The 140,875-nt window shown below is 32.2% G+C and overlaps 17 protein-coding genes and 1 pseudogene across 19 annotated transcripts in view; 9 read left to right on the plus strand and 9 right to left on the minus strand.

The window, feature by feature from the left end:
* Positions 1–3,683: 3,683 nt before the first annotated feature.
* Positions 3,684–6,341, plus strand: LOC114190704 (isoprene synthase, chloroplastic-like). The gene is made up of 7 exons (XM_028079684.2): positions 3,684–3,977; positions 4,242–4,509; positions 4,592–4,964; positions 5,059–5,277; positions 5,380–5,518; positions 5,604–5,861; positions 5,941–6,341. The coding sequence occupies exons 1-7, from the start codon at positions 3,750–3,752 to the stop codon at positions 6,235–6,237; spliced, it is 1,782 nt and encodes a 593-aa protein (XP_027935485.1). The 5' UTR covers positions 3,684–3,749; the 3' UTR covers positions 6,238–6,341.
* A 679-nt stretch (positions 6,342–7,020) lies between these two features.
* LOC114192032 (U3 containing 90S pre-ribosomal complex subunit) lies at positions 7,021–8,939 on the plus strand. The gene is made up of 5 exons (XM_028081580.2): positions 7,021–7,671; positions 7,750–7,822; positions 8,189–8,238; positions 8,389–8,502; positions 8,606–8,939. The coding sequence occupies exons 1-5, from the start codon at positions 7,298–7,300 to the stop codon at positions 8,745–8,747; spliced, it is 753 nt and encodes a 250-aa protein (XP_027937381.1). The 5' UTR covers positions 7,021–7,297; the 3' UTR covers positions 8,748–8,939.
* A 300-nt stretch (positions 8,940–9,239) lies between these two features.
* Positions 9,240–14,371, minus strand: LOC114192031 (prolyl 4-hydroxylase 1). Its single transcript, XM_028081579.2, has 12 exons — positions 14,195–14,371; positions 13,815–13,862; positions 13,627–13,695; positions 13,145–13,197; positions 12,652–12,717; positions 12,423–12,497; positions 11,675–11,749; positions 11,179–11,249; positions 11,043–11,094; positions 10,836–10,925; positions 10,524–10,616; positions 9,240–9,544 (listed from the first exon to the last, which is right to left on the minus strand). The coding sequence occupies exons 1-12, from the start codon at positions 14,256–14,258 to the stop codon at positions 9,437–9,439; spliced, it is 864 nt and encodes a 287-aa protein (XP_027937380.1). The 5' UTR covers positions 14,259–14,371; the 3' UTR covers positions 9,240–9,436.
* Positions 14,372–17,573: 3,202 nt separating this feature from the next.
* LOC114192030 (signal peptide peptidase-like 5) lies at positions 17,574–25,917 on the plus strand. 2 transcript variants are annotated; one of them, XR_014996604.1, is made up of 14 exons: positions 17,574–17,945; positions 18,030–18,188; positions 18,340–18,451; positions 19,527–19,643; positions 21,652–21,809; positions 22,216–22,389; positions 22,653–22,687; positions 22,794–22,950; positions 23,435–23,488; positions 23,601–23,693; positions 25,063–25,201; positions 25,358–25,428; positions 25,511–25,594; positions 25,668–25,722. XR_014996604.1 is itself a non-coding variant. In XM_028081578.2 (14 exons), the coding sequence occupies exons 1-14, from the start codon at positions 17,847–17,849 to the stop codon at positions 25,781–25,783; spliced, it is 1,572 nt and encodes a 523-aa protein (XP_027937379.1). In that variant the 5' UTR covers positions 17,583–17,846; the 3' UTR covers positions 25,784–25,917. The 2 variants fall into 2 exon arrangements, 1 of the variants encoding a protein (XP_027937379.1); XM_028081578.2 differs by having other exon boundaries at positions 17,583–17,945; positions 25,063–25,205; positions 25,668–25,917.
* Positions 25,918–28,298: 2,381 nt separating this feature from the next.
* Positions 28,299–28,764, minus strand: LOC146884926 (putative lipid-transfer protein DIR1). Its single transcript, XM_085675851.1, has one exon. It carries the CDS (start codon positions 28,686–28,688, stop codon positions 28,374–28,376), a length of 315 nt encoding a protein of 104 aa, XP_085531977.1. The 5' UTR covers positions 28,689–28,764; the 3' UTR covers positions 28,299–28,373.
* A 7,401-nt stretch (positions 28,765–36,165) lies between these two features.
* LOC114190306 (importin beta-like SAD2) lies at positions 36,166–45,916 on the plus strand. Its single transcript, XM_028079138.2, has 20 exons — positions 36,166–36,555; positions 36,618–36,770; positions 36,841–37,003; positions 37,152–37,336; positions 37,435–37,608; positions 38,465–38,610; positions 38,696–38,819; positions 38,887–39,067; positions 39,874–40,033; positions 40,128–40,169; positions 40,257–40,375; positions 40,458–40,656; positions 41,149–41,280; positions 41,668–41,771; positions 41,898–42,077; positions 43,601–43,740; positions 43,849–43,988; positions 44,121–44,281; positions 44,982–45,111; positions 45,200–45,916. Exons 1-20 carry the CDS (start codon positions 36,254–36,256, stop codon positions 45,358–45,360), a joined length of 3,096 nt encoding a protein of 1,031 aa, XP_027934939.2. The 5' UTR covers positions 36,166–36,253; the 3' UTR covers positions 45,361–45,916.
* Positions 45,917–48,213: 2,297 nt separating this feature from the next.
* Positions 48,214–66,019, plus strand: KU70 (ATP-dependent DNA helicase 2 subunit Ku70-like protein). The gene is made up of 19 exons (XM_028081426.2): positions 48,214–48,396; positions 48,487–48,564; positions 48,649–48,768; positions 49,023–49,137; positions 49,855–49,960; positions 50,045–50,162; positions 50,266–50,352; positions 50,472–50,530; positions 55,414–55,547; positions 55,859–55,902; positions 56,782–56,858; positions 58,840–58,987; positions 61,745–61,806; positions 62,314–62,374; positions 63,651–63,743; positions 63,843–63,963; positions 64,952–65,054; positions 65,222–65,399; positions 65,578–66,019. The coding sequence occupies exons 1-19, from the start codon at positions 48,328–48,330 to the stop codon at positions 65,689–65,691; spliced, it is 1,887 nt and encodes a 628-aa protein (XP_027937227.2). The 5' UTR covers positions 48,214–48,327; the 3' UTR covers positions 65,692–66,019.
* A 1,235-nt stretch (positions 66,020–67,254) lies between these two features.
* On the minus strand, positions 67,255–69,438 carry LOC114190839 (putative protein phosphatase 2C 33). Its single transcript, XM_028079886.2, has 5 exons — positions 68,633–69,438; positions 68,423–68,540; positions 68,116–68,339; positions 67,669–68,027; positions 67,255–67,561 (listed from the first exon to the last, which is right to left on the minus strand). The coding sequence occupies exons 1-4, from the start codon at positions 69,188–69,190 to the stop codon at positions 67,803–67,805; spliced, it is 1,125 nt and encodes a 374-aa protein (XP_027935687.2). The 5' UTR covers positions 69,191–69,438; the 3' UTR covers positions 67,255–67,561; positions 67,669–67,802.
* A 1,756-nt stretch (positions 69,439–71,194) lies between these two features.
* Positions 71,195–81,102, minus strand: PWD (chloroplastidic phosphoglucan, water dikinase (ATGWD3)). The gene is made up of 19 exons (XM_028078447.2): positions 80,720–81,102; positions 80,039–80,648; positions 79,847–79,933; positions 79,635–79,766; positions 78,828–78,953; positions 78,557–78,735; positions 77,753–77,837; positions 76,166–76,330; positions 76,007–76,059; positions 75,367–75,575; positions 75,154–75,272; positions 74,640–74,710; positions 74,332–74,449; positions 73,609–73,695; positions 73,443–73,529; positions 73,279–73,355; positions 72,980–73,130; positions 72,684–72,801; positions 71,195–72,446 (listed from the first exon to the last, which is right to left on the minus strand). The coding sequence occupies exons 1-19, from the start codon at positions 80,908–80,910 to the stop codon at positions 71,542–71,544; spliced, it is 3,570 nt and encodes a 1,189-aa protein (XP_027934248.2). The 5' UTR covers positions 80,911–81,102; the 3' UTR covers positions 71,195–71,541.
* Positions 81,103–82,923: 1,821 nt separating this feature from the next.
* Positions 82,924–84,955, minus strand: LOC114190107 (UPF0235 protein At5g63440). Its single transcript, XM_028078875.2, has 5 exons — positions 84,742–84,955; positions 84,299–84,664; positions 83,792–83,880; positions 83,446–83,514; positions 82,924–83,271 (listed from the first exon to the last, which is right to left on the minus strand). The coding sequence occupies exons 1-5, from the start codon at positions 84,854–84,856 to the stop codon at positions 83,212–83,214; spliced, it is 699 nt and encodes a 232-aa protein (XP_027934676.1). The 5' UTR covers positions 84,857–84,955; the 3' UTR covers positions 82,924–83,211.
* Positions 84,956–88,674: 3,719 nt separating this feature from the next.
* On the minus strand, positions 88,675–90,664 carry LOC114190639 (protein LAZY 1-like). Its single transcript, XM_028079600.2, has 5 exons — positions 90,479–90,664; positions 90,327–90,393; positions 89,490–90,247; positions 89,113–89,383; positions 88,675–89,032 (listed from the first exon to the last, which is right to left on the minus strand). The coding sequence occupies exons 1-5, from the start codon at positions 90,482–90,484 to the stop codon at positions 89,013–89,015; spliced, it is 1,122 nt and encodes a 373-aa protein (XP_027935401.2). The 5' UTR covers positions 90,485–90,664; the 3' UTR covers positions 88,675–89,012.
* Positions 90,665–98,397: 7,733 nt separating this feature from the next.
* Positions 98,398–101,080, minus strand: PNSL5 (cyclophilin 20-2). The gene is made up of 5 exons (XM_028081996.2): positions 100,934–101,080; positions 100,418–100,828; positions 100,273–100,327; positions 99,960–100,045; positions 98,398–98,682 (listed from the first exon to the last, which is right to left on the minus strand). Exons 1-5 carry the CDS (start codon positions 100,973–100,975, stop codon positions 98,530–98,532), a joined length of 747 nt encoding a protein of 248 aa, XP_027937797.1. The 5' UTR covers positions 100,976–101,080; the 3' UTR covers positions 98,398–98,529.
* Positions 101,081–102,182: 1,102 nt separating this feature from the next.
* On the minus strand, positions 102,183–108,330 carry LOC114192107 (uncharacterized). The gene is made up of 9 exons (XM_028081697.2): positions 108,042–108,330; positions 107,627–107,958; positions 105,908–106,057; positions 105,498–105,641; positions 104,783–104,939; positions 104,086–104,258; positions 103,891–103,946; positions 103,630–103,732; positions 102,183–103,011 (listed from the first exon to the last, which is right to left on the minus strand). The coding sequence occupies exons 1-9, from the start codon at positions 108,250–108,252 to the stop codon at positions 102,922–102,924; spliced, it is 1,416 nt and encodes a 471-aa protein (XP_027937498.2). The 5' UTR covers positions 108,253–108,330; the 3' UTR covers positions 102,183–102,921.
* Positions 108,331–108,509: 179 nt separating this feature from the next.
* Positions 108,510–110,880, minus strand: LOC114190916 (exocyst complex component EXO70C1). The gene has a single exon (XM_028079992.2). The coding sequence runs from the start codon at positions 110,534–110,536 to the stop codon at positions 108,752–108,754; it is 1,785 nt and encodes a 594-aa protein (XP_027935793.1). The 5' UTR covers positions 110,537–110,880; the 3' UTR covers positions 108,510–108,751.
* Positions 110,881–111,275: 395 nt separating this feature from the next.
* On the plus strand, positions 111,276–116,479 carry LOC114190917 (serine/threonine-protein kinase PBS1-like). The gene is made up of 5 exons (XM_028079995.2): positions 111,276–111,706; positions 111,945–112,168; positions 112,254–112,443; positions 115,254–115,645; positions 115,767–116,479. The coding sequence occupies exons 1-5, from the start codon at positions 111,553–111,555 to the stop codon at positions 116,223–116,225; spliced, it is 1,419 nt and encodes a 472-aa protein (XP_027935796.1). The 5' UTR covers positions 111,276–111,552; the 3' UTR covers positions 116,226–116,479.
* Positions 116,480–118,318: 1,839 nt separating this feature from the next.
* DCI1 (delta(3,5),delta(2,4)-dienoyl-CoA isomerase 1) lies at positions 118,319–119,549 on the plus strand. The gene is made up of 2 exons (XM_028078673.2): positions 118,319–119,117; positions 119,213–119,549. The coding sequence occupies exons 1-2, from the start codon at positions 118,490–118,492 to the stop codon at positions 119,401–119,403; spliced, it is 819 nt and encodes a 272-aa protein (XP_027934474.1). The 5' UTR covers positions 118,319–118,489; the 3' UTR covers positions 119,404–119,549.
* A 4,749-nt stretch (positions 119,550–124,298) lies between these two features.
* Positions 124,299–128,628, plus strand: LOC114190885 (uncharacterized protein At2g33490-like; annotated as a pseudogene). The gene is made up of 9 exons (XR_014996732.1): positions 124,299–124,807; positions 124,880–124,952; positions 125,041–125,115; positions 125,223–125,284; positions 125,373–125,441; positions 125,799–125,827; positions 125,903–126,110; positions 126,211–126,459; positions 127,663–128,628. The product of XR_014996732.1 is annotated as an uncharacterized protein At2g33490-like (transcript).
* A 7,831-nt stretch (positions 128,629–136,459) lies between these two features.
* The window catches only part of LOC114189541 (myosin), a 10,928-nt gene continuing 6,512 nt past the window's right edge, over positions 136,460–140,875 (plus strand). Inside the window, exons 1-13 of the mRNA XM_028078128.2 lie at positions 136,460–136,875; positions 136,961–137,121; positions 137,323–137,398; positions 137,527–137,568; positions 137,635–137,697; positions 138,098–138,147; positions 138,234–138,261; positions 138,436–138,510; positions 138,583–138,693; positions 138,778–138,838; positions 139,312–139,428; positions 139,571–139,692; positions 139,779–139,848. Coding sequence (XP_027933929.1) covers positions 136,567–136,875; positions 136,961–137,121; positions 137,323–137,398; positions 137,527–137,568; positions 137,635–137,697; positions 138,098–138,147; positions 138,234–138,261; positions 138,436–138,510; positions 138,583–138,693; positions 138,778–138,838; positions 139,312–139,428; positions 139,571–139,692; positions 139,779–139,848 — 1,285 coding nt within the window. The 5' untranslated portion in view covers positions 136,460–136,566. The remainder of the gene's footprint in view (positions 136,876–136,960; positions 137,122–137,322; positions 137,399–137,526; positions 137,569–137,634; positions 137,698–138,097; positions 138,148–138,233; positions 138,262–138,435; positions 138,511–138,582; positions 138,694–138,777; positions 138,839–139,311; positions 139,429–139,570; positions 139,693–139,778; positions 139,849–140,875) is intronic.

Genomic DNA, 140,875 nt, shown 5'->3' on the forward strand with positions numbered 1-140,875 from the left:
TTAAAAGTGGGTCAAAAAAAGTAGATTAAAGTATCATTGTCCAAATAAATAAACCTCGTACGTTCATTCAATGGCGGAGTTAGGTGATGACGGGGGAGCCACGGCTCCCTTTTTTTTTTTGAATTTTTTTTATATATATTTATATATTTTTTAAAATTATATTATATATTATTTATATTAAAATTATATTCTGAAAAATTATAATAAAAGATAAAATAATAAATTTTAATAGAGACATTAATTTATAAAAGAGATTAGAGTTTTCTTTTCTGACTATAAAATCTTATCACTATGTAAATTATCATGAAAGTGTGTGAAAATAGATAAATACAAAGAGATATATTGGGAAACAGAGATTGACAACACATATATTGAGATTGATGTATACATTTTTGCATTATCTATCAGAAATCAAATGTTAGTATCTTATTATGATTTATGTATGTTAGGTTAGTTTATGATTCTTTTTAGAATGTTTCTTCCAAATTAAGTTTATCCCAAATTAATATAAACCCTAATTATGATTTTAGGGATTCTTTTATGAAATTGGTATGAAACCTACTTATAATTTTTTCTAAACTATTATAACCCTTAATTATGAAATTTAGGGATTTTGTGTTTTTCATTACCTATGGTAAGTTTTTTTTTTTTTTAAGTTTTGAATTTATACCGTGTTACTTATTTAATTAAAGTAGTATGAGTTTTGTTATGTTTTGCAATGTGATAATTATGATTTGTGAATATAAATTTCATTTTTGTCTAAATAGGTGAGAGGTGATAAATTTATCTTAGAAAGATTATGATAAAAAGTAAAAAAATTGATTCTTTATTTTTTCAAAGAGGAAGGTTTGTGATAAATATTAAAAAGAAATGCATTTACGTTAACTAAACTTGAAAATTTTAATAAGAACCAAGAATTTAAGACAATATAAAACAAATATCTAAAATTCTCAGAATTACATATAATGAATTTGAAAATTCATTAATACGTGATATGCTACTTACAATATAATAAAAAAAAAAACAAAAAGAAAAAAATGAATAATTTTTCTTCTAAAGAAAAATCATATATAACAAATTAACTTGGCCTCCTGTATCCGCCACTGCGTTCATTCTTCTTGTCCCACATTTTCATTTCTCTGTGTATTTTCCTCGAAACAAAACGTATCTTTTAAATGTTGTGTTTTCAGTTAAGTCAACCATCACACACAAAAAGTAGACAAAATAAAAATCACTCGGATTTTTTATTTCTTTTTTACTTTATTTGATGGATGCTCACTTAAACATCGTATTCTTAGATAAAAAGGAAATTCTAGCCTCATAAATACTAGATAATAAAAAATGAGAAAAAAATGTTGTTGGTTAACTGATGTGATAAAATATAAAATTAATTAATTAAATAATATAATAAACTTCTAAAATATTTCTAGTTAAAATTTAATAAGAGTTAATATAAATAAAAAATTAAAAGATGATTAATTATGGAGTAACTATTTTGTAAAAATAAAAAAGTTGTATTTGAAAAATTTATTTAAAATTGAAATTTATTTTATTTAAATAAATAATTGCAAATAATGCATGATTTTGTTCACATAATAACTTTTGAAGAAAAAAAAGAAATTAAATCACAATTTAATTAATTGAATTTAAAAAATCGCATAAAATTAATTATTAAATTTTGGATGATTTATCAATTTTTTTAATGTGATTTGGAATTTCTTTTTAACAGAAAATGTTTTTATATATGATGTGTTGTTATGATGCTACATCTTACGTATTTGCTATGTTGTTAACTTAAGTCTCACTATTTTGTCCTTACTAAAAGTTTGCTAGATAATGATAAACTATCATTCAAGATTGTGTGAAACTAATTTATATAACAAAACAACATATAAATATTTTTTAAGAACATTGACTATCATCGACAAATATTGACCTTTTCATATAATATCGTAAGTGTGTCTTACGATTTTCTTTTCATTATACTGACACATATGAAAGAAAAAAATTGGAAGTAAGAGATACGCAACTCAGAAGATATATGAATATTTATATATATTAATTAAATAATTTATTTATAAAAAGTAAAAATCATAATAAAAAATATATGATATTATTAAGTATTTTCAATTACATTAATATTAAATAAAAATATAAAATAATAATTATATAAATTTGAATAATTAAAAAAAGAATAAAAATATGAAATCTATGTCTTAAAAATAAGTTTACCAAAAATAATAATAATATAAGTCTTTTATGTTATTTAATAAATTAAAAAATTATTTTGATAATTTAAAAGAAGACAATGATAAATAAACATCAATAAGACCTGAGTTCAACCACAATTACACGAGACTACTTTCAAATCAAAACAAACAGGTCTTTATCTTTATATAGAACTCTACTTTCTCATTTATCACTAAACTAATATAAGACGATTCTCACTCAAATTCTTAACGCACGATATTCTTATACTTAACGTAAACAATAGGTATACTGATATCTACCTTATATCCACCTAATACAGACATTTTCTATCAAAATTGAAACATTCAAACAATACTTTAAGTTATCATTCTTAGTCGTAAGATTTACTTAAAGTTCATTTGTCATTCTTAGCTGTAAGATGAGAAATTTTAATCAGCAACATATTATAGTCAATGAATTAAAGTAATGGGAAAGATGAGTAACTAAAAATCTAAAATCGGTACAAATCAAAAGACAAAAACTGATTTAATTTGAATATAATATTAATTCAAAGTGAGCCAAAATTGTATATAAATGTTATGTTCAAAATAATATTATTATTTTTATATAAAAAATAACCAAATTAATCATACTGTAATAATCCGTACATAATTTCATATGCTAATACATACTGCATTGATACTTGTTATTTTTATAATTGTTTGTTTAAGAAAAAATATTGTTTGACAACATTTGACAACTTGTATAAAGATAAAATAGTGTTAACAAAAGTTAACTTTTATGTTTTTAGAAAAAAGAAAAAGTAAATAGTTATGAAGGACAATATCAAATGATAGTAAAAAATAAAAAGTTGATGTCAAAATATCAATGTCCTTTGTTTAAATAGTACATCTAACTCTCTGAGTCATGTTGCAGGAAAAGTATACATCAATAATATTTAAGGAAATTAAGTTAAATTATTTTTTTGTCCCTCTATTTGTCATGAAATTTCAGTTTGGTTCTCAAGTTTTTTGTTGTCTCAATTTGGTTTTCATTTTCTTAAAAATGACATAATTTGGTTTTCACCGTTAGATGGGGTTGAAGTTAATGCAATGTGTCAATTTCTGATTTTTTTTTTAATTTTTTAATTATTTTTTGAATTTTTTTTTTATTTTTTACACGTGTTACTTCATAGTTGTGTTACGTGTCAAAGTGTGACACGTGGCACAACTGTGTAGTGACACGTGTAAAAAAAATCAAAAAAATTCAAAAAAATCAGAAATTAACATGTGGCGTTGACTTTGACACTGTTTGTTCAAAGTTAACGATGACTAAATTGAGTCATTTTTAAAAAAAATAAGAATCAAATTGAGACAATAAAAATCCAAACTAAAATTTCATGAAAAATAAAAGAACCAAAATAGTAATTTAACCTTTGCGGTACGGTGTCTAATTGGATCCTCCTTCCATTATAAAATGAGACCACACACAACAGAACCTCACATGGTATTGTTGGTGTTAGACATATAGATCCTGTTAACAACATTTGTACTGTTATCATGGGAACTCAGATTCTATGGCTGTCTAATCCCACACAAACACTCACCACTAGGGTTACAACAAACAAAAAGTTGAGACAACCACCATTTCTTGCATATCCCAAACCTAGGACACTTATCTCTGCAAACACCTCTCAGACACCACACCATAATACCAGACGTTCAGCTAATTACCAGCCAAACCTCTGGAATTTTCAACTTCTTCACTCTCTGGGAAATGACCTCAAGGTTTTTTCTTTCTCATTTTCAATTAATAATAAATTTTATTTCTCAAGTATATCAGTTATGCAAACTTAATCTTACAAATTGATTTTTTTACTTCTGTTAGAGTTAAAGTTCAACTCATATTCATGCATTAGAGTTTATCTTAAGGAAATTGATTCTCTGTTAAGTTTATTATTTCACTCCTATTACATCACTCAGATAAATTTAAGTAAGCTTTATTCATTCGTTTTAGAATATGATGTTGTTCTTATTGTAATTCAAACACAGGAGAAAAAACTGAATGAAAGAGCAACAGAGTTGGAGGAGGAGGTACGACACATGATCAACAGGGTAGACACAGAGCCACTGAGCTTACTAGAATTGATCGACAATGTCCAGCGTCTAGGATTGACCTACAAGTTTGAGGAGGACATAGTCAAAGCCCTTGATGACAAGATTGCTCTGTTGAATGAAAATGAAAAACACAAAAGTGGACTCCATGCCACAGCTCTCAGGTTTCGTTTACTTAGACAACACGGTTTTCATGTATCCCAAGGTATTCTCATGCTACCACTAGTTGTTCCAAACACACATTAAACTATGTTTTGTCATTTTCTCATTGAGTTAACATGATGCAGACGTGTTTGAGAGATTCAAGGACAAGGGGGGTTTCAATATCGAACATAAAGATGACGTGCAAGGATTGTTGAGTCTATATGAAGCGTCCTATCTAGGCTTTGAGGGAGAAAATCTATTGGACGAGGCAAGGTTGTTTTCAACCACACAACTCAAGCAAATCCTAGAAGAAGGAGTAAACACCAAAGTGGCAGAACAAGTTAAGCATGCACTTGAACTTCCTTATCACCGAAGATTGCACAGACTCGAAGCACGATGGTATCTTGACAGATATGAAGCAAAGGAACCCCACCACCGGTTGCTACAGGAGCTTGCAAAGCTAGATTTCAATATGGTGCAATCACAGCACCAGAAAGAACTGCAAGAACTATCAAGGTTATTTATAAGTTTTAACTGTTTTTTCTCTAAAAATAAATTATGTAACATTCTTAGCTTTAGTTACCAATGAATGGTATAATGTATGGTATAGGTGGTGGAGGGAGATGGGGTTGACAAAGAAGCTAGATTTTGTTCGAGACAGATTAATGGAGGTATATTTCTGGGCGTTGGGAATGGCACCTCATCCTCATCAAAGTGAATGCCGTAAAGCTGTCACAAAAATGTTTGGTCTAGTCACCATTATTGATGATGTGTACGATGTGTACGGTACTTTGGATGAACTGCAACTCTTCACTGATGCTGTTGAAAGGTTTTTTTCTTATGCATGTTAATTGATCTGGCTACAATACAACTATGTATATAATATGGTGTAGTCACACACACCTGTGTTTGTTTACATATATGTTTACAGATGGGACGTGAATGCCATAAATACTCTTCCAGATTACATGAAGTTGTGCTATTTAGCACTCTACAACACTGTCAACGACACCACTTACAGCATCCTTAAAGAAACGGGACATGACAACGTTTTCTATCTGGCAAAATCTGTATGTAATAATTGATGAATTAATTGGTAAATTTATGTGCTTAAATATGTGAACAGAAGTAATGAAATTGGTGAATTGATGACAGTGGGGTGAGTTATGCAAAGCGTTCCTCCAAGAAGCAAAATGGTCAAACAACAAAATCATTCCAGGTTTCAGTAAGTATCTGGAAAACGCATCGGTTTCTTCCTCGGGTGTGACTTTGCTTGTTCCTTCCTACTTCTTGGTGTGCCAACAGCAAGAAGACTTTTCAGACAAAGCTCTGCACCACTTGACTAATTTTGGTGGACTTGTGCGCTCCTCCTGCACCATTTTCAGACTTTGCAATGATCTGGCAACCTCTGCGGTATGTAACATAGATTTACGACAACCTTAAATTGACAATTGTTAATGGAAAACGTGTGTTTTAACTGTTTTAACTGCAGGCTGAGTTGGAGAGGGGTGAAACGACAAACTCAATAACGTCGTACATGCATGAGAATGAGAGTAATGAGGAAGAAGCGCGTGAGGAACTGAGAAATTTGATCGATGAGGAGTGGAAAAAGATGAACGAAGAAAGAGTTTTGGATGGTAGAATCCCAAAAGGTTTCATGGAAATATGTGTTAACATGGCAAGAGTTTCCCATTGCACATACCAATATGGAGACGGACTTGGAAGGCCAGACCATATGGTGGAGAACATCATTAAGTTGCTACTTATAGACCCTCTTCCTGTTAATTAGCTACACATTTTATTTGGTAAAATTATATCCACTTCAAAGTTGTTTTAATAATATATGTATATATGTTAAACTAAAAAAATAAAAGGATTTAATTAAAATATTAATATTTTGAGTTGTGATGAGTTGCTTCTAATTGAGAAGGTTGCAAGTATTTATTTTCAAAAGGGGAAAAATAGTTTCACTTGTTGTTTTTGTTGATAACCTTTTACTACAAATAATAATAATAATAATAATGATAATATAAACATTAAATTAATATATTTAATTAAAATATAAATAAAATATTGAATAGAAGATTAATAAATTCGATTGTGAAGAGGGAATATGAATTTGAGTGGTCCTCAAAGACTATGAGTGCTCTTTGAGGAAGTCTTTGATCTCTTTACATTTTACACATTTATCTACTCACTTTATAACTCATTTATTATTTTTATATGCAATACTAAAATAAATAACTTAATTCAATATAATATTATTCTTCGTACTTGTTACATGGATGTAGGAAAATAATATTATTTTTTCCCTTTCAAAAAGTATGCATGTACCGAAAAGTCTTAAAAGACAAATAAAAATAAACAATTATAAAAAAATCTCACTTTTAACCAGTAATAAAAAAAATATTTTTAATTTTTTATTTGATCGATTTAAAATAATTTTATATTTTAAAAAAATATTAATGAATAGGTGTAAAGTTATGGAGTTTTGTATATCATCCAATAAAAATATAGATATAACTAGGTATAAATTGTTTTAACAATATTGCCATGCACTGAAATTCATTATATAATTAAGAAGCATGATTCATTACGTTACCATTAAAATTTCACCAGCTTAACAGTTCAATTTTATTTTTTTTTTGCAAGATTTCTGAACAAATAGACCTTTAAATATATTTATTAATCATTGACGAATATTCATTATCTGGCTTACCCACCCTACACGAGGCCCATAATGAAAATGAGGGGGTGGGGAAAGATAAAAAGGAGCGTGTGAAAAGGAAAGGTTAATAGAATTGTGATATTAAGGGCATAGAGAGAAGGAAGAGGAGAGCGAGGTTTGAATGGCGTCGGAGAAGAGAAAGAGAAATACGAACAGTGATGTGAGGAAGAAGAGAAAGAGGAAGGAGGAGGCGGAGACGGGGAAAGCCGAAGAGAAGTCAGAGGAACGATCGTTGGAGGCTCTGCGTCTCCTTCAGTCGGCGACGGGTCTTCAGCTTTCATCGCTGGAGTTGGAGTCCCTCAGACAAGACTGCGTTCTGGAGGTACCCAATCACTCAGATATTCAAATATTGGGGAAAACTGTTAAGGCAGTGTTTGGGTCCTCATGGAGGGAGCATCTCTGCGAAGGGAGTGTCGTAGAGGGAAAAGTTAATGCCGGAAGCCCCGCGGTTCTCATCATATCTTCATCTGCCCTAAGATGCATACACCTTCTCAGGTTGTTTTCTCCCTCCCTCTCTCATCATCTCCATTCCTAATTCCTTTTACATGCCAAAACCCTAATTTTCTCCTGCAGGGGCTTTCGCTCTTTCACTAAACAATGCCACGCTGCAAAGCTATTCGCTAAGCACTTGAAGCTTCAGGAACAGGTACCTTCTTAATTCTGCTCTTTCATTTGTTTTCTACTTCCCTCCACTTCAACTTGTAAATTCTTCTTAATACCTATGTATCAGTTTTGAAACCAGACAACAATTCATAGGCATGCGGCTGAGGGATCAAACTGCTCCCATTTTTATTTTAAATCTTAAAATTTAACGCCCTTCTCCTTGGACTCTGAAAAAAAAATTGAATCTGCTAATCTATATCTAAATTGAATGTTTTGTTCTTCACCAGTGCATGATTTCTTTTCCATTCCAACTTCTTGATTTTTCCCATCCTTTTCTTGATGTTATAAATTGTTATTCTTCTAAGTCGTGGAAACATTACCAACTGATTTTGCTTTGTGATCAATGCAGATTTCTTTGCTAAAGAACCGTGTTAACATTGCTAGCGGCACTCCAAGCAGGTTGGTTCTCCCACGTCCTGCTACTAAAGAAAACCCTACTTTTTTTATTGATCAATCATCCGATTAGATATACCTTTGATAACTAGTGGTTTAAAATATTGACATTGTCAAATTTGTAGTCACGTAATTACTGTCTTATATCAATTTCAGGATAAAAAAGCTAATTGATGCTGAGGCGTTAGACCTTTCAAGGTTGCAAGTACTCGTGCTAGATTTGCAGCCTGATGTAAAGGGGTATTCGTTGTTGACCCTTCCACAAGTCAGGTTTGGTCATGGTTTCTATCTGTTCTACTTATATTTCTTTAAAGTAACGCTGTCGTCTCTCTTGTAAGATTTTGCATTAATTTAGACGCTGATTGTTACACAGGGATGAATTCCTGGAGGTGTTCAAGAACTATTTTTATGAAGCGATGATCCAGGGTGGTCTGCGTATTTGTCTCTATGGTTACCAGGCGGGTGTTGGTTTAAAGGACAAACATAAACAAGGGCATACAATTCCTGATACATAACATCTCATGTTTATTATTTTTTTACAATTCCATTTATCTTCAAATGACGGACGTATTTCACCATGGGAGAGTGACAATTTTGTTGTAAGTGGGGTAGATACATATGAAAAACACATTTCTAAGTAACTAGGAAGGTGCTTTATTTGTGTAGATTATAGTGATTAATCGAATACCCCTTTTTTTTTGGTATAATGGCATTATGGGTCCTAGTGTTAGTGTAATTTTAAGAAAAAATACCATTCTCGTGCAAATATTTATCAGTAATTTTTCTCTGAAACTGCCTGAATGACCAATTTGAATTTTATTATGTTAATGGGTAAGTTTTGCTTGGGAAATAATATACTGTTCAAATCTAGTGGTTTGGGTGCTTTTATCCTTTGGTTGTGATATTGGCTAATGGTGTGGGAGGCACGTCCTACGCAGTCTAACAGCCTAATAACTATATGGTAAGGGGACAGGGGATTTATATTATGAAGGTGGATAAGAAGAATATAAGTGCCAAAAGTTTTAGTTCATTTACGAATATTTCAATGAGAAATCTTTAGGTTAGTTTCTTCAACCTGACAATGTGAAACAGAAACACAACATCTAATACGAGATTACGCCGCAGTTTATTAATTTAAGATAAACACTATTGAATATTTCTAATATCAATAACTAATCTTAATCATTATTTTTTTTATAAGAAATCAAGAGTGAGCGGCCTGCCTCATCCATTTCGTAGCTGACCATTTCTCCCCAGAGATTACCTCACATCCTCCATGCACACTTTTTGGATCTGATTGTCCATCCAATCCCTGCCAACATCAAATACGCAAATTTTCACCGTAAATCTTCGTTTGAAAAAATGCACAATACTAACAGTTACAGTCTCCATTCAATAATTTGCCATTTTCTATCACAAAAATACTACGTGATGCCCAATTGATAAACCAATTAAATCCTAATGATGAGTACAAATTCAAAAAATGTATAAAAGAAAACCTAGAGGCATCTCTATCCTTGATTCTTAAACTGCTTCCTATCTAGCACCGGCTCTTGACGATATGTAATGGTAAAAGGCTCTTATTAAGCACCGGCGCTTGTGTATTTATGGGGACAAATGCTACAACACTAAGTTTATGTAATTAAAAAATGTTAACATTAAGAAAATCTAAGCAAGAACTCATTCAACAAAGTTTTTGTGATATGTTTGGTAAGGAGGGGAAGTAATAAAAATGACGACAGTGAATTTAATTTTGTTTGTTTGATTGGAAAGAAAAAAAAAAGGAGAATTAAAAATGAGTATTCACTACTAATTTTCCACTCCATTTCCGTTCTCTCCATCTCAACACTCGTCGCTTTCTATTTCTCTTCAGCAACACACCTTTTTATCTTTTACTTTATTTTTCACCTATGGGATAGGCATATGACCACTGGCACCACATAGGACGCATCATTCAAAACCAATCAATGGGTAAAAAGGGGTAAACATGAATCTACTCTTAACTCTGATTCTTGAATTTATCACTTAAAACATTTTGGTTACTCTTTGAGCCTTATTCTTATACTAATTTGTTTGGTAATTTTCTTTTGCAGTAATTGGTTATTTGATAACATGAGCTCTTTAGCAATGACATGCACTTGCAGATGATCAAAGATACATATTCTATCACTTTGGCCTAAATGTACAATCTTAAAGACACAGAAAAGTACCAATTAAGGAAATAGTTGTTCCTATTTCATATTTAACATGGATAGCGTAGCGTCCATAATAAGCAAATTAACTGCACTAACCATACTCCAGAAAAGCACTGCATTTCCTTTAGTTGGCTTGACAGATAGCCCTTGGAGAAGTTTCCCACCACAGTTACATTCACCTGAGCCAGCCTGAATCATATTGTATATTATAAACAACACCATCAGTACAGTCAAAATGTCCAAAAAGAGTGACAGATAGAATAGGCAACACCTAACACAGAATAGATAGTTAATACTAGCATGTTACAAATTGAGTATATTTCTCACGGTAAAGATAAAATCAAAAAAGAGTACACAACAACTACCAAAATAAGTTAAATAACAATTTTCAGAAAACAAGAAGCTTACCAATGGGAAATATGTTTCTCCTCCTTCAACATTGTCACTCAAATACATAAGCATTGTGGCTATTCGCTGCCCACCACGCTTCAAGTTGAACTGTCTCAAAAAAGAAAGGCAGAACAGATTGCAAATGGGGTTTCATATAAGCCACTTCAAGGAAATTCACATATGGACTATAATTTGAAAATTAAAAAAAGAGCAAATACAACTTACAGTGTCAGAAAAATAGTCATGATGAGGTTTGTAATATTGATTCTTCTCGTACCTGTGCTGCTGCAGATGTTAGCCTTAATACTAGCAAAACCCACACATGTTGAGATAGAGTGAAAAAAATAAGTCATATTCTCACCTCAGGACTTGCACAAGCTCACCGTTCTCAACTGGTATTTGAGAATAGACAGAGATTCTTTTTTCAATTGCCTAGATGAGCAAGGTGACCATAGTTTATCAGACTGTACAGTTAAAATTACTCAATAAAGTATGATTTTGATTGTGTGAAATATACGTGTGTGTACTTTACTAACTAAAAAAGTTCATATGTTTAAAACTGAATCTTTGGTTCACTGGAATCCAAATACGCTCTTAACTGATTTACTGAAACCCAAACCATGCCCACTCTTGATTTAAACAGTGGTAACGCTTTCAATCTTTTTAATTATTTAGGAATAAAAACAACTCTTCATGACTGTGATGTGACCAAAACCAGGGTTGGTACAGTATTTCAACTTTCAAAAACTAAAGAGGTCACTAATAAACACCAAACATGTTCACACAGTCCATGTATTTTACACTGCTTTGATGACTGAAGTAAAAGACTTGAGGAGAGAGTAAAATTGTTAACTTACTTGTACCATAGGATATTTTCTCTCTTGAGCATTCAAAAACATACCAGAGCTGGTCCTGACGTCACTCTTGATTCCCTATGGACAGAAATATCACATTTAATGAAGAAATACATGTTAATGACTCTATAGACTTAAACCACTCTGTACGACTTTGGTTTCTACAAGATTCATAATCTCCAATTGTGGTGTACTTTTGTCGAGAGGATCAAATAACTTGCCAAATAGAGGGGTAGTCCACAAACAAGATCAGGCAATAATTTCTAAAGAACTATTAAAATGGATTCAGCTCTCTACATTTGAAGCATAAAATTCTTCTTTTTAAGTTTGAAAACTTCTCACTTATCTTCTTTTCTAGCCCAAGGTTGCATATTTTCTGTGAGAAAGGTTCTCCCACCCACAGATTAAACCATTTAATAGTTTAAAAAAATATAATTTATTCATCAAGGAGAAGAAATGAAAACCAGAGTCATAAAGTGAACTGGCTAAGGTAGTTGTAAAAGAATTCAACAATATAGAAGGTTCAAATGCAACAAAATAACAAGCTCCTGAATACGCATGTGCACATTGTCTTCCTAAAAGGCATTTAGTATTTTATTTCAAATTCATCATACATACAAAATTTTTCCCTTGGAGAATATGACAATACTTCACTTAGGCATAATGAAACTTAAACCATGTCTCATCACCTAGCATGTATTGATGATTATGATCAATCAAATTGAAATTCAAACAGAAACTGTCAATGTACCTTTCCAGTGTTTGTATCAACCACAGTTGAAATTTGCAAGCGAGGGAGAGCTATAGCCCTGAGATAATCACATTCCTGTAAATATAAAATTTTAATTCATACATATGGTTATCATCAGCACAGTTTTTATTAAGCAGGAGAATGTTTTAAAAGAATTGTTAATTGCCCATGTATTTGACCTAAAGAAACATTTTAATAATGAAAACAGCATTTAGTAGAGACAGCATACCTCTAAACTCAAGAAGTTATGAAGTAAAATAATTCGAGGAGACCAGCTAATCACTTCAGGTTTGACCTACAATTGAGGAATAATAATACAAATTTAAGCATGCAAATCTATTCAATTCTCAAAAAAATGAGAATAGCAAAATAATTCCACTGAAAAAATAAAATAAATTGGCTATTCAGACAACACAAACTGACATCAAGGCTTTAAAAGTAAATTATAAGACAGAATGACATAGATATTGGTCACCCAGAGTGCAATCAATCAAGTATTCTTTACCCAAGCATTTAATTGAACCGAGAAGAGAACTTTAATCTTGTTGTATCTTTCGAATTGGCATTACAATTTTATACATTTACACCAAATTTATAAGCAATAATATATTACACAATTATTTTACTTGCTGGTCTGTATGTGATTCTATCATAGAGGATGAGACTGAGAGAACATGTAAATATAAAAGTTTAGCACAAGAAAGGGAGGACAACAGACATACATATCCAAGGCGTAAGATTTCTGCTTCCTTGTCATTATTCCAAAAAGGAATACCTGAAAATCAAAAGAAATGGTGAAAAAGAAATTCCAAAGAAAAAAATTGCAAGTTATTAACAACTTAAAAAATATGTAAAACTAAAATACACTGATGGAATAACTGATAACAAATATATTTTTGTGTTACAAAAAGATTGAAAAAAAAATACAAATATTATATCTAAAAGACTCAGGCATGAAACGTTTGAGACTCAGTCAAGAATTAAAATAAACAGATTGATATAGCATTGCACACGGTGGAAACACAATTAAATATATATTGCATGTGATAAATAAATGTTAGCAGTAGAACTAACTTAGCGAGGTCCTAGCACTCTAAAAAGATTAAATAAATAGGCACCAAATGCAATCAAAGAAATAATCTTTGAGAAATTCTACATAAAGAAACGACTGTGATACAGCAAGAAAAACAAAAATAATACGGACCTCTTGGCAATTGAAGGTAACCGTCACCTTCGACTCCACGTAATCTTCTAAATGGCAAAGAATCAGAGCCTGCATGAATCAGTTAGGCTAAGAGAATATAAGAATAATAATCAAGAAAAGCATATAAAAAATAAGTCCCCTATTTGTTCCATTTCAAGTCGTTAAAGAAGAAAGGTAGGATAGAATACCGTACGAGTCTTCCAATTTTCGGATGATAGCCAACTGAGAGAGAGCACCTGTAATGTAATTGGAGAACAGAACAGCGAGTGTGAATTAAAAAGTAATAGGATATGATTATTGAGATATGTGATGATTTAGGGCAGTGCGGGAAGATAGAAAAAGAAAGAGACAGAAAGCATGTATTTGGAAGCTTCTGGAGTCTCTGAGGGTATCTTGGTTTTGCTGTTGGAGAGAATTGTGAAATGTGGATCAAGTGAGAGCGTGTATTGAAGAAGAAGAAGAAATCGGAGAGGAAATACATCATGATCCGCAGTGGGTGTTGGGGGTTTGTGAAGAGATTGCAAGAAACGGAAAGGAAGAGAAGAGAAGAAAAGAGAAGAGAAGATACCTATAATCATTCCGACGGTGACGAAAGTGAGAAGACCAAAGACGATCCTCATGGAGGGAACCATGGTGTTGAAAATGAAATGTCTTTCGGTCTCAACACAACAAAAATGACAAACCGCTTTTAACGCCCATTGCTTTTATGCTCCCATGCCTCTGTCAATCCGCCACTTGTGGATACATGCTTACCTCCAAATCAAAATTTAGTCTTATCATAGTTATTCAAATAAATAAAAAATAGTATAAGATTTTAACCATCTTTGTTACTAAAATTTTATTATAAGATAAGTAATTTTTAAATTTTACTATAGTTAATTGATTTAAATATATGTAATATTTAAAAGGATTAAATAATAAAATGAGACAGGTATACTAAACTATTTTAGAAAGAGGATTTTTTCTTGATGTCTACGTTTTGTTTCCTATTCTATCATTTAAGTAATATTTTTCTAAAATTAGCTTTATTAGTTTTATCTTCATTTAAGTAGTGTTTTTCTAAAATTAGTTTTATCTTTTAAGTGACTTTTGCTTAATTTAATTGTTTCTTTTTCAAATTTAACCACTTTTTAAAACTAAAATAGTAAGAAAATTATCTACAAAATAAAAATAAAATAGTATATAATAAATTTGTAAAATTTAATTATATTTTATTATAAAAAATGAAAATAAATGTAGTATGTTTTCACTAGTATTTGTAGAGCTGTTAAAACGGGTAATCCGGTCCAACCCGGTTCAACCCACCACGGGTTGATGATTTAGTAAGCCAACCCAACCTGACTCACTTTTTAGCGAGCCAAAAAAATTTGAATCCGATCCGGCTCACCACGGGTTGGCAGATTAAACGGATTGACTCACGGGTTTAATCAATAAAAAAATACATTTTTTTAATTTTTTTTTCGGTCAAAACTAAATTGTAATTCTAATTAAAATCTAAATAAACTTTAATACAATCCAAATACAAATCAAAATAAAAAAAATACAAATTATTTATGTGTTGGATAAAAAAAACAACATAACATGACCCAAATGTAAAGTTCAACTTAATAATAAAAATAAAAAATACTTGTGTGATCCTTTTATCTGCGGGTTGGTGAGCCAACCTGGCTTACCACGGGTTCAACCCGGATGAGTCGGGTCAAAAATCAACTTGTATTGAAATTTGTAAAGAAATTTCAGTCCAACTCGACCCGAACCTGTGGTGAGCCAAGTTGGCTCGCGAGTTCCAATCCATTTTGACAACTCTAACTATTTGTAAAAGTAAATTTGGTAATGAACTGTGCACACAAAGAAATGATAGAGTGTGATAACAACTTTATCATGCTTATCGGATTATTTACTTGTATAAAAAAGTTAGGATTTACAAATTTTCTTTTGGGAATAAAAGTTATTAGCTTTTGTACCAGTTTTTTAACTTTCATTTTAGTCTATAATGATTTTCATTCTAATGTAATTATTTGTTATTTATTTGCAATAGAAATATATTTCACGACTTTTATGATTTTTGTTTTATGTTGCATTATTAATGATTTATGTTTTTTTTATTATATCCAAACATAGGAAGATGTTTTGATTTTAAGATTGAATAACTTGGAAATTTGAGTCTAAACATAATTTTTTATATTTTTTTGTCTTTCTAAACATTTATCCTCAGTGAAAATTTTGAGTAAAAAAGTTAAGAGATTAGTATTTTTACATTAGAGTTTAGAGTCTGTTTATATGAAATTAGGATTTGTTAGTTTGTGGTGTAAATGTTAGAGTAATGTTAAATATATATTAGGTATAATTAGTCACAACGTACCCAGTTTCGTCCCAATGTGTCTAAATGGTATCCGCTTTTAACTTTGCATCTATTTAATACCCAAATTAGTTAATTTGCATCAATGTGGTCCCTTTTCGTTAACTCCGTTAAATAAGATAACATATGACTGTGTTGACCAGTTAAGTGAGAAAAAATGTTATGACGTGGCACAGGAGTAATGTGTGATGTGGAACAGTGCAGTGTAAGAGGAAATTGAAAAGAAAAAAAAGACACGAATTGGGAACAGAATTGGAACGATAGAATAAGGGTTTCTGGAGTTAGGGTTTATGAAACTTGGGCCATTTCATGCGTTGTGGACAAAATTGAAAGAGTAATTGAATCAAATTGGCAGCTATTTGGGATTGTAGGTGCACAAACCATTTGTTTTTGTCGTTGATTGCATTATTTGTTATTGGGATGGTGGGGTTTAGGGTTAGTAGTTGAATGTTGTGCGTGGTTTAGTTTAATGGTGTTTTGGGTATTCTGAAGGAGATGAGTTATGCCAATGTGAAGGAGATGTTTAGGGTTTAGGGTTTAGGGTCCATATACAAAACCAGGAGAATAAACGCTGTGGTTATGTGACCCACACGAACAAGACGACCACGAATGACTAAAACTATGCGACATTTCCCACTTCACTCGCCACCTTACCCCTGCGACAAATCAGCTTCCCGGTGAAAAAAATGAAGAAGATGAAGATGTGAATGGGAAATTAGGGTTTTTTGAATGGGAACAATCAATTCAAATAGGGCATGACACGTTATCCACAAATTGCCAATGTACAGTTATTTTCATTGACCCGTATCCGTTGTGCAATGCCACATCATTGATATGTTAACGGCGTTTATAAAAACTTAATGGGATGGACCACATTGATGCAAATTAACTAATTTGGATAGTAAATAAATGCAAAGTTAAAAGCGGATATCATTTAGACACATTAGGACGAAACTTGGTAAGACGAAACTTGGTACATTGCGACTAATTATACCATATATATTATTAAAGTATGAGTTAAGTTAATGAAATCCAAGGTAGTGATTTTTTTCCTTCATTAAATAATAGGAACTAAATTTAGTAATTTTAAATGTTCTAAATTTAAAAATAATCACAGTTTTTTGAATTTGCATGAACAAATATTTTTAGATTTCATGTATGAATTAATAAGAATACACATTGACTAAACATATACCACTTTTTAGGGATGATAATTGGATTTCCAATTACCAAATAGATAACAAAATTAACGATTACACAACAATTATAAAGAACGTAATGATTTGTGTAAGCTAAAGATAGAAATTGATAGATATTTCTCTTTGTTAATAGTTAATGAATTTGACTTCACAGTTTTATTTCTATATTTTTTTTCTTTTTATGTTAAAAATCTCATTTAAATCCGAAATAAATTATAGATTAGGATAATTACCAGTGCGAGTGAAGTGAAGGGACAAGGTGAAGAAAGTGGGTAACTAATATTAGAGTGAAATTATTGGACGTGGAATTGAGGGTTGTGGCAAAAAAAGATTGTGCTGAATTTGAAAGTATGGAATTGACGGTGCAGAGAAAAAAAAGTTTGGGAAATGAGAAAAGAAGAAGATATGTGGAAAAAAGGTGGAAACGGTTGGTTAAGAGAGAGGAGGGAAGAGTATTTTAAAATGCACAATCCAACAATGAAAGAATTTTTTGTTGGCGCCACGAAATTTCCGTGGATGCGAGCAAGCGAGGGAGAGGAGAGGAAGCAAATGTCATTCTCATCGTCATTGCAGACACAAAACCTCTAAACAATAAAAACAAAAAAAAAAACGTAACAGATTCAATCCTTCCCATCTCTCCTCACCTCAGTTCGTAATAAAAAATGCTCTCCTCGTCTTTGCCGGCGGCAATCCTCCTTCTCTTCTTCGCCGTCGCCGCGGCCGCCGCCGATGAAGACTCTTGCAATCGCGTAGCACAATTGGTATTATATCTGTTTCTTCGATTCTCTGCCTCTTATTGGATGTGTTTGTGTCATGGTTAATAACATTATCGAACGTGATTGCAGGTTAAGACACAGAGCTGGGTTGATGGGAAGGAAGATGAAGAGTACAATGGTATGAGTGCAAAATTTGGCTCTATTTTGCCTGTCGAAGCGGTCGAAACTACCAAACTTCCCGCTGTTCTTGCCGATCCTGCGGACTGCTGTTCCGCTTCAACCGTAAAGGTTTCTTTCTCAATCTCTTTTTTCATATCATGCATCAACTGTTTTCCCCAACTTTATTCATTTTCTTACTCCACGCGTGTTTATATTTCAAAATCTTTCCATAACATGTCAGCTTCCTCAGTAGTGTGCTTCTGCATTCTCCATTTTGCAGTTATCTGGATCGGCAGCTCTCTGCGTACGAGGCACTTGTGACTTCTCAGCTAAAGCTGTAGTTGCACAGACCGGAGGTGCTGCTGCCGTGTTCATGATAAACGACGCGGATGGTATATTTAAGCACTTCAAACACATGGTTTCCATTTTACGTTTAATCTGAATATTAAAGAAGGTATATTAGACGTATAGGAGGTGTCATTTGTCAGCTTGGTTGCTCGCATGATTCTTCTTTAGACTGAAATGAAATCTCTTCGTGCATGCTATAGAGCGTACTCAGAATCTAAGCATGGGGTTTATAAACAGTAGCAAGGTTAAATCTGGGTTGTTAAGCATAGTTTGAATTCCGATTGCCAACTATTGTCACTTTCTTGTGATCTGGATAAAGATTTTAAGTTTATACAGATGTATAGGAACAAATATTAATGCGTTTTTTCCAGTAAAGCTATTATGAAAGGATAAGGTGTTGCTTTGTTTCTTGTGCTTGAAAATAGGGAAATAGCTCAATTTTATAAAATATTGAAACATAATAGACTGTCACTAAACAACAAAGCGAAATATCATCGGACTACTTTTGCCAATTTAGATACATTAAATGGTAGTGCTTTGTACGAGTGGAATTATGTTACATGCTGAAATGGACTCTTCTCAGATATATAAAAAACATTAATGAGCGTTGACATGACACCTTTAGATTTTAGATTGATCATATTTTCCACTGACAATAGCCCAAAATTAAATCATGTAGTTTATCATAACAGTCTGCATTGTTTTTCCTGATATTACTTGTCTCTAATTTTTATTAAAGATTGGTTTACATAATAAACTGTACAAAAGTGGATGATCACTGATCATGTTTTCTTTCTAATGCTATTTCAAAACCACGGAGATGAGAAAGGGAACAGGGCAATACGTTAGCGGTAAAAAGAAGTCCAATCTCATTGCACATCTGAAGCCTGTATCGGAGTTCGCAATGAAACTATGATAACAAGCATTGTTGCATTATTTTGTTTTTATTAAATCCGTTACATATAGTAAAAAAAGGAAAAAAGGATCCCCTAATTGTGTTAGCATTACAATTACAATTCACTAACTGAAACTTATCTTTACTGCATTTTTTTCTTTCTATGTTGATAAAGTTTTATATGATCATCTTTGTCTGAGATTTAGCTGTTTATTTTATGTCAGAACTCTTTGAGATGGACTGCTCCGATGACAAAAGCATAAAGATTTCAATTCCAGTTGTGCAGATAACAAAGTCAGTAGGAGACGCTCTCAACAAACTTTTAACATCTAAAAAGAAAGGTCTGTCCTTCGATTTCTTAAACTTCTATTTGTAGTTTGTTTATACCACTACTGCTTTTTGTGAAAGAATTTTGTATTTACGTCTCTATTTCATTTTGTCGTACTTGTCTAAGATGCATGTAATGATAATATAATAGGGAACCAGAGATAAACTAGTAAGTTAAAACCTAACATTGAGCACAGTAACCAGATAAGTTATTTTCTAGCACATAAAATCCTAATAATAAGTAAACAACTAAGTTGAAAGGAAAAGAATTGCATTTACTTGCGTGTCTTACGTTCTCTAATCTCTCTTTTATAGGGTAAGCTATTGTGCCTTGAAAGGGAAAAAAGAAAATTAAGGAAAAAAAAAGTGCGGATTCACTGTGATATTTATCTATGATATTTATAACTCTCTTCCTTAAAAGCTAGTAAATGAATATCATCAGTTTACCTGCAAATTCTTGAAATCTAGCAATAGGAATTCCATTAGTGAAGACCTTCGCCACTTGGATACAAGAAATATATTAAAAATAAATTTTTGTTTGGACCAAAGTTGTGATCGGAAGTGAAGTAAACCGAATTTGATTTCAAGAGAAATGTCATCCTACTATTTCCTTGTTTAGGATTCTGTGATTTTTAAATCTTGAGCAAGGAAATCAAAAGGAAAAAATTTAACCCAAACCCCACGGTCCTGCTTAAACTATTCTGATTTTAATAACCATGAAATTGAAAAAAAATAATGAAATTAAAATATCATGATATTCTTAAGATAAAATAATATGTTTATCCTTATAAATCTTCCATAATATCCTATAGATAAACCATCTATATCCTATGATATTTAGGATATTTTCCTTGATAAATGAATATCAATTAATTCCAACTTCTTAAACCAGAGTCGAGACATCTATCTCTTGGAGCTTAGAGTCAAATGTGTTGTAACAATAGTGCCTCCATCCAACATCTCTTTGATGAAGTGTTTGGTATCACTTATTTCTAAGTATTTTGTTCTGTGAGGAGTGGGTTATGGGTAATGCTGATAACGGAATTGTTGTCACTAAACAATTTCATAATACCCTAATATTTAACTTTGAGGTAATCGAGAATAATCTTCATTCCTAATCCTTTGAAATTCAAGAATTTATTTATGCACAATTTTAGTGAGATAGTACATAAATGGTAATTATACACTCGAATAATTTGTATGGTAATTTATGATCTCGAAGTTCAACTTATAATATTGTAATTAAGGATATAATGTAAAATTATTTATTCACAAACTGTTCGTTAATAAAGATATAATTATAGTCTCATAATTGAAATTTTATTTGTTAACTTGATAAAAAAAGTGTTTTATAAACATTTGCTGAAAATAGTTTAATCAAATTCATTTATAATATTTTCTTTTTCTTAAAATAGAAATTAAAAAGTCAAACTAAACATGTCTTAAACCTAAACATATGAAAATGAAAATAGGAAATGTTTTCCGAAACCAAACGGCCCCTTACTCGTCTTGGTACTGGAACATGATTCAAAGAACTCAAGGTGTCAAGAAGGGTGCCTGGACGGTCAATATCCTCCTGACTGAAAGTTTTATTATTTTGTTCCAGACAAAGAACGCCCTTCTGCTATGTTTTCCTTGTCAAAAGTTGTATGATTCACCCACTTCTGAATAGAACCCTTGGTTTCCCCATTTGATCAAGAACTTTCTCCCTTCCATGAAGCTGGTAGCAAGTGTCGTGTTGCAATCAATTGCACTTGAATACTGTTTCATACCAAGTCACGGACTTTTTTTTATGTTGCCTAACATGCACTTCTGTGATGAATTAATTAATTAAACATTCAGTAAATGGTAAAATACCCAACTTTTAGCACTGCAAGGCGTTTCTTCTATGCATATGCTCATTTATTATAAGATAAAAGAAAAGTATTATTGCATTATCAATATCAAGTGCATTTCTTCTGCTACATGCCAAGTTTGTTTCGCACAATATACTGATGGTTGATTCTGAGTTGTTCATTTCAGTGGAGGTTTTGCCATATACTCCAAAACGCCCAGTTGTAGCCTACTCGGTTGGATTTTTGTGGTTTATGTCTGTTGCAACAGTTATATGTGCTTCACTATGGGCAGATATAACTGCTCCTGATCAAATCGATGAACGCTATAACGAGTTGTCTCCCAAGGTTTTTCCATGCAACCCTTTATCTATCTTAATCTTTATGATATGTGCTCAAATGCAACCATCTGAACTTTTCTCGTTGTTTGACGTAACTGAAGTAATTTAAGTTACTTAATGATGCGAAGGTGTGCTTCCGGTGAGTAACAATTATTCAACAATGTTCAATTCAAATGGGACATTTGTAACCAGTAACTAAAGAGTGACGTTGGCTTCCGTGCTAACTTCTAACCTACGTTTCCTTTTATCTTTGACTGCCTTCTGTATTGCTAGCCAGTGATCTTCCAGTCAGTTAACTATTAAACGAAGCCATAGAGAATGGTTTCTTCCATTCATTTTGTTTACTTGTTACAATTTTAATACATCTTTATGCTATATTAGTCTGTAACATAAGCTTCTTGTTTTTTTTATAGAGCGCCATATCGGAAGCAGGGAAAGACGATGCTGAGGAAATAGTTAACATAGATACAAAGGGTGCTGTCGTGTTTGTCATTACGGCATCTACTTTTCTTGTGCTACTGTTCTTCTTCATGTCGTCTTGGTTTATCTGGGTGCTGATTGTACTTTTCTGCATTGGTGGTGTTGAGGTAAGGTTGCTCATTTTCATGAATTTTACTCCTAACCTTCTAGCTATAGTTGTATTTTATCTTTAAGTCTGTCTAATAAAATTCACTTATTCTTTTAAAAATACATGAGACTGTGCTTTCACTTCTCCATTAACTGGTATTTTGATCTTTTAGAAAGTTGAAACCCAATACCTATAAACTGCTGACAAGGATTTGATCTGTTTTTTTTTCTTATTTGTTTGAAATTCCTCTTTTCGTTAATGGAAGTTTGCTTCCATTTTCAGGGGATGCACAACTGTATTGTAACCCTCGCTTTAAGGTACGATAGATATCTTCTTTCTTCTAATGAAAAGGGAAATCAATGTTCTTTCTGCATGCTATATATATCTTCATTTTCTTAAGTTTTTTCTCAAATATATGGGCAGGAAACGTCCAGCTTGTGCTCAGAATAATGTGAATTTACCTTTATTTGGAGAGGTTTCTATTTTCTCGCTGACAGTGCTGATATTCTGCGTGACGTTTGCCGTTTTATGGGTTGTATTTCGGCGCGAATCATTTGCATGGTTTGGCCAAGATTTTCTTGTGAGTTCCAGTATCTAGTACGTGTGCATAAGTCTTTCTATCATCATTCTGTTTCTAAATTTAAACTTTAAGACAGTGAGGCAAACATTGAAATTTAAGGTATCGCGATGCTTGATAAGAATGCCAATCTCTTTTCTTGAAAGTTGACACTGAATACTGTCTCTAATCGGAGGAGCTGAGAGAACCCGAGAGGAAACCAGGAAATTGATTTTTGTAACAATGGCATAAGTTGCTGTGCTTTCCAGCTTTGTGTCTGCCTAGTGTTGATATGTTCATTTTTATAAAAAAAAAAATCTGCTCACATTTAATTACAGTAACTTCTCTACATATATACATGTATGAATGCTCACATCAGAGCAAAACTGGTATCTCTTTTTATTCCGTAGTGAGCTTTCTCAGACATTGCACCAAAGAGTTGTTTGTTGTCTCAATTGTGGGTTTTGCTCTATGCAACTTACTTGGCATATGGCTTTATTCTTAACAGGGCATCTGTTTGATGATAACAGTATTACAGATGGCTCGGTTGCCTAATATTAAGGTACCTTAATGAGTTCCTTGTATTTATATTATAACTGTTGTTTCCTTTCTCGTTTTATTCCAATATATCTGTTGTCATCTCTCATTATTTACTTATGAATTTGATATGGTAGGTTGCAACGGTCCTACTTTGTTGTGCATTTGTATACGACATTTTTTGGGTATTCATATCTCCAGTGATATTCCAAAAGAGTGTCATGATTACGGTAAGTCTCTGTTCATACTGGTGTAGTTCTTTAACTTGGATTGATGCATTGCAATACACCTAACCCAAACCATATTCCTTTCCGGTCATTATTTTTTTGAAGTCACAGACATACAATTTCATTCAACAACCGTCTTTCATCTGGCTGTAAATATCTAGACTGAGATTATCTTTTCAGTTTTTGGTTTTAAAAACTATTTTATACTATTCACCATTTCACAATATTTAGGACATTTAAATTGATCTTTTTCAAATCTTTTACAAATATTTTATTTCGAGAAGGCTATTCGAATTTATTTTAATTTTCTTCTTAAATAAAGTATTTCAATTGTTACCAAATATTTAAAGGAGAATGATATTTTGACACTCAATAATTTTTTACACTCACTTTTCTTTGCTATTTTATTCTTCATTTCATTTTTTTTTTCTTTACATATACAAAGGTATATTCTTTTTGTGACCATATTACCCCTAAAAATGGTTTGTCAAGTGGTTGATGGAGTGTCAAAAATCTTTTTTTTTTCCTATTTAAATATCAAACAATAGTTTATAATTAGAAAACATTAATACTGATTAGTTGGTTTGTTGTTTATTTTTAGTCAAAGTTTATCAAGATTTTTTGTAACCGATATTGATGAGGCTTTTTCACAATTGATGTTAGTCAAAATTGTTTTTAGATAATTTCAACTAGAACTATTTATGATCATTGAGGTTATTTATACGATACTGTTTATTGAAGTTATTTTGTCAATTTTGTTATCATAGTTAATTTAACCACAAGCTTTTCCACACAACATTTTAAAAAAAACATAACAAATTATTGACCAAGAATAATGTTGATGATAAAAATAAATAAAAAATCATCTTCGACATAGACAAAAATAGTACTACATCAAACTTCAATAAAAACAAAATTATTGGACATCTCTCAAGATAGTTTCTCAACATTGACCAAGTCCTATCAATATTAATAGAAACATGTCTACTTGACATAAATGGAAAAGTAGTTATAACAATGTTTTTGTCTTATTTAACTACATCCTAATCAAAATTAAGAAGAAAACTAAAAAAAAGAAAAGACATGAATTTGAGAAACTAAAGAATTTCAAACTCTTTTTTTAGTTAAAATTTAAAATTCTCTAATTCTAAATAATCCAATCATTAAAAAAAAGTATAATTTTAATTTATTTTGAAATTCTTTATAAAATCATTACATTTTATATAGAATTTTTAGTTTCTAAATACAGACTATTTTTATTGAGTGCAATGAAATAGGCCCTTAGATTCTACGTTTTTCTTTTACTTTTTCATTCTTACCTCACGTCTTTGCACTGAAAAGGTGTCCTATAGTTATGAGTTTTATTTTGTAGGTTGCTAAGGGTGACAAGGCTGGTGGTGAAGCAATTCCTATGCTTTTGAGATTTCCTCGTTTAAATGATCCTTGGGGTGGTTATGATATGATTGGATTTGGAGATATTCTGTTTCCTGGTTTGCTTGTTTGCTTTTCTCGTAGGTATTGAATTTCTTATTCAGTTAAAAACTTTAATAAGTGAAGATTTATAAACTTATTTCCAATACCGGCCTTGGTTTTTGTTTTTACTTTTTAATGTACATTATAAAAGATGCCTTGTTTTGAACATATGTTATGGGTTTGGATTGTCTCAGATTCGACAAAGCTCTTAAAAAGGGGGTGGTAAGCGGATATTTTCTTTGGTTGGTAATTGGCTATGCCTTTGGTAAGTTAGTTTGCGTTGAAAGTTTGTTGATTTTGGTGGTATGACATGAGTTAGGATTTTGGGAGTATGTTTCCTTTTTCAGGGCTGTTCTTCACATATCTGGGGCTGTATTTGATGAACGGTCATGGACAACCTGCACTCCTGTACCTTGTTCCGTGCACACTAGGTAAGTAATTTAGTGGTTGTGATGTGATGATTTAGTTAGGTTTTTTGGTGCCAATTTGTTTATATATGGACAGGAGTGGCTGTGGTACTGGGATGCAAAAGAGGTGAGCTAAGTATCCTTTGGAATTACGAAGCAGACCCTTCTTCCTGCAACTCCAATCCCGACGCCAAACAGCCTCCCCAAGTTTAGATCCAAAGCCAATGAAATAATGTACGCACAATTCATTCCTTCCTGAATCTCTTCCATAACTATAACTATCTATTGTATTCTTTCATTCTTCCTTCTTTCTTCTCCAGCTAATGCATTCTAAATTTTTCTTCTTACTGTTTTTTTTCTTTTCGCCTTTATTCACTATACCCACTTAACGTAAATTCAATTAAATTATTACTTGTTCAATAATTTCATTACTAAACAAAATTATATCATATCAATTCTTTTGTATTTTATAAACATTTACAATATTTATTTTCATGTTTTTCTTTTAAAATTTGTTACAATTACTTTATTCGAGATTCAGGTTAAATTGAATTAAAATAAATGAATTCCATCCAACTACATACATTAATTTGATTGTTTACTTTTACATAAGAATATTTTATTTTTATTAAATAAAAATGTTTAAGTAGTAATTTGGTATTGTATTTAAGTTACAACAGTAAAATTTAGAAGAAAAATACTCATTTTATTATTTATGAATAACATTTACATATATAATTTATACAATTACTTTATAAGACATATGTCGTTTACCTGTGTAATTTCAGTCATTATTTAGTACTACAATGAGTTAAAGTATATATTAAAAATAGTACAAAATATATTTCTAAAAATTGTGAGATGGGATAAAAAGAAAAATAAACAAATAAAGAGTAAGGAAAATTATTTTATATATTTAGTCATTACCTGGCCTTTTTTTTTTATTACCTTCCATTTAATATATTATATTAGAAAGTAAAGATGGAATCGATAGAACATAAAAAATGTTGGAAAAATAGTTATGAAAATATTATGCATCCTTATTTTTATAATATATATATATATATATATATATATATAGAGTGCCTAATAAAATTAAGAGATTTCAATTTTTGTTGTCTCATATAAATCTATTTTTTCAATTGAGCTCTTGTTATTAACTTTTTCTATTGCGGTATGATGTGTTTATTAAGTGAATAGATAATGATATTTTAATTCACTTTTTTACTTATTTGTAATTCATTACTTTAATCACCATTATATTATCACACATATCACTACAAAAAATCAGAATAGATAATCTAAAGGTGATTTAAATAGTGGATTAAAAGTGGATCAAGAGACGTGGGTTAAAAAATTATTATCTTAAGTGAATAATGTGATTATTATCTTATCAAGTAACCTTGCTAACCACATGTCATTATTTTACAATTTTATATTTCCATAATTTTAATATTTTAATTTAAAGTTATATAATTATAAAATCATGATTTTGTGAAATATAAAATTATGAAATATGTTTTATTTTTATTCAAATAATAAAAAATAAAAAATTATAATATTAATTAATTATAAAACTAGTTACAAAATTATAAAAATTAAAAAATATGAAATTATTAAGTTATTAAATTGTAAATTTTTTAATTTTAATTTTTGTGTAATTTTATAATTTTATCATAATTTTGTAGTTATATATTTAATATTTTTATAACTTACATTTATTTATTTTTTAAATTTATAATTTCAATTATCATGTATAATTTTTCTAAATAATATTTATGAAAAAATAACGATTTTTAAAATAGTGATTCTTAGACATTTATAATTTTATTATTTTAACTCAAAATTATATAATTATAAAAATAAGATTTTATTATTTAAGTAAGAATTGAATATAATTTTTTATATTTCACAAAATCAGGATTTTATAATTACAAAATTTTAAATTAAAATATTAAAATTATAAATATATAAAATTATAAAATTATAACACGTGACGATAAAAGGTAACTAATAACTACATCATTCACTTAAAAGTTATATAATCCGGATAAAAGAAATTAACAGCAATAACTCAATTAAAATAAATAAATTTATTGAGTACAAACTACAAAATTTATTGATTTCTAAATTTATCATAAACTTAAAATATAATTAAATTTATAAAAAATAAATCAGTCTTAAAATTAATCTAAACTGACAATTTGAAATTAAATAATCTAAAATGGTCTTGTTGAATTTTAAAACGTTTCTTATTGAAATTTAATATAAATCCTTACTTTTAGATACACTTTAGTGTTATAAATAAATAATTTACAATCTCATTAATGTTGATGAATTAATAAATTGGTCCTATTATTGTTAATTAATCTAAACTGGCAATTTGAAATTAAATAATCTAAACTGGTATTATTCCATTTTTAAAACGTTTCATATTGAAATTTAATATACATCCTTGTTTTTTTTAACTTATAAATAAACAATTTATGATTTCATTTAATATTGATGAATTAAGTTATAGCTTATGATTTGGATAAAATAATTATCTGTACTTAAGAGTATGGATATTAAAATTGAGGATTTCATTTTAAGTTAATTCACGTTATATATCTGTTACAGAAACAACAAAGGTAGTCCGAAATAATGCAATAATCTTCCATTATCTAGTTAGCAATTAAACTTGGACCTTTCTTACACTAATGGTTAAATGTTCCAACGACATGGAAGATGAAAGAAAGAAAAAAGTATTTTATTTATGATTTAATAATTAAAGAGAAGGTAATGGGAACAGTGAGAGATGAAGCTAACAGGGGATAGTTTTGCCAAATTTGCACTTTGCGGGAAGCTCAAGGGCGAGTTTGGGATCGATTCCCAGCGCAGGCAACAGAGGGGAACTCTTGAAACCGCAGAGACACTTCAGGTCTACTATGTTGATCACCGAGCAGCAATCTTTCGAAGGTTCCGACGGAGATGGAGGCGTCACCGCCGGCAGGCACTTCATCAGATCCGACGACGGCACGCCACACAAATCCATGGCGTCAGTGGCAGCCCCCGTGAGCAGCACCTCCATCGCTACCATCATCGCCACCGCCACTACTATTGCATTCATCTTCATCATCTTCTTCTTCTACTACTTCTGGTGCTTCTTGTGTCTCTCCCATTCTTTCTCCCTTCTATTTATAGCCTTTCCATCCACATGCTCTCTACTCTTCAATCCCTCCACATGAAAAGCATTCTCATCTTTAACTCACAGACTAACCTTTTTCTATCTAACCATTAATTGGAATGAAAGCACAAGTCCCAAGTCAACTAAAAAACAAAATCTAAAATTCACAGAATTTTAAGTTCAAAATTTATTTATTTCTTATATGATTTTTTTCATAATATTTTATTTCGAAATAAATTAGTCATTATGATACATGACAAAAAAAAATTAAAATAAATTAAAAAAATCAGATGTTGACACATGACACGGCGTTAACAACATTAATAATTTTTTAAAAAAATAATCTAATTAAAATAATTTTTCAAAAGGACAATAATATTTTAACTCATTTTTTGATTCATTTTTAACTCACCATCTCAATCACTTTTAGATCATTACATTACATCACTACAAAAATCAAAATAAATTATTTAAGAGTGATGATAGTGATAGATTAAAAATAGGTCAAAAAAGGTAAGTTAAAATATCATTATCATTTTCAAAAGTTTGGACGAAATTGAAACATTTTAAAAAACAAATACCAATCTGAAACTTCCAAACAATAGTGGTTACTATTCGACAAATTAAGCCATTTTTTAAAAATGGAGAAAACTTATCAATAACAAAAAATTAGAGGACCAAAATAACATTAATGAACAAAAACAAGGGCCGACATAATATTATAATTATATACATTTCAAATTAGAATACCAGACAAAATTTGATGAAAACCAAAACATTTATTAAATTTTCATACATCAGTGAAACAAATTTGATAAAATTTTTATTTTTTTAAGTTACAAAAAGAAAATAAATATTCAAATTTAAAAACATTTTAAATGTCTATTTACCCTCATTTTTAAAATTCTAATAAATTTATATACTAATAAAATTATAATACATCATTTAAATAAAACCATACAAAGAACAAAAATTAAAAATTTAGCATAGATTTTTTATCTTTTTAATTTCAATATATGTTGGATTGTGTTAAAGAAAATGCATAACAACGACATTAAATTGTTATATTGTAGTAATTACATTTATGATAATGAGTTTAAAAATAAAAAACAATTATATAAAAATATTAAAACAATAATCAATCTGATGAAAATAAGTAACAAATAAAAGTATTAAAAATAAGTAAAAATAATTAAATGTGTGTTAAAAACAATTTGACACACTATCAAATAAAATCACATAAAGAAACAGATATATAATTAAGGGTAAGATAAAATAAGAATACCTTATATATGTAAGCAAATTTTTCATATATGAAACTAGTCAAATTATTCAAAGATAATGAAAATTGTTAAGAAAAAACAAAAAAAAAAGTTATTGAAATTAAACAAAAGTTAATGATAACATAATAGAAGGGATAATTTTTTCATATTAGTTTGTAAACGAAGGATTTATTTATTGAACACTTGGATCTAGAGTTAAACATTATCGTGAAAAAACAAAAATACTAGAAAGATCCTCAAAATATGAATTGATTTAATGGTAAATAAAAAAATTAAAAAATTAATGATTATTTTTACTTATTTTTTATAAAACTCTTTATCTTTTTTCTTTTTTTTATTCATGAGCAATTAATTTTTATATTCACTCACTTTATTTTTAATAATATAAATTTATTTTATATATTAACTTAATATAGTATCATTCATATTTAAAAAATGTGCATACACAAATGCAATAGTGTTTGTGTGTACACTAATAAATAATAGACACAATCAATAATCAGTTAACGATATTTTAATACAGTAGAAAATGTATTTTTTATTTCTTCTTGTAAATATTTTATAATTATTTATTGATTAACCTTTAAATGTATTAGAGATTTCCTTCCTTCATACTTATTACATTTACATTGTCACGTGCTTGCTGAAAAAGAAAATAAACTTTGTCATGTGCTTCTTCATCTCTTTGATTTGATTATCTACTTGTTGTCTATTAAATGAAATTTCCAAAATGATTTATAAATTTTAGATCTTTACCCTTAATATTTTGTCATTGTAGAAGAGATTTGTAGGTATTTTAGACAAAAGTTAACATCTACATTGGGATAGATTAATATCTCTCGTAGTAGTAGTAGACTTTATTATTTTTATCATAACATGAAATTATGTGTACGACCAATCATATAAAAATGTATCCTTAAAAAATTATTAAGATAAATCAAGACTGTAAAAAGTTCAATTTGGACATTTTGAAATAAAACAAAAAGTAATGAAAGGTTAAAAAATACTCAGGGAATTAAAAAATAAATAAATAAAAGATATTAAAAGGAAGCATATGTTGTTCTGAAAAAAAAAAAATGATAAAATTGACTTGACCAAAACACCAAGGATAAGTCTCATGAATATCTTTGATATCGTCTTTTAGTTGTACGTTATTTTTGTTATTTTTTTGTTATGATCTTTTGTTTATTCTATTTTTTCTTTAAATTTAAGAATATTCATTCTTATAAAATTATTTTATCTTTTATAAATGAACAAAATTAATCTAACTAAACTTAATTATAGTTATTTGTATTATATTAAAGTAAGAAAAAAAATAAACTATTTTTAATAAAAATTAAATATCAAAGTAAACAAAATTAATAAGAAATAAATAGTATTGTTTTATCATTTATTTTTAAAAAACTGAATTTTTATCAGTTAATTGGTCACTAATTAAATTATGTATTTTATTTTCTTTTTTTTTCTTCGATGGTTTTTTATTCTAAACACTGCGCACACTCCTTTTTTTAATTCAATCACCACCATTGAGACAGTGATCGCGAGTTTCTCACCCCGTCACTACTAAATAAGGCCATGCTGCCTTGCTCTCGTCGTCCCACCTTACCACTTTCACTGTAATTTTAACACCTCACACCCACCCAACTAATATGTCTTTTTTCGAACCTTAATTCTAATTAACATTTTATCTTTCTCTTATATGTCTTTTGCATTCTTGCATTCTTCTCATTCTTTCGTACTCAATGTTTCACTACTCCCATTTCACCTTTTTTGTTTCATCGTCTTATAATATTTTCTTAAATATTTAGGCTTTTACTAATTTTGAAACTTTTTGTTTTCCACTTTGACAAAATAGTTATTTTTGTGAAAGGTGAATACAAACCAATTTAAAATTGTTCTTTGAATATTTTTTTATTAAAACTATACAATTTGTTTATGTTATTGTTTATACAATTCATATATTTAATTTGGGAAAAAACATTATGTTTCAATTGTTTAAGAGGGACCTCACAATTGTGGTGCTGGTGCTGAAAAAATTTTAGGGTGTTACATTTCTTACGCACATTACAACGCGACTATGCTTTTGCTCTATATCAATTAATTATGAGAGTGTAAAATATTCCTTTAAATTTTCTCATTTTATTTTGAAGGTGTTTTAAAATTTAGTAAAAATAAAGTGTATTTCAATTCAATTCAATTCGGTTCAGTTCGGTTTGGTTAGGTTCAGTTCGGTTCGGTTCAGTTTGATTCGGTCCGATTCGGTTCGATCCAGTTTGGTTCATTACGGTTTGGTTCAGTTTGGTTTGATCTGGTCCATTGAGGTTTGGTTTGGTTAAGTTCGGTTCGATTCGGTTTAGTGTGGTTCGATTTAGTTTAGTGTAGTTTGATTCGGTCCGGTCTGATTCGGTTCAGTGCGGTTCGGCTCTGTTTGGTCCGGTTCGGTTCAGTTCAATTCGATTCAGTTTAGTTTGATAAAGAATATATAATGAATTTTTTAAATAGTTGTTAAATGTAAAATTAGAAAAATAAAATATGTACATAAGAGAAGTTTTTAAAGCAACTGTTGAAGACAAAAAAGATTTTTAGACTAACGGTTAAAAGTAAATTATTTATAAAATAATTTGTTTTTAAAATAGTAATGAAAGGTAAAATTGGAATAACGAAACAGGGACACAAAAGAAGGTATCCTCTTTATATATTGTTATAAATGAAAAAATTAATCTACCCAAACTTAACTATGATTATTTGTATTATATTAAAGTAACCAAATAAACCTAAACTATTTATAATAAAAATTAAATATTAAAGTAAAAAAAATTAATAAAAATTAAACAATATTGTTTTATCGTTTATTTTTTAAAAAACTGAACTTCTATCTATTAAGTGCTCACTAATTGAATTGAATTATGTATTTTATTTTCTCATTTTTATTCAATGACCTCTTATCCTAAACACCGCACACACTCCATTTTGTAATTCAATCACCACCACCACCATTGTGACAATAATCGTGAGCTTTTCATCCTCGTCACTACTATATAAGGTAATGTCGCCTTGCTTTCGTAATCCCACATTACCACATTCACTGCAATTCTAATACCTCACACCCCAACCAACTGGTATGTTTTTTTTTTAACTTTAACCTTAACTAACATTTTATCTTTCCTTTATATGTCTTTTGCATTTTTCTCATTTTTTATACTCAATGGTTCACTACTCCCATTTCACATTTTTTTTTTCATCATCTTATAATATTTTTCTCAAATATTTAAGCTTTTACCAATTTCGGAACTCTATGTTCTCCACTTTGATAAAATAGTTATTTGTGTGAGAGGTGAATACAAATCAATTTAAGCTTGTCCTTTGAATGTTTTTTTATTGAAAGTATACATTTTGTTTATGTTATTGTTTATACACTTGCTATATTTAATTTGGGAAAAAACATTATGTTTCAATTGTTTGAGAGGGATCTCACGATTGTGGTGTTGGTGCTGAAGAAAATTTTGGGGATGACATTTTTTACGCACATTAGAAAGCGAATCTCCTTTGCTCTATATTAATTAATTATGAAAGTGTAAAATTTTCCTTTAAATTTTATTATCTTTTTTGAAGGTGTTTTAAAATTTAGCAAAACTAATTAGTATTTTAGTTTAATTCAATTCAATTTGGTTCAATTAGGTTCAGTTAGGTTCGATGCGGTTCAGTTCGGTTTAGTTTGGTTCAGTTTAGTTCAATGCGGTTATGTTCAGTTCAGTCTGGTCTGGTTCGGTTCAATGCGGTTCGGTTTGGTTCAGTGTGGTTCGTTTCGGTTTAGTGTGATTTAGTTTGGTCTGGTTCAGTTCGATTCGGTTTAGTTCAGTGTGGTTCAGTTCGGTTTGGTCCGGTTCAGTTCAGTTCGATTCGGTTCGGTTCAGTTTAGTTTAATATAAAATTTATAATGAATTTTTAAATTAGTTGTTAAATTTAAAATTAGAAAAATAAAATATGTACAAAAGAGAAGTTGTTAAAACAACGGTTGAAGACAAAATAAGTTTTTAAAGATAAACTATTTATAAAATAATTAGTTTTTAAAATAATTACGAAGGGTAAAATTGGAATAATAAAATATAGACACAAAAGAGGGTATTCTCTTTTTATATTGTTATAGATGAAAACAATTAATTTAACTAAGTTTAGCTATGATTATTTGTATTATATTAAAGTAAAAAAAAAAAAAACTAAACTATTTATAATAAAAATTAAACAATATTTTTTTATCGTTTATTTTTTAAAAAACTAGACTTTTATGGGTTATTTGCTCACTAATTAAATTATGTATTTTATTTTCTCATTTTTATTTAATGACCTCTTATCCTAAACATTGCGTACACTCCATTATTTAATTCAATTACCACCATTGAGACAATGATCGTGAGCTTCTCATCCCCGTCAACACTATATAAGGTCATGTTGCCTTGCTCTCGTCATCCTACCTTATCATTTGTACTGCAATTCTAACATCTCGCACTCCATCCAATTGGTATGTCTTTTTTTAACCTAAACCCTAACTAACATTTTATCTTTCTCTTATATGTTTTTTTGCATTTTTTTATATTCAATGCTTCACTACTCCCATTTCACCTTTTTTTTTTTATCGTCTTATAATATTTTTCTCAAATATTTAGGCTTTTACCAATTTCAGAATTCTATGTTATCCACTTTGACAAAATAGTTGTTTGTGTGAAAGATGAATACAAACAAATTTATGCTTGTCCTTTGAATGTTTTTTTTATTGAAAGTATACAGTTTGTTCATGTTATTGTTTATACACTTGCTATATTTAATTTGGAGAAAAATATTATGTTTCAATTATTTAAGAGGAACCTCACGATTGTGGTGTTGGTGCTGAAAAAACTTTTGGGTGTGACATTTTTTACGCACATTACAACGCGACTCTCCTTTTGTTTTATATTAATTAATTATGAAAGTGTAAAAATTTCCTTTAAATTTCTTATCTTTTTTTGAAGGTGTTTTAAAATTCAGCAAAACTAAAGAGTATTTCAGTTTAGTTCAGTTCAATTTGGTTCGGTTCAGTTTGGTTATGTTCAGTTCAGTTCGGTCCTGTTTGATTCATTGTGGTTCAGTTCGGTTCAGTGTGTTTAGGTTCGGTTTGGTGTCTGGTTCGGTTCAGTTCAATGTTGTTTGATTCGGTTCAATGCGGTTCGGTTCGGTTTGGTTTGGTTCGATTTGATTTGGTCCGGTTCGGTTTAATTCAATGTGATATGGTTTGGTTCTGTTTATATAAAGAATATATAATAAATTTTTAAAATAGTTGTTAAATATAAAATTAAAAAAATAAAATATGTATATAAGAGAAGTTTTTAAAACAACTCTTGAAGATAAATAAGATTTTTAAGCTAACCATGAAATGTAAACTATTTATAAAATAATTAGTTTTTAAAATAATAATTAAGGATAAAATTAAAATAACGAAATATAGATAAAAAAGAGAGTATTTAATATATTATTATAAATATAATGATACAAGTCATATAATAAATTATAACTTTAAATTAAAATTTGTAACCTTTTAGTGACACAATTATCTAAACTCATATATACTTAAAAAACTATTTAAGTTATAGTAACAATTTTTAGATAAACTTTTTACTTTCACTTTTCTCGTATTAGCATTACTTATCATGAGATTTGAGAGAATATTCATTTTAAAAGCAATATGTTTCTAAACTTTTGGAAGTCCTGTTAGACAACTCTTTATATTTAACATGTATTATGCATTTAATTGATGAAATAAAGTTGTCAAAATAAAAATGTCAAAATAATTTCTGTAATATTTTAACTTCTGGATACCAAAATTTAGAAGAAGTGAAATGTTAAAGAATATGATTCTTTAAGATGTATGATCTTGAGATAAAAACCACCTTAATCGAATAAAATGTTATACTTACATTGATTTAGGAGCAATCTTATCCAACCGATATCCTTAAACGGGGTTGGTTGGTGCGTTGATTGTGGGATGAAAACAGAGAGAGTAAAATTACAGCGATATCCTAACAGATTATTTGGAAAATCGTGAAAAATAAAAAAGATGGGAAGTGAATGTGAAAAAGTGTAATTTGAAACCTTAGTAAACCCTAACACATAAATTGGTTTCATTTGCGCGTTGGTAAACCCTAGTGTGAGTGTGTAGCGACTAGCGAGGGAGAGACTCAGAGCAGAAGCGAAGGGAAGAAGATGGATCTTGGTAGCATACTTCAGGCTGCTCTGAGTCCGAATCCCGATGAACGGAAGGGCGCTGAGCAGAGGTTGGAGGAGATGCAGTACGCCCCACAGCATCCGGTGAGCCTCTTCCAAATCATCGTCGACACCAACCGCGACATGGCCGTTCGACAAGTTGCCGCCATCAATTTCAAGAACTTCATCGCCAAGAATTGGTCTCCCGATCACCACACCGAAATCTCCATCGCACCCGCCGATAAGCTCCTCCTCCGGAATCACATCCTCCTCTTTCTCCCTCAGCTTCCTCCTCTCCTCAGGTACACTCTTCTCACCATTCTTTATCACCTTCTCCTCTTTGCATCATTCTATTCTGCCACAGGGTGCAGCTCGGTGAGTGCCTCAAAACAGTTATCCATTCTGATTATCCGGAGCACTTTCCTCATCTTCTCGACTGGATCAAGCAGAACTTACAGGACCAACAGCAACTCCACGCCGCTTTGTTTGTGCTGCGGATTCTTTCAAGAAAATACGAGTGAGTCACTCTATCTCTGTGTTTCACTTCTTCTTTCTCTTACTATCACTAATAACAAAACCCTCTGCAGGTTCAAGTCAGATGAAGAGCGGGCGCCGGTTTACGGCGTTGTCCAGCAGACCTTTCCTCTGCTCCTCACTATATTTAACGCCTTAGTCCAAATTGCCAATCCCTCAATCGAAGTTGCAGACTTGATCAAGCTTATCTGTAAAATTTTCTGGTCCTCCATCTATGTACGTTTTTTCTCTCTCCCTCTCTCTTCAATCGACGGGAGATGATATTGCCACTTTCAGTTGCCTTCCTTGTTTTTATGCCTTTTCTCCTCCCAACTGTTCATAATTGATGAATGCAATTCTGTGTGCGTTGTTTTAACTTATTCAGCTGGAGGTGCCAAAGCTTTTGTTTGATCAAAATGTATTCAATGCGTGGATGGTGCTGTTTTTAAACGTCTTAGAGAGCCCTGTTCCCATGGAAGGTCAGCCTGCCGATCCCGAGCTTCGCAAGTCATGGGGTTGGTGGAAGGTAAAAAAATGGACAGTTCACATTCTAAATAGGCTCTATACTCGGTATGTTTGTTGTGAATTAATTTGGTTGACAATTATGTGCTATACTGTCCAGTGATTAATTTTCTATTTATACTGGTGTTTAAATTACCTTGTTCTAGATTTGGTGACTTGAAGCTGCAAAACCTGGAAAACAAAGCCTTTGCCCAAATGTTTCAGAAGCATTATGCTGGGAAGATCTTGGACTGCTACTTAAATCTACTGAATATCGTTCGACTCGGTGGCTATTTACCAGACAGAGTTATCAACCTGGTTCTTCAGTATCTAAGCAACAGGTGCTCATCAATTATTTTTTGCTCATTTATTTGTGTTTAGGTCTGATCTTTTTCTTATTTGCGAAGGGATATGCATATTCTGGGAAGGCGTTTCTGTGCATTATGCTCGCATGTTTAGTTTATGAATTGCTACATGTTTTTGTCATTAATTAGTTTTCTCGACTTAACTTAGCTATCCGCGATAAAATCTTTTTATCATTGGGATATTTGAGCTTAGCTATCAACTTAGTTTATGAATTGCTACATGTTGTTAGTAACATTAAATTTGCTGACAATTTGTGTTAGTTTTTCAACATGACCCATGAAATTGTGCCACTCATCATTTTTCTCTATCCATTTAATTCATTAATGTTTGCTAACCAACATCTTTTTGCCTAATTAATTAATTAATTAATTAATTTTTGCTAGTCCTCTTTACCATTTCTCACACGAGACCAGCCCAATTGCCCCAATGCTTGATATCCCTAGATATAAAACCTCTGGAGTTTGGGTTGATATTATTAAACCAAATAAGTATTAACCACTAATGCCTGTAAACCTAAGTCATAGTGATCTTGAGATGTTATGAAATATACATGCATCCCCGAAATAAAATACCGGGTAGTCTGTTCTTTTGAACCTATGACTTCTTGAAGTTCATGTATCCAGACCCTACCCATTTGGCATATTTCAGGGAAGGAAAGGTGAATGGGTTGCTTTGTGTCCATTGATACACTCATCCCTCCTCTCTGAGGTCTTCACTTTGCACATATTAAGAATATTAGTAGTATCTTTTGTTGAAAGCTGTTATTTATATTTTTCAGGATATTCATGATTCTTGAATTAATTTTCTCTTAATTTCTTTTGATGTATGCAGTATTTCGAAGAATAGCATGTATGCTGCACTGCAGCCTCGGCTTGATGTTCTTCTTTTTGAAATAGTTTTCCCTCTTATGTGCTTTAATGATAATGATCAAAAGCTTTGGGATGAAGATCCTCATGAATATGTGAGAAAAGGCTACGGTAAGTCTCATTGAAGTCTATACATGACATGAAACTTCATGTGAATCATTGGCACATGCTTATAGGTACTAATTCTTAATTACAGACATTATTGAAGACTTGTATAGTCCCAAAACTGCTTCCATGGATTTTGTTAGTGAATTGATTCGAAAACGTGGGAAAGATAATCTTCACAAGTTTATTCAGTTCATAGTTGAAATTTTTAAAAGGTAAATATATTGCTTTCTGATAAATTAGATGATTTATAGTGTTGTAATTGGGTTTTCACTTTGTTAGGTATGATGAAGCACCTCCTGAATACAAATCCTATAGACAGAAAGATGGTGCACTTCTTGCTATTGGAGCACTTTGTGACAAATTAAAGCACACTGAGCCATACAAGTCAGAACTTGAGCATATGTTGGTTCAACATGTCTTTCCCGAGTTTAGCAGTCCAGTTGGCCACCTTAGGGCCAAGGTATCATTTTCTGTATATAGTTTATGATTACACTTTGTTGCATGCCGGACACTCTCCTCTTTTTATCCTTCTTTTGGGCATATAGCAGAATGTTTTTAGGAAAGGCTAAGTTTGCATTGCATAATATAATGAATACCATACTAAAAGCAGCCCTAGTTTGATTTACAATTGCCCATGTTTAACAATTTTTGAAGGTAAAGGATTTGCATGAATAAGAGGTAACACATATCTTTATCAGCATAATAGTTATTATTTATGGCATGGTTAATGTAAAACTCTCTTCACTTGGGTTCACTTGGCAGAGAGTAAGGGATGATTGGATGATATTAGGCTTTTAATCCTAGGACGTTAAAAAGGGAAATTGAATGTGTTAATATTTTCAGTGTTTTATGTTGTAGAAAAAACAGAGAAAGTATCATCTTTTAAAATTTATTATAAATGAATTCTTCAAGAATATAATGTAAATGCAACATTTATTGGCTGAAAAAGTAAATGTATACTAAGAAATGTCCTCTTATTATTTTCTTTGCAATCCTCCCCCCTGTTTGGGTTTTGAGCCTCTATTGAAGAATTTATCCTCTTTTTTTTTCATTTCTCTATCACTTTAATAGGCAGTGAATGTAGGTAATGATGCAATCTTATCTAAATAACTTATCTATAGCCAAACAAACATTTATGTAGCAGTTTAATATTTATGTGAGTTGGTGTGTAATTATTTTTAATTTTGAACCAGACATTTGTTGTAAAGTTTTCCATTTCTATTCTTGATGATTTTGGCTATCTGTTGACTTTTGTGTGAAAAATAGGCAGCATGGGTTGCAGGACAATATGCGCACATTAGCTTCTCAGATCAGAACAATTTCCGGAAGGCATTGCAGTGTGTTGTATGTGGGATGCGAGATCCTGAGCTTCCTGTTCGCATTGATTCTGTTTTTGCCTTGCGTTCTTTTGTTGAGGCTTGCAAAGGTGGTTAATAGTCTTCGTTTCTACTTTTGATTTCAATAAATCTTTCTAAAGCTTAGCACTGATAATGTTTGTTTTTTCAATTGTATTGATGCAGATTTGGATGAAATTCGACCCATTCTTCCTCAACTCCTTGATGGTAGGTGAATGTGAAATAAATTGTTTGTTCTTGTTCATTTATTATTTGGCTTGGTGAGTGGGAGTAACTGACAAAAAATACATCCAGAGTTCTTCAAACTTATGAATGAAATTGAGAATGAAGACCTTGTATTTACTTTGGAAACTATTGTGGACAAGTTTGGGGAAGAAATGGCACCTTATGCTCTCGGGCTTTGCCAACATTTGGTAATATATTTTTTTAACCATTTGTATCTTCCAATGAAGTTGTATCTGCTTTATATCATTGTCATTTTCTTTCTTACAACAGGCAGCTGCATTTTGGAGGTGCATGAACACCGCTGAAGCTGATGATGAAGTTGACGATCCAGGTGCTCTTGCTGCTGTGGGTTGTTTGCGGGCTATTAGCACGATACTTGAATCAGTGAGCAGTCTTCCTCAACTATTTGTTCAATTTGAGCCAACCTTGCTTCCCATAATGCAGAGAATGTTAACAACTGATGGTCAAGGTATTTTCCCTGCTGAATCATGTGTATCAGACGACTTTGATGATGTTTTTCTCCCCTCTTGTCAATGTCTTGTGTTCATATACTTATACACATTATTAAAGCAGAGGTGATTCTAATTTAAGGTTTGGGTCATAATGTCTTTCATTTACCTGTTGCATGAATATATGCATTAGGTTTTCGTATTAAAAATAATCTGATGAGAGTATTTTCGATGTTCTAAGCTATATTATCAAGTGATTATAAGCACTCTCCGTGTTAACTTTTTCGGAAAGCTGTTGTACTTTTAGCTAATATGGAGTAGTATGCTTCAGTTTGTGTTAAAACAATGTGATGTTGAGAACAACTTATGCTGATTTAATTTGCACTTTCCACTTGGATTTTCAAATTAGATGCACATTTTTGTTGTTAAATTCTGTAAAACGCTGTTCTGAAATTTTAATTTCTCTTGGGTTGCTTCGATTCTTTCTCATCACCTGTTGTGAATGCTTGCAGAGGTTTTTGAAGAAGTTTTGGAGATTGTATCATATATGACCTTTTTCTCCCCAACAATATCATTGGATATGTGGACTCTTTGGCCACTGATGATGGAAGCACTTGCAGATTGGGCGATTGACTTCTTCCCAAGTATGCTTCTCACTCAACTACATTTTAGCCACTATTCATCTCAATTTCTGTTTGCTCTACCATAGTCTAGCACGTAGTTTGAACCATCTTTTGATATACCTTTTATACATTAATATGAACCTTAAGTTATTTTGGTGTCTCCCAGTAATATTGAAGATAAACTCAGCTATGCATTCAATAAAATATCTTGGCTGTTTTATAATATGGATTCATGGAGTTGATATCCATACTATTCAAAGGCAGGGAACATCTTTGGTTTCAATTATATAGCTTGGCTGTTTTGTTCACTTATAGTGCCTCAACGTTTATATTGGTGTTTGTGTCTATAATTTGCAACCATATACTTTTGTATTTTCTTTGTATTTATTTGTCTAGTTTCTTCCTCAGATATTCTGGTTCCTTTGGACAATTATATTTCAAGGGGAACTGCCCATTTCCTCACTTGCAAAGAACCTGACTATCAACAGAGTCTATGGAATATGATTTCATCTGTAAGTTATCTTTGCCTAATTAGAATGAGTTCAGCAAGCACCTGTTAAGAGGATTTATGTTGAAAATGAATTTTATATTTCTTCTTTCCTTGTACATATGTATCTGATTTTTATTTCACATTGAAGGTTATGGCAGACAAAAATATGGAGGACACTGATATTGAACCAGCTCCAAAGCTTGTTGAAGTTGTCTTTCTGAACTGCAAAGGGCAGGTTGATCAATGGGTTGAGCCATATCTCAGAGTTACAGTTGAACGCATGCAACGAACTGAAAATTCACATTTGAAATGTCTTCTCATGCAAGTGGTAAGGGGTTATGAAGATCCATATTGACACACATCATGCATGAATGAGATAATTTGCTTGTCCTTAATTATGACATTTTGAAATGTTCAACAGCTAGATTTTCTGTATTCATTATTTGAGAATAGTGGCCTGGATCAGCCGTGCCAATAATACTACTATAATGGGATAGTGGATTGCATGATGACTGCTATCATGGAATTTATATATAGATGCTCAAATTTATATATAAATTCTCAAACATAAAAAATGACCTACAATGGATGACAATAAAAATTAATAGTAAGTCATTATAAACAATGAATTACAACAAGGGTCAAGTAACATGAAAGGAAACAGAAATATAGCCAGAAAAAGCCACTTAAGACTCTTTGAACACAACACAGAGAATTGAAAAAACATAAGAGGCATATGAATAAAGAAAAATAGAGACAGCTACGGAGTAGAGATGTTAGGGTCTCACATTGAGAAGGATAAGCTACATGATGTAGTACTTAGTTCTAGAGGTTCTCCCACCTAGTGGACTAATCTTTTAGGTTGCACTTTCCCGTCATGCTTAACTATTGTTTTTGTTGAGGGCTGGGCTACACAAAGGGCTACTATAGGCTGAAATAGGTGTAAATTTAATATTGTTTGGTGTGAGCCCTTAATGAGAAAAGGTCTACCACCTATATAATGAAAGCTGCTGTGGACGTTGGTCCTTAAAGGAAGTGACAGTGTCAGGATTCTGACATTTAGTAAGGCAAACTATTTGATATTGTACTTACGACTTGAGGTTCTCGCACCCAATAGACTAAGATTTTAGATTAGACTCGTGTGCTCAAGTCCTAACAAGAGACAACAGAGTGTATTCTGAACAGACAGACAATAGGCTGCTAGAGAGCTGTTGGTTAGCTGGAATCTCAACCTGTGGGTTGGTTGAAAAATAGAAATGCATCTGAGATCCTGGGTCTGATGGCTGTCATCCCAAAAATGGTATGGGTCACTGTTAATCTGGGGCAAAGGTTTTCTTAACCTCCTTTGCCAATTATGGCTGTGACGAGTTTCAAAATTGTGTGATTGGGATGTGAAAGCATGTGTGGTGGATGCTCTGTGGGAACATGGTGCAACAACTTCCCAGTATTGGCCTCATGTTGTGATATGACTGTGGTATCACATGCTTATATTAATTTTGGATCGTTAGATCTGTTTATACTATTGTTCTCTTCCAAAACCTCTGTTGTGGAGCTTAATTGAAACCATGCAGAAGTACTCTGGTTTTCCAATCTTTACTTACGTTACATGCATTACTTGGTTTATTAAAAAATGGGATATGTATAATTTTGTCCAGTAGTTTCTGAAGCTTGCCATGTTCTCCTTATTAACATTGCACTTCTTTGCATGATTTTGTAAGTTAAAATATGTGAAAATTTTGTCTAATATAATTGGTTTTGTTTCTATAAGAATGACTTCAGTTCATCTGTTTTTGTGCTTTAGCCAAACTTCTCAATTTCAGAGGACATAATAATGAACCTTCCTTCTTGCAGATATCAGATGCTCTTTACTACAATGCAGCACTGACTCTCAGTATACTGCAAAAGTTAGGTGTTGCATCAGAAATCTTCAATCTTTGGTTTAATATGATGCAAGGAGTAAAAAAGAATGGCACGCGTGCTAATTTTAAGAGGTTTGTACTTTCCCGCTCCCATCACCATCCCCCTTTCTTCACTCTCCTTCTATGCTTTTTTGTAACAAAAGAAGTTGTGTGACAATATCTCTATATCTAATTATGCAGGGAACATGACAAGAAGGTTTGTTGCCTTGGTTTGACATCATTACTTGCACTTCCGGCTGGTCAACTGCCTGGAGATGCTCTTGGCCAGGTGTTGCGGGCCACTCTTGATCTTCTGGTTGCATACAAGGATCAAGTTGCAGGTCTTTATGTTATCTCTGTAACTATGGTACTGGGGACTTGCAACTGCATGTTCACCAGTAGTAGACTTTTATTTTTTTATTTTTAGGAGATTTATGATCATCCAATTCTCAGAAATTTCACTTTCTTTGCAGAAGCTGCAAAAGAGGAAGAAGCTGAAGATGATGATGATATGGATGACTTTCAAACTGATGATGAAGATGAAGATGGCAATGGTTCTGAGAAGGAAATGGGAATTGATGCTGAGGACGGCGATGAAGCTGACAGTAGTAAATTTAGGAAGTTGGCTGAACAGGTTTGTGGATACAAAATCCTAAACACCTCTTTATGCCTGTGTTAATTCAATAAGGAATAAATAATTTGCGGTTTACATGTTTATCCTAGTGTTCACAATTTGATTCGGAAACATGATTAATATTACAAAAATATTTATTATTTTTTCTTTTGCAACAAGCTAGATATTGAAACAAAAAAGGGAGCAGTTTATTGTTCAGTGGGTAAGAAATTTAATTTAAGATGTTATTCTGTGTCTAGAAAAATAGAGCGTTAAAAGTAAGATTATACTTTTTAGTCATTTAGCATTTTAATTTTATAAATTTTTGTTTTGTTGGCATATACCATTGATTAGTTTAAAATAGATAGATACATTTGAGTGATTCAATAAAAATGTGAAATAATGTGACTTGCATTATACTTTTGGCACTGTCAGCTTCATTCATTCTAATAGATACATTTGAGTGATTCAATATAAATGTGAAATAATGTGACTTGCATTATACTTTTTAGCACTGTCAGCTTCATTTTATAGCAGCTGGTGGGTGATAATGTTTGATTCCCTGTCAATCACTTTTTGCATAAAGTGATCTTCAGCCGATAGAGTATTTACTAAGTATAAGTGTTTACTAAATTGTTTTTGACTATGGATAGAAGTTTAATTTATTGTATCTTTTTGAAATTTTAATTCTTATTGTCTTTTGTACAATGTCACCCCGAAGACAAAGACATTTAGGCCCAACGATGAGGATGAGGATGACGACTCGGATGATGACTTTACTGATGATGAAGAGTTGCATTCTCCAATTGATGATGTGGATCCTTTTGTTTTCTTTGTGGATACGATGAAAGGTATTCTGACACTGTCTCTTAAAACGTGTTACAAGTTTCATCAATGTCCCTTAATTTTTGCCTGACTTAAATATAAATTTGGCTGTAGTGATGCAATTATCAGATCCATTGGGATTTCAAAACCTCACCCAGTCACTCGAGTTCTCTTATCAAGCTCTTGCAAATGGTGTTACACAGCATGCTGAGCTCAGAAGAGGAGAGATTGAAAGGGAAAAATTAGAGAAGTCGTCAGGTGTCACGAATTCTTAGCTCTAGCGTGTGTATGTTCTTGGTAAGAGAAGCAGATGGTTACATATTTTTTTGTGAGGCATTTATTGGCTCAGTGGTCCTGTGAACTTAAAAGAGTTTTCAGGTTTGATATATTGATAAGGTGAGTTTGGTGGTCTGAAGTTCTCTTTGACTTCAGAGGATGTGGATTGAGGAGTTTGGTGGTTCGCGCTATCCAATGGCCATTCTTCTCATTGTCCGCCCCCTTCAAGTCTCTATATTTTGTTGAGTTGACGGTTATCCTGTTTCCAATTTATGGCAACCATTGTCTGTTCTTCGGTTGGTGCAGCAATGGCTTCATGAGTGAGAGTTTTTGTGGCGTTTCTCTCCTGTCACATAGACAGGTTGGCTTGCTTCTGTGGGCAATTTTTGGTGGGGAATACTTCATAATTCTTTAAGTTACATTTTGGTCGTATAAAATTTTGAGTCCAAAGTAAAACAGTTTTGGGATGTGCAAAGCCTTTCTAGTGTGGCTTGCTGCACGTTGTAAAACAGTTATATTATTTTTTTATAATATTTATAATTTTTTTGTGTACAAGTTTTTAACTTTGAACTTTACCCTTCAAACTGACTTGATCTTTGAGGCCTTACTTTAGTTGAAAAGGAAGAAAAATTTGGTTAAACTTAACCTTGTAACTTAAGTTCAGTGAAAAGCGAGTTTAATTGAACTTCATTTATGTTTGGATGGCTTTATTGTAAAATGCGTTTGTAGAAATAGAAAGTTGATTACTCAGTAATGAGGTTTCTTCTATTTTTTCTTAAAATAAACAACATTCCGAAAATATATATTTAATATATTACATTTATTACAATATATTAGAATTTAATATTGTGTGTGTGTGTAATACAATGTATGTAAAAGAAATGAAGTTAACAGTCATAGAAGAGTTGAAAAAATAGGTACATACATTGTAATATAATATTCTCTCTTCTGTTCTCTTTTTATTGAGTTTCTAAAATATGAATTCATCTTCAAATGTTTTATGTTAGTTAAAAGTTAATTCTTAATTTTTATTGTTTGCAACTTAACATGAAGGTTAAAACCTAATTCAACTTGTTTGAGTGTGTTAACCCAACCTAACTAATATTTAATTGAAAATATCTTTTGTGGTTAAACATTCTTACTCTAATATTTTTACTTTTAATTTTAGTTTTATCATATGTTGGAATTTTCTTTTCTTCACTTAATTTGACACGTTTAATAAAGTTTTTCATTATTATGTATTTCCATGTATTTTTTCTTGCACCCAATAATGTACAATCCAAAATTTACTTTTTATTTTATAGTTTCTGTAGCAAATATAGATTTTTTTTCTTATAATTTTATTAATTAATTATTAATTAATTAATTCTAAATATCTTTTAACATCTAAATATGTGTACATAGTATGTGTATGTGTTTTTTTAGTAATAGAATATTTATATTTTATAATTTTTTTAAAATAATTATAAAAGTAAATAATTTATAATTTTTTATTAGAAATAATTAAATTTAGTTTAAAGTAATTGTTATTTAAAAAGTAAAATTGAAAAAAGTTATGTGAAAAAAAAAATACAGGTAGATAATAGATAATTAAAAAATAGGTTAAATATATTTTTCTTCTTAACTTTTCCTAGAAATTGAAATTTTTATTTTTTTAAAAATTTGATTAATTAGTACCTCATTTCTAAAAATGAACAACTTTTTTAATTAAATTTTATAAATTTTATTTAATGTTTGAAATATATTTTTTCAATTCAAATATTATAATGAGATAAGTTTGAAATAATTTAACAAGATTAAAAGAATTAAATATGTGCACACTTATAAAATTAGAAGATTAAATTGAATTAAAATTTTGAAGAAGAATTATAAAACTTATATATTTCTTTAGTTGCTTTTTTATAAATATATTTTAGAATTTATTAATATTTTTTTATTTCAATAATTATAATTTATTTTATATTTTGTTTCAACTGTATATTTTTTACACTAATTAATTGTACCATAAATAAAAATCCAAATAAAGTAATTAATCTGAGTGGTAAATTAATTGACTCTTATTTATCTTCCTATATTACTGTCATTCTTGTGTCATCTTCATTATCCTCTCATCTTCTCTCTCTATTTTTTATATTTGGTAACGATTTTTTCCTCACTGTCACAGTTTCTCATCTCCAGTCACTTTTTTTCATTCTTGGTCTCCCTTATCACTTACTTATTTTTTATCAGTTATAATTTAACATAAAGGTTAAAAAATAATTCGTATTTGACTGACATACTTGTTCTATGATATTTTTTTTTTCAATTTTAGTTTTATCATATCTATTTTGGAATTTTATCTTTTTCAATTAATTTGGCACATGAAGTTTTTCGTGATTAATTAAAATATAATAGTTAAATTATATACATATCTACTTACCTTGTTCAATTCAATTTGATGTTTTACTTTTTAGAAACTTTAATCAAACCAATTATAAGGTAATTTGGTTTTTGATTAATATTAAAATAAAAAATTCTAGATATTTCATTATGCATTTTCATATATTTTTTTTTGCACCCAATAATTTTGTATTAATTTAAAATGTAAATTTTGTATTTTAAATGTACAATCCTAAATTTATTTTATATTTAAAAATATATAATCTAGATATAATTTAAAATATAAAATTTATATTCTAAATTATACAATTTAAATATTTTTTAATATTTTAAAATATAGTGTAAAAAAAATATATTTCACACATTAAATAACACAAATTTTATTAAATGCATGTTAAATTTGTGAAGATGAAATATTTTTTTAATAACGGCAACTACAAGTAATTTAAAACAATAATAATATAGAATGAATTTCAAGAACCACGGTCCATGAAGTTTTGGGCGCGTGTTTGAGAGAGATAAAAGGGTTTCAATTCGATTTGCTGATTACAGTTGAGAATAGAAGAGAAGCGAAACGGCAGTGCAAGATGGAGTTGGACGCTGATGATATCTTCAAAGACGACGAAGACCACACCGAAGCTGAAGCCTCGGTCCTTGTAAATTACTTTCTCTTTTCTTTTTTTCCTTTCTTTATGTTCTGTTGTGTTCTGTTCAAATGTCAACTAAGAAGAAACCCCTTTTATCAGGAAGATGAGTCGAGCAAAGAATACGTGGTTTACTTGGTCGATGCTTCACCTAAAATGTTCAAAACCTATTGTTCCGAGGTTACTTTTCTCTCCATTCATTTATTTCGTTTGATCCTTTCACTCTCTTGCCTATGAGAAACTGACTATCCATGGCTACCGCAGCAAGAAGACTACGAGCTTGAATCTCACTTCCACATTGCCATCTCTTGTATATATCAAGCATTGAAGACTCAGATCATTAGCAACTCCTACGACCAAGTTGCCATATGCTTCTTCAATACTGTAAGTGTTTGCTCATCACTTCTTGCTTTTTGCACAAAACTTGGTTTGATTCTTGAAGTGTGGTACAAATTACAAATTAGAAGTTTAGGTTTCTTATTTTCAGTTTGGTAAATCTTAAAACTCAATTATAATTATTTCTTCTCCTTGCTACCTCAGTAATATGTGATGGCAATTGCGCATGTTACTAAGGCTAAACTCTAATTCAGTGTACCTAGTTTTGCACTCTCTCTTATTTAATCCATTTGTTATTTCAGAGGGAGAAGAAGAATTTACAAGACTTAAACGGCGTTTATGTATTTAATGTTCCTGAAAGAGAGTTTCTAGACAGGCCAACAGCAAGGTTCATAAAAGAATTTGAACAGTTGGAGGGTAAGTTTTTGGGCTTTCCAGTTGTGGTGGTGGATATAGAGAACCATTTTAGTGGACTTTATTTATCCTAAACCACCTTGTACTCATTTACTTTTCATAAGAGATGCCATTGAACTTGGTGTAGTATTTTTGTTAAATTTGTTATTTTTTGTCACATCAAGCACTGACTAGATGATTTAAGTTTTAGCTTGCTGACTAACTGGTTTTCAAACTGACGAGATGAAATACTGCAGGATATTGTACAAACATGGGCAAAATATTGTTTACCTGATTCCAATTTCCTTCTTTTGAAGTTTTGTTACTTCTGTTGCTGCTTGTTGCTGTTTTAATTTATTTTTTGAATCTGTAACCAGGGTTTGACATTTTTTTGGATAATATAATAGTTTTGTTCTGACTCTGATGATTGACAGAGTAAATTAGAGAGAGGATGCGACTTTGAAGAAAAAGTAAAGTAGTGAATTTAATGAAGCCTATGATTACACTGGTTATGTCTGCTAATAACTCATGATACACACACATTATTAGTGTATATGTTTTATCTTTTTTCAATCCTTATAAGCTTTATGTAATGCTTTTGTAAGTTTCTGAACTGCTATGTAGTGTATGATATGGAGAATTATACATTTATAGGATTAATTTCTTATTCAGATTCTGTCTTGTTTTGTGTATTATGTACTATATAATTCTGAGGCTATAGTTTGTTTCAATCTTCTCTAGAGTCATTTTCAAAGCACATTGGAAGTCAGCATGGCATTGTGTCTGATACTCGAGAAAATTCTCTGTACAATGCTATTTGGGCAGCTCAGGCACTTCTTCGTAAAGGGTATTATATTGGCTATGGACACACATTACATACAGTTTTTTTATGTGAGTATTGGTTACTGATAATTGGAAACATTTATACCAGGTCAGCAAAGACAGTTGACAAACGCATACTTCTGTTCACAAATGATGATGATCCTTTTGGTAGTATCAAAGGGGCAGCAAAATCAGATATGATAAGAATGACCCGGCAGAGAGCTAAAGTACCCATTAACATATGCTTTTGTTTATAGCATAGATGGTAAAACCATAAGGTTTGAAGAATGCTAGTGGTTCATAATTACTTTTTTTTTTTGGTTTGTTAAGGATGCACAGGATCTTGGAATTTCTATTGAACTTCTTCCCTTGAGTTGCACCACCGATGAAGTGTTCAAAATATCTCAATTCTATGCTGTATGTTTGCACATTTATTATATATATTTGTTATGCTTCCCCCTCCCCAAATTTCTTCTCTAAACCAATCCTGATTATATAATTTTTCCATGCTTTCTTGTCAATTGTATGCCTTTTAGGATTTGATTGGGTTGGAAGGAGATGATCTTGTTGACTTTATGCCAGAAGCAGGAAAGAAGTATGACCTTCTATTTATGATGTTCTCTGACTTATTCCTCTCGTGTTATTGAAATTGGGCATTTTAGTTTTACATGTATGCTTCTGAATTCTGGCACATAAATTGTTGCTTAGTTGGGGTAGTGAGCTTGAACTTTTTTCCTGTATTTTGTTCATAATAATGGTTTACTTTTCATAAGCTTATAAATTACAGAGGTGTCAGCAAGTGTTCTTAAACAATTGCACAATTCTGGTTCCGAGTTCTGTTTTGTTTTGCAATGCATCTATTCTGGAGTTGGATTATTGTAATAACTTATGCTGAATATATAAAATAAAAAGGTAATGTTATTAAGAGGAGAGTAAACAGCCCCGGATGAATCAAGGCAACAACCTGGAGGGTACAATTCCTACCGGCTGTTGTTTTATTTTCAGTCGGTGTTAGAAACTTGTATACATTCTTCTCAATTCAATTTAAGGTAAGAGCTTAGGGTTTAGTTTTAGGGGTGGGGAGATGGGGATAATTTAGGTTGAGTTTTAGTTTTGGGAGTTTCCTGTGCGGGAGGGTCCTGAAAATCAACAACATTCTAATGATCCTGATGCAGACCGCCACAATCAAACAATATAAAGATAGAAAAAGAACTAGGTAAAGGTGGAATAGATACGGGAATAGTATTATTTATCGCCGAAATCGGCAAAAAGAACAACATGCACTAGAAAGGATACTTCCTTCTAATACCCCAGAGCAACAACTCCTTACAGAGTAGCGTAACAACTACTCGGTCCAACCATAATACGTCAATCCTCCTCCTCCTTTCCCATACTCTCGTACTCCTTAATAAAAGGGATTCTATTCTCTCTCTATAACTAATTTTTTTGCCAGCTCATTTTTTTCCTTTTCTTTTGTAAACAATCCACTCTTTGGGCTTTGTGGATGCTTCTTGGACAATCCTTTCTTCCGGCCCAATGCTTACTGCTTGATCCCCATCAGATCCGTTTGTGAATTATATATCAAATATAAATCAAAGAGGGGATGTATTGTGATAAGATAGGAGTTGGTAATGGGAGCTTGGAGCAGAGTTATGTGATCCGTGACATTGGACTCAGGTTGAGAGGAGAACAACCAACTTACAACCCATTACCATGCTCGGATCCAACACAGAGCACATTTCTCTAGTAAACTATCGCTCCAATTGAAACAACTGCGTGCAGTAAAAGCATGGTAGTTGAATCGTGAATCGTATCGTGTATCGGAGAGCCTAAATTTTGAATCGTGAATCGTACGATTCATAAACATTTTAAAACATTATAAAAATGTAACATATACTTAAATATATAAGATATAAAAATATGCAAAGAGACAATTAAGAACAAAATAACCTCATACAGAAATAGAGTGATTGTATACATGTGTATATACCACATTATTTCACAATTTCAGCAACATAGCCTTCAAAAAACAATGTGGTTGTTGCATAAGTTTCCTTTAACTATGGCTATATGCTTCTACAAAAAATCTATATTATAGCAATCCAAAAAATAAGTTGTTTCATCAAGATGTCCCACCAAGGAATGACATCTTTCTTTGTCCGAGCAAGGAGAGAAGAGAAGAGAGACGAGGGGAGTAGGCAACGTGAAGGAGATGACCTGAATCAGCGCGCCAAAATACAGAAGGGAAAAAAAAAATTAGGGTTTCAAATGGGTGGGTCGACCTGACCCAATTCAGAAACCAATTTCAACCCGTATCGCGTTTCGAATCGCGATTCGTACGATTCAGGCCTGTATCGTATCGTATCGAACACGATTCATGAACATAAATGATACAACATGCGATTCGTATCGCCAAGCACCTGTATCGTATCGTTTCGTACGATTCGTATCGCGAATCGTACGATACTTACTACAATGAGTAGGAGCAACATGATAGAGGAGTGTGTAACCTATCATACCAGTGGTACATATATGGACGGACACAGACATGTGTTTTCTATGTGCCCAACAGTTTGGAGATTTTCTCCGGTGTTTGTAATGACAATTTAGAGTATGGTGGAAGAAGAGAACTATTACAAGAAGAATATAGGGGACAAAGGAGCAGAAAAAAAGGAGGATATAGAACTGTAGTTAGTTGTGATGGAGCACCACCTATTGAATTTAGTACTCAATGGGAGGCTTTACTCAGCCAAACACTCTGATGTTGTAAGGAGTAGTGACAAAGAAGACTGTAGTAGTGATGGTTGACTGTGGACCCATTCCTAGCTTAGCTTCATGACTTAGCTATGGTTCTGAAGATACTTGTTGAGGGGACTCTTGAATTTATTCACAGTCAGATTGGGTGATGGACATTAGAAAGTCAAGTGGGCTTTGTAAGCAACTGGAGGGGATTGTAGTGGTTCAAGATTTTCACCTACTTCCTTGTGTCAGCAGGGACATTGTATTGGGTATTTCATGGTCGGTGACATTTGGAGACATGAAGGTAAATTGGAAGGCTCTCTCTAAAAAATTACTATGACCTTTAATCAGCACAGTAGGCATGGCTGGATGGGGTTCGTTCCCAAGATAGGAACGAGGTATCTCCAAAAGCCTTACTGAAGCAGCATGAGCTAATTTCCAAGGGCTTTTGATTGTGCTGTATTTTTGATTTTATGGTGTGCACACACTATCTCCGAAGAAGTTAGATCAGCCTTATCACATGAATCAGTTACCAACATAACCAGGAAAAAACAAGAATTGAAAGAGTTGCTAATTGGCGTTTGTGGTAGTATTTGAAGAGCCAAAGGTTTTGCCTTCTAGGAGGTCTAGTGGCCATTTGATTCCTATTCAACCAGGTATCAGTCCTATCTGTGTTATAACCATTAGGTATGCATACTCACAAGAGAATGAAACTGAAAAGTTGACGGATGAGATGCAGTCGTGCAGCAGAGAGTGCACCATCAGAAAAGTCACTCAACAGAAATAACAATGCATGACTGCTGGAGAACACTGTTCTAGGAGTATTTACATGCAGGCTTAAGTGCCCAACAGTTCCCCTATATAGTAGTCTCAAATTTAGAAAGAGTGATATATTTCTCTTATATTTCAATAATGAGTCCATTGGACCTAAATGAGCCTGCTGGTTATTTTAGGAAATATAGAGAGCTATTTCTAAGGAAACAAATCCCTTCAATTATGGGATTGTTTTTAAATACATAATCCTAGTATTAATAGTAGAAGACACCTATAATAAAAAATAAAAATTATTGCGAAGATAAAATAAAGGACTTCCTACAATATATATTGAGAAGCATGATTTTTGTTGGGAATAGTCCAAGTGTGAGTCAAAGTCTCACATTGGATAGAATAGACAAAGTTAAACACTATATAAGAATAAAGGCCCATAAAACCATTATCTTAAGGTTTTTGGGTAAAAGTAGTGTCAAATGCCTTATATGTGTAAGACCAATGTCATATATATAGAACCACAATCTCTCAATGATTATAACCAAACCATATGAAAAAATATATAAACTCATCAGTGGTATCAGAGCTGATGGGTTCGGAGTGACTGACCGCATAACCATAACAAAAAAAAGGGGTCACCAGAAGTGACTGACCACATAACCATAACCAAAAAGGGGCTACCATACGCCTGAAGGGAAATATACCATATGAAAGAAAAAGAAAAGGACTCACCCTTTAGGGGAGATTGTTGGGAATAGTCCAAGTGTGAGTCAAAGTCCCACATTAGATAAAATAGACAAAGTTAAACACTATATAAGAATAAAGGCCCATAACACCATTGCCTTAAGGTTTTGAGGTAAAAGTGGTGTTAAATGTCTTAAATGTGTAAGATCAATGTCATATATATAGAACCATAATCTCTCAATGATTATAACCAAACCATATGAAAAAAATATATAAACCCATCAATTTTCACAAGTAGCAAACAGGATGGTAGAATCTTACCGTAGGTAGTTTGAACATGTGTGGAAATAACTAGAAGTTTTGCTAAGAAGAGTAGACCCATGCCTATCCTCGAAGTAAAAATTCATCCCCATATCAATATGTAATGTTTTCCCATCCCCATTGGTTAACATATGTTCTTTTCTTCAATATAATATATAAAGAAAGAAACAATAATTGCATAAATATAAAAAAAAAGTACCAAATAGTTTTTGTGTTTCGACACTTGAGATCAAGAGTTAGATGCTTGCATGTGGAAATAGTAAATAGTAAATAAGAATATTAAAAAATAGTAGAAATAGTCAAATGTATGCCTTAGAAACTATTTGATTCAATGAAATTGAGGTTTGTATCTATTGAAATGCAATTAGTGTTATCAATATTGGATAATGAAAAATATAGGAAACCCAAACATCCTTTATGAAAATATATTGGAAGCCATAATGGGTTATGGCAGAAACATTGATGTTAACGATAAAATCAAATAGTTAGACTTAGATGATAAAAAAACTGTCAGCTAAATGATTAAGTGGGTTTCAGGTGCATATGATTTGTTATTTATTTACAGTCATGGTTTATTACCAGACATTATGGTGCTGATCCTCCAATTTATTATCAGGGACACTTCTACATGATTATATGATTGGTGCGTGTATCGGTATCTTTCTATAGTTTACTTGTATTTCCCCAATAAAAGAGGTGGAATTAATTAATGTGAACCACATATCAATGTGGAAACAGGCTCTGTGTCTCAATTATTTAATGGATGAACATGTAGAATTTCTTGAAATTATTTATTCACTGAACAAAACTGCTCACGTTTTTGTAATATTATTTATATATTTTTAATGAGATTGTGATGTTGAGCAACTAATAATTAAAAGTTAGATTAACATTAGAAGTTATTGTTTATTTAAGCGCAGTTCAATTTAAGTCTCGGTTTTTTCAATTTTTGTGTTTGACTTTCAGATTGGAGTATATGAAAAATCAGTTAACAAAACGCATGTTTAAGAAGCGCATCGTCAAAAGACTTAAATTCACCATAGTTAATGGGATATCCATAGAACTTAACTCTTATGCTTTAGTTCGTCCCACTGCCCCAGGTAAGAATTTCACGGCACTTTCTCTTATAAAAGCTATTATTTTGTTTTGTGGTTTTTGTTTTATTTTATCCTGTTTTGCATTGGTCCTTTCTAAGTTTTTTAGCTTGGAAATTTATTTATACTGTATACATTTTCTGCTTTAGAAGGTATTTTTTGCATAATTCATTTTCATTGTTCTAGTATTTTGTTATGTCCCGTGTGGCCTCTGCAAGCTTTTTCATTGGTTCCTTTAGTTTTTAACTTGGAAAATTATAGGTTATACATATTCAGCTTGTCCTAAATTAATGACACTCCATGCTTTTGATGTGTAGGAGCTATCACATGGCTTGATTCTGTTACTAATCGTCCTCTGAAGGTGATTAATTTGATAATCTAAATTTGAAAATAGTCTATTTCCAGGGAATGGTATAATGTTACAATTTAAATTTGAGAATTTACTCATATTGTTCTGTTTGTAGAATTTACATAACAATGAAATGATGTTCCCTATTGAAATTGGACATGATCCTCGTATCCATAACTATTGTATATAGATTGCCAAGAAAGATATAGGTGAGTATGGAAACTGGATCAGAAGACTTATAGAAGATGAAGTTTACAGAGATAAAACAGACAAAACCGTATATTTCTGTGAATGAAAAGTATTACAGAAACAATAACTCTGGCTCTTCAAGGGTTCAGCATCCTCCCACATAATTTTTTTCCTCCATTTTTCCCTATACCCCAAAAGCATTTCTACAAATCTCCCTTATTCTTTAGCTAGCTCTACTGTCATGGTAACTGACTCCCAACTACTTAATTATGTCACATAGCTCAATTCCCATTTCCTTTATTTCTTCTTTCATAAACCTTTGTAGTAGGAGGACGTATCCTATCAGTCTGCTTTCTAAAATTTATTTGTGTACTATTATCATTACTTTGGAGAAAGAATGTGTATGGACTTTTTTGACTTCCTGGTAGTTTCTTACTGCAAATAAATTGCAGCCTCATTTTTCTATTGACTTTTTCTATGACTTCCTGGTAGTTTCATGAAAATCAAGCTACTGCAATTAAATTGCTGCCTTATTTTTCTTGTTGTTAGTGTTCTATAATCATTCCCTTTTTTGTTATATGATTTTATCTGTGGAATAACAACGTTCTTGAATTCCCATTGGTTATATTCTTTTAGTCAAACCATAATGCTGAGTGCTCTTAGAGCTGTATAACATAATTGTAAACTGGTTTGATGATGCAGATTGAAAGAACTTTCGTTTGTGTTGATACTGGTGCAGTGGTGGAAGAACCTACTGAAGAGTTTTTACGTTATAAAAAGTATGCATTTTATACTTCCATTTGTTTTTAATTTTAATGTTTGGACAATTTTCTTCACTTCAATTTTTTCTATTTGGATTTGATTTGACAAATGATATTAACTGTACTATATGGGGCATTGCTATCGTTGCTGAGAAAAGGAGTTTTTGGGATCCGATCATAGCCAGTTACTTGTTCTGGGACAAATCTGTCACTGAAGGAGGATGTGAGATGGTTTAGTTTCTGAAAATATAGGGGTGAAAATATCATTGCAATCTTTATTGAGTGATAATGCTTGGGCTTTTTCATTTTTGTGATTCAAGGCTTCCAAAGATATCTTAGAACGGCAGTAGTTGGAAGGATGCTTTTTTTGTGTAGTTGGCCATGTATTGTTGCTTATATTCAGTTGGGTTTGTTCGGCAATACCTTCTGATCCATTTAGAATTAGGAGATCCCAATTGAAGTGGCTGATTTGATGGTGAGAAGTTTTAGGAATTGTTCTGCAGTGCTAGGAAGGAGTAGTAATGTAGCATCATGGTTGTCAAGAGGTTTTTGCTGGATTAAGGAAAGTTTAGGTTCTCTAAAAAGAGCCACTTGTTCAGAGAGACTCTTACGTTAAAAAGTATGCATTTTATGCTTTCATCTGTATTTAGTTTGCATGTTTGGACAATTTTCTGGACTTCAATTTTTTCTATATAGATTTGTTTTGACAACTTATATTAACTACCATATGAGGCATTGCTATCATTGTTGAGAACAGGAGTTTTTGGGATCTCGACATATCCAGTTATTTGTTCTGGGACAAATATGTTTTTGAAGGAAGATGTTAGGTTGTTTTGTTTAGTTTTTGAAAATATACGGGTGAATAATATCATCACATTTTTTTTGGGGGAGTTTTAGTGCATTGGATTTTTCATTTTTGGGATTCAGTGCTTCAGAAGGTATCTATGAACTTGAGTAGCTGGAAGGGTGGTTTGCTGTATGGTTGACCATTTATCATTGGTTATATTCAGTTGGGTTTGTTCACCAATACCTTTAATTCCATTTACAATTATTATATCCGTGTTGAGGTTGCTGATTTGGTGGTGAAAATTTTTAGGTGTTCTTCTGTGGTGCTAGGGAAGAGTAGTAATGTAGCATCATGCTTGTTGAGATGTTTTTGCTTGATTAAGGAGAGGGTATGTTCTTAAAAGAAAAGCCACTAGTTGCAGAGAGGTTGGGGGATGGTCTGCTATCTGGTTTTTGGATGATAGTAATTATAGAACACAGTGATCATCAAGAATAAGAACATCTCTTCTGTCAATCTCCTTCTATGTAGACTAAAATTAAACTGGATTAAGGGTTTTCCCCATCACCAAACCCTTTTTGGTACCTGCCAAAACTAAGCTAGCTAGCTGTCACTGACAAAATGAAATTGGTGTTAGTTGATTGAATAAAAGGCTTAGTTTTTTTTTTTGGTTCTGTTTCCATTTTCAAGTGACATGTTAAATATTATCTTTCTTTGATTTTGTTTCTCATTTTTAGGATTTTTAAAGAAATAATGAAAATAAAGTGGTCTTTTCTGTAATGCTAAGTGAAATATACTAAATTGAAAAAAGAAAAATAGAAAAGGGATCAAACATTACCCAGGTCTACCTAAGCCTAGTTTGTTGTCGAAAAGTTGGTGTTTTTTCACTTAATTTCTGGAAATTATGTTCTTGTGGTTGTTTTTTATTTAAAATTGAGACCATAATTTTAGAAAGGTGGAAGTTTTTTTGTAGTTTGAAATGGATGCAGAGTTGCAGCTTTTAAAGGGGATTAGAATAACCAACCATAGTCCAGCTGTAGGATATACAGTGTACAAAGCAACTCCGAAAATTTGTGGAAGCATCGCTTTGTTGGACTGGTTGACATGAAATTTCTATTTGCATGCCTGTAAAAATACTTCAGATGCCCTTATTCTATTTCTTGAGATCCTGTTGTTTCCTTTTCTTTCTAATTATAATTTTATTTATTTTTTCAGCCAGAATGTTATATTTTCGATGGAGCAACTATCTGAAGTTAAAAGAATTTCAACCGGACAGCTTAATCTTTTAGGGTTCAAGCCACTGAGTTGCTTGAGAGATTATTACAACTTGAAGCCATCGACATTCCTTTATCCTAGTCATGAGGTTACTGGTTTTTGTCTCATGAACTGTTGATGGCATCTTTAGTTATGCATAATGTTGGATTTTAAATGTAACTTTTTGTGCTTGGTGCTGATTGACACTGTATTGCTCATATAGATTTGACGTGAGACCTCAACATTGTCAATAAACAATTAGAAATCTGGCTAAATCTGTCTATTTTAAATTAGAAATCCGTGTATTCATTAGATTACCTAATTATAGGAATTGGAATAATTGGGCCGATACTGCAATTGATGGCTGTGAATATCTTTGTAATATTAATAGATGGTATGATCAGTTAAAAAGACAGAAAAACGGAAATTCTGACATATAATCCTTATTTTATACAAGGTTTGGGTACTTTTCATATATAGTCCTTGCTGTCTAAGGTTTGGTAGTTCTCACCTTACAATATGGTTATGGGTTATCCGATTTTCTATACGAAGAAAAAATAGAGAAAAACTTAACAAAAGGAGGACTGAATGTTATTTCACTTAAAACAGAAAGATTACACAAGCTGATCATATACAGGCTCTAAAGAGGTTACAAAAACATAACAGAAAACAGAAAAGCTAACATCCAGTTGAATAACTGAATGTTTTATATGTTTGTTTATTACGCCATCAAACTCAAGGTGAGGGAATTTTGTAGACAAACCTGCACATTGAGTTTGTGCCTAAGAAGTTCAAAATGGTCAGAAGGAAGAGGCTCGGTAAGAACATCTGTCCACTGATCCAAGCTAGGAAAATTATAAACTTCAAGTTGTTTTGTTTGGATAACACTTGGTCAAGAACACAAAAGACATCAATCTCTATATGCTTCGTTCTCGTGTGACAAACAGGATAGTGTGCTATAGCAACAACACTTGATAGTCGCATACCATGATAGGAGTGGAGAAAGAAATAGATGGTTCTTTCAAAAGATCTTGAATCTTGAGAATTTTTGAAGAAGATTTGCGATACTCAACTTCAGTCTTTGATCCTGCAATGACACGCTGCTTGTGGGACCACCAAAAAATGAGATTAAGTCCCAAGAATATTGCAGATCCAGAAGTAGAACTTCGTAGTCGATCTCAGAGGCCCAGTCCACATCACTCATGGCTGTGATAGGAAAAGGTTGAGTTCTTGAGGCTGGTTGCATATGAAGTATATAAGAAATAATGCCCTTAAGATACTTTAAGATTCCCTTAACACTGTCCAATGATCATCCAAAGGGTTTGATTTGAATTGACAGACTTTGTTGATGGATTAGCTAATATGAGGTCTTGTAAGAGTAGCATACTGCAAGGCTCCAATAACTGGCTTGTACAGAGTGGGATCAGAAGATAAATCTGATTTGGTTTTAGATAGTTTGCAGAATGAGATCATAGGAGATGATATAGGTTGAGCGTCAATCAAATTAGTTTTATGCAAAAGATCTCTAATATATTTACTTTAATTCATGACAACAGTCATGTTTGAACGATAGTTGATTTCCGTTCCCAAAAAATAGTCAAGTTTACCCGGCTGCTAGAGAGAAATACTAGAGTGCAATTTGTGAGTAAGCTGCTAAGTAAGAGAGACAGATGTACAAGTGATAATGATATCATCAACATACCCCAATATGTAAGCAATTTTTGAGTTACGTTGATAGGTAAATAAGGAATGATCATAACTAGAACGAAAACCATGCCTCAAAAAAGTTGTGTTGAGTTTGTCAAACCACTATCTAGGAGCTTGCTTGAGGCCATAGATGACTTTATTAAGTCTGTAGACCTGAGATTTATGAGACCTGAAATCCAGGAGGATGGACCATATACACTGCTTCTTCAAGATCAGTGTGAAGCTGTCTAGCACGGGCCTTGTTTTTGGCCAAGAAGTGATCATGAATTTGTTTCCACACCTGATAAAAGTGAACAGCTCCAAGAACGCCAGACAAGAAGGACTTTGACAGTTTGTTTGAAGCCAAGAAAGCAAGATTTGATCTTGGACTTCCCATTCTTTATAGCGCAGGATTGGTTGTTCCTGAGACACTATCATCATCAAAAAGGAAGTGCGAAGGAATCACTGGATTTACAACAAATCTGTGAAATCTGTATGACTTTATGACAGAAAGAGTACACAAGCTGAGCATACATAGGCTCTAAAGAGGTTACAAAAACATAGCAGAAAACAGAAAAGTTAACATCCAGTTGAATAACTGAATGTTTAACATGTACATCTCTAAAAGGGGTCAAGTTTGACTCTTAGCATTTATTTGTCTTTGTTCTAGATGTCCAAATTACCAATTATGGGTGTGTTTAGATCATATCTGCTAGAGATATGATCAATGTAGTCCTTGTAGGATTTAAGGAAGTTCTCACTTTTCAGAAATTTTGCTTATCAGCCTCACAAATTTGGTTAGTAAGGTAACAACTGCTCAAGCTTTATCAGGACTATGTCGGTCATATCCCTATTTGATGTGTAATTTCGGTAGAATGTGATGTTCTTTCATTGGTCCATAGATCATGTGCGTTCTTCATCTTGTCACCAGGAATCTTGTTTGATGCAAGTTGTTTCTATGACTTTGCTACCAATAAATTGCTCTCATCAAATGGATGCATATAGTGTCCCCATTACAAATCAAAAAATATTTGTATCTAGTGGTCTATTGGTATTTTTCGAAATGCTGGCCTGTATAATAGTTGCACCAAATCTATCTTACATGCTTCTCTAGTTTTTTGTATGTTTCTCACTTTTTCTATTTCATAGTAATCTTCTGTGATGCCTTTTTGCTTTGCAGGGTACAGACAGCAGCATGTGCATTTTCATTGCCCTTCATAGGTCCATGATACAACTCAACCGGTATCCTTGATTCATGGATTTTTTTAATTGCACTTTCACATCCTTTGTTCATGTCTACATCAACATCTTTATTCTTTGTTTTTGGCGATTATGAAAATTTAATATCTTAAATAATGTAGTCTGATTCTAAGTGCGTTCCAATTGGGTATCTCTGCATTTTCTTTTTCCTAAAATGTTACTTATTATCAAATCAGAGTTTGAAGTGGTAGCATGTTGAATCAAATTCTACATCTAGAAATCTTTGCTATTTATGAGGCAGTTGCATGAATGTTAATTGGACAAGGGAAAGAGAGGGATTGTCAAAGCTGCAACTGAAATCTAGTTCGGTAGTGTGACAAAAACAAGTGACAAATATTATGTATTAACTAAGCATCCTCTTGTAATATTGCTAATTTTGTATTACATGATTGATATAGTAGTTTTTGTGGTTGCAACATGACTATATTAAATGACACTAGCATATGCTAATAATTACCAATCAAAGTAATTATCTAATTTTTCTTGCAGTTTTGCTGTTGCTTTTAGTGGTAGTTCCTCTTGCCCTCAATTAGTTGCTCTCATTGCACAGGTACAATATGTTCAATGCTAGAAATTTGGCATTATAATGAATGATTGCTTTATTGGCTTAAAAGCTGATGTGACGTAGCTGTTTGATGGCATTGTCTCTAAACTTCTGAATAACTTTAGAGCTCAACTTTGTTGTTACAAGTGTCTTGCATTCTTTTGTATACTCATACCTTCCTAGTCATTGATCTTTATGCTTATGCTCAAGATTTCTTTAAACCGGGTCATGCGACATGAGATCTGAATTTGGTTTAACACACAAATCAGGCTGTGATTCTTGTTAGAATTGTGATTCCGAGTGCGATATGAATGATAAAAATACAACACTAATTTGGGAGTAGAAACGAGTTTTCGAACGATTCATGTTGTGGGGGTTGCGACTGAATCTAGGCTTTATAATTTTCATTTGTATCATCTTTAATCAATGAGACTGAATCTCTACCTTTAAGACTAACAATTAGTGCTGCACCGAAAGAGATCACAACTGAGGTGGGCTACCGTCAAGGTGATTTTCCAACATTTCTCATCATGCCCAGGCTACATGCTTGTAGTGTGGCAAATACATGTAAAGCTACCTTAATCCTTTAAAACTAACTTGTAAGGTGAGAATAACCCAAGTTTTATAAGCTATATTTAAGCCATATTTCTAGCTGGGACTAAATCACCATCCTCAAGATTGCAAGACAGCCCTAGAGAGAAGACAAATAGGATGGGCTAGGGTTTATGGCAATTAAGACGACTTAACAATACCTTTGCAAAATTGTAACTTATGAAGAAGTTGTTTCACTCACGTGACCATATGTGGTGAGGGTCATGCCTGGTAGTATGCCTTTTCATTGTAACTCTCAAAAACATTTTGCTGTATACTCCTCCATGAGATGAGATTACTTATTTAAAACCATATTTGTCAGAAATAAATTACTCGTTATCCACATGCCACTCTCCTAAATATTCAGAACATACGTGGCCTGCCTTTGCTGAGCTACTTCAATTCGAAGCAAAACTCTCTTGTTTGAGGCATTCAATACCATCATGATCATAACATGCAATCATTATGTTATCAATATAAACAAATCAGTAAATGCAAAGATTGGAAGAACATATATAGAACACAGTGATCCGCTCCACTTTGAATCGTTCCAAACTCCTGAATTAACACAATTTTAATCTATTCTAAAAAGATCTCAATAAAACTTTTGCAATCAATACAATCTAATCGTAATCTCAACTATTCATTTATTGTGCTTGTATGGGATTCTCACCTCATGTATGATTATTAGGAAGAAGTTATTCAATCAGGTAGTCAGATTGAGCCACCTGGATTGCAGATGATTTATCTTCCATATTCTGATGACATCAGACTTGTTGAAGAGGTAGAAAATTGCAATATTTTGGCTTTGTTTAAACTTTAAACGTCTAAAACAGTGAAAATTTTAAATAAGAAATTATCTTGGTGGGTATGATTTTTACAGCGTTATTCAGATACAAGTGGGATGGTGACTAAAGCAAGTAGTGATCAAATAAAAAGGGCAGCTGATTTAATTAACCATATTGACTTGAGAGATTTTTCTGTATTGCAAATTTCCAATCCTGGTAAGCCTCTTCTTCCTTTCTCTGGCTTACTCCGTCTCCTTGGTGTTTGGCAACTCTGTATATACTTCTAGTAATCTTCATTGGTTTTATAGTAATTTATTCTCTCATCTGCTGCATTCTGTCATCATCATTAAGTAAACCTTAAATACAAACACTCACCTTGACTGAATTATGGACAGTTTACTTAAAGATATAGGATTAAGCATGCTGGTTATTTCTATATGAAGACTGGTTGACGGCGAATAAAAGTGGCAGTGTTACGCAAAATTTCTCCAAATATAATCGGAGAAATATTCTACTGATCTTGTATGTTTTTTAAATGTTACCAGACTTTAAATATTAATGATGTATATATTGAAGAGTTTATTCCTGAACCTGATATATTGCATCAAAAGCTTATTCTCATTTGGTGGGGTTGGTTACCTTGATCAAATGAAGCCACTTTGCTATATCTTAAAAACCATTATTTTTTTGGAAAGATCAAGAGCTTGTTCAATGAATCATAAAGTTGTTTTTGGTAATCTTTTTATCTCACCCGCTTTTCTTACTTGGGCCTCTGAGGGTTTCTCCTTGCATGACCAAAGGCAAGAATCTCTCATCTTTTCCTTAATATGCCAGATTCATCCTTTTTAACCCATCCCATCTACCCCAACATTTTCATCTCTTCAACTCTGATAGATTATTATTATTTTTTTGTTGAAAAGCATTGCATTTATATACTCCATTCCATTAGCTTTACCCAATAATTAGACCTTTTGTTGAAATTTTACTCAATGAAATCAATAAATTTAGAAATATATTAACTTGATAATAACGTTTTACTGTTTTGTGTGTGTTTACTTATTTTTGATTTTATTCCTTGATAGTGTATGATCATTAGCTACTTGCAGTATGTGTCTTGTTTATCTCTAATTATTATTCCCATTTGACAAAAAAGAAAAGATATTGTGATTCCTGATGGTAAAAAATAAGCAATTTTCATCTTCAGCCTTGCAAAGACACTATACTGTACTGGAGGCATTGGCATTGGAAGAGGATGATGTTGAAGAACCGATAGATGAAACATTACCTGACGAGGAAGGCTTGGCCAGGTAAGCTCTAGTTATTCATAATAAATTGAGCATTTTGTTGAGTCTGAATTGCAGACCGTAAAATGAAACTGAACGAAGGTATACCTGTTCTGTCCTCTTTGACCTTTCATCTATTTGCTGATGAAGAGTTTAGTATGAAGTGATAATCCAGTTTGTGTTACCTGCAGACCAGGAGTGGTGAGAGCATCGGAAGAATTCAAAACCGCGGTATATGGGGATAATTATGATGAAGAGAATGAGATTGGGAAGCCAACTGAAGCCTCAAAGAAACGAAAAGCAATGGTAGAGTTTGCAATTAAAGAGTGTAAACAATATGATTGGGGCGAGCTTGCTGATACTGGAAAGGTAATCCTTCGAAGTTTTTTCATGCAGTGCTTATTTGTGGAAATTTAGTTCAAATTTTGGATAAGCAGGTGTGGGGGTGGAGGTTGCAATAATGGCTTAAAATTTTCATTTGCAATGCCGGCTCTTTCCTTTAACTTTTAAAATTGCTGATGTGGAATCATTTGATATTTTTTTGCAGTTAAAGGACTTGACTGTGGTGGAGTTGAAATTTTATCTTACCGCACATAATCTTCCTATGTCCGGAAAGAAGGAGGTTATAATTAACCGAATACTAAGCCACATGGGAAAATGAGCAAGGGGCCAAAGTTTCCATTAATGATTTTGCAATATGGATAACTAGAACCAAAGACTCTTGGCCATATGTTCTGCTAAAGTTAATGTTTTGATGATATCTTATTCTTGAACCTATCTGGATAAAAGAGTGATCTGTACATGGTATTAGGGTATGTAGTAGCATAGTTTACCGGTTGAAGACATAATCTGTATTAGACATCCAACCCTGATTTGGTTAAATTGCTAGCATTCCAGTTATGACTCAACCCAATTAGCGTAATTATAGAACAGGAAATGACATTAATATTCTGGCTGGCTATTACAAGGTGAATTTTTCCGTTGCCTGATTTTTAATAGCAATATTTATACTCATTTTACTTGTGAGAGGTTTCAGAGACCTCTAAAAGATGAGTAACATAAAAAGGGGGCTACAGTGCGATATTGTTGATATGGATGAATTGCTTGGTGGGATTGAAGTTTTAAAACGTGTTTGTTTGCTGTTCATGCTCTGCATTCTATTTTTTCTACCATTCTCCTCCTTGCGAGTTTAAGCCATTATGGAGAAAATCTACCCTTTGTCTTTAAAGAAAGACCATTAATAGAAACAAAAATAGTGGAGAAATTCAAAAAAGAAAAATAAAATAGCCGTATAATAGATTACAGGATAAAATCCCTAATGTACACAGAAGAACAGTGAAAAGTTTTTTATTTGTCTTTCACTTAAAACCATTAATACTGAACCATTTTTTAAAAAATATTTTAACATGATCTTGTGAGTAGATCGTACCATGGTTTCGATTTTCTCTTGCTTCAATTTAACTTTTCAGGTCGGAAGCATTAACCGGCGGTGTAGTGATCCTCTTCTGTGAACACTGATTACAATTCTTCTATTACAAGTTCTTCTGATGACTATGTTTGAGGATTTTGACTTTGTTTATGATCCACTGATACACTATCAGATACGGTGACATACTACCTTGAAAATATATAAAATATGATCATGTGAAGTAGATATTTAAAACAGATTGCAATTATATAAACCTAATCTAAGAACACACTTCTTGAGTGTTATTAGAATTATGAAATATTATCCTTATAGATCACTTCGTATTATTTATAAATAAAACTAATATATGCTTTTTAAAATTTTCATAAGGCTCTTATTTCTATATCTTATATTTTATTTTTTTGACATTTTTCGAAGGTCTTGGATAAGCTATATAGAACTTAATTAACTTCGAATAAAGTCGCGAATTCTAATTTACTAAATAAAAAGTAATAAAGTGAAAATCTCAGTTCAACACACATCCACACATTTAAAAAAGTTTTAAAAATATTGAGTCAATATTAGATGTGGTAATTAAAAAGTTATCTAAAAAATATTCAGTTGCCATGCTGGACCTTTTAAGTTTTAAAAAATTTCTGATAATGGAATCGTTTGACTCTTAACCCACACCAGAGAATGAGCAAGAGGACAGTACATGGCATTAGGGTATGTAGTATCATAGTATACATGTTTAAATATCGTGTTTAAATTAAAATGTAAATAACAAGGGAAAAATATAACTAACAGGGTAAAATATAAATAACAGAAACATCAAATAAGATTTTTATTCTTTTCATTTCTCTTGTTTCAAGCAACCCACTGGATGAACTATACATCATAACAAAATCTAGAGACTTGAATATACAGAAGTTCAGATCTACCGGATATACAGATAGGGAAAAGGTCTCCAGCAAAAACAAAAAGACGGTAGTATCCCTTTACCCTGTACATGCAAAAATATAAGATAAATTATGTCATTTTGCACACACACCCCTGAGGTTTAATGAAATTATACTTGGTGTTCCGTATGTATTTACATCATTACATCTCTTCATCCTTGTAACTGCATCAAAAAAGATCAAGTGACATGTGTTAATAGGTAGTATATAACTATTTTGTTATATAAATTGAGAGAGATTTATTTGGGGAGAGACAAATGAAAATTTAAACCTTAGAGGATGAGAGTGTATTTCTGAAATTGGGGATGTAGCCAAATAGTCCTTCAAAATAAAGAGAGTGATGGTTGACATAAAAGGTAGATACTGTGGGCACTTTGGTGAAGGTTCCACTCTAAGTAGTGGTGGTTACAGCTCAACGGCATTTGCTCGGTCGTTGTTGGTAGTTGATCGTGTTAAGTCGGAGTTGGAATCAAGGAAGAGACAAACTACAGAGCAATCATCAACCTTAGAAGTGGGAAGCTTGGTTTTCCATGCCTGAACAGCTTCGTCAACCAGCATTCGAGCCGCCGAAGAGCGTGGACTAGATGACACAATGGACACAACTTGTTGGTTTGATAAAACATCCCATACCTAAAGAGATTTGAAGGAATGTAGATGATAAGAGAAATCCTTTATATATGTGTTTGAGAAATGAAAAAAGGGAGTTAAGAGTTATTACCCCATCTGTGGCTAACACAACAAATTGATCCCTGTGAGTGAGGCGGTGATAGGAGAGTTCTGGAACAGAGATGAGTCCGAAGTCCTTGAGACAAAAATCTCCAAAAGACCTTGACATGGCAAGGCCAGGGGAGTTAACATTGGGCAGCCATACTCTATAAATCCCCGGTTCATTTTTAAGGGCGAACACTCTTCCCTTACAGATCCTTATCCTCTCTGCTTCCCCTGACGGATGAAAAACTGTAATGTAAGAAGATCATCACCTTGCAAATAATAAATAAAGAGATGAGAGAGAGAGAGAGAGGTACTTGGAAGATCCGGCTTAAGGTCAGTGGTCAACTGAACGGCGGTGAGGGAACCATTGCGGTCTTGGGTAGCCAACACAGCTCTGGAGTCACCCACATTAGCAATAAGGAGGTCGTGGCCCTTAAAAAGTATGGATGAATCAATGAATGAACGAATGAATGAATGAAAAAATGAAGAAAATGCGAAGGGATGGGATATGATATGATAATCACCTGCTTCAGCAAGATTACAGCCGTGGAGCCACTACAGGAACAATCGATCTTGTTCTGCAGTTTGAGGTCTCTGTCCATCACCTTGCAAGCTCTGAAAAAGGATTGTCTGAGCTTGGCCATGTCGGTCGGGGCAACGGTACAAGGTTCCAAGTCGTTGATGGATGTGCTAAAGAAATTGGTATTGGTGTTGGCGGTGTCAGACTTTGGGGGATTCCACTGTGCCATCAGCTTTAACGGAAAGGAATCTCTCAGTTTCTTTGCAACCAAATGGCCATTAGGTCCGTGGCCATCGAAGACACCGCATAAAACGGTGTCGTCATTGGAACAGAAGTTTTCCCAAACCAGCATTGCATCCTGGTTGATCCCTCCGCAGCCTTGTTTGCCGTAGAGGGAAGCAATCTGCGATGAAGCGTTCAAGAAGAATCTGCCAGGAACTCTGTGGACCCTCATTTCAATCCTATATTCCGACAATGCTGTTGCACTCCACGGCTCATCATCACCGGCTTCCTTCGAAGGCAACGATGATGGCGCCCCCGCCATGGAGACGCACGATCCCATTCTCACACACTCCGACGCAACACAACACAACACAACACTTCTCCCTGCTACTTCCTTCTTCCCAATCCTAATGAACGCCCACACATAACCTAATCCTAATCCCTGGCACAGAAACAACTCATTGCAGCGTCAATCTCCTCATCTTCCATATCATGCCCTATACTACCACTCTCGCCCACCCTTTTCCAATTATAACAATTCAATGTAGATAAAGAAGATTATCCTGCTAAAACTACAATAGTTCGTTACATAGTTTGTTAGTTAGTTGTGCCTTCCTAATCCAGATAAAGAACATTATCCACCTAAAACTACATTACCTTCCTACTACCACTCGGATAATTCTTCTTTTTACTATTTTTTACTTTTTCTAATTTCAAATATATCATTTTTATTATTATTTTAATTCATAATAATAACAAATAATCAAATTTAGAAAAAAAAGAAATTCAAATAAGTAAATTTTTGATTTGTTTGTGTGATCGTGAATTTGAAGATGTGAATCTCAACGAACATTCTAAGACTGGATTTGGATTAAAGACTCTATTTGGATTAGAGAGTGGATGTGAGAAGGAACGAATGGATGGATATCAGAAAATGAAAAAAGGATTATGTTGATATTTGGATTAAAGGATAAATGATATGATTCGATTAGATTTGAGATAAGTTAAAAAAAAATATTTTAATAGATAAATTTAGATGATTATCATTTTATTTTGAAGATAAAGATGATATAAATTTAAATATAAATAATAAAAATTATATTAAAATAAAATTAAAATTGTTATTTAAAATTACAACAATTTATTATTATTATAACAACTTTTTATTCTCAATGGAATTAAAGAAACTTATTAGTTTTCGAAATGTACAAAACTGTTAACATATTTCATGTTTATGGTTTCCTCTAAGGAGTTTTCTCCTCAATAATACATACAATTACTAGAAGTCATGTTAATCAAATATTGAAAGTGAAGTGTACATTCATTTATATTTTTTTAAAATGTCAAGTTAAATTCTTGTCTCTATCCCTTCACATTTATTCTCATATATCCTTCTGAATCATCTAAAACAAACACTCTTAACGAATAAAAATCTATTCTTACCGATAGTTCAAGTCTCGAAACAAACACTACCTAAGAGAAAAATATTAAAATAGCAAGAAAAACCTTACATTCCTAATTATCTTTGTTCAAAAAAATGTTTCTCATATTATTTTGTTTAATTACTTATGTTATTTATAATTATATTTACTCTATGCACATTTGTAATTGTATCTTATTTAGTTATTGAACATTATCTATCTTTATTATTACATAAAGAGTTTCTAATTTTATGCTTTAATATTTTTTAAATTAAAATAACTATTTTATTAATTTTATTTTTTAAATGACTATTTTCTTTAAATTTAATAGTTATTCTTAATTTAACGATTTTTTTTCTAAAACTTGACTATTTTTCAAACTAAAATAACTTATCTATAAAAAGATAAAAAGTTATCAACAATAAAATTATAAAAATTATTTAAATTTATTGTTATAATTATACCAATAATAATTTTATTATTTTTTGTTGTGGCGAAAATGTGAAAAATCTCAAACTTATCTTGTTTAATTATTTAATGTTATATGTAATTATTTTTTGTGATGTTATTTATATATGGTTTGCTTAGTGATGTGAATCTGCCCCCTTCTCATTTGATTATTCAGTGTTATTTATTTCTTATTATTTAGTTTATTTCTTAATCTAATTTGAATATGATTTCTTTTGGCAAATAAATATAAAAACTACATTTACATTTTTTTTACCTTTCACTTTTAAAATTTTAAGATAATATATTTTTAATTACACTCTTAATATAATTAAATGGAGAGAAAAAGACAAGTTATGATAAGAGAAAGAAAATGAAATGATAAATAAATATGTATATTTTTAACTTTTTTTTATTAATATTTAAGAATGACCCAATGATTTTTTAATAACATGAAGACAAGTGTACGACAAAGATTTTCACTCATTTACATATTTTTTATTTATTAAATTTGAAAACGAGACTTTATTTCGATAAATGAGTACAAGGTATCCAATATGAAAGCTAGGCCTTTAAAGTAAACTAAGATTTATGGTGGGGCTAAGTTTTGAGCTAGTATGAAGTCAGAAAAATGTCTCTGAGGAAATAAATCTACATATTTTACACCAGATACAATGGTAGGGGTGACTTCACTTCATATTCAACCATTGCAGTGACGACAATACTGGAGCCTGGAGCCTGGTGCCATAAACAAATATGTATATGCTTTCTATATTGTATTGTATTGAATTGAATGTGCAGTGGAAGAGATTCCCAGCAACAGCTACAGGGGTTGGGGCCTTGTCTGTACGATAAAGATGTCTTTTCCAACAAGACATCCTTCCACATCCTGTGGGCAACCGAACTTTCTCTCCAGGAAAAACCCAACTGCACAGAGGCGTTGACCAAGTTGTCTACGGAAAGCCGAGTCAACTGTCAGTGGTTTCTTGCTGTAATCAACGATCAAACGGATAACCTCCCCATCTGCAGGCCCTGCACCTCGTACCAGCAATTCCTCACTCAAGTTAGCAAAAGCTAGGGTTTGCACTTGCCCGTCAAATTTACCCGATGATAAACGCCATGGTGTACCCCTTGTTCCAGAAGCCAGAGTTTCACCAAGCCCAGAAGCAATCTCAGCCTCCACCAAATTATTATCCTGCTTTGTTGGGCTCACAGTATGCAGCACAAATGATAGATCTGGTGAAAGCATTTCTTGGATCAGAACTGCCATTGAAGCTTCCTTCTGAGGTACACCAGCAGCACGCCGGCTCAACACTGCTCTCCGAGTGTACAGTGAAGCCCATACTTTGCTAACGGCATTTGCAAAAACTGTTGGATTGGAAGGACTCACATTGGGTATTGATTCATAAAGTCCAGCTGCTGACATTCCAGCTAAGTCCTCAACGTTGGCACTGGATCGAACAATTAAATGTGCATTGCTTGGGAATATTTTCCCAATGCTTTCAATCATTTCTTTCCGTAACTTGAGGGAAGAAATTAATTCCTGGAGTTGATGGCACAGATCATCAAGTTCACCACCCTCTAGTTTTGCGGTTTCTATCTTTTCCAGGATAGACCTGAATGCTTCGGTGGAGTTACTCTTCTCTAGCTCCAATTCCATCGAACCAAATGGTAAAACTGCCCCAGAAGGAACTCGAAACGAAGCAGGAACTCCCTGATCACTGTAAACTGTCATTCAAAAATCAGACTCAGAAATGTCTTAAACAGGACAATGTATTATTCCATAACGAATATATCATCTGAAAGATAAAATAATGGCCCTACTTGAGTTGAAGTTACTCGTTTCGATATCCATGGTCAGACATAGTTATGCAACTCGTTGCTTTTATTGAATCTTAACTTTTTGTTTGTGGTGCCAACACAGTAATATAATAGCACTATCATTTTAAGTTAAAAAAATCTCACCTTTATCAGAAACTTCAGACAGTGATGATAAGCGACCACATGCGGCAGCCTTTGCACCTGATGTCTGTATTTCTGCATCAGGAAGCAAGATGACTCCGCCAGAAGAAGCACTCTTGATCTGAAAAGAATAATTATTCATCAGAGGCAAATTTTATGAAGATTTAAGACAATGGTACTTGAATAAGAAAGAGAGTAAATACTTTTTCATAAGAAAACCTCATCATTTGCACCAACCTGGAAGTTATCTCTAAAATATCAACAAAGCCAAAAAAAGTGAATAATTTATCATTCTCTACCTGATCAGAATTTGCGATTCTACTAGAAGAGAAAGAAGGAACTTCAACTCCAGAAACATTGTCATCAGAAGAACTTCTAATGGAAGAATTGTCATCAGTGCCAACCAAAGAGGATAACTTCAGATTAACACCGGCAGTTGATGCTTCCAATCTGAAAAGTTAAATTGAAGCAGGAGAGAAAATTGAAACCATTATACCGTTAGATCTTGCTCAAAAGATCATGTCAAAATACCAAAAAAGAAATGGTTCGGTTTTAAAAACAATTAATAATGGATGCGAAAATTTTCTGAACATATAACCTCACATATGACCCAATCAGCCTTTGTATATCAGCAACATTTTCTTCATCTTCACATGTGACAAAGACGACTTTTTCCTGTAATAAACAATAGCAGTACGAATGTCATATTGTAGATATTCAAACATTAAAATCATTGATTGGATACTTAAAAAGAAGACTGGCCTGTCGTGCCCTAACACCAAGATGAGACAAGTGAGGCAGTTCTTGCTGAAGTATAACTCCCACTATGTTCCTCCCAGCAGCTGTTACCTGTCATTGTAATGAACTTATAAATATTAATATTTTAATATTTCCATATACTCTCAAATACAAATATATATGTAGTTACCTCTTCGTCACCATCAGCTTTGTTAACTACAAGGATAATAGGTCCTTCCACTGATGATGGTAGTGAACCAGGAACAATTCTTTCAACCTAGCTCAAAGAAACCCACACTCATGTTAGTCAAGAATGAGGATATCCCTACCCTTGTTAGTATCCATTTGTTTTTTTTTTTTTTTCCGTCTTTCCTCAACTTGCAGACTTCTGTATGATAATTGATAGTACGGAATTACTTGATCTCTTGGATTTCTTTATTACACCATGTGTCTCCTTCTTATTAGTAACTGCTTTCGTGGACTTTATCAACCAAAGAGTGAAGTTTCAGAGGTTTTTATCCATGATGGGTGATGAAAGACTATGGAATGAAGGATCTGGAGAGATATGATATCTGTCTTTCGGTTCAATTACTTCAACACAAATATGCTATACGCTGCAAGTTCTCTTTGCAGTAAAAAAATATATTGATGGTCAAGTATTGATGTATGAAAAAAAATACACCATAATATTTGTGACTTGAAGTTATGCTGGATTACCACTTAAGCTCTATCTTGCAGTAGTTTTAGTGTAAGGATAAATTACCTTTTAAGATATTTACGCAAGGGATGAATTACTTCTGTAAATGCATTAAGGGTTTTGTATAAAAGGTTTCTCTCTCATACTCAGAAGAACACAGTAAATATTATAATAGCATTGTCCATGATATTTCTAGATGCAACTTGGTAGTGGTACCTGAACCAATTTTCCTAAAGCAGCTCCTGGAACAAGAACATCCCAACCTTGAGAACCAAGGGTACTTCTAACAGCTTTTAGAAGAAGCGTAGATAGTTTTGAAACCTGGAAAATCACACTGAAAATGTACAGCAGAAAAGTCAGATAATATGTATATTCATAATATACTCCTTAAGTTTGGTAACGAAATCTGTAGTTGAGGAATAATCATGAAGGAAAATCACAGATAGTGGTGAAAAAGCTTTAGAATATTTCCTGAAGGACAATGTAACCAAAAGAGAAATATGAAGGACAATGCATTAACATACCCAGCTCGAATCTCTGCTTCTGTATATGTCCTGACACTGTTTTCAGGTATTCCAAGAGCTTTACCTAGTATCTGCAACATTTAAAACAACAAGTTTGTGTATTTCAAGATATATGCATTTAAATTGAAGGAGTCCAACTGTGAAAACTAAACAGTACCAGTATCACGAGGCATACATTATTTAACTTTGAGACGAAGGAAGAACTACAACCAAATACCTCTCTCTGAATTGAATTTCACTCATGTTCTGATTCCTTTCTGGCTAAAGGTTGTATAATAATTATTTCAAAAATATTTTTAGGTCACACATCACAACTATTAAGGGTGTTATTAAGACCAACAAACTATGCTTATTTAATTATATATTTCCAGTGAGCAGACTTTTTAAATTTGTGTAATCCCTGGTCTTGGTTGCATCTCGGCTTCATTTTATGTCATATTTATTTAGTATCCTTTGGCACCAGGCATTGAAATTGCAGGCCACTAAAATCCTCGTCATAATAATACTTTCTAACCTCGACTTTCTGAGGGAATATCTTAAGAAGTTCTTCAGTATATTCATCAGTTAGCCTCTTTGATCTATCAAGAGTAGCTTTCAGTCTCAATGTCCAAATTGTCTTGCCATCTTCATTTCCTGGAATAAAAGGGAGTACATTTAAAATGAAACTTAGTCAACACTGTTTACAATGATTTTAAAAAACAACAGAGAAGGGACCCAAGAAAGTTACCTTCTCTTTCATTAAGGCCTCTTTTACTCCAGGCAATGAGTTCATTTTCAATAGCACCACACTCTTCTGGCTTCCAACCAGATAACTTCAGCTGGTGGATTCCAATTATAAGGGCCCCAAGTGGATCATTCCACATGTTTACATTTTTTGACTGCACATTTGCGGCCAGCCAACTAGCACCTCCCACAACTTCAAGCTCGTTGAGAAATCTATTCATATGTGTTTAGAAGTTAATGTGATACTAATAGAAAGGCCTTGTCATACAATCTACAAGTAGCTTTTGGCTGGAAAATTTTCATAAGTCCATCAAAGAAGTTCTACACAGTTCAATGATACATCCTTATCAAGTGGCTTGACTTCACTGCATTATTATATTTTACCCTTATTTTTTGCCCTTTTAAAGTATTAGATGATTTATATAATTCTTTAGCTAACTTTGAGGTCTAATAAACATGTATCTTAATGCACTGAGTATTATGCACTATATTCTAGTATTATCTACTACTGTTTAAGTAGTTAACAAGTACTCCATGCCTTTCACAACATGTGTCCTTCGTATATTTCATAAAAATTCATTCAACTTATGAGTATCTGACAATTTCACAAAGTAATTTAATTAAGAATAAGGTAGGACAAAAACCTGCTTAAAAGAACAAATGAGTAATCCTCAAGCCCGATCTCACAGAGGCGCCACTGTACCTCCCCCAAACAAGATGAGAATCAAAAGATGTTCCATCATTTTTATTAAAGAAAATCAAATGCAAAGTCTGGCTAATTGATTGAATCAAACTAGTGTCACCTTTTGACGCATAGCTATTGCAGAATCTGGAGCATCATTCCTGAGGCCACTTTCAAGACCCTTTACAATAGTTTCTCTCAGAACATTTAAAGATTCCATTGTTTTAAATAAAAGTTTAATTACATCTTCTGTGGCAGCGGTTGATTCTGCTGCAGTATCCATATTCTGGAAAATTTACAAAACATTGTCCCTTATCAGTATATGCCACTATCAGAACAACTGAGAACCACAATCACATGAATAAGATAATTGCTAAGTATTTACACCCACCCCCAATGAAAAGGGGAAGGAGAGAGGATTCTTATCCAAACTAGAGCTTGACAACCTCAAAATTTTACCTTCATGATTCTTATGCTACATGTATAATTTGTTGAGAAGTATTTCAACTAAAGAGAATGGAGAGAGAAAAATGGTTGAGAGGATAATGCATCATTGAATATGGTAAGTATTATCCTAAATCAATTCGTCTATCGTAAATTCAAGTTCCATTCTTGAAGATATGAAAATAATGATAAGGACGAGGATAAGGACTTTTGGAGGAAAAAATTATAAATGTAAAATTCAATCTTACAGTACAAGCACCATAACAGACTGGTCAGATTGCTTCTGCATACAATCAATTTACACTCCTAATCTTATGAAAGAACCACACTACAAAAGTTATCCATTACAGCAGGAGAGTCCAAGACCTTATTCCATACCTCCAATGTGGACTAGAGTACCATAATTACTATTGGATCCCAACATCCCATCATGTTCTACTACCTAGGGCCTTTTTGATTCTCAGGAAAAAAACTAAAATGTCAGTATTATTACACTGTTCATTTGCAGTTGAAATACATGGTGTAAAGTTTTGATTAATGTTGATAGGAACCTAATATCATTTATTAGAAAGTGAGGAAGTACTCCCCAGTTTACAAATTTCAACACAAACACCGCAGAATGCCCAAAAGATCCTATTCCCTCACTAATTGACAACATGTCCTTCCCTTGCACACACTTTTTCTTATTTATATGAAAAATTACTTATTTTTCTAACTACTTAATTACATTCTTACTCCGCCATCAATTGTGCAATTTTGTCCCTCAAAGGTTTCTCCTGCTTAAAATCAAGTCCCTCTCCATCCTAGTTGCATTCAATATTTAAGTCATTCCTTATGCCGTTCATTGCTATCTTTAAAACAATAATTTACCCTCAAGCATTGTCAACACGACAATTGAGTTAATGCAGTTAGAGCTCCATTTCAGGTTATTTGGGTAATGTGTAGGTTGCCGCACCAACTAATTTTTTTAAGTTTTGGATGAATTCTAGATGAAAAGACCTGATTATGAATGGAAGAAAGCTTGAGACCCACTTATCACAATTGAAGCCCAAGAGATCAAAACCCAACAATTGTCAGAAAGGCTACAAATTGCAATTAATCATTTCCCGAGTATCTCATCTCCCAACATGCTAACTCACTAACAACTAATTATTCTACCATGAGTCAGCTGACATCTTACTCCATAATTAGTTTACTCTAGTGGCAAACATTGAGACCAAATCAAGAAATATAAATGCAAGAAAATCAGAACAGGAAAATTTACCTTTTTGCACTCCAAGAATGAATTAAGTGCTGAAATGCCATATTCATCCATAGATTCCTGAATTGATTCTAGCTGTTCAGCAAGACTGCACGCAACATGACGAAGCCATTCGTGAAAGCATCAAATTATGATTTTCCAGTACTAGTATATACAAGTTTAAATGATTTGAATATATCCTTGAAATTTAGTACACTATGTTGACTCAAAAGTGAACAATATGTTGACTCAAAAGTGAACAATCCTGATCTTTCAGTCACTAATTAAACACAAACCCAAATTATTTGAAAATATCCTGGAAATGTAGTATACTTCAATGTTGGCTCCCCTCTGCCACCCTCCCCCCCAAACCCTGTCAAACTACTGCAGGATTCACAAGAGATGACAAGCCCTCGCACAAGAAGATTTAGTCTAGTGACCTTGCTTGGAACAGCCTACAAGTTCTATAGTCTAAAGCAGCTTCTCTACATGTGGAGTGTACGACACTCCCCATGCTCTACAATGTAGGAGACTAATTCATTTAATCACCATTTTAATTGGAGCCTCTACAGCAAGTTGCTTCCAACGGAATTGAACATGGGACCTCATAAAATGAAAAACTATTACATAGTGTTAACCGGTTGATTTTCTGACTTAAGGAAAATCTGATTACTTCATAATGAATACTTTGCTGCTAACAGTAAAAGTTCATGCAGTTTAAATTATAATGATGGGGAGTTTTTGAGAGAAAACTACATAATGTTTAAATTATAAAAAGAGAAATTGATGTGAAGAAGAAGCCAAAACTTCTGCATATTCATGTCAAACCTGCCAGCATTGAAGAAGTCTTTGAGTTCTAGATGAAATATTTTGAATTCCTTTACAAACGGTTCACTGTATTCTCCAGGGTTTTTTGTGATTTTAGCAAGCATAGCTTCTGTAGCAACCAAATCTTCAGGCCCAGCATTTCGGTGAAGCTTGTTTTGTATTGTATGCTTAATTTGTAACTGGGCAATAAACAACACAGATAAAAGTTGACCTATTATTAACATTGAACGGCAATGAGATTTCATACTTTATGTACTATGAAGAGAAAAACCTTAAGGTCATGTGGGATGTCATTTCGATGAGCAATATCTCTAATTCGAGTAAGAGGTACAGATGCAGTGAATTCTGCCTTGAATGATGGCAAACATGGATGAATCTTTCGGATGACTAGAACTTCCTGTATGTTAATGAAAATATGGTAAATGAAAGAAATAAGGCTTAAATTTTACTGGACAGCAAGATATAAAAAAGGTGGTAAATGTATAGGAATATTATATCAAGTTTTCAAAAACACTTTTAAACAAAAATTTCCAATTCCCGGACGTCTAACATTGATTGTATGTCAGACATTTTAAAGGACATGGCTGAACTAAGCAAATAATTTAAATCAGAACAATTGCTACAAAAGTTTAAAACAAAAAAGACAAGGAAAGTATTAAGAAGATGTGAAACTAATTGACTGAATTTTGAACTATAATGCTATCCTCAAAAAATATAAATAAGAGTTTGTTTGAATAAACTTCTCCATAAATGCTTTTAAGAGAAGAAAACAAGAACAATGAAATAAATTTCTACAGAAATTAAGATTAACTTAAGTACAAGGCAAAGAGAGGTTTAAGAAAAAACAGATAAGAGATAACTTTATGCATAAATTAATTTGAACTTCTAGAAAAGTTTATATAACTTTTTCATCCAACTTTTTTCTCCTATGTAAAATACACTAACACATGTAAAATATACTGCAATGTAGAACCTATGACATAAATACCCACCCTCATATAACTTTTGTTAAACATCGGCAACATCTATAATGCAATCAGGACCACATGATCCACAGTCAAAAGTAATAATAGATCACCTGTGGAGATATATCCTTCCGAGTAGTGTGTCGCTCTAGTTCACGAAATATAAGCCTTGAAATCTCAGCATGCCTATTGGGGCGGTGGTGACCTCCATCTTCAAAACAAGTTATTTGCCCCGTGTTTATCCACTGCACAGATAATGTAAGAAGGGCTCAGAAGATGGTAAAAGAAGAACATGGATGATTGAATGAAAAAGACAGAACAAGACCTTTAGATAGATAGCTGAGTACAAGAGAGCCTCCAATCGATCTTCCCCTTGCAAACCTTCAGCTATAATATCACGTACGATATCAAGCTTCAAAGTGAAAATTATGGATAAAGTTAATATGCTGATTAAGAAGGAAAGGTACTGGTTTCTAAAGAAGGCACTGAGGGAAAGGAGTATTATGAAGTAAAGTACCTTTCTCCACCAATTCCTGGCATTTTGGTCGGCTTGAACCAATTTGAGAGGCACGCCATGAAGACCTGAAGTGTCCCATTTCATGTGTGTTTCATGGGATCGATGCTCGTTGGATCGCATGAAAGAAACAGGTTTACCTTGCCACTGACCTACAAAGGGACTTGGCTCTGCCTTTTCAGAAACAGAAGAAGTAGCAGCATCGTATGCATTACCTACCTCCTCCTGTAGTTGTGGTTGTTCATCGCAAGGTTGCAGCTCCAAATTTTGTTGGGTTGCGTCCCATGTAGCGACGGTGGTAAAATTACCTGCCACGGGCAACTTCAGCACTCTGTTTTCCCCCCCTTCCCAGACCAAAGTTGAGTCCTTTTTGACAGTGACGAATTTAAACTCAATGTGATCGGTCCCTCTAAATTCCAAGTTGCACACCCATCCATTTTCGGTCCAGTTCAAGGGAACATTCTTGTTCCATGATCCTAATTCCTTGGCGGATCCTCGGACGACAACGTGATCGCCAAATTGAACTTGGTGATCTAATCGAACTTGCAGACGAACTTTGCGGTCCATGGAGACGGAAGAAGGATTACCGTTTCCTTGTTCTTGTTCTTGGTCCCTGGCATTGATGGGAGTAGTCAGTTGGAAGGAGTAAGCAATAAAAAAGAAGCATTAAAGAGAGAGAATGACCTGGTTTGGGTTTGGGGGGAGGAGAGAGCGGAGAGTGGCGGAGGCAAGCGGAGACGGAGAGGGCGCAGGGGAAGGAGCGATGGAAGAACGAATCTGAGATGGGTCTTGTAGGAAGAAGTGGGAGTGGAGGGATGGGCACACACACAGAAGCATGGGCGCATGGTAGACGCATACACACGCAGAGAATCCATTACGTAAAACTAACTTCTACTCTTCTTCTTCTTCTTCCTTCTCCTCTTCCTCTTTACTCAAGATCAAGAAGATGATGATATTTTGGAGTGTGAGCATTTCACACGTGCACACCCATTCCCTCTCAACTCCTTAACACGTGCCTCCAAACACTTTATTAAATTTCCCTAAATATCCTTCCCTTCCAAGGCTCAAACACATCTCCTTATCATCAACACTGCAACTGGTGCCCCAAGAAGACAACACGGGATGGGATGCCACCTTCATTTATTGTAAATCTTCATTATAAATGTTCCTACCACATAAATATACATGCTTTTAATATTAAATAACAAAACGATAAAGGTTTCCAACATTTTTTAATATCATAAAAATGATAAAACTATCTACTTTTATTAGATCGCTTCGTTCTGTCTTAGTATATCTTCAAGAAACTAATTTTTATATATTAAAAAATTTATATTTTAAAGACATCACAGATTTGAGCAGAGATTAAATTAATCATTAATACAATTTACTTTAGTAAAAATGTTAAATGCAGATAGTTTCATTGTTTTAGCAAATATTATACAATAAGAAATTATAAATAATTTCCTTTAAATAATGAGTATTGTTAGTTACAATATTTTAATTGATACAATTCAGTTACGGTAGGTAGAAAAATTGCAGAAAAATAGAAGAAAAACAACGAAAATATTACCTTATTTTTATACATTAAAATTAAGATAACTATTAATAATACTTTTGTATGAACCCCTTTTAACCTGCTAATGTATATAAAAATGTTATCCTAAAACTAATAAATAAATTGGGATTTGATTTTATTACAAAAATGACATAACAGTTAAACTTTTATTCAAAGTAGCTCGTTTTTCAATAAATTTATTTAAGATGACATACTATTCACTATTTATTGAAATAAATTATTTACTTTGAGTTTGTAAATATAAATCAAAGTAGTATAGTTCGCGATAAAATTTTACAAATTTATTAAATATCGTAATAATTTTAATAATTTATTACGTTAATTAAATAACATGTTAAATAATATAATAAATTACATTATGATGTGGTTGGTCATAAAATAACATGTAACAATTATTTATTAAATAATATTGTAATTTTTAAAAATATTAATTTCTTGTATAATAAAATTTGTGATTTAAAATTAATAACATTTTAAATTGTTTAATAATAAAATTATTGATTGCAAAAATAAAAAATGTAAATTATAATTTAAAATAATTAATTAACTTATGTGTTGTAAACTTACATTTATTTAAATCCATTAGAAATTTTGTCTTCTAATATTTTAAAAATTCCAAATACTCGATAAATTAAAAATAATTATTTAGAACTCAATTAAAAAATTCAGATTTATAAAAACTTAAGATTATTAGGTCTTCTATTGATAAAATAATCTATAAAACTTATAATTTTATAATTTGTACTTATATTTTAACTTGAAAAATTACTTACAATTTAAGATACTATTTTGTACAGTATAAGAGTCTTAAATTCTACAGGCTTCACATGCTCCACCGAAATTTCTTTATAAAACTCAAATGGTAAACTTAAAGAATCTGAATGCGACAAGCTCAAATTACAATTTTTAAAACAATTTCTAATTAGTAAATAATATAAAAACTACGCAGATAACATATCAAAATTAAATTTGGACAGTTCTCCTATATCATACTGAATTCTATTGACATGAGCTAGATAAACAACAATAATTAAAACTAAATAATATTTTACAATAAACCAACTTTAAGAAGAAAAAAATTAAGTGACCCAAATTATAAAAATAATGATATTTTGATATTTTTTTATCCATATTTAATCCACTACTCTAATCATCCTTTAATTATTATATCACACCACTAAAAATAATCAAAATAAATAATTAAAAATTAATTAGGATAATGAGTTAAAAGTGGGTCAAAATATTACCTTATTAAAAAATATTTAACAAACTGTGAAAGTAGAGTGCAATACATAATTTACCCTTGATATTTCGAAAAAAGAGAAAGATATTGATGCGTTTCTTAACCAGGTAGATTTTGTTCACTTAATGCCGTCCAATCAAGTGTTTATAGTACATGAGCATGACAAATAAGGTTTCTATTGCACCGTAGCCATGCTTTGTTGAGAATCTAATAAACAACATTACAACTGAAAAAGTTAAACCTCACTCGTTTTTCCATAAAAAATGAGATTCAACCTGGCTTAATATGGGAAATGCAAATGAACCTCACAGAAGCCAGACAGATACCATGGATACTAAAGCTAAACAAACAACGTTAAGGTTGCACAGCCTCCAAAAGCTTCTCATAAACTTGTCTAGCAGTCAAATCCTCCACCTGAAACGGTCGTCAAATGCGAAAATAATTACAAAGGGACAATGTTATAGGAGGGAAACAAGAATAATTAAGCCAGTGGAATTGATAAGATTATTCAGAATAGAATCGTTTGGAAAGAAGCCCAAATTCATATCAATGTGAATGCTTGGTATACTTGATAATAATGTAACTCACCACAAGGAGCTTTGATTTGTTATTCCATCCTCTCTGAAGAGTCATCTGACTCAATCTCAAACCCAAAACCTATGTAAAAAATGTGTAGCAGAAAGTTGTCAGTGCTACAGTTGTCTTCTGCCAAAGGGAAAGATTGAGCAAAGAGACAAAATAACATAAAAGGGCCACAAAAAAAGTCCTGAGAGTTCAAGGAGGATCATGTGTAGTGTAGGCACTAGGCAGCTAAGAAGAAAGGCCATCTTTGCAACCGGATCCCGTGACCACAGAGTCACAAGGTAAACAACCTTGATGTTAAGACAAAACCCACATCCAATAAAAAAAGAAACAAAGAGGGTTTTAAATATACTTTTCCCATAAATTCCAAAAGTTCGTTGTTGGCCTCTCCACGGGCAGCAGGAGCAGCAACAGTGACTCGAACATCATCGGCATTTACTCCTGATACAGCAAAAAAACAATATAAATTTAATCCTCAAGATTCATCGGGGATTTTATCAAGAAATTATATGACATTCCACAGTAAATGTACTGCAAGCATTGCATTATATAGAGCAAGTTACAACTCTATGGTACAATGTGGATGAAAATGTGCGCATTTATTCTTAAATTTCTCATTTTAGCTCCATTTTGATTTCCTCTTCTTAATTAAGGCCTCCAAAACATCATTGTTCCATAATACCATACTGTTTCTTAATCTATCCATGAAAATATGAGAGGGTGGGAAGCATAGAAATATGGAAGCACATGGGGTTTTCAAAAGATAATGAATGAGAGATTTGCATATGTAGCCCGAAAAGCAGAGAAAGTGGGATGTGGAGCATATGTAGATGAAATTACTAGGGAAGAGAAAGGGTACTGGTGATTGCTGAACGTTGTGCACGATCTTCAACTTCTATAGCAACCTGAACAAGGCCTCCTTCAAGCTGCGATATACAAGGTGGAACGGGGGCATCCTGGGGGTTGGTTTCGGCAGCAACAGTGCTGAGGGCACCATCAAGGACATAGATGAGAGAGGAAGAGTCGAAATCGTGTTCGGCGCGATAACAAACGAAAAGACCACAGCCCATACAGTTCATGCGGTATTGTTTCTCCAATTTGCCCTCGCCTCTCTTTAGGAGAACTTTTCCGGCGTGGTGAATGTTGAATCGGGCGAGATGTTTGGTCTTGTCGAGTACATAAGCTTTGTCGGTTTTCCTTTTGGGCATTTTCTGCAATTGGGTATCTTCGCGTGGACGAAAGAAGAATTGAGACAGAGATACGAAACGGAGAAATTGAGAATTGAGAACGGAAGAAACGAACCAGTGATGAGGACATGGGAAGCGCAGTGCTTGCAGTAATAGACGAAGAGATCGGAGTGTGGACCCTCCGGAGCCGCATCCTCGCTTGAGTACGTGTGCGTTGTTCTCTTCGGCATTTCTCTTCCGCTAACCACCACCACCGCGCCGCCTTAGCCTTCGTAACTAAGAGACTAATAATGAATTGCCTGGGCCTTGCCCACTATCTTTATTTGGGCCAGGCCTTGCCCACTAATTATTTATTATTCTCTTTGCGGGAAGCCACGAGAAACATTTCCATCATTTCATTTCGAGATTGCTCTCGCTGACCTGCCGGTCAAGAATAGTTAATACATACAAAATCTTATAAAAATACATAATTAAATGTAATATTAACTAAAATTTGATTTAACAAACTATTGATACAATTTTATTTTAGTTAAATGACAAAAATACTCATAAATATTATACAGTATGTTCTATATTTTATTTAATATTTATTGATAAAAATTAAATAATAAAATAAATATATTTTAATATTATTAAAAATTAAATATAATTAAACATAAGAAAGTTTATATTAATAAAAAAATAAGAAAAAAAAATAGTGTTGAACATCTAAAATTATAAAAGAAGAAATAATTAAAGTATTAATTTGAACAGAGACTTTAAAAATTCCAAAATCTTTATTTTGTATAAAAAATTATTGTTTAAAATTTTAAAATGTATTTTTGTCTTTAAAAAAATATGTAATATGCATTTATGCTATTTTGGTTAATGTATTTCATTATTTCAGTTTTTAATGTAAAAATAATGATATCAATATAGATTAATGATTCCTTAATTAATGTCTTAATGGCACTTTTAACATTCTTTTGATTTATCAGATTCCGTTTTTATAGATATTTAAAATAATAAATACAAGTAATGTTTAAATGGATTGAAATAATATTTGTTTAACCTAAATTCTTTCGTTCTTCTTATGTTATTTTACTAAAGTAATGTGATTCTTTTAAAATTTATTAAAATAAATAACTTTTAAAAATACTACAAAATTTATTAAAATAAACAACTTTTAAAAATATTATATATACCAGCAAGTTGTTTTAAGGCTAGACAACTTTATGTAAACAAGTTAGGTTAAAGTGATATAATTTTATTATAAAAAAATTATGTCAATATGACATGAATTTATTGTAAAAAAGTCGTGTCGACGTTAATAATTCTACTTTAGAGCATTTTAAAAGTTAAAGTTATGTCATCTTGTACAATTTTAAGTTGAAATTGTGTCACTCTCACATGATTTATACCAAAAATGAAATATAGATGTTTAATTCTGACAAAATTTTAATTTAATATATACTGAACTAAAATTATACTACATTAATATAACATCAATTTAAAAATATTTTGTATTAATGTTGTGTCATCCTATTATAAATAACTTCTTCACAGTAAAATCGAGACACAACTTATTCATATCACTTATTTTTTTTAAAAGTTGTCATTTTAGTAAATTAAAAAATTGTATTTTTGTAAAAATGCATTCACATTTTTATATGTAAAAGATATAGATCTTTTCACCTCGTTCCTATCAAGAGATATGTTTATTACTTTCATTCTTATCTACCTCTTCAATATTTAAAATATTAATAAAATAATAATAAATAAAATATGATATTTTTATATATTTAATGTCAAAATAATATATAATTTCATTTTTCTATTTCAAATTTTAAAAAAATATAATTATATGAATATTATATAATATTTTAGTGATTGAAAGCAATGATATACGGCAGGATGGAGTTATGTATAAATATTCGTTATCATCTTCATCCTCCAATAAGTATTTACAACTTTTAAATAAGTGTTTTATTCAGATTTTAAAAGCAATAACAACTTTAACACAAATATTATACTATCTTTATAATAAATCTTAATCTTTTGAATACGTTCTTAGTCTCGAAATTTATACATTTTGATATTTAAACTTTGAAAATAAATAAATAATTATAATATTTAAATAATAATTTATTAACGTAAAATTTACAAAGATAAATTCTCTTCAATTAAATACATCCCAAACTTTATACGTAAGGTAGTGGATTATGGTACATTTTGTTTAATTATTTTTTACAAAATAATATGGATAGAGATGACAAATAAACTCGTCCCTGTGAATATTGTCCAAATCCGTCCCTGTTTTGACGGGAAATTCCCGCATTAACTGAGTATGGGTATGGAGAATCTCTAACTTTTTCAATTGGGTATGAGGATGAGTATGGGATATACATATCCCGCCACAATACTTGTCCCCGTCATATTTTTGTCCTGGTTTAAATTATTAAAATATTCACAATTAATTAAATAATCCTATATATATTTTTTCTATTTTTTATTTTTTTTAATTATTTGGTTTGTCATGAAACTCATTCACATCTCCAATATATTTTTTATCTTATTATAACCTTTACGTAATTATGTTAAAATGATGTATGTCAATTAAAAAAAATTTACGCCTCACATTTGAATATTTCTATTATTTTTTACTATTTTTCTTTATTATATATTTTCCTTTCACATGAGAATGTTTAATACTGTCAATTTAAGGTAATATAAAAAAATTTATTTACTTATTATTATTAATTTTTGTTTAATTTGAAGAACTCTTTTGTTTTGTTAAAATAATTTTCATTTTTTTTCAACTTTGAGTATGTATGTTGATATTTGAAAAAAAAAATAGATCTCTAAGGTATTTTTCATTTTATTATACCCTTAATTATACATTTGATTCCTTTTGTGTGATTTCTTTCAATAGTCTCTCAAATTATTTCTAAGACACACATTTGTTAAATTTTTAATATTTTTATTTATTATTTATTTTCATCATGTAGAATAATATTTTGACATATTATATATAATTATTTTTTATTTCCTAACTCATTATCAATCATACTGTAATTTTTTCACTTTAATTGTATAAATAACTTTTATTTACTATAATATAAAAATTTAATGTAATTGCCATAAATTTTTTTTGTCACTATCCAACATATATTGGAGTTCAAAAGATACAAAATCTATGTCAAAATTTTATTATTATGTTTATTATTTGTTCTATGTCATTTTGATCAAGTGGTGTATTATAATTTTTATTAGTGTATAAAAAAGATATTCATTAGAATTTAAAAAATTGAAGTAAACAAACATTTAAAATATATTTTAATTTGAATATTTGTTTTCCTTTTATATATTTTTTAAAATATTTTTTAATTTTATCAACTAAGTTTGATTAATGTTTGTAGTTTACAAATTTAATAAATGTTTTGGTTCTCATGAAATTTTATTTGGTATTCTAATATAAAATGTAAACAATTATAATTTATTTCAAAGTATTTGATATGGAAGAAACGATCGTCGTCCTAATATTGAAGATTTGATAATATTATGTTTCTTTTACCGTAATTTTTTTTCTTTTATAAAGATTAATATTGAAGTAGTTAGAAAACATGTACGGGTATGGGTAAGAGATTATACTCATTACCGATGGGGATGGGGATGAGATAAAAATTTTATACCCGTTGAGTTTGGATATGTGGATGGGAAAGATGATGACTTTTTTTTTTTATAGAGATGATATAAGATAACGAAACTCATTCCCGCCCCGTTGTCATCCCTAAATGTGGAAACAATCTTCCATCGCTGTCTCTCTCTATCTCTCTCATCAATCAAACATATTAAATAGAAAGATCAATGTAATGGAATTATATTATGAAAAAATAATTTTGACTTTATTTAGTAATAAATAATTAAGCATATATATAATTAATGTTAATTAATAATGAATGTTTTATGATCTATTTATTGGAATGTATTATATATGGAGTGAATAGTGAATAGATAATAGAATGGAATTGAATGTAGGACTAGGCAGCCAAACACATAAGGTTGTAAGTTTGAAACAAACATAAAGATCCATAGAAATAAACAACTGAGATACTCTGCACACACATATATAATGGTCTTCTACCACTCCTTTCAATCTCCAATGTTTCTTTTGTCCTTGCATTGCACACCATATACATACATTATCTTTTATATACTTCATTTATACATCATTCACAATTTTATTTCAACCACAGATACTGTCTATTATTAATTATTACTATATTGTATACACTACTAAGAGGTAATTAGAGGGACTACCTCTCTTATTTACTTCTTCTCCCAAACGTACTCTTTTCAATATCATATCATATATTGCTGCTGCAGCCCAACATCAGTGTTCCATCTTCAGAGCTCCAACACCAAGTCTGCAGTATAATTAAAAGTCTCATTCATGATATACGTATTTCAGAATTATAATTTATGATATTCGTAATTGCATTCTTACAATCAGCATCTGTTTTGATCCAGTGCTCCTTATTGTCAGATGAATCTTCACAGCCAAGAGCAAAGTGGAATGGATTTGGTTGGATCTTATAATATTGTCGCATGATGTTTTCCTTTGACACTGCTCTTTTGGGGTGTATCATTATATCGTCCTCTCCCTGCACCACCTCATTCATTGTTTTCTTCTTGTTCTCATTCTTTTGGTATTTATCACACTTCTGTGCACCCGTACAATTTTCAGGGTGAACTTTTCTGTGAAACATATGCAGAATCTGCGACCCACAATCGGAAAACATTGAATTAAGTGCCGTTGCTTAAGAAAGTATAGAGGAAATAGGTGTGTGTGTGAAGAAGAGAAAGAAGAATGTGAAAGTGCACCTTATGCAGTTTTCTCTCAGCTGAAGCAGAATCAACAGGAGGCTGTGCAGTGGAGGAGGTTCGGGAAGAAGTGTGAAGCATTCTTTTCTTGAGCTTTTTTTTCATGAGATGCATGGCAGATTTGTCTGCTTCCCTCTCGGTTCTCTTGTTATCATCCTTATTATTTCCTCCAATGCTCTCCTCAGCCAGCTTGGTTCGCTGGAACAGCTCGCCGAGCGAAGTCCTGTGCTCCTTCTGCTTTGCCACAGCCACGGTTGTGGTTTCTGACAACTCAATCGCCGATCCAAACAGATACCCCTGAAGTGGGCAAACGGCACTTCCATTCCCGTTTGACTCTCCTCCACCTTCCAACAACGGCTTCCCGCTCAGCGTTATTATGCTTCCATGGCTGCTTCTCCCATTGCTCACATGGCTGTTTCTCCCACACGACGACTCATCATCCGCTCCCAGAACTTTCTCTAGCTCGTCGTTTATCAGCTTCAGTTCGTTCTCAGTGACTTCATCTTCCTTTTCGGTTATGTTCTCCACAGATATGGCAAATGTTGGCGTTGTCGAGGGCTCCGAACCCAGGGTTCCAATCGCCAGGAAGCCGTGGAAGAGCTCGTACATGGCACCCGCTGAATCTTCGTCGTACTCATCGTCTTCCACACCAGCGAAAGATTTTCTTATCGTCTGCTCTTTCTGACTTTGTTTCACATGTTTGTAATTCCCAAAGCTTCCTTTGGGATTCGGGTAGTTGTGTTCATCATCACAAGTCCCTTTAACACAAAAGCAGATGTAATTAATTAATCAAAGTAGAGTGAAAATTGTAGCCGAATGATATGAAACGAAAGTTACCGATGACCAAGTCTTTGAAGGGTTCAGCGGTATTCTGGCGAAATTTTCTGTGCATCCACCCAAGTAACTGGAGCAAAGAAAAGTGGGTGAGTATAGAATTAGAAGAATATTATACATGCATAATCCTACAATAATTCATGATCTTTACTCACCTTCATCCTTTGTTTGAGAGAGTTGTGAGGAAAAGTGATGAGAGAAAGAAATGATGCATTCCAGAAGGGAGGTTGGTTATTATGTGTATGTGATAAAAGGAGAAAAACATAGAGATAGTTACAAGATTGTTTGTTATTCTATGTCAACATTCACATAACCTTATGGGTTGTGGGGTCCTAAACAATGTTAATCCGATCATGTGGAAGGTGGACAATAACTGTGAGGCACATAATAATTCATATATCCATCGATGTTTGGTCATATATATGTAAGTAAAATTCAGCTTCCGATTGATTTGTTGAGTCCAAATGCCTCCCCTTTTCCATTTTAACTTCACAATGCATGCATGCACATGCATATCATATGGCTATGTATATGTGTGTGAGGTGTGGTGTGGTGTGTTGTACATTAGCAGACCCAGAAGTTAATGTGTTTGCTCCCAACCCATGCATTATTATTATTTGTATCATATAATTAAGGAAATAAATCTCTCTCTCTCTCTTCCTTCACACACACAACTTTTAACACTATCTGCCTAGCTTCATCTCCTTCACTTTCAACTACTTACCCACCCAACATCAACTTTTCAAAACTACCATTCATAACCATCAACTCCTTATGTTGTTTTCTATCAATTTTTTAATTCACCAATTGCTTAATGTAATACTATATACAAAATTAATGAGGTATATGTAAAGGTACTAACCACATTATACTCTATTTGAATTATCATAAAAAAAACGTTGGAAAGCTCTTCCTTACAATCTTACTTTAAGGAATTACGATACTTTGATAAAATTTGTTTTTCAACAACGTTTCTCTTCTCACATCAAACCTTTCTTTCATCCATTAAGGTGCAGTCATATGTACATTATTAAAAAAAATTTAGAAAAACTTTGTTAAAAAATAATTTTTCTATCTTAAAGGATCATGATATATCTCAGTGTTTTAAGATTTTTTTATAAAATGGGAAACTATAATATATAGTTTGATTCTCTTATATCAAATTTCAATTGATACAACATTTATTCGTATTTTAAAAACATTATTTATAAAAAGGTAAAGAGCTACAATAAAGTAAAATTTACGTTTTATTAGCTAAATTTTTTTATAAAACTTACGTAATTTATATGAATTTTCAATTCGAAATTATGTATTGGAGATTAAGTGTGTCCCTTTGTGAAGGTGTAATAACACAAGTGTTCGGAAAATTATATCTCAAAAGTTAGCTAACTATTAATATATATAAATAAAAGGTAATGTAAGTTTTGTTGTGTTATTAGCTCATAATCCACTGATGAGGATCTTTTCATTGTTTTCTATGATAAACTTCTAACTTGGTAAATTAAAATACTTTCATAAGTTTTATTGTATAAATAAAATTCATTTTGTATATAAAATATATTATTAATTAGTTATATAATTTAAGTTTTATATTAAAAAGTAATTTTATTAAATACGCTTGTTACTATGATAAAATAAAGTTTGAGAGCATTGTTAATTTAGTGTAACCTACTTGCAGAGATGGATATGGTGATCTTAAATCACCTTTTAATTTCTTCTTTATTATTCCGCTTACCGACAAGATTGTCACAACGAATTAATAACAGCAGATTTTTGCTTAATTGTTTCCTGAAACGGGTTCATTATGTCTTTGGAAATAATTTGATTGACCCACATGCTTTCTTCATTATATTTATTATTAATTAGAAGAATGTTACTGTTTTTGTAAGTTTGGCAAGTGTAAAAAATATATTTGTGCAATGTAAGATTTTTTTTTTACTATTATTGACTCTAAATTTTCTGTAGTGTGGATTGTTTCTATCTTAAAGTGTGTTGGATGAAAATTTCTTAAAGCAACTTCATAAAATGAAAGAGTTTGAAATGTTTTATGAAGAAAAAAATTATTGATTGAACGATTAAATTAAAAAAAAATGTAATTTGATAAATTTAAGAGTAATTTAATTATTTTAAATTATAAAATTTAAATTTTATTTAAAAGATAAGATTTTTTTTTTCATATTTACTCTATATGTATGTTTATTTTCTTTATATTTATTCGTAAGAACTTGATCAAGATTAAAATATATTTTATGATTTCGGTTGAGATGTCGTTGGTTCGATCAAGGTCGAAACATTATTAGATCAACATATTTTTGAATTGATATTAGCTAGAGTTTCTTTCCAATTACAATCAATTATGATGATTTTTTCGGTCAATATCTCATGATTATTGATATAAACCAATATTATTTTTTATTAACATTGATCAAAGCTTTTTGTATCAACCTCAAAAGTGTTTTTCTTTTATCAATATTAAATACAATTTTTCAAGTTTATATCAACTAGGGTAAATTTTTACTGATGCCAGTTGGGATTATTTATCCATTGTTGTGAATAAAAATTAGCTCTTTATTGATGTTAATTTGAATTTGTTTCGACCAATGTTCATAAAATTAATTTTCAACCAATACCAAGTTTGTTCTTTTTGGACCTATTAGGATTATAGTTTTCGGTGGTCGATATTTGTAGATATTATTTATTATTAGAAATTCATGTATGAGTCTAAGTCCTATATTGAGTCAAATTAAGAAAGTTAAGTATTATATAAGGATGAAGATCCATAAACCCATTATTTTAAGGTTTTGAATTAAGAGTGATATTAATCTTTTATGCGTAGATTGAACTTATTTTTAATCAAAGTTAATATTGTTTTCTTTGATGTTTTAGGAAAATAATTTTAGTCAATCTTGATGAAGATTGTTTTCTATCGATGTTACTTTGAAACTTTTTTATAAAATTGATAAAAAAATAATTTTGACCAACGACTTAAAAAAAATAACAACATAGATTAATATCAATAAAAACAACTATGATCAACATCAACAAAAAGAAACCCTTATCAATGGTAGCTAAAAAATGTTTTGGCAAAAATTGTTTTAAGAAACAGCATAAACTAGTACTTTGTGAATTTCTATAATTGTTCATTTTTTTATAATTAATATTAAATAATAAAATCAAAATTTAATAAACTTATTATTTTATTCAAATAAAATGATTTAAAAAAATTAAACAATTCAAATAGTGTATTTTAATTTTTTTAATTTGAAATTTATATTAAAATACAATGTTAGGAAATACGAGAACAATTTTATATTTTAAATTTTGTTTTTGTATAAATTGTTTATTCATGTTTTAGTAAATATGTTATTTTAAAATAAAATAAGTGAAGTAAGTGTTAGTTTATTAGAAGTATAAAGATGAAGGCCGACTTTTATTAATTGTACTATACCTAGGCGGACTAAGGCAAGTACACGGCTAAGACTGTTTAGGCATAGTTCCACAAATAAAATTAATAAATCGATAATCATTTAAGTAGAACATAGTGGCCCAAGCCGCCCAATACAATATGTAATATAAGTCGATAACACAAAATTTAGAATGTCACAAACAAGGTCCCTAGTACCAACGAACACTAACACAGGGTCTAGGCCAAGTACAGACCCATCTAGAATCCAAACATTGGCCCAGCCCACAAAAGACGATAAACATAATTAATAACTCTATAAATACACGTGAACCCCACCAATTAAAGGGACGTTCTTCATTAATCCTCTCTGAGATTTGACTTTGAGAGACTTTCTGCTAGCAGATGACATGTAGAAGTCGAGAAAGAGCTAACTTAAGAGGTTAAAGATGGAGGTAAGACAATATTTATGTTCCCTTATATCTCTTCCACAAGAACATTAATAAAATAAGGAATGTTAAAAAATGAGGAGAGATGTGTTTTTTTTTAAACTAAATTTGTGAGTGCGAATTTTCTGGCACTAGAGAATATAAATAGTTTATCCATATATTTATAGGACAGCAACTTTGATTTTAAAAAACGAGTTTGAACTGCAATGTAAATATAAATACACATAAGATGGGTGACATAGTATTGTACCTGAGAGGGGTGAAGTAAGTATGAATCTATATTCAATATATTTATCCAATTTTAATGATAGAAAAAACTTATTAAATCATATACTAATCTCCTTTAATATTTATTTCTCTATCAACATATATTTAGCGGGTGTTCATAATCAAACTGTTAAAAAAAGTAACCAAAAGTTTATTCAAAAGATTGATAATTAATTAAAACTAAAACCTTTTAAATTAATTTATATATTTTATAACAGGGAGACTTAGGCCGTGAAACTAGTTCAAATTGAACTAAAATTTATTAGGTTATCTATTAAATTTCTCTTATACGTGATAAGAAAAAAAAAATCAAGAAGAGTACCATAATATATTTAACATATCATATCAATGAGGTTAAGGATAATTTATTTTGGTAATATAAATATTAGGGGAAGAAAATATTACATTAAAATTAAATATCATTAGAAGAAAATAATAGAAAAATTTATATTTATAAGTTTAAGTCTCATATTAACTGGGCATGAAAAAGTTTAACAATACATAAGAAATAACATCAAACTCATTGTCTTAAATTTTTTTGTTGGAGATAATCACAATCTTTTATCTGAGTCAAATTCAAGTATTATAATTGTTGTTGAATCCTCCTAGTGAATTCCTATTAAAGATTTTGACGAAATTTGGACAAATTATATTTTTAATATATAAATTATCTTTTAATTAAATAAAAAAATTCTTCATTTTTTCCACTTAAACTAATTAATTTTATAGAATGATGTTCATAATGTAGTCTAAGATAATGTATAAAATTATACATATTTTAGCATATGCATAGAAAAATACAAAAATTTAAATTTCATAATTTAAGATTATACTAATTTAGATAAAAAATATAATTATTGTTTATACTAATTCTACAAAAGAACTTCTAAAATCATAATTATAATTCATACTAATTTAGTAAAAAAAGTATATATCGTAATAAGAAAATCATAAATCTATTGTATTTCAATAATAATATAATACTAAACTCTTTTTTTAATTTTTAATTTTTCTTTGATGACTTTAATATTTTTATTAATCGACACCCATCAAGTTATTTTTTTATTTTATTTTTTAAATAATAAAAATATTTAAATAAAATAATGAGATACGAAATTTTTTCATAAACTTAATATAATATAATAATATATAATGTAGTCGGAAGCACAAACTTTTACAAAATATAAAAATTATTTTTTTAAGTTCAATTTTCGCACTAAATATAAGTTGATCACCAAAATAAATATTTGATTATGATGTCATCAAAAAATCTTGTTGAGAAAGATAGGCCTTTCATGACTACCCTATCAGGGACCAATTCCCTAAAAATATCAACTAACTCTCCATATATTTAGTCAATGTTCTATTGTTTTGTTTTATAATGAATATCAAACACTTGCCGTCATAAACGTTTTTCATCAAATTTTCCAAAAGTATTGAGAGCAATAGGTAAACAAATATACTTTTTCTTTGTTGTTTGTGTTGAAAACTGTGATGGAACTAAATACATGTACAGACGTGCAACTTTAGGAGTCGAATAATAAAATGATATATTATTGTTTGAATATATATATATATATATATATATATATATATATTAAATAAAGTGATCGTATAATTTATTATTAAAAGAAACAAATCTTAATTACCATCTCACTAATAATAAATTTATAAAATTATTAATTTTAAAGAAATTATTTTGAAGCAAGAGTGGTGATTGTTTTATCTTTCAATGAATCTTGGTAAGAATCCAACCAATCAACCTTACTTAATTCCAATTAAGTGGTTTGAGTGAGGCCATGAATTGGGTAAGTTTGTTTTTGTGAACCCTTTACAATAGTTAGGTTGAATATGAGATAATGAGTTCCAAAACTAATAATTACACTGATCTCAACTTTTATCCAAAGTTAATATTGATAATTTGAGTTAAATATATTTTTTGTCAAATATATTTTTTGTCTTTCAATTTTTAGTGAAAATTGAAAATAATTCTTATTATAAATTTTAAAATAATTTAGTCATTTAATTCTATAAATATATAAATTTAATCATTTTAATCAAATTTTATTAAATTTATTTAATTTTTAAATACATTTCATTATAGTATTTTAATTTTTTTACACGATTTAACACAGGTTAACTTCAATATTAGTTTAGAAACACATTTGAAATGTCAAATAAACTTAAAAAAATTAATTTAAATAATTAAATCTACACATTTTTAAAAATAAGACACTAAATTGATTCAAAAATTTTAAAAAAAATAATTTTATTTTTCACTTAAAATTAAAAGATTAAAAATATATTTAACTTAAATGACGCGGTTCATATGATATGATATGGTGTAAACAAACATTAACGTATCTAAAAATGATTTTAGGTAAAGTTTTGAATTCCGTAAAAAAGGGGTGAAGAGAAGGAAATGATGGGGGTGTTGGGTAGCTCCATTAATTGTGATAGCATATTTGCATATTAAAGACAACCACAACAAACATCTGCAAAACATCATTTAACTGCTAATTTCTTAACCTGTGGCTATCAATCAATTTATGTTGTTGTCACATTTTTTCTCTTTCCAGAGAGCTGTAATTTATTTCTTTTACTATTAAAATAGACAAATTTTATAATTTTTATGAATAATAAAGAAATTATTCTTCCAAACACGTGTTTTATTTAATTTGTTTTTCATTGACAAATTTTTGCTTTCAAACATTTTCCTTTTTCTTTTATTGAAATTGTGCTTAGAAACATAATTTTAATTTATTTAATATATTTATTTTAAATTATGTTTCTAATTTTGTTTTTACTTTTTACAAAGCATGCATGTACGCATGATATCTTTATTGTTTTTATTAAATCAACGTTTTCTTTTAATCGAATATTTGGTTTTTAAGTTTATTTAAAATGCAATTTAATGTTTTTCAAAATAAAAAATAAAAAATTAACATATAATTCTTGATTTTAAACTAATGTTTATATTTATTTTATATAATTTTGAATAGTGCAGAGAAAATAAAATATAACAATTAGACTAATAATTTATATACAAATTATTAAGAATATGAAAAATTTTAAAAAAAAAAATCTATTATAATATAAAAAAGGAAAAATACTAGAAACACAACGTTTTATTCTTTACGTTCTTATTCTTTTTCCTCTCAGAGAATCTAGTGAATAATGAAAGTTCAGTTAGAAGTACAATGAAGAAGTTAGAGTAACAACAATGACTACAAGAAACGGCAGCAGCAGCAACTTGGTTCAACAAGAGAAGGTAATCATTTAAAATGGCTTCACTTTTGTTTTGGGTGATTTAAAAGGAGAAAAAAAATTAGAATCTAAAATTCACCGACTTATATTTCTTCTCACAGCAGAAATTGTAACTGAAATATTTTTAAAAATTAAATAACTCTTTTATAATATAAAAACTTTATAAAATAATAATATAATTTTGCTCAAAAACAACAGTACAAAATTAATTTACTTGATACAAAAAACATTTACGAAATTTATTTTCCTTCCCCTTTTAACTTATTCATCCACACAGGTGGAAAAAGTATTTCATTCCTTCTCTTGTGATTCAAAACACAGGTTTTTCCCTTTATTCTTTTATTTTTATCCTCTCTAAATCTTTTTCCTGCTAATTATTTTATATTTATTTCATTATTAATCCAAAATATAAAATTGTTACAACTCAAGAGAAGGATATCCATCCATGGGTAGAATTATATGACATTCTTCAAGGGCCGATAGTAAATCCAAATTCGATGATAACACAAAAATCGGTCACAAAAAAGTCTCGCACAAGTCACTTGCAACGATATTAATTTGACATCCATTTCCCCATGAAATCTGCACTTTGGCTTAAGGAGATACCACTCAAACAGGTATTAAATTTTCGAACTTGACCGTAATTCTACCAGAACACAGGTGACTGCTAAAAGTTTTAGGTTCAGCATGAAAAAAAAGGTTACTGAGATTCTCTTAAGAATAGTCGAACAAAAATTTCCATAAAGCAGGAGTTTTTTCTCAATCTCAACAAGTTAATAGAAGAAAAAGACCGTGACCAACAAAATACACAAGAATCACCTCAAGCAATTGGAAGCTCACCGCAGTCGCTGATGGTCACCTTTTTTATAGGACGGTCACCCCTATCTGTCTCCTGGGATTCGATCAACCTAACAATGTCCATACCTTCCAAAACTTGGCCAAATACAACATGTCTCTGATCCAACCATGGTGTCTGCCAATTCATCAAATCAATTGATTATATCAAAACCAAGGAACAGAAACAATTTCAGATAAGTAAACATCAAGAGTTTTCTAACATTTCATCATAAGTATTAATAAATTTTAGATTGTTGACACCACGTAGTTCTTTTAAGTATAATTTATAATTAATGCTGTCAGGATCACTAGCTAAACCATGACTAGCTCCATTTCAAGACCTTATAAATCTGCTCCCTAGCTGGATCATTACTAAAATCCATCAGTGGGACCATTGTAGTAGGATTGGAGCAAGATTGCGGAATCAGACTTCATTCTGATCATGCGAAGCCGATTTGCCTGAATGCATTTTAACCTTACTTTCATCCCTGAATCAGTTTGTTCTCTCTCAGTATCAGACCTAAGAACCTTACACGGCCAACCCAATTCTCTCTGTCTCTTGGTCACTCCCTCCCATCTCTCTCAATCTCTAGTTTCTGATTTCTGAATTTGTTTGTTGCTGTGCATTCAGACTTGCTGCGAATGTGCGTACTGTCTATCCAGCAATCAGATCTCTAAGTCTCTCAAGTCTCAACCCTCTTTCTGTTTCAACCGTGAACGCTAGTAGTGCTTCTACTGTATCAGCTGCACCTATTGATGAATTTGGTGTTCAAATGCTTGAGAAAGTGGCGATGAGATTAATGAAGATGCAGCTCAGGATTATTTTTCAGCAAACCTTATCTAATATCTAAGTGATTACTGCGACTAGTTTTGGATGCTAGGGATTTAAGGTTATGAAATTTCAGTTTTAAGTCTTCTCTAGTGTTGTCATTTATAATTTCTTTTCCATTTCGGTATCAGTATAAATGTATAACTTTACATTTTGGTAGGATACTACGATCCTACATTTCATGATCTTGCATCCCCTCTTGATCCTAAGTAGAATGGTAACCTTGACAACCTTGATTATAATACATCTAAAATTGCTATTTTCTACATTTGGGGTTTTCACATATGAAACCAATGATTTTTAACATAATTTCACAGAATAATATGCAAAGATTATACGTAAAAGTTGCCAATAAAGTTAGAAGTTGATACGAGTTGCAGAACAAGCGTTTTTGTTTTGTAAAGGCAGGAATCTTAAAAGTTAAAAAACAGTCTTCGTGTTAGAAATGTAGCACAGCTGTTTATTGAAAGACAGCATAGTGTTAGACAACATTATGGCTCAAACTTATCTGTCTAGGTGTGGTGGGTTGGAGTTTCATTAGAAGAAGATAGATAATTGGAAAATATAGAAGAAGAGGAATATACCTTGACAGTGCATATGAAAAACTGACTCCCATTCGTGTTGGGACCTGCATTTGCCATGCTAACAACACCCGGTCCAGTATGAGACACTGGAGATATTGTAGATATGAGTATTATTAATATATATTTGCAATATCAATAATATGCGGGGAGATGGAGGAATCTAATGAGAAGAGGTTGCAGGGGCATTTGTTAAATAATAAGAATAAGAAAAAGTTGGAAAAAGAAAGGCAGGTGAAATTACGAGGTGTTTAGAAATTGAAAGCAGGAAGGGGAAATAAATGTAAAGTGGGAAGTAAGGGAGTGAGGAACTGACAAATAAAATTCTCATCTTTGAAAGTGCGACCATATATACTCTTGCCTCCGGTTCCCTGAAATATATGATGGTTAGAAAATAATTAGAATGGGAAAATGGGAAAGAGAAGAAAGATAGAGAGATCGGGAGATAGATAGATAGATACATTTCCCTTGTCAAAATCGCCCCCTTGAATCATGAAATCCTTGATAACACGATGGAAGGTAGAGCCCTTATACCCAAAGCCCTTCTCTCCGGTGCAGAGGGCTCGGAAGTTCTCGGCTGTTTGGGGAACATCGTCGCCGTACAGTCCAATCACAACCCTTCCGACAAGCTTCCCAACTGGATTTCCGATACTGATGTCGAAGAATACTTTCTGAGTCACTTTGGCCTGAACACTTGCGTCCTCCACCGAAGAAGAACTCGCCCGAACCCTCAAACCCCTATCAACTCCCCTTTCTTTCACACTCAATGTCACTCCATGACAACCGCCAAACCCAGACCTCCGCGTCCTGAGCTTGAGGATATTAGGATTAGGGTTAGGTAGATGCAAACCTTTGATATCTGCAAGATTTGACTGACAAAGCAAACACAAGCGAATCATATCATAAATAATAAATACTAATACTACTACTAATAATAATAATAATGTTGATTTGGACCAGAGAATAGCAGTGATTACCGGTCTGAATGTGGTAGTCGAAGATGCAAATGCAGCTGCCATGGATTGAGTCTGCAACTGCCACTGCCACTCTCAATCTAACAACAGATATATTACTATCTTAAACTCTACTCCGTCACCACACAAATTACTATCCTATCCCTCCAATCCAACTCATCCCATCCTCTTAAAAAACCATAATCTTATTTCCACAACTTTACAATTTTAATTCATTTTAAGATTAAATATGTTTTAATTTTAATTTATTTCGAACATTTGTGTTTTTATTTTAAATCAAATTATATACCTATTTTATCTTTGTACATTACACAAAGAATCATGTAAAATATATTCAAATGTATGAAACTTCCTTTGATACATAAGAAATACTTTACGTACTTTTATAAAATACATGAACGAAATATGTATAAATTTAGCTTAAATACGAAGCATCACTTTTAAAAATAATTTTAAAACAAAACTATTTATCCCTTAATTTTATTAGAAGTGTTACCACTTCATTGAACACATAATTGTGTTTATTGAAATAGAAAATTAATGAAGAGTAAAAAGTTTCTTGAATTCCATATTAACATTAAATATCAATTATATCAACCATTGAAGTTCAAACAAAATTAATGATCTTAAAACTTACAAAAGTTATAATTTTATTCATTGTATTAAAATCGAAATACTATTTATTGTATTATGGCTTAGTTTTAAAAACTTTTATTCTAGTCCTGTTAATTCAATATTTGTCATTTTATTTTTATATAGACTATTTTTGTTCCTTTCGGTTATAGTCGTTGAAATTCATTTAAAAATAATAATTAATAACCTGTTTAATTGATAAATACATGTATGGAATTTTTGTATTCTTATTGTAATTGTATGTTGAGATTTTGACAACTAGTAGGTAAAAGATAATTGAAAAACTAAATAATTTTCAAAGATACAATCTCTCTCTTTACCAAATTACATAGTAATGCATGCTTATTAGAATTGTCAAAACGGATAATCCGGTCTGATCCGACTCAATCCACGATGAATTGATGATTTAGTGAACCAACCCAACCTGACTCACTTTTTAGCGAGCCAAAAAAATTCGAATCCGGCCCAATCCACCACAGGTTGACGAGTTAAATGGGTTGGCTCACGGATTCACTTAATTAAAAAAAAAATTATTTTTTTATTTTTTTTAGTCAAAACTAAATTGTAATTATAATTAAAGTCTAAATAAACTTTTATACAATTCAAATACAAACCAAAATAAAAAAATACAAATTATTTATGTATTGAATAAAAAAACACCTTAACATGACCCAAATGTAAAGTCAACTTAATAAAAAAATAAAAAGACTTATGTAACCCTTTTATCAGCACCAACCTGACTCACCACGGAAATTGACTGATTAGATTAAAAAGAAATGTAGTTACTAATAATTTTTTATCAAATGTTTTTCTATTTTCCTCTAATTTTGGAGAATTACTATTATTCTTTTTAGAAATCTTATTATAAAGAAAGATATCTTGAATTTTATTTATAAAAATGTTATTTTTTTTGTAAGTTTTTTCATGTTGGATTGAGGTTGAAAAACCGTTTTTTATTTGTCCACGGAAGGGTCCGTTTAACAAAGGATCTTTTCTTTTAGTTAAATATTTTTTTTTAGTTTCATCATCACAAAATCGAATTCTATTTTCGAATATATCGAGAGAAATCAATTTCTTATCTATCAGTTTTGTGCGACCGGATGAGCCGGGTTCTAAATGAGCCGGATAAAAATCAACCCGTATTGAAATTTGTAAAAAAATTTCAATCCAACCCGGCCCAAACCCGTGATGAGCCGGATTGGCTCGCGAGTTCCAACATATTTTGACAGCTCTAACGCTCACTCTGTAAGATCATCATCCATACAACTAAGTTCATAGATACTGTAATGTCTACATTATTTCCTGTGTTGCATCAAGCGCTTATCATAGACAATGTGTATATACTCACTACCACATATTCAAATCATGTTCATTCTGCTTCGTAATGTTATGCCTGCCCTCTTCAGAAGTTCAACAGAAGCTTCTTTTGCCTTCAAAATAACTTCTTCCTGTCATCATGGAATACAAATTAAACTTCTCCAGCGACCGACGAGTAATGAAAAAAGAAGAAACACTTGGCCAATTGAAACATAATTGATATGAGCTCTCTATATGATCTTTTTAGTAAGTTTATCAAGCGAAATTACGTGTGTCAAGTTCAAGAAGAAAGTAAAGGAAAAGGAGGAGTAAGAAATACTCATCTCAAGGCATGCAAAGTAGGAGATAGCGGAAGCCTTTCTTATGTTATAGTTTCTTTAAAAAGAATAAAACAATTCTTTAAAGCATAAAAAAAAATCAAGAGCAATTATATGTTAAAAATTAATAGATTTATAATAAATTAAATTTGGATTTTGATTAATTAAGATGATTTTTGTATATTTATCTATTTTTCACTCACCCAGATAAATGGAGTTTTAATTTTTCATTTTAACCAGTGAAACAACATTTATTCTACTCTATTTATCTTCTTTTTTCATTCTTTCTATTTTCTTTCTTCTTATTCCTTCTTCATTCCTTATTCAATTTAAGTGTTAGTTCATTAAGCCAATTAATATTATTGAATGGATTCTCAATCTAATATAGAATTGATTCACATTCCACATAAGAAAAACTATCCAATATAATACCTCGTCCACGTTTATAATCTTCTTGTTCTTCATTATCCATAAGCCATTGCACATGACAGATACCACATTTTCTGATCGCATGCTATACACTATGCTGGAAATGCTGCACATTGTGTAGACAGTAAATGTACTAACTTGAAAAGGTCTTTGAAAGGTGTGATAGTAAAGCGAGCTGAATGCAGCCAGCCAATACATTATTTCATAAGCTCATAAAATGTCTGTATAATTAACAGAAGTAGCAATTATGTAATGGGTTCGTACCAGTCATGAACAGGAACCATAGTCCAAGAGGAAGGATTGACTACAACAATGTCCGCCTATTAAATCACAATCACAAACACTGTCAGCTTCGGTTCCGATTAACAGGGGAATATTTCAACATAAAGAAAAAAGTTAGAAGGGAGAGAAAAAAATCATAATAATTACACTTTACGAATGATGTGAACCAATACGAACCTTTTTCCCAACCTCAAGAGAACCTAGTTCGTCATCCCACAATACCGACTTTGCACCATTAACTGTAACCATTTTAAGAATAGTTTCAGCTGGCAATGCTGTTGGATCTGTAGTTCCATTAGCATAAACTTCCCGTCCTTTATTAATTAGAGAAGCTAGGTACATCTCATCAACTGCAAATACAATTTAGAAATGAAAATTTCAATCCACTAAAAGTGTACATTTTCCATGCGGCTAGAGACTCCCACTATTTCACGTTCAGGTGAGGGTTTGGTGTTCATTATCTTAGATGAACCTGTCCTGCCTTGAGAGGGTAGGTTGCTTCTGTGGTCTATTTAATACTATATTGAAAATAAAAGTTCTTCACACAAGTAAATAAAAATTCTTCACATAACAAATTAAATTTGCATACTTGGGTCAGCTAAATAGTAAATACTAGGCAGTTTCTTCATGCATTCCTCCCTGTACTCATCATTCCAAATTTTATTTTCCGCACTAAATCAATTCCGGAAATATTTTTTCAGAATAGGAGTACAGTAGTGAGTGTCTGCCGGATGATTTAATGCGTTCCGAAAAGTAAAATCCAAAATGATGAGGTGTAGGAAGAAACTGCTTAAATACTAATGCGAAATTGTTGAATCTAGTGCAATTATAAAGCAAGTAAAAAAGAATTCAAAAGTTTAGAGTTGAGATGAACCGATGCTCATGCGATTGTTTGATGGGGCCCCATCAGTTCCCAGAGAGACACAAACGCCAGTATCAAGCATCTCCCTTACAGGTGCAAATCCAAGCATTCGCATTGCAGCAGCAGGACAGTGGGACACTTTGACCCCTGATCTTGAAAGAAGAGATATCTGAAAAAATATTATGCAGGAATAATTACTGTTTATCACACTAACTCGAGGATTGGTTACTATTCCAACAAACTTTTAAATGTGGCAGAGGAAAGGTTATGTTTATGCTTTCTGTCTCTTCTGTCTTTCCAACTAAAAAATAACTCGGAATAAAATCCTTATAACGGGAAAGAGGTAAATGATGGAATCTGTCTGCCTAAGTACAAAGAGGGATTTGGTTTCGATCCAAAATCCACTGGATATGGGGAAAAAATAACAAGAGTCTCAATTATATTGTGGGAATCAGTCTCTCAACTACCAGGCAGGAAGATATCCTGAGAAACCCAAAACATGTGGATCTGAAGCAAGCCAAATGAAGTTGTGAGATAGAATTTGAAATAAGAAAGTATTTAGTTAGTCGTGGTGCATATCAAGAAATAAACAGTCATGGGTGTTTGCTTGCATATCAGCATCACCCAAAATTGAACTCACCACAAGTTAGAAAATAATAGAAATTTAAGAACAGAATTAGGTTTTGTTGAAAGAGGTATAATCATGTTTAAAGGGGCAAAAATTTACCTCGTTATTATCAAGCCAAACTGAGTGAGCTGCTAGCAGATTGCTTTGAAGGAAATCTATCTTGTCCAAGTATGTAACAGTTCCGTGATCTACTTTGTGAACATCCCTGACTAGTTGGTTCTCATACGGTATCTCTGCAACATGCTAACAGTTTTGCATGTCAGGTGAGGACATTGGTGGATAAGTATTGCGCTGGCTAGTTTAATACACCACTTGCTAGTATGAATAAAAAAATAAATGGTAATGATTTAGAACTCCTCCCATTATTGTATAGGCCATTTTGAATAATCAAATTAATGTTGTTGATGAAAACAGCCCCACCCAACTCGATCTAAAAGTTAGAGAATGAAGTGGTTATGTTGTTCTTGTTTTTCCGTAAAAGGTTTGTAGAAAAGAAAAGGAGTGGGTACCATGTGTATTCCAGTTTTGAGTTGTGTTGCAGCATCTCTTGTTTCGATAAGCAAGCGAGGAGTAGAGTTCATGATTTGTCGAATTCCAAACCAGATTCTGATGCGGCCATGGGCTGTGTTGTGGTACTTGTCATAATTGTCCTTTTGAGACTGCATATCAGAAGAAAGTAAGAGTAGAGTCATTTGTGAAATGAAATGGATTAGTAAAGACTTAGAGATATACTTTTCTCCTTTTTTGTAATATCTAGTTTGTTTCTATTTGGTTAATAGTTTCTGAACAGCTCGTTAGCTATCTGTATTTATTGTAGTGACAGTTGTAGTTTGTTACTAGTACTATTAAATGTTAGGAGTCCAAGTGTGGGTCTAAGTCCCACAAGAAAGTAGAGCACTATATAATAATAAAGACTCATAAACCCATTGCTTTAAGGTTTTTGCTTGAGAGTGGTGTCAATGTCTTATGTAGTTGGGTTCATGTCTCATTGATGTGTTGTATCTCCCCAGTGATACCCCTCCTTATAAAAACCTAACAAGTGGTATCAGAGGCTATGGTTAAAATCGGCTCAAACGAGTGCAGTATGGTCCTAGTATCAAAAGTGGGTGGTACAGGATAGAAAAGTACTCGTGATTGGGAATGCTTCCGCTGGAGGGGGAGTGTACCAATGTGGTTGAAGGGACTCATCCACTGAGGGGGAGATTGTTAGGAATCCAAGTGTGAGTCTAAGTCCTACATTGATTAAATTTGAGAAAGTAGAGCACTATATAAGAATAAAGACCCATGAACTCATTACCTTAAGGTTTTGGGTTGAGAGTAGTGTCAATCCCTTATGTGGTTGGACTCAGGTTTCATTGGTGTTTTTTCTCCCTACTAAAACTCCCTCTGTAGATCTAACATTGAACAACCATCCATTATGCAGTACTCATCTGTCCATATATTGGGGCCTTAGTACGCAATTCACCCATTTTTATAATTTTCGGTAATGATATTACTTGTCAGTTTCAATATGCTATTCAGAGCTAGTTGATACTCTTTCTTAGCTTCTGCCAAACCTATCCTTTTTTATCTTGTATTTTCCATAGATCCTAACTTCTAATTCTGAACCGTGCCACCAAACACATTGTACCACGTTGTCCTCTCAATACTCATTCTAAATCTGGTATTGTTCAACCCAGGGTTATTCCATCTCTCCTTGTTGCCAATGTGGAACCAAAGATTGTCAAAATTGCCTTACAGGATACAAAGTGGTTTGGTGCTATGCAAGATGAACTTCTTGCTCTTCAATGGAAGAATACCCGGTCTTTAGTTCCTCTTCCCCCTAATTTTCATACTAGTGGTTGTAAACGGGTGTTCTGTGTTATGGGAAACCCAAATGGGATTAGTTGCCAAGGGTTTCAATTTACAGTATGGTTTCAACTTTAATGAGACTTTATCTAGTTATACAAACCGTCTCCTTTTGCATTATTCTACTTTTTGTTGTTGCTTACAAGTGGTCTTTGTTTCAGTTACATGTTAACAATGTCTTTGTTGATGAGTTTCTTGATGAAGAGGTTTACACGACTAAACCTCCAGGTTTTGAAGATAAAGATACTTCTTTGGTTTGTCAGCTTCACAAAACTATCTTACTGCAATCTGGTTTTAGAGATGGTAAGTGTGGATGGTTTTAAAGACGGTAAGTGTGAATAATGAATGAATATTACTTGGGAGTTTGAATAGAGAGAGACCTGAATGCAATGATCCGTGGTTCGAGTGGCCCAGGATGGAGGCAAACCGTGGCCAGAGTCCATAGTGGACTCGGTTAAACAAGCTCGCAGACCCAGTAAGCTGACTGCTCTAGCCATTTGAGACACATGTTGACCCCCAGCTTCCGCAAAACAGGTTACGCCGGAGTGAATGAGTTCAATCCCGCAAAGCAAAGTAGAGAGGTAAGAATCGTTCTGGGTCATGTTGGATTCGTAGGGCCAGATGCGGTGATGCAACCAGGTCATCAAGTCCACATCATCAGCTATGCCTCTAGCCAGTTGTTGGGAACTATGGACGTGGGTGTTAATAAATCCTGTCCCTCCACTGCTTTAGATTGTTTACATTTTCATTTCATAGCAATATCAAACCGAAAAAGGAAAAAGAAAGAGCGAGAACCAGGGAGTAAGATATGGCCGGTGAGATCGAGGATGTGGCGGGCCACATCAGAAAATTCAGCAAGAATTTCTGCAGATTGTCCAATAGCTTTGATTCTATCTCCTTCGACCACGATTCCCCCATCCCTAAACACTCGCTGCTCCTCGTCCATGGTTATGATCATACCACCGTGCAGCACAGTCAACACCTCCCTCTCTCTCTCTTTCTCCATCTCCACCACCCCTTTTCTCCTCTCTTCGTCACTTTACTCTACAAAACTATACCGATACTTATTTTATTCTTTTTCTTCTTGAATCAGTATCTTGAAAGTTACGTAATAATTTAAGGACTAATATATATATATATATATATATATATATATATATATATATTATGGTATTAGTGAGAGAGTTGGAATAACTTTTTATTAAAAATAAGAACGTGTTTGTTTATCTTCATAGTACTTTGAAAATTAAATTAAAATAAGAATTTAAAATAGTAAATAAAAGTCCTATATCGAAAGGGTTAAAAGTAATATAATTTTTTTGACAAAAATAAAATGAATTAAATTGTAGATGAGTTCAGTTTAAAACTAAACTATCATCAATGAGGATTAACTAAGAGGAAGATAAAGATTAAGATTACAGGAGAAGTGAAAAGAAAAGGAATGAAATAGTTTGAAAGTGTGGTGATAATGTTTGGTAGGAGAGTGGAGGATGTTGTGTCTTGGTTCATGTCCTCCTTCGAGGCATGGAGGCAGCGTTACCGGCAAAGAAATCATCAATCAAAAGCTCAATGTCGTCTGGGTGGTACTTGATATACTTGTCGATGTGTCTGGTTGATTCAAGATGTTGTTTGAATCTTCCAACGAAGGAGCGGTAGGCGGGGATGACCAAAGAGGAGATGGAAACTCTGAGTTCAGACTGCAGTTGCTGATCGCTCACCATCCAACAACTCTGGCACTTGTGTATCTCTTCAAACATCCGATTGAAGCATTTGAACCTTTCCTTCACGAGCTGTTTGGAGACCTTGTTCCCAGTCCCCTGCTGCAGCCCCTCCGGCTTCAGGCACTGCAGCACCTTAGTCCAGGTTTCCCTCTGATAACACTTGTGGTACAACCTCAGACCCGACTGTCTCCTCCTGCACCAGTTGTCACCCATCAGCTCATGAAGCTCCTCACACCCTTTCACCTTCTGCACTACGTATCTCCCGTTGTTCATCAGAAAAAAATACCTCAGAGCATCGTCCCTGTACAACTGTGATTTCCTTTCCACATTTGCATCCAAAAGATCCATTATGTTCATCAACTGCGCTGCAAAACCCGAATTCTTCCGCTTCTCCACATCTTCCACTTCATCCATCTCCTTCTCATTTCTCCTTTCTCCTTGCTCAAACACTTCCTCCAACGTATCCTTGTACTCGCATGCATATTTTAGATAGTTCATAACATACCGAGTCAAGGGGTGCACTGCACCGTTCGGAACAGGAATCCTTTCGTTGTCGTTCTTGATCGAGTTCTTCAGATCACAAAACATGGCCATAATGGCCTCTACTATCATGTCCTTTGCGGTGTCTGCCTCATACGCCAGCTCCTTAGCTCCCGACTCCAGATAGGAACCCCCGACAACGTCTTCCCTCAGGGTCTCGTACATATCTAGAAATTTGAACAGTTTCTCTGTGGTCCATTTCGTCAGAACAGCACACTGTGCAAAGTTGAGCAAATGGACGATGACTTGTCGTGCAAGATCGCAGAACAAGTTTTGAGAAATAGAGGGATGATCGGGGAAGATGGATTCGTAAAGCTTTCGTTCAGACTTGAAAAGCACGGTGGTGCAGTGCCAAACGACTTGATTCCACGTTGCAATTTCGGCTTCAAGAGACTCCCATGGCATTTTACACAAATCTTCCATCTTGGTGTTCCCGAATCCAAATGTTTGGAGCGTAGTTCTGAAAGCAGTCCGCCTGAAACTGGCAAAAACCAAGTAACACTCAATGTGGTAGCCGGCTGCGATCATGGAAGTGGCGATCTTGTTCAAAGTAGAAACCTTTTGAGGAGAGAAATCAAAGGGGTCTTGGGAGTGGTGATCCTGGTGGGATGGCCTAGGGGAGGGGGACTCGGGAACGGGAGAGAGGTGGGAAGGAGAACCAAAGGAGAGGGATTTGTTGGGTGGTTTGGATTTGGGGTCCTCATATAGAAGATAAGAAAGGTGTTTCTCTAGCAGGGACATTGCTTTTTCTAGGACCAAGGCGATCTGGTCCGACTCTTCCTGGGAGGCAATAACAGTGGAGGAGGAGGAAGAGGAAGAAAAAGAAGAGGAAGCGGTGGAGATGCGATCCACCAAGTCCAGGAATTGCAAGAGGGGCTTGTCCTCTTCTTCTGCCTCGTCATCCTCCCAAATAAAATTGCTCCTCGCCATGTATCTATCCACCATACGCTCCAACTCTTTCAACAGCTCAGGGACGCCATCTGCAGGAGAAACATGTTCCACCTCGTTCGTTCGTGATGACATCTCCATCGCCTCTTCACATTAACGTTCAATTTCAGTGATTGTTGTTATCATATGAATTGCACAGGGGGTTCGGGCGGGAAAACCCCAGATTCCAGCTCACAGGATGAACCGTGTAATTCATCTTTCTTCATTATTTTCTTCATTTCACTGCAACCAGATGAGTTATCTCCTAATGTAACTTTCTATTCTCTTCTATTCTATATTTTGTTTCCTTTTACTTTGTAGCTATTTTGGTGGTGCTGCCTCGCTCGTCCTGTCTTGACCGCTGACCCAAATGGGAACAAGCCTGGCATTCCGTTCTTTCTGCTTCGCTTCTGTCCAATCTATTTTTTTCTCTTCTATATCTTTTCCTCATTTCCCTCTCTTTTATTATTTTCACATATTTCCTTCTTTTTATGTCAAACTATATTTTATATGCTTTTCTTGTGTGAACCCAGCGGGTCTTAACTCACTAATTATCTCACCAGTCAACATCACTTAATCAAATTCCAATTCAGGAAGCATTAAAATAACAGAATTATAATTAGTATTTGAGAGATTTAATTTAACTAACCCACGCTATTAAAATATGGTAAATTAGGAGCGAATATTTAAAACAGCCAAAGAATTGAAAGACCAAAATAAAATTAAAGCTAGTTTTTAAGAAAATAATAATTCTCAAATGATAAAATTTAGGACATTTCTGCTTTTAGTTTTGTATCTTTTTTATTAAAGTATTTAATACATAGGATCCAACCCAGCCCAATTAAATCCAAAGGAAAGCCCCTGGGTGTTTCTTCTGGCAGTGGCGGAAGTGTGAAAGTGGAACCACTAACTTAACTTGTACGCGCATAATCAAACCACCCAACTCTCTTCTTCTCCTTCCAACCACTTTGTTACGCAAATTCATCCTTTCTTTCTTCCTTCCAACCGTACAATCTCTTTAGTTTTAGTTTGGTTTTGTTTAGGATTGGATTGGAAGATGAGGCTTTGACTGATTGGTTGATTGAGTGTGTCTGCGCGTGACTTAAGAGGAAACTGGAATGGGTTGCTTTTCTTGTTTCGATTCGAGGGAAGACGAGAAGCTGAATCCCAATCCTCACCAGGAAAACCATCATCATCTTCATCATCATCATCACGATCATGATCTTAATCCCCCTATCCCCTCTCGTATGTCCAGACTGCCCTCTGCGTCTGGTTAGTTCTTTTTTCTTCTTTTTTTATTTATACAAAATATGTAATCCCAATACTCTGCTTGATCTGATCTGACGAACCAGATTGAAATCAGATCCTGTATTAGTTTATGCTACCTTCCCCGTCTCATCCCATCACATCACGCATCCTTTTCTGTATATCTTAATTTCTTATTAAATTCAAGTATTCGGCACACACTTCTTTCTTCTTAATATGGTTTTGCTTAATTTCCATTGTATAGCTGGAGCAGACAAGCTACGCTCATCAAGCAATGGCAATGCTAATAATGGTGACTCCAAAAGGGAATTGGCTGCTCTCAAGGATGGACCTCCTGGACAAATTGCTGCACAAATTTTCACATTCCGTGAGCTGGCAGCCGCAACCAAAAATTTCAGACCCCAATCCTTTTTGGGGGAAGGTGGTTTCGGAAGGGTCTACAAGGGCCGCCTTGAAACCACTGGTCAGGTAATTCTTTCTTTCTGTTCTATTAGTCCTCTATCCACCTTTCACTTCTCACTAACTCCTCACATTTGTTCCTTTACCTCTACAGGCTGTGGCTGTTAAACAGTTAGACAGAAACGGTCTTCAGGGCAACCGGGAATTCCTCGTGGAGGTTCTCATGCTCAGTCTTCTACACCACCCTAATCTTGTCAATCTCATTGGATACTGTGCGGACGGGGACCAACGCCTCTTGGTTTATGAGTTTATGCCATTGGGATCATTGGAAGACCACCTTCATGGTATTCTTCTTCTCTACTCCTCCCAATTCAATCATTACAATTTTTTTTTAATTTTAGTTCAGTATTTGATGGTCAGTATTCTCTGTTAGAATATCCTGATCACCAAGATCAGTGGCTAATGCTTTTCCAAACTATGTAATTCTAGTTAGTATCTGTGCTGTCTTTATGCGGTAGTACTAATACATGGCAGGATAAGATTATATCTGTGGTTTAGGGTTTCTTACCAAAGTCGTACGCACCCATGTTACATTATCTAACACCTGTAATCAAATTATGCTTTACTCTAAATTACCACTATATACTTTGCAATACAGAAAAGTATAATTTGATTCTTTAAATCGATTATCTGTACTGAAATTAAAACCGGTAGTAGTCAGTTTATTATAGGACGTACTTTGCTTTTCTATCTTAGAATCTCGTTTCTCGTTGCAAGGTAACCTGTTCTTGTGTCTTTGTCTTCTATAGTATGTGTTTAATTTTCTTGCATACGTATTTATAAAGAAAAATTCCCTTTCGGTGATTTGAACTACACACATTTTTTTTTGTCTGGAGCTTATTATGGTGATAAAGAATTGTGTGTAGAGTTTTGCCCTTTCACATGAACACGGATGCTGCTATGATCATCATATTATGTGCTCTGGGTTTATTATATTCCATGCTTTGCCTCTATAAAGTATATGGCTGTAGCTGTTAAGAATTGTTGTTTTTTCCATTGCACTGTCGTGAAAGTTTCTTCTGTCTCGAGGAAGTATGATCTTGATTTGAGCAAGTAGCTTGCTCAATAAATCATCTGCACCACTGATAGAGAATTTTGCCCATGGAGCCAGGCTTTTTCATAGAGAAAACTAAATAATTAATATCCGCTCAGTCTAAAAAAATTAAGAGAGCCTAACTCTTCCTCCACAATTATGTGAAAATAAAAACAAAATTAAAATTAAATAAAAATTTTGACCAACAAGACATTTGTCCGAATGGTAATGTACTCGGTTCCGTTAAACAATGTGCCCTCGAGTTTTGTGAATGTGAAAAACGTGCTTGGGAGGGGAGATTCCAGGAAAAGTAGCCAGTCAAGTTCCCCAACAAAAATTAGTCGCCAGCCACCATGTTTCTCGGTAGAAATTTGTCCTCTGTGAAACCTGATACAAATTTCTATTATTATTCAAATTACTATTCTAATTACTATTCTTGGGCAGGATCTCTGACGGCCCTGATTAATACTACTTTTTTGTTTAGAGTCAAGTTTGGCTAGGATGTCCCTTACAGCAAGTATATACTCTGTATTTGTTGTTTTAGTCTTCTTATTTTCCAAATAGTTTTACTAGAGATGGTTGTTGCAGGATGCGAATAAGATTTCAAAGGCCCATGATGAGAACCTTGGGAGAAACATATTGCAAAGATAGTTGTTGTATGGATAATCCGAAACCTTATAAATCCCACATTAGAATCTCGTACTTTCAACGTGGGACTGAAATTTTAGACCTTGCTATTGGATCTTAACATCGGACCATGCTCTGCAGCCCTGGTAACTCTTACTAGGCTAAGGCGAACATTACAGTGTCGATATCACTACCCATACCAATATGGTGGAACCCACTGGGGTTCTGTTCTGCCATGCTATTGGCGCTTTGATAGACCAACAAATCTCCAATATTTCAAATGCCTAAATTGTTATTGTAGTTCAGTTATGATTCCTCTTTTTTTGTTGAAGAGGCAACCTAGAACAAGTTGCTAAATCTTGTCCAAATAAGGAAATAAGATAAGTAAATAATCCTATCTTGAATAAGAAAACACTAAGATATTATTTAAGTAACTCGCTCATTCAATGCATGTACTCTAATAAGATATCATTCTTGTAAAATAAACACTTCACAAACTTAATAGATTTCTGCTTAAGTTGTTTTATCTATTTCTATAGTTTAAATGTTTTACGTAGAACACTATGTATCATGTATAGGAAATTATATATTTTTTTACGATCTATGCTTAAGTTGTTTTATCTATTTCTAGTTAAAAAAGAATCATAGATCACTATTTATCATCTATATGAAATTATATACAGGGAATAGTTTTTTTTATTTGTATTTGAATTTTATGCTTTGATACAAATTATGATTCATTATTTAAAAATTAGCGCGGCAATTCATGAGTGGAATCTCAATATTTGCTGCTGTGTGTTTTTTTCTGGTTCTGCCTTCGTTTAAGTACACTGGTTCTAACAACGAATTGACAATTTAGGATTTGGAACCTAAACATTAAATTTCTAGGTTGAAAGAAAATAATATAAAGGAAGGTAACTATTTAATATGCATTATGGTCTCAAATTGCGAGATATCATAGAATAGCAGATTGTGTCTAAATGACTAATGAAACTTTTACACTATAAATTTAACGAGAAGGATGGAGGAAAGCATCTTCTACACATTCAAGGTGCTGCTTTGGCCTCTTCAAGAGGGACATAGATAAAAGAATTAAGTTGTCACACTAGAGTTTATTTTTCACCATGCACCATGGATATGCTATGAAGTGGCTCTGGCTGTTCAAATATGAAGCCTTTTGTAATAAAGCCAATCCATCCAAGTGTTTAGACTATCTTTCCATGGTTTTGCTATCTATGGAAAAGGAATGTGATACATGTGATGATCTGATAACAAATATATAGTCTGCTAGAAATGTTTCGATTTTCCCTTGCGATCATCTTATATGCCTTCTAATGATTGATTAGCATCTCGGAACTTTGGTCAGATTGGAGAATAAATGACTCGTCTTTTACATCACCTGTCTTCTAATGTTATTTATGGACTTGAGTGCAGATCTTCCCCCGGATAAGGAACCATTGGATTGGAACACTAGGATGAAAATAGCTGCTGGGGCAGCAAAAGGATTGGAATACCTTCACGACAAAGCAAATCCTCCTGTCATTTATAGAGATTTCAAATCGTCTAATATATTACTTGACGAAGATTATCATCCAAAGCTTTCAGACTTTGGGCTTGCAAAGCTGGGTCCAGTTGGTGATAAATCACACGTCTCCACCCGTGTCATGGGAACTTATGGCTACTGTGCCCCAGAATATGCTATGACTGGACAGCTGACTGTGAAGTCTGATGTATATAGTTTTGGGGTAGTGTTCTTGGAGCTGATTACTGGGCGTAAAGCCATTGACAGCACTCGACCCCATGGAGAACAAAACCTTGTCACATGGGTGAGTAGTCGTTCAATCCTTCCTTGTCTCGATTAGTTTGGCTTGCATTACATTAACTTGTGCATAGTTAACAACAGCAGAGTGGTAATGTAATGATGGTTTTATATATATGTTGGATCAGGCACGTCCACTGTTCAATGACCGGAGAAAGTTTCCAAAGTTAGCAGATCCAGAGCTGCATGGACGGTATCCGATGCGGGGACTTTACCAAGCTCTTGCAGTGGCATCAATGTGCATTCAAGAACAGGCCGCAGCGCGTCCTCTGATTGGGGATGTGGTGACAGCCCTGTCTTTTCTAGCGAACCAGGCATATGACCATAAGGGAGGTGGTGATGATAAAAGGAACAGAGATGATCAGGGTGGAAGAATATTGAAAACTGAGCAAGGTGGAGGATCTGGAAGGAGATGGGATTTGGAAGGGTGTGAGAAAGATGAGTCCCCACGTGAAACTGCAAGGATGTTAAACAACAGGGATCTTGATAGAGAACGTGCGGTGGCTGAAGCAAAGATGTGGGGAGAGAATTGGAGAGAGAAAAGACGACAAAGTGCGCAGGGCAGTTTTGATGCTTCTAACGCCTAGTCTCTCTCCATTGTACTATTCCCATCACCCTCTTCCTCTTCCTCTTCTGTGTCACCACCGGATTCTACTCCTTTTAGAATCTGTTTTGCGCCCATTTCTTCCGTCCAAAATCACCCCTTTTATGCACTTAGCTTTCTTTTATGTATCTTTGATTTACCTCCTGCACACGACACATTGGACTTGGACTTTTGGAGAGTGTACATTATTTCTTACAAGTAGGAGGTTAAGGTTATGACACCCTCGATTTTTGATAATGCTTTTTCCAACTCATTTACTCTTTCTTACCTAAAATACCAGAATCCAAGTTTCCCTCTTATGTCTTCTGCTCATCCCTGCTCTCACTAAAATGCAATTTTCTTTTTTTAACAAGCAAATTTTATTTAAAAGGATCATAGACAATCAATATCTTTTTAATATCTAAAACTTGTATTGTACTTGAATATTTTTAATTGTTTATGATTGATTACATAAAAATTATTCGTTATAGATTGTATGCTTGGATTTATATTTGAAAAAAAAAATACTTCTTATTTATTTGGGAAAAATGGGTTTGGTCAAAATTTTTAACTTGTAAACAATTATAATCATGTTGAAAGTTTTCCTTTCAAGTTTTTTTCATGGACCTTGGAAAATTAATCAGTTATATATAAGAGCCAAATTTAAAAAGGGTCAAATAAAAAGTTATATGCATTCACGTTTTTCACAATAAAATTAAATGAAAAATAATACATTGCCCAAATAAGATTAAGACTTGAGTTTTAGAAAATTGTTTTATTAAATGTATGCTTATAGAACTAAGAATTGAGTTTTATTAAAGTATGTCGTGATGGCACAAAAAATAAGACTTTAGGTCATAGGAATTAAAAAAAAATTATCTTAAATATATATATATATATATATATATATATATATATATACCAACAAACAAATAAAACATAAAAAAAATTGTGGATCTTATAAGACCATTGCATTAGTATAAATTAAAGTGTTAGTACAATTAGATTTTATTGCATTATTATAAAACATAAAAAAAAGTTAATAATAAGAATATAAATTACAGAAAATCAATTAGGTTAATTACAATAGAATAATTCTGAATTTATAAAAAAAAAAAAAGTGATTCAAAAGATGAATCACAGTGGATTTGAATATATTGGAAGAGAAAGTGAGGTAAAAGTAAAGTTGTTTTGATTAGGAGAAAGTTAATGAGGAATGAAAAAATAAATTTGTGAAAGTTTGAGTGAGATTGATTTAATAGATTAAAAAATATTTTAATCTATAAAATTGTAATATTATTATTTATTTTAGTGTTTAAAATGTAATTTTAAATAAATTATTGTTAGTATAAATTATTTTAAAATAAAACATGAGTTAATTTTAATTTTATTATTATTATTATTATTATTATTATTTATATTATTATTTTGATAATAACTTATATTTTATTATCATTTATATTATTCTAATATATAACAAAATGTGTATATATCATATATATACTTCTTTGTAAAGGATAATAAAATTGGAAAATAATATTTTAACTCACTTTTTTAACACACTTTTAATCCACTCTTCTAATCATCATTCAATTATTCTTTTTGATTTTTTTTAGTGATGTAATCTGATGTAATGATCTAAGGTGATTAGAACAATTGATTAAAAATAAATAAAAAAATATATATCAAAATATCATTATTTTTTACAAATCTTTGTCCTGATCAAAGAAAATTTCAAACAATTATTTGCGTTATTTTTCGTGTAACTGTGCATTGATCTTCGAGTTTTCACCTTAAATTCGTGCCCGCTGAGTTTTCGAGGAAACAAGGGAGAGGACTCATAATGCCTACTCCAAATTAGTAATTGGCCTGGAAATGTTATTTAAGCATTTCTATGATGAAATAAACAATTTACACAAAACGACGAAATTTCTCTCAACAAAAAATATATAAAAAACATTTAAATTATATTTATGAAATAAGAAAGAAATAATAAGAATATGATGTTAAGAAAATATTAAAAAAGGCGTTGTGCATGAATTGAAAGATTATTGCACATGTAATTAGATATGATTGCATAAAACAAAGAATGGATATACGCATAGTAAAGAAATATGGTAGATGAAGCTGAATTCTTCATACACCGCTCTTGTTCTGGATAATTCAGTCACTTAGTAATTAGCGGTATTTAAGTAACTAAAAATGTATGAAGTGTTGTTGTGTTGGTGCTAAATAGAGTGAGTGGTAGAGATAGATTCATAAGAGAGAATGGAAGAGAAATACAAATACCCAAGTCTGGAAATATTGGAGAAGACCCCAAAATCGGGTGTTTGGTATGTTATATTGAATCGTCCATCACGACGGAACGCTCTCTCCCATGATTTCTTCATCCATTTCCCCAAGGCCCTCTATGATCTCGATCACGACCCCGACGTCAAGGTCATCGTCTTGTCGGCCGCTGGCAACCACTTCTGCTCCGGCATCGACCTCTCCATTTTGGGATCAACCGCATCCAATTCGGGTTCCGGCGAGGCCCTCCGCCGACAGATCATGGCGATGCAAGATGCCGTCACAGCCCTCGAACGGTGCCGGAAGCCTGTGATTGCGAGTATCCTCGGGGCTTGCATCGGTGGTGGAATTGACATCATCACTGCGTGTGACATCAGGATGTGCACGAAGGAGGCGTTTTTTTCGGTTAAAGAAGTGGATATGGCCCTGGCGGCTGATCTGGGAACTCTTCAGAGGCTACCCCTTATTGTGGGGTTCGGCAACGCCATGGAACTGGCTTTGACCGGTCGCACCTTCTCCGGCGAGGAGGCTAAGGAATTAGGTCTGGTTTCTCGCGTTTTCGACTCCAAACATGACCTCGATCAGGCCGTCATGGATCTCGCTCAAGGTTCCTTCCTCCCTTCAATCTTGAATCAACTATCTGTCTAACCTAACCAAATAAAATTCTCCTGACTTAATCACTTGAATTCCGACTCTTTACAGCAATTGCCACCAAGTCTCCCCTTGCGGTTGTTGGGACAAAAATGGTGCTGCTTAAAAGTAGGGACTTAACTGTGGATCAGGGGTTGGATTATGTGGCAACCTTGAATTCTGCCAGATTGTTCTCCTCTGACTTAACTGAAGCAGTGACGGCACAGAAACAGAAACGCAAGCCAGTATTTTCCAAGCTCTGAATCATGGTATGGTACGATGCATTTGGGTTTTAGTTGTTACTAAATATTTCTTTTGGATTTGAACACCACTTATCATATTTATACTACTGGACTCATCCATATTGTTGCTTCTCGAGTACATCAAAAATGTGTTTCTTTCTACATCATCTCATTCCTCTGTCTCCGATTAATTCACTTTATACTCTGTGTGGGACTTCACAATTACAAGCCTCCCCTTATAATAAAATACAAACACCTAATTTAGCCAAACAATTATTTGTCTGCCTTTAAACCTGTGATGACTAAAAGGTTTGTCTTCTTCTCTCAACCGAGTGTGCAAAAGTTTATTTATTTTAATTAGCTTGTTTATTCAATACTCAAATTTTTTTTATTTTTTTAATTAAATTTTTGTCGTTTAATTTTTTTCGTCAATTAAATGTCGTGAGTTTTTTTTTGTTTCGTGTTATGTCATCGATATTATTTTTTATTAATTACACAACTTTTTATTTCTTAACAGAAACTAAATTAGATGAAGAACAACAACAATCACATCCAATTAATAAAAAACATTGAATTGTGACTCATTTTAAAATATAAAAGTTATAAATATCTAATGAATTTTTTGAAAATAAATATTCAATTAAAAATGGAAGAAGTTGAAACCAGTTTTATATATATTAAACACGTTTCTGTTTTGATGAGAATATCTACATTGACTAAAAACGGGTATAATTATAGATAATACTCATCTTTTTTTTTCAATTAGGTAGTATAGGAAAGAGGTGTGTATCTACCTATATCTCAAATTTGTGTATATATGTTTTAATTAGTTTCGCAAACCGATTCGTCTTGTTTATAATGATTAGCATAGCATTGTCAACTTAAATTTTGTCCATACCGATCCAGTTTCAAATTCATTATACTTAGTAACAAGTTCTGATAAGGTAACTTCATTTATGATTTTCAATTTCGTGTATGGTTTGTTATATGATTTGACGTTGAGAATATTTATTTAATATTTTTGTATTTAAATTAGTTTTTAGAAAATATTTATATTTTTGAAAATATATTTCAACTTTAGAAATTAATTATTATGTTAGAATGAGGAAATCAAGATTAAAATACTATAAATATTTTATATTTTATATTTTATTATATAGAGAGAATGTATGAATAAAATAAATATAATTTTTAAAATCTATAAGAAAATAGCAGATTGTCACTATAAATATAAAATGAGTATTATTTAAATCTCAACATTCATAGTAAAATTGAGTAATAAATTATAATGTTATAATTCAGATAAATATTTTTTGAAACGCAATTACTTTTATGCTGAAGCTTTTTCTTTTAAAAATACAACAAGTTCTTATGAACACCGAGTATTTCTCACTAAACGAAGTATTTCTTGGAATATTTGCACTCGTTACTACCAATTCTTTAAGATGTGTTATAAGCAAGTTGGTTACAAAAGGTATGATCAAACAATTTTATGGTGTCACCTCTTAATATATATATATATATATATATATATATATATATATATATATATATATATATATATATATATATATATATATATATATATATATATATATATATATGTATGAAAATGATATTTTAATTCATTTTTTTAACTTATTTTTAATTTATTGTTTTAATTATCATTAGATCATCTTTTTTTATTTCTTTTAGTGATGTGATGTGATGATTTAATGGTGATTGAAGTGGTGAATTAGAAATAGATCAAAAAAAATGGATTAAAGTATCATTATATATATATATATATATATATATATATATATATATGTGTGTGTGTGTGTTAAATAACGTAATAGTAGGTTTTGCACTTAAGATTTCATATCTATAGAAAGTTGTTTATGGTAAATTTGTCTTTTGATAATTATTACAAGTTATTATTGTTCAAAGACTCTTTTTTTTTTGTGTACGAAGAATTTTGGAAATTTCTTTTAGTTCAGTTTAGTTCTTCAACTTTATATATGTGTGAATTTAATTCTTTTAACAAAATTTTGTTAAATTTATTTGACGTTTTAAATACCTTTCATGACATTTTTAAATAGTATTGAAGTAAAAATATGTCAAATGGTATTAACAACTCAAATGTTATAAAAAAAATCGTTGTAAATGTTAAATAAATATAAAAAACTTTGATTAAAAGAACTATATTCAAACTATATTTAAAAATATTAAATTTAATTTTTATAAAAAATTAAAGGACAAAAATATATTTACCCAAAACAAAGAGATATCATTTATTCTTTGTATTCCGTATATTCTCGTTACTTGAGCATTACCATAATCTTTTCGATTAACATAAATAAGGAAATTAATACAATTTTGTTTTTAATTTAAATTTTTATATTTATTTTCTAAAAGTTGAAATATTTTTTATTCTTAATTCGGCTTCAAACATCGGTATTTCAACAAAGGTTGAAAGGTGAATTTTTAAGATGCGTTTATCGTAAGGACTCAATTTGAAGAACTGAAATGATAGTAACAAAGAAAAAGGGAGTTAAAAGTTAGGTTGGTTATATTAAAAAAAAGATAGCGAATGATTTTATTGATATAATATATTTAAAAAAAGTTAAAAAATGGTATTTATGAAATTTTTAAATTGTTTTCATTATCCAAAAGTAATTTTAATTTATATAGCTTTAATATTTATTTATAATTTTACTTTTACTAATGTTATTATTTTAATTTTCTAATACTAATAGTAATATTATAAATTTTCTGTTGTTATTTATTTTAATTTTATAAAAAATATGATTATTATCATTTTAAGTTTTTATTGTTAATAAATTTTTTATTTATTAATATTAATACCATTTATTTTTATTAATTTTTATTCTTTTATTAATAACTTCTTGTTTTTATTTTTATCATTTTATTAAATTATTATTATTAATTAATATTTTTATTATTACTATAATTAATATTCTTTTAATTTTGTTATTTATTCATTAGTATTATTATATTGTAATATACATAATTAACTATGGTGCGTTATATAATGTAACATAATTGATTATGCATATAACGTAACATGTAATGTAATTTGAAAATTTTAAATTTGGAGATTTTAACGTGTAACTGGAATGGATAAATGTGTAATTGAATAAAGTTGACATGACTTTTTTTTTTTTGGTATAATTAGTCGTATAGTACCCAGTTTGAGGTTAGGATGTCAAATAGGTACCTAGTGTTAAAAAAGTGTCAATTGCATCCAACTTTTAAAAAAGTGCTTCAATTAGGTTCCTTTTAGATAGAGATGACTAACTTTTTATTTTATTTTATTTTTTAATTTTTTGAAAAAAAAAATAAAAAAAATGTCACGTGTCAAGTCCCTATGTGTGACACATGTCAGTGTCACTGTCAGATGTCATTGTGTTGATTTCGATTTAGTCTCCATATATGTTTTTTGTTTCAATTTAGTACCTAAGTATGTGTATCTGATTCAATTTTGTCTCAATTTTTTTTAATAATTAAAATATTTTTGTAATCCATTTTTTATAAGATTAAAAATAATTAAGTATAAATATTTTTACAAAATTAAGTACTATTATTTATATTGTTCCCCTTCAATTTCAAACCAAATTTATTATTTATATAAATGTTATACTAATATTTTTTATTAAAAACAACTTTTTAACATATTACTTTATTAATTACTTTTTTATTAAGTACTCATTATTTTTTTTAAATAGAACAATATTGTCTCTTACTAATTTTAAACCAAAATTTCTATTGGTTTGAATGTTATACTAATTTTTTTTATTATTAAAAATGACTTAATAAAATGACTTTTACCACTAAATTTTAATATAAATATCAAATACTTAATTTTTGTTAAATTTTTATACTTAATTACTTTTAATCTTATAAAATAATGGATTTTAATTATTAAAAAAAATTGGGACAAGATTGATTGAGATACACATACTTAGGTACTAAATTGAAACAAAAAAACATATATGGGGACTTAATCGAAATCAACACAATGGTATCTGATAGTGATACTGACACGTGACACTGACAATGCCACGTGTCACACACAGAGACTTGACACGTGATATTTTTATTTTATTTTTTCAAAATTTAAAAAAAAATTAAAAAAATTTAAAAAATAAAAATAAAAAAAACCACAGACTGACACGTGGCACGTTGACTAACGACGTTAGTCAACTCTGTTTGAAAAGGACCTAATTGAAGCATTTTCTTAAAAGTTGAGATGCAATTAACACTTCTTTTAAACCGAGTACCTAATTGACACTCTAGTCCCAAACTATGTATTATAGGACTAATTATACATTTTTTGATATCGAGAGAAATCGAGAAGTGTACACTGCATTTATTTATTCGCTGATGAAGAAAATTACAAACACAAACCATCCTAGTTCTTCCTTTCGTGTTCAGAGTCCATCTTTAGAAACTAACAGCAATAATAACTATATGGTCATTAAAAAAATAAATTTTTGTATAAAGAGAAAAAAATAAAAAAGTAAAATAATAAATATAAAATAGATATACAAATTTATTGGACTTGGAAGTATAATGAGGTGACAATAGATCTGTAAATGGAGCAAGATTTGCTCTAAAAAAAATAAAAAAAGGGTTTTTCAAAAAACGATAGAAAAACTTCAACACAACTCAGTACAGCATATCAAATTGTAAGTGCATAACTAAGAACTGTGAAGAGAAGGAAGCAGATATAAGAATAGAGTGAATTTGTTTTCAGAGATGTGGGGCCGGAAGAAGGTTATTGAGAGTAAATGACTTGGGATTCACGTCAGGGAACACGTTTTGTTGACCAAAAAAAAAAGTAATGAAAGGCAAGGCTTATTTTTCTTTGTTAAAGTCATGAATCATGGTCTCTGGTCTTCTATTCTCGAAACTGCTTTGAACTTGATATTTTGTTTTGTTTTGTAAACGGTCAAACATTTCGGGGTCATTTCGCCTACACTATTACATCTCCAACTATACGCCCATTGACCATACAAAATCATGCGATGCCAAATTAGTTGAGACGTTAAAAACATTTATTTAATTATATATTTCTTAATTGATGTGTTAATTAAATGCAGGATGTGTTGCGATGAAGGGGAGGATTAGGTTTCATAAAGAAACTGTGTTGAAGAAGAGTATAGTATATTAGATGAAACGTGGGAGAGAAAAGGAAAGAAAGAAAGAAATAGTAATAATAGTTTGTTAATTGGATTTGGAATTGGGGAGTTCAGCTGAGCTGAACTTGTTATGCTGCTACCATTCCTTTGCATAAAAGATAAAGATGAAGAGGTCTCTCAGAAAGTTGGGAGTTCTGACGTTAGAGAAGCATCACCACCACCGTGACCGCACTAACATTCTTCCTTTGTCCCAGTTAGAGGACCTCGCTCAGGCTACCCAGGTTTTTCTTTTCTTTCCTTCCCTTTCAATTTTAATTTTAGGGTTCAAATTCTAATTCATATTCAAACTGCAGGACATGGAAGACATGAGAGACTGCTACGATAGCTTGCTTTCGGCTGCTGCCGCCGCCGCTAACAGTGCTTATGGTATCTCCTCTTTCATCCCCTTTCCATTTTTCAAGACATATCAATAATAGTAACAATTCCGATGGAAACTTTCTTTTTTCTCTTCCAGAATTCTCAGAGTCCTTGGGAGAATTGGGCTCTTGCCTTCTTCAGAACACCGCCTTGCATGACGATGAAGAAAGCGGTACTATTCACTCATCTCTCCCTACACTACCAAACTCACTCATCATACCCAACTACCTACTAACTTTCTCTTTCTCTTCCTATTTTCGATTTGATGCGCTCATGCAGGCAAAGTTCTCATAATGCTCGGTAAGATGCAGTTTCAACTCCAGAAGCTCATTGATAAATATGTCAGTTCCTACTCAATCACTTCTAACTTAAAACTTCAACAATCTCTCTCTATGCTTTTCTAATCCTTTTTTTCCTTTGCAATTTCAGCGCTCTCATATTACCCAGACAATTACCATTCCCTCGGATTCTCTTCTCAATGAACTTCGAATTGTTGAGGTTTCTTCTTTCTTTTCCAATCTTTATCTCCTCGATTCAAATTTCGACTACCCTTCTTTATCTGCTGCCTAATATTACCACCCTTTTTAACTCTCTAACAGTACGCCGCCCATCAACACAATTATTTCAATCAATATATTTCATCCAAACAAGATTCCTAGCTTCTTTTTTTCCGACAAGTGTTAATATGTTAGTTTAGACAATTACCACCTCCGACCTCATTTCTCTACCTTCACCTCCAACCCAACGTTATATCCCCCAACAACATTCCTAGCTTATTTGTTGAATTTACCATATCTTGCTCTATCCTTTTTGCGAATGATTATTTATTGTTTTTTTTCCTTCACGTTGAAACAGGAGATGAAGCGACATTGTGACGAAAAAAGGTTTGGCGTGTTGTATTGGATATAATTGTCTTTGAATGTTATTCGTGCCTTATCTTTTCGATCTATAATCTGCAGAGTTGCATATGAGTCCATGTTAACAAGATATAGAGAAAGAGGTAGGTCTAGAAGCGGAAGAGCAGAGACTATTTCCTTGCAGCAGTTACAAATTGCTCGTGATGAATATGATGAGGAGGCCACCTTATTTGTTTTCCGCTTGAAATCTCTGAAGCAAGGTCAATCGTGGAGCCTTCTAACACAGGCAGCACGCCACCATGCAGCTCAGGTTTTACTTGTTCCCAATATTTACTTTTCAGATGTGGGAGAGTTAATTCATTTTTAATGTTTCTTTCCTTTGACACTGCCTCCTTTATCCCCCGAAACAGTTGTGTTTCTTCAAGAAAGCAGTTAAATCTCTTGAGACAGCAGAGCCGCACGTAAAATTAGTAACAGAACAGCATCACATTGATTACCACTTCATTGGTATTGAAGGAGAGGATGAGGATGAGGATGAGGATGAGGACGAAGATGAAGATGGTGACAGCCATGATGAGAATGATGATGGGGAGCTGAGTTTTGACTATACACAAAATGAACATGAGCAAGATGTTTCTACATTAGACAACTCAAAGAAGGTGACTACCTTTCGAAACTAGTAATGTTTTTTAATGTCTTTTGAATATTTCAATCACATTGAGAAATGAACACGAGAAAGATGTTTCTACATTAGACAACTCAAAGAAGGTACTACCTTTCGAAACTAGAAAAATTAGTAATGTTTTTTAACGTCTTTTGCATATTTCAATCACATTGAGAAATGAACATTACGATGATTGAGTAACTATTCCAGCAAACGTACATCAATATGAGTAGGAGTTCATTGAGCACACAAGTAGTGATAGAGGAACGGTGTGATGATGTTAAGTAGGCTAGAGTGAGAGGGAAGGAGAAAGAGGTGTTTCTGTTATTGAGATCCAAAGACTCAAGAAGAATGTTCTCATACAAGGGCTTCCCCTTTTCACAAAGCATTGGGCTCAGTTCAGATTAATATTCCCCTAGGATACTTCGTTTGTATAGTTTACAATTTGTTATCTAACCCCTCGGGTTCAATTAGGCCCCCTATCCCTTACACCCCACCTAAACCTCTCACAGAATTTCGTATTCCTTCTGCTATACAATCCCAATATTCTCTCCCCTCTCTTTATTTTCATTCCTAGCAGTTGTGGTTTTATAGCCTAAATTGCTAAAGAATAAATGAGTAAAATAAAAATTTGGGGTGAGGGAACATTGTGTTATATTGTTGTTTAGGGACCAAAGTCCATGAGAATCAGACTTTCTAGGTAGAATAATCATGTTCTTATGTGCAGGAACTTTACATCTGTAATATTTGTTTTCAAATGTGATTTTATTGTTTTTGTGGGCACAACTAATTCAGTTTGGATGGAGAGCTGGAAGGGTGGATTAAGAACTAAGAAAATCCAGAAGATAACCTGGAATATCAATATCTCTTTTCTATACATATAGTTGTATGAAAGTTGTATATTAACCTTATGATTGTCAATATTTTGGATCATATCCATACTTCTGGTTTTAATTTTTGTCTATAAAAAGCTTACATTGGCCTAATTACTCTCATTTTGAATGTGGAGTCATGCATGCTTCTTCAACCTGTAAAAGCAAAGGTAAGAAAAACTCACGGGATTTAGGACTGGAAATACTTCACAGGCTGATATATATGACCCAAGTGGAGGCCTCTTGATGCATTTGAAGCGAGATTAGTTAATTTCTTTATAATCTAAAATTTTTGAACTCTTATAAATGAGTTGTTTAATGTGTAGGAAAACTTGGATAGGCTTCGCAGGAATTCATTCTCCTTCAGGGTTAGGTCAGCGAGCCAATCTGCCCCACTTTTTGCTGATAATAAATGTGATTCTAGAGAAAGGCTGAGACAGATGCGGCCAACTTTATCACGGAAGTTCAATTCATATGTGCTGCCTACACCAGTTGATGCAAAGAGTTCCATACCTCCGATGTCAAGTAAGCAAGTACCTTCCAAAATAAAGGCAAATTTAGATGAGCCTATGAAGAATTTGTGGCATTCATCCCCATTGGAACAAAAGAAATACGGAAACATTTTTGGAGATGGGGCATTTTCTGGTCCGAATGTTAGGACTGCGCAGTCTGTAGTCAAGGAGAGTAATAGCAGTACTGCGTACACAAGATTGCCACCTCCTTTAATTGATGGTAATTTATCCTCAAATCATGATTTTGTTACTGCTTACTCTAAAAAGATTAAAAGACAAGCCTTTTCTGGTCCATTGGTAAGTAATGCTTGGCCAACCAAGCCTGTTTCTGTAGAGAGTGCCCAGTTGTTTTCCGGACCTCTTTTACGGACATCAATTCCTCAGCTTCCATCGTCATCATCTCCAAAAGTATCTCCTAGTGCTTCTCCCCCTCTTTCATCTTCACCTAAAATAAATGAGCTTCATGAACTTCCAAGGCCTCCAACCATTTCCGCATCCAATTCTAAGCTTTTAGGTTTGGTGGGTCATTCAGGTCCATTGGTGTCCCGAGGTCACCAGCTTTCTGCTCGAAATAATTTGGTTACATCAAATGCAGCATCTCCATTGCCAATGCCTCCTTCAGCAATGGCTCGAAGTTTCTCCATACCTTCTAGCAGTGCTAAAGTTGCAGCATTAGATGGGTCAAGACCTCCAGAAGACCCTAACAGATCATCAATATCCGAGTATGTTGATTCTCCTCGTCCGATGTACATTGCTTCATCTACTAGTTAGCCATCATGAGACGGCTGTCAGACTGTTGCTCGGGTTGCCTTGTCTGGAGACTGGAGGTAATATTTAAAATGGAGTATTTTTGTTTAATTATTTGTTTTTTGTTTTCATGGTTTAAGTAAGTATTTGTTATTAATTATTGAATGTAATTGAAGTTTCATGTTAAATGGAAAAGTCTTCTTCTCATTACCTGGTTTCAAGAGAAAAAATATGGACACGAGGGTTATCACTCAATCCCATATATTAAGTTCTTGGAAAGCCCTATATTTATTATGTTCTTTCATAGACACCTCTTTTCATATTTGAAATGTGAATTGGCATTGAATCTATTTGAAGTGTAAGCACGGGATCTTTAAGCTGTTTGAATTGGTAGAAAGGATTTAAATTAGATGACATTAATTATGTTGTTTGGATTTCTTATAACCAAATGCTAGCGAGCACCTCAAGGGTGTTTGATTAAGGAAGCAAAAGTAGAAATATTTAATGAACTCGAAAACATGTATTAGACTGAAATTTGAAAACGTAATAACATTTTATACTTCATTCGTCAAGTATTTATAGGCCTTTAATAGGATGAAAAGTAGATGTTCCTTACCATTGTTCAAGTGGTACTATTTAGCAATACGCTTCTTAAAACTATAAATAATGGAATGTAACATGACGGATTCTATGCCATCCTATTCAACCAATGCTCTGATTTGTCTTCACCCTCTTGATTCCCCTCCTTCCAAACTTTGGGTTGGTGAAACAACAGAATAGAATCTCTATTCTAATTTAGTTACCCCCAGTCCATTCTTTTTCATCCCAATTTGTAGAAGCCTGCATGGTATGTTTTTACACATAAAACCAAAATTGGCTTACTCTGCTCGTAGTACACAAATAATCCTATAAGCAAAATTTGTTTAACCCAGTTTATTTCTTGATTTCAGGGATGTACATGCTTATATTCATAATATTCAATGGCCCAGGTATGGTACTTAAGCAGATTAACTGTTTTTAAGAAGATATGCTCTATTCAATATCGTAAGGGTCAAGTTTTGTTTCTCAGTTTGGTACAGTTGCAAATCTGTAAATATTCCTTTATAATTCTTTTTCTGTCGTTATTATTGTTAATTCACCCAGCAATGGGGCCGATAATTCTATTTTTTATTTTTAGCGAAATAAATGACCATGTATTGAGCTGTCAAATTTTTCATTTAAGCAAACTATTTAGCTCCTTAATGCGAGAAAGTGACATAAATCATTTTCCTAAATCATTCTAAATCTTACTACAACACCCTCTTAATCTTTTTAATTACAACACTATTCAATTTTAGGAAACCCATTGGAGTATTCACATTCAATTTAATTTTTTTTCACTAGAAACTTTTGTTAAAAGCTCTCTTGAGAGCCCGGTAATGCCACTGCCAATTGCTATGCTTGGATTCTTTATTCTTTATTATTTATTTAAGGTTATTTTGGAGAAACTACATGTATAAGTTGTTTTACTCGTTTCTTTCTCCGCAATAAATACATGTGTAAAATAGTGTAAAAGGGATAAGGTATAATAGGGGAAAAATGTTAATGAAATTTTAACTATAATAGGGGGAAAATGTTAATTAAATAGCAGCAATAAATGGAACTATGGAAGTTTATATTTAAGTTTTTCTTTCAAATGAGTCTTGAGGGAGTCCTATGGTGAAAATATTAAAAAACATTTAACCATTTCCAATTTTTTTAAGAAGCTCAAAAAACATGTCATAGTAAATAATTTATTTTGTCTCTCAAATTAATGTTGTCATTTTAGAACCTGACTATAATATAATTATTTAAGGTTTAATTAAATTTCAAGTTTATTCAATTGAGTTATTAGCTTTTTTGGTTATTGAATATTTAACATTTTTTGTATTTTTCATTTCATTCTTTACGGTTTAATTTATTGTTGATGGGATGACTTGAGTTTTTTGCCTCGTCACTTAATTCTGTTGTTAACATAATAATTTGTTTTCATTGTTGGACGAGGATAAACAAAAATGAAGAAATCGTAAAGAAAACCTAAATATGACGCAGTTGGCAGATTATGGAACAAGTGTGGGATTCGATATCAGAAGTGAAAGCAAAAAACATGTTGGATGAGGGTAAATGAAAATGAACTTAAAAAACAAAAATGAAAACGTAAACATGATGTTACGAGAGACTATTTGCTCCTTGTACAGCAAATTTGCTCCACAGCAAATTAGCCGAATCACATATCTCCTAAACTCATTTCATTATTCATACCACTTTCAACAATTATGATTTGTACCATAGTGTTTTCTCTTACTAAGGCTCTATAATTTAGAATTCAGTATACACGTTACTCAACACATCATATGATTTGGTACAGTGAAATCAAATTTAAAATTTGAAAAACAAGACTTCACAGACTTAAATGTTCCTAATTTTGCTACATCAACGAATTGTTAGTACAACAAATCTAACTATTGTTCCCCTCTCTCCCAATGTCATGTTTAATTTTATTAATTTTGACTTTTGTCTTCGTTTTTGTTTATACTCATCCAACATGCATGTTTTCATTTTTGCTTCCTTTTTAATTTTTTTTTCTGACGTTTGCTCTTGTTCTACTTATCAATCTCAAACCTGTTCCACATTCTCCCAATACCATATTTAACTTTTCACATTAATTTTCTTTTCATTTTCTTTTATCCTCGTCTAACAATAAAATTAATATATTATGTTAATCACAAAACTATATGCTTGAATATTAAAACAAAATAGCATGAGATAATTAAGAAAGAAGAAAATATAACAATTATGTTACCCACTTAACTAAGATAGTGTGTTGTCTATACATTGTGGACATGTTATTACGTTGGGTCAAATGAATTAAATTGATGGTAAAATTGTGTTAGAATCAAACGCTTACCATTAGGTCGTAACTTTTTTTACTCAAGAGTGTAACAGTTCAAGTGTCACAATTTGATTATGACCCGATCCACTCAAGACAATTGATGTCACATGTAACAATTGTCTTACTAGAAATCTCACTATTGGATTGTGACTTGACCCATCTGACTTTCGTTATGAGAAAATTGTGCAACCTGCAATAATTTTCCCCTTAACAATTGTCCATCAGGAATCAAACTCGTGACCCTGACTCTGATATCAATTGTTAAGATCAAGTATTTACCACTAGGCCAAAATCTATAGCCTTTAATCAAGATACAACTATTTTTACTTAAGAGTATAACAATCCAAGTGCCACAATTTGATTATGACCTAGTCCACTTGGTCTCTGTTCACAGGACAATTGATGTCACCTGCAACAATCTCCTCATCAACAATTGTCTCATTGGGAATTTCATTATGGGATTGTGACTTGGCCCACCTAACCTCCGTCGCGGGACATTTGTGCAACCCGCAACAATACACCATACTAATAGGATAATCGTGACCGTGGTGGTTGTGGCGGAGGCCAAGTGATTGTTGTGGGTTGCACAATTGCCCCGTGGTGAAGGCTAGGTGGGTCAAGTTACAATCTAAGAGTGGGATTCCTAGTAGGATGAGGGAGAGATTATTGCAGGTGACATCAATGTTCCCGTGTCACAATTGAATCGTGACATATCACATCATTAAGTAATTTTCATCTCAAATCTATTCATTTCTCACTATTTTTCCCTTAATCTAAACAACTCTACTTTCACACTCTTTATCCCTCATATTCATTCTCTCAAATTCATCTTCAAATCCAAACACAACCTAAAAATAAGCAATACCACAATAGTTTCACTATCCTCTCATTTACTCCTCCCTCAAATTCATCCTAAACAATAACCAGATACTTTGATACTTCTGTTAACCGTATAAATTTTTATTTGTTGAATCATTCAATATTACTAATATAAAAACACATAAACCACTTATTAGATTGATTTCAAGAACATTTAGAAATGTAATGAAAAATTTAATTACATATAGTGAGCACACAACAAAATACTGGTACAAAAATAGAGTTTGCTGAGTTTCTTTTGTTTTATTCTATACTAAGCATTAAAAATACACTAATTTTGTGCTTTAAAGATATTTGTAATATATTTTAAAACTTTAAAATCAGTGATCATTAATGTATTTTCATAATAAAGAATAATACATAAAAATCTAATAGAAAATTCAAATTCATAAAAATACCAATACAAATTTATAGCATAATTATTTGTATTGATGAGTCTTGAACATTTTTTTCCTTTTTTCAACACTTCAATAATATTTCCTAAAAAAATAATAAAGTTATCATTTTAAAAACCATGAAATAGAAAAAGAAACGGTAATTATTAAATGCATATTAATAAAAAGAAATAAAGTTTTTTTATATTCAAAAATACATTAAAGATAAGATGTTAATGATTCCTCAGTACAAATGAAATGTATATATTATCAAATTAATTTGAGTAGAAAATTTAAAATAAACTAAAAAGTTAAAATTCAAATTATGTCTTTCAATTTTTTTTAAATAAGTAAATCACTATTCTCTCTATATATATTTAAAATTTTACAATTTTTTTTAATTTTATAAGTTAATAATATTATAATATCCTAATTTTCTTATTTTATGTTTTTATAATTTCATAAGTTTATAATTTTATTACACGCATCTACAAAATATGAAACTTGAGTTTAGTTTATCCATATAATTTTTGGCGTGAAAAAGTGAAAAATGTCAACAACTAAATAAATTGATGAAACAAGACAACGGTATATTGTTAGATTATGAATCAAAGATCAATTATAGACTTTCAAAATGTTTAGTAGGGTATGTCAAAAAATTGAATGTTCAAAAGTTAAATACGTATTTATATATCTAAACCGTTCATTAAAAATCCAACATTACATATTATTCACAAATTTAATAATCATAACCATATGCTATATAATTAATCCTAACAAATAATACAATTTATTGATTAATATTAATCTATAATAATACAGAAATATAAAATAATAATTTTATTTAATAAAATTATATAAAATACAACACAAATCACTTACTCAACAAAAAGTTTTTGAAAGTGGACTACACCTTTTGTTCTTTTTTATAAAATCTTTAAAATACATAGAAAAGTAAACTTTTTAGAAGTTAAAACTAATTATAAATGAATATTTTTTTATTTAAAAATAATAAGAAGAAAGTGCCTACAAATTAATTTATATAAAAAATAGTTTAAATTTATGAAAGAAATAATTTTAGTTTTTACTCATAAAATATCCAGTGAGAAAAGTTCATAACCTAAAATTAACTCTCAAGTGTTGTTATACATGTCGCATGCATGATCTTTATATCATCCCTCGTCAACGAATAAGGAATTAAAAGAAAAGTAAAAGTAGAAATTGTTAATTTATTATAGGCTTAAATATCTTTTTTGTCCTCATTTTCGTAGTGTTTGTTGCGGATGGTCATCATTTTGACAGAATGTTTAAAATGGTCGTCATTTTGACCGAATGTTTAAAATGATCCTCATTTTCGCAATTCGTGTTCTTTTTTGTCCTTTTCTGTAACGTCGTTTAAATCATTAACGGAGCATTGTACAGGTGACACGGTTTATATTAGGGTGTATTACGTGTACTGTACATGTGTGATAATTAGATATTTGGGGATAAATAAGTGAGCTAGGGTTTTGGTAAGAAATGTTTAGGCAGTTGGTGAGTTTTGACAATCTTGTTCCTCCATTCCCAATTAGTGTTATTGCATTCTTCTTCCTGCAATCCCATTATATAGGTATGTTACAGTCCCAATCTTCTTCCTCTACCTCTGGTTGTAATCGTTGGAAGCAACCGTGTTGTATCACTTCGTGCACGGTTGGTGGTTCAACGAGAAATTGATTAACACCGATTTGTAGCTGCGGAGAGATGGCAGACAGCTTTGAGGATGGCAAGAACTCCAAAGAATATTGGTAGAAAATTTTAGGTACAATCTGTTTTTATTTTTGTGTTAATAATAAATTGGTTTTAATTTTTTGTTTATTGATTTACAGAATGGTGGTTCCAATAATGTGGGCTGCAACTTTTTCAAATGGTGGTGTTGATGAAAAGGAAGGATGTCATCATCATGACACAAATGAGGCAAGCAAATTAATGATTTGGAGAAGTCATTGAAGGTTGCTGAGAAGAGGCTGCAATTAGTAATATGGTTCACTTGTGTTGTTATTGTATTATTCGTACTGTTATTGTGTGTAATATTTTGAAGTTCAATCTGTTTTGTACTATTGTTAAATAAAGAAATGAATTAGTTTGATTATGTTGATATTAGTCCCAACATATTCAAAATGACATCTTAATCTGAACATTGAAGTAAGTGATATTGATCTAAGATTGGGAAAAATTAAATTGATCTAAGTCTGGAAGAAGTTAAATTCATAACATTAATTCATCCTCATCAAAATGCACTACATCAATGTTTGACAAAAGTGAAATTGAACGAGGTTGAAGGAAAATCAAAATGCAGTACATTAATAATGAATTCTACATCAGAAATTCTAAAAAATAACTAAGACGTCTGTAGCTGCTATCATGGCCTCCTCCTAATCTGTAATTTCATCCTAAACTGCTGAGATGGTTCTTCTGGTGTTGTAGTGGTATTGCTTGACTATCCACTTCATTCCTTGATGGTTGAGTTGGTAGTTGAGTTGTTTGAGTTTCAGCAGTTGGTGCATTATCAGCAGTTGGTATTCCCAACAGTTTGGGCATTTGGTGCAGTCTCAGCAGGTGTTGCAGTCTGCTCATCCACATGCTTATCTGGGCCATTGTTCCTGTCATGTCCAATCTGACGGCATGTGCTACATTTTTTTCTATGACCTCCTTTGATGATTTGTGTGTTATCCTTTCTCAACTCTCACTCTTCCAACCTTTTTTTTTTTGTCTTTCTGGTAAGATCCTCTTATGTGGTGGATGAACGTCAGGCTAGGGAGTTCTTTCTCATAAGACTTCACCATTGACTGCTGGAAAAATGATTGATAGATTGATATATTTCTTCGTAGATGGATCTCCTGAAGCATATTGGTATGAAGTCCTCAACATTGACATTGATGAAATTCATTGTTGCAATAACATGGCAGCAAGGGATAGCAATCAAAAGTCATTTCCTACTGCTGCAATGTTGAGCATTCACATTCACTGTGTACTTATCTTCAACCATGTATATGTGCCTCACTTCAAATACCCCCACTGAACCCCACCTACATACACAAACTACACAAAATCATGGAAATAATTTAGAAACCATGCAGAACATCACAACAATCGAAAGACAAACAAACCCCAAAATAGAATTATGAAAACCCTAACCCACGAGCAAACACAACCCAAAAAACCCTAAACCCACTTATCTCGTTGATGATGATTAATTGGAAAATTGGAATGAAGAGCGCAACTGCAATCCAATGATGAAATGACAAGTATTAGCTGCTTACTCTGCAAATTGGAGCTTAAGAAAGACGAGGATGAAGAAATTTTCCCGAGAAATTAACGTTAATTAGCCATATGTATAATACACCCTAATACAAACCGTGTCACCTGTACAATGCTCCGTTAATGATTTAAACGACGTTATATAAAAGAACCAAATAAAACACGAATTGCGAAAATAAGAACCATTTTAAACATTCGATAGAAATGAAGATTATTTTAAACATTTGATCAGAATGATGACCATATGTAAGAATGAGAACTAAAAAGGTATTTAAGCCTTTATTATATTTTCTGTAATTTTAGTTGAATAATAATTATAATGTAATAAGGAAATGGAGGAAAATGATATAAAATTAGTAACGGTTATTGAATTTTAAAAGGAAAAAGAAAAAGAGTGGACCAAAATGGTGAGTGACAAGCATTGACATTGAAGCAGTACTGGTAGAAGTACTGACCGACTAACCAGGAGTGAACAGGCATCAATTTGCAAAGGGTAAAGGGAAAAGAGAGATGGAGCGGAAATGGAGCAGTGAATCTGGGAATGTGATGTCGTCGCCATCACACTCACGTAATGGTCATTCTCGTTCTTCCTCCCTCACCCTTACTGCAACTGGAATTTCAACCGTCAAAAGGACTCAGAATGTTGCTGCCAAAGCCGCTGCTCAGCGCCTCGCCCAGGTCATGGCTTCTCAGACTGCCGACGACGACGACGACGACGTCGACGATCTAGGTTTCCGCTACACTGCTCCCCCACCTCTATCTCTCTCCAGGAACTCTGCTAAGTCCACTGCCGCTCTCAGATCGCCATCTCCTGCCGCGGTCCGATTCTTCCCATTCCACTCTACATTTATCCCATCCATCATTAACTAACTTCCTTTCCTTATTCGCCTCCTAACTTAATCAGGTACCTCGAAACCTCCAGGAAGAATCAACGTATCTTCGCGCAGCAGCAGCAGCAGCACCGACTCCACCTGCTACTAACAGACCACCGCTAAGCCTCAAGATTCCAGCTCCTGTTCCTTCCTTAGACTCTCCCATCCATAATAATAAGCCCAAAGATAAAAGGTAAAATCTCATTCCCTTCGCATTTCTTTCCCTTTACGTCATATCTTATTCTATAACTAATAGATCCATACAATGCGTACCCCTTCCCACATTGTTTTCCCATATTGCTGCTTCCGTTTATGTGTGTGAATGTGTATAATAATGCATGCCTGTCCACCCCCTAAACTACAATTACAATTCAGGATTCCATTAAATTTACAGGTTTCCGTTTGATACTGGACTCGTTCTACCAAAAGATTCAGGACATCAGCGTGAGGCTTCTGTACTTCGCGATGAGGTTAATTACCTTTTTTGCCAAATTTTGTTTTCCTGTTTCTGACTTTCAATGAAACAGAATTCAACGTGTTAATTTCCGAGGCCACGCCCTTCTAAATTCACTTAAACAAATCTCTGCTCTACCTGCAGGTTGATATGCTGCAGGAAGAAAATGAAAGTATTCTAGACAAGGTACTACGGTCGACTTTGTTTTGAACTCACATCATTCGTAAGTATTCAAGCGTTTCTACCATGCAGCTTAGACTAGAGGAAGAGAGATGCAAGGAATCAGAGGCCAGAGTTAGGGAGCTTGAGAAGCAGGTGCTGGCATTTTTTTTTAATTCTTAGTATGCAGTACTCTAGTTTCCGCACTTGATAATGGCCTTCTGAGTTGATTGTTGTCTCCTTTTTCAAGGTTGATACATTAAGAGTCCCTAATTCATACTTGCTTATTATCCTGCTTCTGATTAAGAATTCCCTATTGCTTTTGATTTCAGATTCTGTCTATTGTTTAGCATAAATCATCATTTTTACCTCGCTGGATTGGGTTGTATTAGTGCACCTAGTGGTTATTTTTATGAGTTTCTCTCTAGTTAATTGAGCTTTCCTTTTTAGTTTTGAAATTTTATTACTTGGCTTAGATATTTATCTTTATACATGAGTGTATGTGTCAACGAAATTTCTTTCATGTGCAGTTTTTAATTTTCATCTGACTTTGTAGGTTGCTTCCCTCGGAGAAGGTGTATCTTTGGAAGCCAAACTCTTGAGCAGGTATATGAGATAAAGTTAAAACTGTTGCAAATGGCTTTTCATTCGCTTAGTACGGTGTATGACATTCCCTTATTACTGAATTGCAGAAAGGAAGCAGCATTGCGTCAAAGAGAGGTAGTGTGGTGGTAATAAATTGAACTGTGGAGCTGCATGTTGTACAAACACTGAACATAGTTGATTTATGCATCAAGGGGAATCAATATATTGTTTAGCAAAATAGTTTGGTATTCCATTTCTTGCTTAATCCACTTGTGAAAAATGCTTTCAGCAAAGCTTTTTATTTCACAGGCTGCACTTAAGAATGCCAAAGGCTCAAAGGATGGAGTTGATAAAGAAATCACATCTCTACAGGCTGAAATTGAGGTGAATATGCCATTTTTTAACATTCTCAACACAGGCTGCTATATATGTTTAATTTTTTTTCTTCTGAAACAGAATGCAAAAGTTGAGACTGAGGCTGTAATGAGACAGCTTAATGGAGCTGAATCTGAAGTAAAAGCTCTTCGATCAATGACTCAAAGAATGATATTAACTCAAAAAGAAATGGTACATATTTCCACAGTAGTAGGAGTCCATTGGTATTTATTAATTACTTAGAAAACTTGTTATATATAATTATTTTCTTGTCAGGAAGAAGTTGTTCTAAAGAGGTGTTGGCTTGCTCGTTATTGGGGTTTAGCTGCAAAATATGGTACGCTACTGTCTGTTTTAACTTTTTCTTTTCTTTTCTTTTGGGAGAAGCATTATTGTATTTCTTGTGGACATGACTAATCGATCATTTTATTATCAATTGGTTCTATATGTCAATCACTTTTGACAGAACCTGAATATGCTTTCTCAGTTCTTTATTATAGTTCTTTCAGCATTTATGTATGTTAGTATTATCATTAATCAGTAGAGTGATGTTAAGTTAACAAATTGGTATGTAGCTACAAAATAAACCAAACTGGTGATATATCGTCCTTTTTTTGTTTTTCTTCTGGTGAGAGGCAAAAACATCTCAGCTGCACTGGAATACATTACTGAAGCTTTTAATACGAGTTTTATAATTTTTGTATGATTGCATGCATATAGAATTATACTTTGTCTATATATCAAGTTTGAATTCAGCTGATCTAGATAAGTGAATAATTCCATGTAGTGTAACTTCTTCCATGGTTATAGGCATCTGTGCAGATGTTGCAGTTTCGAAGTACGAACTTTGGTCATCCTTAGCCCCTCTTCCATTTGAGGTCGTTGTTTCTGCTGGACAAAAGGCAAAGGAGGAATGCTGGGAAAAAGGCATGAAATAAAGATTTGGACTGTACAGTTCATATTAGTTTGGCTGCATAGTAGGGCAAATCCATGCTCTATGTTATATTTTTTCTTACAGTGATGATTTTCATTATGTGAATTCCAGATTATTGTTATGATTTTTAAACAGATGATGATGCAATCGAGAAGAGGAGCAAACTTGTTCCTGACTTAAATGATCTTACTGGAGAAGGAAATATTGAAAGTATGCTTTCTGTTGAAATGGGACTAAAAGAGCTTGCTTCTTTAAAGGTTTTCAGAAATATTTTAAATGACTTAAATATTTTGTTATGGGAAATTCAGTCATCTAAGTAATTTTTGTCACGTTTCTCTATGAGGTTGAGGATGCAATTGTGCAAGCATTAGCTCAACAGCGGCGTCCAAATTCTGCTCGACAATTAGTCTCAGGTATGTATTGTTACTGTTATCATTATTTCCTGTGCTTACATAGCTTGAATGATAGATTGAAGAAAGGCATATTAAAACCCACTCAAACACATTTTGTTGAAAGTATTAACACAAGTTAGCTCTTAAATAATGTCATTATCTTAAGAAACTTGTAAAACATTAGATTGACATATTTGGTATCATCATGAACACTCTTAATAAACTTTCCACATTGGTTTTAGAAAAAGAGGGAAGAAATAGACAAATATTCAACAAACCTTACATTTATTCTTCAAAAGACAACCATATCACACAAGTACAGTCATCAATTAATCTCACAAACCACATAGCCCCGTGTGTAGAGTCATTAATAGATCACCACACATAAGAATGCACAAGGTCAAAAGTGCAAGACTTTTATTGCGACGGGGAGGAAATGTTGCAATAAAATTGACAAATATCATAGTGAAAAGACTTAACTGACTGATTTGAAATGTAGAAATAAGGACTTAGCATGGTGAAGTTTCAGAGTTTGCTTGTTGAATAGAAGACAACACCTTTTTGCTAGTACACCATCAATCTTCTTACTCTTCACGAAGTAGCACCTACTCTACTCTTGAGCAGGTCCTACAAGACACAATGAAAACGGAAAATGGTCAATACAATATTCAAATTTTGTGTGAGCTAGTGTATAGAGATAAGATTGCTGGTCAATTGGGGAACATGTAAAACTTTGTGCAAGGATTGGGATGACTAGAGTTTCAGAAAATCATAAGAACCATAACAAAATCAGGAATACTATTTGGGAAAATATTGATCTGCTGCTAATAAAAGCTTTATATTTACAGCACAATATTTATAAGAAACTGTAACATATAATTATATAGTAATTATTGAAATATAACATTTAATTAAATACTATGACAGCCTAACAGAAAGATTTGTGTTGTACAATTGTAATTTCTAATTAAAAATAATTATCACAACATAAAGGGTATGGAATTCCGCAATTTGCCAAAAAATAGCTAATGTCATTGTTCAGCCATAG

Source organism: Vigna unguiculata, chromosome 7, assembly GCF_037176805.1.
Source record: "Vigna unguiculata cultivar grain cowpea cultivar isolate G323 ecotype 2 chromosome 7, ASM3717680v1, whole genome shotgun sequence".
NCBI classification, from domain to species: domain Eukaryota; kingdom Viridiplantae; phylum Streptophyta; class Magnoliopsida; order Fabales; family Fabaceae; genus Vigna; species Vigna unguiculata.

Excerpts from the sequence above, each read along its gene's own strand:
- LOC114190916 (XM_028079992.2), bottom strand. The coding sequence starts at position 110,536 with ATGGAGATGTCATCACGAACGAACGAGGTGGAACATGTTTCTCCTGCA.
- LOC114190306 (XM_028079138.2), top strand. The coding sequence starts at position 36,254 with ATGGATCTTGGTAGCATACTTCAGGCTGCTCTGAGTCCGAATCCCGAT. Across the intron at positions 37,004-37,151 it reads TTTTCTGGTCCTCCATCTAT|CTGGAGGTGCCAAAGCTTTT; the intron begins GTACGTTTTTTC and ends TAACTTATTCAG. Across the intron at positions 39,068-39,873 it reads TTGGCCACCTTAGGGCCAAG|GCAGCATGGGTTGCAGGACA; the intron begins GTATCATTTTCT and ends TGTGAAAAATAG.
- LOC114192031 (XM_028081579.2), bottom strand. The coding sequence starts at position 14,258 with ATGGTTCCCTCCATGAGGATCGTCTTTGGTCTTCTCACTTTCGTCACC. Across the intron at positions 13,863-14,194 it reads CACCGTCGGAATGATTATAG|GTGCTCTCTCTCAGTTGGCT; the intron begins GTATCTTCTCTT and ends ATTACATTACAG. Across the intron at positions 12,498-12,651 it reads ATAACTTCTTGAGTTTAGAG|GAATGTGATTATCTCAGGGC; the intron begins GTATGCTGTCTC and ends TTATATTTACAG.
- LOC114190107 (XM_028078875.2), bottom strand. The coding sequence starts at position 84,856 with ATGCCGAAGAGAACAACGCACACGTACTCAAGCGAGGATGCGGCTCCG. Across the intron at positions 83,881-84,298 it reads ACAACGTTCAGCAATCACCA|GAGTAAATGCCGATGATGTT; the intron begins GTACCCTTTCTC and ends TTGCTGTATCAG. Across the intron at positions 83,515-83,791 it reads TTTTGGAATTTATGGGAAAA|GTTTTGGGTTTGAGATTGAG; the intron begins GTATATTTAAAA and ends TTTTTTACATAG.
- LOC114190839 (XM_028079886.2), bottom strand. The coding sequence starts at position 69,190 with ATGGGATCGTGCGTCTCCATGGCGGGGGCGCCATCATCGTTGCCTTCG. Across the intron at positions 68,541-68,632 it reads CTGTAATCTTGCTGAAGCAG|GGCCACGACCTCCTTATTGC; the intron begins GTGATTATCATA and ends ATACTTTTTAAG. Across the intron at positions 68,028-68,115 it reads TTGTGTTAGCCACAGATGGG|GTATGGGATGTTTTATCAAA; the intron begins GTAATAACTCTT and ends AAATCTCTTTAG.
- LOC114192030 (XM_028081578.2), top strand. The coding sequence starts at position 17,847 with ATGCTCTCCTCGTCTTTGCCGGCGGCAATCCTCCTTCTCTTCTTCGCC. Across the intron at positions 18,189-18,339 it reads GTTCCGCTTCAACCGTAAAG|TTATCTGGATCGGCAGCTCT; the intron begins GTTTCTTTCTCA and ends TCCATTTTGCAG. Across the intron at positions 22,951-23,434 it reads GGTTTGGCCAAGATTTTCTT|GGCATCTGTTTGATGATAAC; the intron begins GTGAGTTCCAGT and ends TATTCTTAACAG.
- PNSL5 (XM_028081996.2), bottom strand. The coding sequence starts at position 100,975 with ATGGCAGCTGCATTTGCATCTTCGACTACCACATTCAGACCG. Across the intron at positions 100,829-100,933 it reads CGACTACCACATTCAGACCG|TCAAATCTTGCAGATATCAA; the intron begins GTAATCACTGCT and ends TTGCTTTGTCAG. Across the intron at positions 100,046-100,272 it reads CAAAGATGAGAATTTTATTT|TGTCTCATACTGGACCGGGT; the intron begins GTCAGTTCCTCA and ends CAATATCTCCAG.
- LOC114192032 (XM_028081580.2), top strand. The coding sequence starts at position 7,298 with ATGGCGTCGGAGAAGAGAAAGAGAAATACGAACAGTGATGTGAGGAAG. Across the intron at positions 7,672-7,749 it reads AGATGCATACACCTTCTCAG|GGGCTTTCGCTCTTTCACTA; the intron begins GTTGTTTTCTCC and ends TTTCTCCTGCAG. Across the intron at positions 8,239-8,388 it reads GCTAGCGGCACTCCAAGCAG|GATAAAAAAGCTAATTGATG; the intron begins GTTGGTTCTCCC and ends TATCAATTTCAG.
- KU70 (XM_028081426.2), top strand. The coding sequence starts at position 48,328 with ATGGAGTTGGACGCTGATGATATCTTCAAAGACGACGAAGACCACACC. Across the intron at positions 50,163-50,265 it reads TGACCCGGCAGAGAGCTAAA|GATGCACAGGATCTTGGAAT; the intron begins GTACCCATTAAC and ends TGGTTTGTTAAG. Across the intron at positions 62,375-63,650 it reads TAGTTGCTCTCATTGCACAG|GAAGAAGTTATTCAATCAGG; the intron begins GTACAATATGTT and ends TATGATTATTAG.
- LOC114190639 (XM_028079600.2), bottom strand. Across the intron at positions 89,384-89,489 it reads CTGAGAGAAAACTGCATAAG|ATTCTGCATATGTTTCACAG; the intron begins GTGCACTTTCAC and ends TGTGGGTCGCAG. Across the intron at positions 89,033-89,112 it reads GATCAAAACAGATGCTGATT|ACTTGGTGTTGGAGCTCTGA; the intron begins GTAAGAATGCAA and ends ATTATACTGCAG.
- LOC114192107 (XM_028081697.2), bottom strand. The coding sequence starts at position 108,252 with ATGGAGAAAGAGAGAGAGAGGGAGGTGTTGACTGTGCTGCACGGTGGT. Across the intron at positions 104,940-105,497 it reads TTTGGCTTGATAATAACGAG|ATATCTCTTCTTTCAAGATC; the intron begins GTAAATTTTTGC and ends ATATTTTTTCAG. Across the intron at positions 103,012-103,629 it reads AGATTATAAACGTGGACGAG|GAAGAAGTTATTTTGAAGGC; the intron begins GTATTATATTGG and ends CCATGATGACAG.
- PWD (XM_028078447.2), bottom strand. The coding sequence starts at position 80,910 with ATGGATTCTCTGCGTGTGTATGCGTCTACCATGCGCCCATGCTTCTGT. Across the intron at positions 78,736-78,827 it reads ACATCCCACATGACCTTAAG|TTACAAATTAAGCATACAAT; the intron begins GTTTTTCTCTTC and ends TTTATTGCCCAG. Across the intron at positions 73,356-73,442 it reads TTGGTGTTAGGGCACGACAG|GAAAAAGTCGTCTTTGTCAC; the intron begins GCCAGTCTTCTT and ends TGTTTATTACAG.
- LOC114190704 (XM_028079684.2), top strand. The coding sequence starts at position 3,750 with ATGGGAACTCAGATTCTATGGCTGTCTAATCCCACACAAACACTCACC. Across the intron at positions 3,978-4,241 it reads CTCTGGGAAATGACCTCAAG|GAGAAAAAACTGAATGAAAG; the intron begins GTTTTTTCTTTC and ends ATTCAAACACAG. Across the intron at positions 5,862-5,940 it reads ATGATCTGGCAACCTCTGCG|GCTGAGTTGGAGAGGGGTGA; the intron begins GTATGTAACATA and ends TTTTAACTGCAG.
- LOC114190917 (XM_028079995.2), top strand. The coding sequence starts at position 111,553 with ATGGGTTGCTTTTCTTGTTTCGATTCGAGGGAAGACGAGAAGCTGAAT. Across the intron at positions 112,444-115,253 it reads ATTGGAAGACCACCTTCATG|ATCTTCCCCCGGATAAGGAA; the intron begins GTATTCTTCTTC and ends ACTTGAGTGCAG. Across the intron at positions 115,646-115,766 it reads AACAAAACCTTGTCACATGG|GCACGTCCACTGTTCAATGA; the intron begins GTGAGTAGTCGT and ends ATGTTGGATCAG.
- DCI1 (XM_028078673.2), top strand. The coding sequence starts at position 118,490 with ATGGAAGAGAAATACAAATACCCAAGTCTGGAAATATTGGAGAAGACC. Across the intron at positions 119,118-119,212 it reads CGTCATGGATCTCGCTCAAG|CAATTGCCACCAAGTCTCCC; the intron begins GTTCCTTCCTCC and ends GACTCTTTACAG.
- LOC146884926 (XM_085675851.1), bottom strand. The coding sequence starts at position 28,688 with ATGATGAAGATGAATGCAATAGTAGTGGCGGTGGCGATGATGGTAGCG.